The 144179-nt window shown below is 38.5% G+C and overlaps 3 protein-coding genes across 3 annotated transcripts; 1 reads left to right on the top strand and 2 right to left on the bottom strand.

Annotated features, from left to right (window-relative positions):
* Positions 1 to 16883: 16883 nt before the first annotated feature.
* Positions 16884 to 24218, bottom strand: LOC125238203. Its single transcript, XM_048145476.1, has 3 exons — positions 23672 to 24218; positions 20576 to 21265; positions 16884 to 16934 (listed from the first exon to the last, which is right to left on the bottom strand). The coding sequence occupies exons 1-3, from the start codon at positions 24176 to 24178 to the stop codon at positions 16884 to 16886; spliced, it is 1248 nt and encodes a 415-aa protein (XP_048001433.1). The 5' UTR covers positions 24179 to 24218.
* Positions 24219 to 52295: 28077 nt separating this feature from the next.
* On the top strand, positions 52296 to 54711 carry LOC125238347 (2-aminoethanethiol dioxygenase). Its single transcript, XM_048145647.1, has one exon. The coding sequence runs from the start codon at positions 52296 to 52298 to the stop codon at positions 53160 to 53162; it is 867 nt and encodes a 288-aa protein (XP_048001604.1). The 3' UTR covers positions 53163 to 54711.
* An 8566-nt stretch (positions 54712 to 63277) lies between these two features.
* LOC125238202 (phosphoacetylglucosamine mutase) lies at positions 63278 to 141469 on the bottom strand. Its single transcript, XM_048145475.1, has 13 exons — positions 141255 to 141469; positions 115000 to 115070; positions 114084 to 114216; positions 112500 to 112595; positions 111016 to 111167; positions 109532 to 109585; positions 105468 to 105478; positions 101645 to 101769; positions 73485 to 73644; positions 72065 to 72219; positions 70628 to 70817; positions 69630 to 69800; positions 63278 to 63682 (listed from the first exon to the last, which is right to left on the bottom strand). The coding sequence occupies exons 1-13, from the start codon at positions 141356 to 141358 to the stop codon at positions 63602 to 63604; spliced, it is 1503 nt and encodes a 500-aa protein (XP_048001432.1). The 5' UTR covers positions 141359 to 141469; the 3' UTR covers positions 63278 to 63601.
* Positions 141470 to 144179: the final 2710 nt, after the last annotated feature.

Raw genomic sequence — 144179 nt, 5'->3', positions numbered from 1 at the left:
TTAACACCTACAACAACAGTTTATTCCAAAACTAAGCTAATGAGCATAAATCAACTATATTGTTACAATACCAATTTACTAATAAGAAACATACTGCACAAAGAAATACACTGTCAAATCTCATTTAAAACCAACAAAGAAAGTGGCAAAAGAAATCTTCGAAGTGCAAACAATCTATGCTTACCCTTTGCGCGAACTAAAAACTTCGGTAATAAAAATTTTACATACCAAGGTGCACGAATATATAACGACCTTCCCAAAAATATAAAAGACTCACCAAGTTTACCAATCTTTAAAAATAAATTAAAATCACATATACTTTCTGAAATTCCGATTATCTAAATACGGCCCTGACAAACGCAATGTCTTATCACCAGGCTTAGCAACCGGCCGGTTCCGATCACCCGGTGCCGTGCCGCCGCGTAAAATATTAATGTAAATTCACCTACCTACCACACACATATCTTTTTTTTTTTCCAAAAGAGAAAAAAAAAACATGTTTATGTGATATATATATATGTTTTGAGAAATATTCTATTGTTTGGTAGAATAGTTAGTTTTATTTAAGTAATAACTTTGTTTAATTATTTATTTCAACATATTATGTACCTATGCATGTAGGCGCTCACTACATTTGTAAAATACCTTTACTCATTAAGTGAAATGTAATTATTTCTTTTGAGTTAATAAATGTCTTTAACCAGAATATTAACTAAATGGTTACAAATAATAATTATCATCAATATAATCTGGTCCAGGCAGGCAATTATGGTCGCGCGATAAATGATAAAACATCTGGCCGTCCCTATAATCGCACTTACTAATAGTGCGACAGGGACGGCCCGATATTTTATCGTCTATCGCGCGACCATGCTACCCGTGCTGTACTAGCTTTTGCCCGCGGCTTCGCTTGCGTTATAAAGAGACAAAAGTAGCATATGTCACTCTCCATCCCTTCAACTATCTCCACTTAAAAAACATGTCAATCCGTCGCTCCGTTTGGCCGTGAAAGACGGACAAACAAACAAACACACATTTTCTTTGGTGAAACAACGAATTCTTCCACTTCAGATTATAGAGTAACCAGCTTTTCCCATTTATAATAAACTAGCTTTTGACCGCGGCTTCGCTCGCGTAAGAAAGAGACAAAAAGTAGCCTATGTCACTCTCCATCCCTTCAACTAAATCCCCTTAAATAATCACGTCAATTCGTCGCTCCGGTTTTGCCGTGAAAGACGGACAAACAAACAGACACACACCCTTTCCCATTTGTAATATTACTATGGATTTGACATTATTATTTATATTTAAATAATTATATATGTATAGCCCAATTTCGTCGGTAACAGCGTGTTATGTAATGGCGTCGTTGGAGAACAGTCGTCTGTCACGCCGTGAAGGTGCGTTCGATTCCCAGGATTCTATAAACTTTTTGTATTTTTTGGACATAAATTTCGTATTTTTTATTGACCGAGCAAGAATGGAAAGCCGAAGGTATCAATTTTATCTTAGAGAACATATTGATTTTTTTATTGTCATTTTGATTTTCTATTTATTAAGTTGAGATATAAAACACAACTTTTAATACCCTCGCTAAATATAATATTTTATCAAAATTACTCCTTAGATAAAAAAAGTCCACTTGAGTTTTTAAAGCATTACGTTACTCAGTTAACTATTGCATTTTCATTTACTAATTTAAGATTTCAAAAGCGATTTGAATACCCTTGCTCCATCGAAAATAAACAATTAGAAAAAAAAACATTCGAATCGTAGTTTAGAAACTAAAATTTATCTATACTTTTTTGGAATTTTTTAAAATATCAGATTAGGATAATTATGTTAGAAATTCTGAGTTCGACGAACCCAAAAATTATTACCATGTAAGAGAATAGGTTTTTAATCTTTTTTGTGGAAAACGCTCAGTAACTACTGTACGAGTACATATACATTTATGTATAATAATAAAACAAAAAATAGTGTCTCATAGTGTTGTGTTCCTGTCGGTGAGTAAGGCTGCCAGAGCTCAACGAGGGTGTGGGGTGTTGACGACGGGAGGACTTACGGAACTAATTTGTTCCGTCTATTGTCCTTTGAGTCGTCGGCAACCCAAACCCTCCTTTGAACTTGTACACTCCTTTTTGCTGTGCACACGCAGCAAAGGGGAGTGTACAAGTTTCTAATGGGGCGGCAACGCGCATGCGACACTCTTTGAGTTGCAGGCGTCCATAGGTTACGGTGACCGCTTTCCATCAGGCGGACCGTATGCTTGTTTGCCACCGACGTAGTATTAAAAAAAAAAAGAGAAAAGTCCTGGATTCGAACCCAGTACTTCCATGCAAATCATGCGATGGCACGTATTTACCGCAAGGCTATTTAAACAAGCTGTCGCCGCGTGAAATAATCGACTAGAAGGAATACAAAAACACTGTTTGTATGTGTGAGTGGTACTTAAAAATAGTGTAAAATAGTAAATTTATCTACATTAAGGGGATTAACGTTACAATGAGAAGTTGAATGTTTGTTGTAATACGTCAATTTTAATATTAAATGTTCGCGAAGCATAATTGAAAGTATATAAATGCCTGTACGACTCCACAAAAAAAATAAGACTGGTAATTTGCAGATTAACGCCATCTAACGCAGCCTGAGCTTCGGGTAACCTAAGCGAGCCACCTTAAACACAATATTTTGACCATCGAGCGCGTTACTAGCGCTATTTTGACGGGTGAGTGAAAGGAAAAACAATTATTAACAATGGATTTTCTAGCAATGCTTTATTTTAGGAGATGATTTTAATGGAAGATTAGATATAGACTGGATTTACCTTTTTAACCGATTTAAATATTTCGACGACGAAGGAGGTTCTCATATAAAAGATAAGATAAAAAGATAAAAGATAAAAATTTTTTTGTAGCACATAAACACAAATACAATTTTTGAAGGATAAGGTTACATCCATTTGTTATACCACAATTACTATTATTATTTGTTTAAATAGAAAGGCAATCTATAGCCTGCCCAGAAATACCTATACTAATAACTACGCGCCATGTTGCAAAACTTCATCAGAACGATTTTCTTCATACTGAACTGTCACCATCATACATCAGAATAACCCCTCATGACAATACGAGTAGGTAATCATAATATATCTGGCGGCTTAGCAAACTTGCGTTCTCGCGCGCGAGTCCATACATCAAACGCGACTTCAAGTACGCCGCGTCTTGCGTGAGCGACGAACCCGCGACGGCGACGCGATGCGATGCGATGCGACGAAATCAAACCTTCTATCTCTATGGACTTGTCTTAGGTGGGCGACGGAACGCGACGGCGATGCGACGCGACGAACTAGCGATGAACATGCGAATGTTAAGCGACGCGATGCGACGCGATGCGATCAAACCGCTGTGTTCATATGGGAGTGTCTTGCGTAAGCGACGGCCCGCGACGGCCCGCGACGGCGATGCGACGCGATGCGATGGCGATGGGCGCGCGATCAAGCTATTTGATTTTTAGAAGCAAATTCAATACGTAGAGAGGTCGGACTATAGAAATAACGATTGATTACTAGTCTCACATTTCATTCTTTATATTTTCTTATAATAAAAATTCAAAATATTCAAATTAACATAAGCTGACCAAAGGAGTAATGTGCCTAAAAAGTAAGGAAATTACAACTTTTGTAACTTGTATTGACAGCCTTTGATTATGTGCACGGTGATACGAGATTGTCTGCGTAAAATATTAAAATTTAAGTGTGAACTAAAAATATGAAACACTAGTGCGATGACCTTACGATATATGTACTAGCACTTGACTTTGGTGAATAGGATCACAAAATTAACTAGTTATTAAAACGGGCTCGTAGCCTAGCGGTTTCGACGTCTGGACGCCGCGCCAGCGGTGTGAGTTCGAACCTCGGCTGAGGCGTGCTTTTGCAGTTTTATTTTTGTTTCTTTTATTTTCTATTATTTGATTGTTTACTTTTTTCTTTCTGTAAGAATCTTCATTCTTATTTTTATTTTATTTTTAATAACTCCGGCTTTTATACTAACAAGGAAAGGTACCCATACAAAAAAAATATAATTAGACTACTCTTTAAGGGGCGTTCATTGTAATTCCTGCGATTCCTGCATTTATTGTAACTCTTAAATAATAATATTATCCTAAACCAGAACTTCTTGTTGCCATATAAAAAATACATATAAGACATACCTTTGTGTCGATAGATATTTTTCAGTACAGATGGTGTTTTTTTTACGCACTAGTGCGAGAAGTGGTTCATTATATGCCAGGTCGAAACTTCGGAGGCTCATCTGTACTGAAAAACGTCGTACGATACACGTGCGAAAAGGAAATTCGTAACTCGTGTCGATTTAAAACACTCCCTTCGGTCGTGTTTTAATTTATCGCCACTCGTTTCGAACTTCCTTTTTACGCACTTGTATCGTAATGTACTATTTTAAAGCACATAAAATTCGAATAAAATACACTGCTGACACGCTCACTGCTCAGTTCAGTCTGCGCCCAGCGCTCATAGACAGTGGATCTACGTTCGATAGTCCGGCGCACCGTGCTCTCGTAAGCGTAAGCAGCTAGATAGTTCTGAGAAGTGCTGTATAGGTACTGCGACTAAACAAATCTTGATCCTGTTGGTGGCAAACAGGCATACGGTCCGCCTGATTTTTACACATGCAATTTTATCCAAGAAATTTTACTTGAAATCTGATGAGAGTTTGAATTATTATTATATTTCGGGACCAGGGGACCAATTTTTGAGTCTCACGCGTTCGAATTCAGAAAATTGTCACTGAAAATACTAAGCAATTCACTGTTTTCAACCGGTATTTTAGTGACAAATCCCATATGTGAGATTTAAAAACCGGCCCCCAGGATGAGGTTCTGGTTTTCATGGTGGAGTCAGGATATGGTCAACAAAACTGCTATTTTACTCATAATAACTCCACTATGTTTGGGCTTATTACATTTGGGCTGATGAGCAGCGTCGATCTCGATGATGTCCAAGGTCACATGATCGAGTCAGGAAATGAATAACAGAACTGCTATTCTACATACTTATCGTAACTCGACCATGTTTGATCTCATTAGCCGGGCCAATAACACATGTAATTTTATGCACAGTTGCACACAGCTCAGCTCTTTGAAACTGTTTATTTTAAGTTACTTACAATTAGTAGGTACCATATAATAATAATATATTCTTATCTCTTGTAAACTTTACAAAAAAGTTAACACATGAAACCAAAAGAATTGTTAATAGCAATTAAATTCAAAGATCATTCTTGCCTGTGTGTTGCGTTACCGGTGGCTCGCGTACCGAGCACCAACGCCATCTATCAATGGCTATTTCACGAAATTGATGAACGCTCTAAGGAATAAGGGCTCTTAGTGTAGTGGTTATGCCAGTCGACACTAGATGGCAGCATTAAAAACACTGGGTTACACTGTATGACATTTTTTCATTTCAACATTAAGTAAATAGCATTCGTTATAAGTAAATAGTATACGTTAATTCGTCGCTCAGTTTTGCCGTGAAGGACGGACAAATAAATAGACACACACACACTTTCCCGTTTATAATATTAGTATGGATTAAAATAAACATTAAGTTAATAAAAACAAAATGCAGTATTATTGTGTGCTACGTAAAACTTTCCTTGTTAGTATAAAACCCGGAGTTCTTAAAAAAAAATAAGAAAGTAGAATCTTAGAGAAAGAAATAAGCAGGTAAACAAAATCAAATAATCCATACTGATTAAACTGGAAAGTGTGTGTGTGTCTGTTTGTTTGTCCGTCTTTCAAGAGAAGCCGCGGGCAAAAGCTAGTAGAACATAAAAGAAAAAAAGTAAATAAAAATGCAAAATGATTGCGTGAGCCGAGATTCGAACTCACGACACTCATGGCGCAAACGATTCCACCTAGAAGTCAAACCCGCTACACCATTTGCACATTGTGAAAGACGGCGAATCTTGTGATTCTAATCACCAAAATGCTAGTGCCGAAGTTTCGCGCGATGGATACGCGATGACCTTGAGCCATCGCCGTCGCATCGCGTCGCATCGCGTCGCGTCGCGTCGCGTCGCCCGTCGCTCACGCAAGACGGAGCGTTACGCCGTGGCTTGCGTGGGCGACGGTCGCGCGATGGTCGTGCGACTGCGATGCGACGCATACAAAATCAAACCTTATCGATATGGAAGTATGAGACGTGACGGCGACGGTCGCGCGACCGTCACCCACGCAAGGCACGGCGTTAATGATTAGTTTTGTATATAACTGATGGTGCATGTTAATAAATAGTTATAAGTATAATATAAGAATGCATAACCTCGCCGTTAAACTTTGGTTTGGCGAAATTGTAGTAGTAAGCATTTTTGTAGTGTTATTAGAAATAAACAAAATAAAAAGTATCGACTCGCGGGCAAGAGAGGCTTAGCTAAATTGTTACCTAATAGTTCTCTGATGTTTGCTATTGTAGTTTTACTTACTAGATAGTGCTAAAATATGTATTGTTTCCGCTGAATTGCAAAACATGCTGAGTACACTTGTTTTGGATCTCGTGCTAGTTTTAAGCCACTTAGCTTATGTTTTAATTGTTAACAAGATTTTGTACGAAATCTGTTTGGTGTACCTAATAAAGTAAAATAAAATAAAATAAAAAGAGTGCAAGAGTTGTGCCAGACCGCCTGGTCGCTTTATCATTATATTTCTTTTAAAATTCTTGAGGAGTAGGTACTAGGTATACTCTGTCAAACAAGTCTGTCAGTAAATAAGAACAAAGAAAACTATAGGTATCCTTTTCTCTAGCACCATAAAGAAAAGGATGCATATAGTTTTCTTTATTCTTATTTACTGACAGACTTGTTTGACAGAGTTTACAGATACCGCCTTGCTACAGAATACTCGACTTTGACAGATATTCGATTAGCAGCCGAGTCATTTCCACCGCTATAAGCGAAACGGAACAGACGTCAAACGTGTTCCATAATTTTGAGCACTTCGGGGCTTCGGACCGAATTCCCTTCCGGGAGTACTAGGGAAGCATAGCTGTAAAAGGCTAGATTTCAGGCTGTAGGTATGTACTAATTTTATGAAGGTCAGGGAAGCTTTATATATTTATATGCTCCTAGTAAACACGGAAGACAGATGCCGCTTGAGCTTTCTTCCGGATCAAAAAGTGAATCAAATTTTTTTTTAAGATTTGGGTTTTAGGCAGGGCGAGAGTTTTAGAGCTGGGCACTGTTATTCTGAGAAGAAGCCTAGGCAGTTAGTTAACTGACATGCAAATTAATGTGACCAGAATTATTCCAGCGCTGTCAGTGAACCAAAGAGGATCGAGTATTATAGAGAGTTACTGTCGAAGTAAATGTGTAATCACCGTGCATAGACTGCCATCTCTTGACACAGGCTTAAAACTTTTGAACCTCAGTTTTAACAATTTGGCCCATATTCTTAGCATATGTTTTAAAATGTCAAATATTAATATTAGCGCCATCTGGCCGAGCGTACCCCAAAGGTGTAATGCGATTTAGGCCACCGTACCTTTTTCTGTATGGTAATGAGGTACGTTTTTAGGGTTCCGTACCAAAAAGGTACAACAGGAACCCTTATGGTGCGACTCTGTCCGTCTGTCTGTCCGTCTGTCACATTCCTAAATATCTCGAGAACTACTAATGCTATCAACTTGAAATTTGGAATAGTTGTGAACATTGTAAACCTCTACAAATAGAAAGTATAATTTTTTTTTAAATATATTAATTTTAATTGTAGAAAATGGCTAAAATGAAAGGGGGGCAAACTGTAAATTTCAAGTTACTAGGTCAAGTGGGGTATCGTTGGAAAGAGCTCAAATTGAACGTAAATAAGCTATTTTTTATAATTTTTTTAGTTGTGGAAAAAAAAAAAGAATTTTGAAGGAAAATGTAAAAAAAAATACCGTCCCCCCCCCCTTATCTCCGAAGTTTACCAACGAAAAATTATGAAAATTTTAGTAAACATTGGTTTTATGCTATATATTACAGGAAAAATATAATCGTGTTTGTATTTTGAATACTTTTTTTTTAATTCACAAAAAAATTTTTTAGATTTTTACTTTCAATTTACCCACCCTTGCGGATGTATATCGTACTTCAAATTAATACGAGATGTTACGTAAACCATCTTCTGTCCAATAAAGTAAAAACTGTTTAAATCGGTTAACATTATAAAGAATTATCCCTGAAAAACCAGGTCGCTCAAATTGACCGGGAGATGGCGCTATACACTATAATACTCATTAGTGCCTATACTTTTGTCTTCTAGTCAAGTCATTAGAGTTATATGAAAATATGAAATTATTTTTACTAGGTAGTTTGAAAGAAAGTTTGTACGGAACCCTCCGTGGGCGAGTCCGACTCGCACTTGGCCGGTTTTTTTTTTTCTTAGACTATCTGTCTATACGGAGTTATATACGTCTTTGGTGGAACCAAGTGGAACGGAACAGACATGTTCCATAATTTTGAACACTCCTGGGCTTCGAAGCAAATTTTCCTTCCGCATATACTAGGGAAACATATCTTTAAAAGTCTACTTTTCAGGCTGTAGGCCTAGCACATGATGGCCGCGGGAGTATGTCGCCGCGAGATAGGCTACCCGTCCTTATGTCATTAATACAGTTAGAAGAAGACGTGGCATCTATCTCGCGGCGACATACTCCCGCGGCCATCATGTGCTAGGCCTACAGTTCTTCAAAAAAACTGTGTAGATTTTTAAAAATAGTCCATCTTTTAGGGTGCATGCAAGCGATTAATTAAATATTACTTATAGGGCCACTTGCACCAACGAAAATGAAGGGTTAACCCGAGGGTTAACCCACCATTTTATATGGAATTTGACAGATGACAGCCCACTAACCCTGAGTTAAGTGGTTGGTGCAAGTGGGCCTTAAAGTTGCAGGGGTCCATGGTCTGCGGAGCACTTACCATTACACCGTTTTCACATTATCCGATCCGATATCGGATGTCGGAAGGATTTCAATGGAAAAAATCCAAGATGGCGCCTGTAATGTATGGGATATCGGTCCGACATCCGATATCGGATCGGATAATGTGAAAACGCACTTAGGCGGGGTGTATATTTACTTGTTTTATATGCCGTTAATATCTACTTATTCTACAGCAGCGTGCCTTTGTTCGTTTTTTTAACTTATACAGGGTGGAAAAATCCAATGCCACATGGATGGCAAGCGATTTTTCATAAATCCTTAAAGACCTTAAATGCAGAATTTATTGTTTTAAAAAACAAAGGAAAGTCTCCCTTACACAAAATGTGCTATTTACAATATTTAAGGTAGTTGCCATCCATGTGGCATTAGATTTTTCCACCCTGTATATTTACCTACACGAATCTTTAAGCTTCGTTATGTCATTTATTCGACTAACACAACCATAAAATTAAAATTTAAAAAAAACCCCGACATAGTGAACCAATTTTCATGAAACATGGCTAAGAATAAGAACACTCCCGACTAATTCAACTTTCAAAAAAAAAACTAAATCTAAATCGGTTCATCCGTTCGGGAGCTACGATGTCACAGACATACACAAACACAAATAAAGACAGACAGCGTCAAACTTATTGTACCCCGTCGTTTTTGCGTCGGGGGTTTAAAACTGGAGCTATGGAAATTGGAACAATTTTTCCTTCCGCGTTCACTAAGACACCATAAAAGTCAGGAGTATAATATTCAGCAGTTTCCATGAAAATGCACTAGTTCATGTTTCTCACTCACACACATGCAAAACTATCGTCTCATGTTATCTCTTTCTATCGCTTTGATTGGCTATAAGTGCTATAACCTATTGCATTTTATAAGATATACATATGAATAGTTTACTGAAGATTGAAAGACCCGATTCGAAAGATAATATTCGTCAGAAATTAGCTCTAGATTCGATATGGATTGGACAAAATAGTGTCTTAAACGGTTTTTTTTTTTCACCAAAACCGTCATTTTTGACACTAATACCTAGTCCATATATATTTAATAATCATATGGAGAAGTCAGTATAGTTAGAACCGTGAGCTCTTGGGAGTTGGACATTGATGACATACAGATGTAGTGCGTTCGTATTTGTCATGCTAGTTCAGTCAATTTCAGTACATCTTGTACTGAGGCTGACTGAAATAGCATGACACGTTCGTACGTTTCCGTATAAATGTCGGCGGCCGATCGTAAAATCCGCCAAATCACGAGATTCCTAGGCATATCGTGAAACGGCGCCAAATCATGAAATGCCTAAAAGTTGCCCAGGCATATCACGATGTGCCTGATAAACAACACGGCAGATCGATTAGAGCAACGCATTCGTCGATATTCCTAGCTCTATAGCGGGCACTTCGTAGATTAGTTTCTTTCTTGGCCATTGGTGGTGCTGCGTATGCAGCGTTTGCGATGGCGCGGATGGCGGCCGTGTTTTTTTATCGAGTGAAAAATCCATATTCGGCATGCTCCATACAAAATTCCACCCCCCCATTTTAGGGAAGTGGGGTAGCCTACGTCACTCTCCATCCCTTCAACTATCTCCACTTAAAAAAAACACCTCAATCCGTCGCTCCGTTTTGTCGACAGACAAACAGACAGACACACACTTTCCCATTCCATTAGTATAGATTTAATATATCTCACGATAGTTTTAACAAATTTATTGAAAAGGTTAATTTAATATTTCTTCCAATTAGGTAAGATCAGGTGGGGTAAGGGGGACTATGGGGGAAGGGAAACACTGATCGGTAACTCTGAATTCATAGACTGTAGCTGGGTTATTTGGTGGTCGGTAAGGTACTACCTAGGATTTAGTTCCGAAACAAAAACAAAAATAGCGCTAGCTCTAAGGAGTGTGCGTCCTTGACAAAAACAAAAAATCAGTTGTCGTGCTACAAGACCACGAGTTGGACGAGTATTATTTGTGTAGTGATTTGGGTAGCAAAAAGTCATGTCCGAAGACTTTTGATATCTGTAAATATTCCTTTATATGTTTAATGTTCATGTCTGGTATTTGAATTTGAGAAAACTATGCTGTAAATATGAAAATTCAACGTGATTCATAACACAACCTACAAATGACATACCGGGGTAACGGGAACTACCATAGCCGGGGTAAGTGGAACATATGTTTCCTTTTCCCGATTTCAGGGGTCATGAACATTTTCAGAGACACATATTCTATAAGTACAGAAATTTTGTATTGATCCAAGCTTCAGTATTTTAAATACGAATAATTACTAATAATTAATAGTCGTTTTTTAATTTGCAATACTGAAATTTGAATTTTCGAAAAAAACTTGTAAAAAAATCTTTAAAAACAATTATAATTTTTAGTTAACCACCCCTGTCTCAAGCCCATATGTTCCCCTTACCCCGAATTTCAATTTATGTAAATATTTTCTATTTTAAACTATATGTCAAAGAACCAAAGTCTCCATTTGATTGGTGATGTTTTTTTTAATTTACATTGCCGGTATAATCCACACTAGCAGCAATACTTTAAGATTTTAGCGAAGTGTTTCCCTTACCCCAAAACTCGGGAAAGGGAAACGGCAGGACCAGCCTAAACATTTTATGAATTTCCAGCTACAGGCAATAAAGCTAGTTTAAAAATTAATTTCGCCCTAGAAAGCAGACTTAAAGAAGCATACTTTGTGTAGGTCAAGATGAATATACGACATTAAATAAAGTGATTAGAGCTCGATGTAAAATATAAAAAATGAAGTATGTTTCCCTTACCCCACCTGACCTTAATAATAACAAGTCTCGTTTCATTTTATTTGTAAAATACAAAGTATTTAATTAAATATTGTACTTATTATGTATTTTTGCATTTTTTACTTCAATTTTGGAACCCTACTTAAGTATTGAACGATATGGCGGCGTATCATGATATGCCTAGGAATCACATGATCTGCCTAAATGCCACTGGCGGGTCTTACTTGGTTAAATCACGAAATGCTTAGGAATTTCATGATCTGCTTAAACGACACTGGGAAAATCGTTAAACGGTGAGTTTTGAACGATATGGCGAATGTTACTAAGCCAAATCATGAATTGGCGCCGTTTCACGATATGCCTAGGAATCTCGTGATCTGGCGGATTCATCGTTCGGCCGCCGACATAAATACGAAGGCAAATGTTTTCGCACTACATCTGTACCTATCTGATCCATATCGGAGAGGTAATTTTTGAAGCATATCGTTCGAATCGGGCACCTAGCCTAGGCATGCGCACAGGGTACGTAGCCAAATGCACGCACCCTTACGATAATATCGTTTTCATCACACCCGCACTTTAAATGTGCTATTGCACGCAGACGGAGCGTGAGTTGTAGAAAAATCGTTCTCCCAAGGGAATAATGAAATTTCTTGTAGACCGTACTTAACTTTTTCACATCTATTTACATATTTTTTACATTGCGAGTGTGATGACAAACATTGTGTGTAACTCGGGGAGTATGAATATTACTAATTCGAGTCTTTAAATCGCTCCGGCAAGCCGTCGCGATTTAACTTACTCTCGTTAGTAATATTCAACTTCCTCCCCTTGTTGCACAATGTACTATATCGTAGCTAGCTATCGGTCTTCGGTATCGTCGCGACAGAGAAAGACAGCGTTTTGATCGGCGCCTAGCGTCATCGATTGTTATTTCAGCTATGCCGTAGATTAGAACAAGATGCCATCTAGTGCATATTCAGGCACTACCTCCATTATTTAGGTCACCTGGGTGGCTAGCCGAATGGCACAATCGCTCACGAAACGCTCACGAAACGAAGCGCTAGTAGATATCTATCTCTATCGCGCTTGCGTATTGGCGCGACAGAGCCAGCGGCGTATCGCTTTCGTTTGGCGTCGGAGAAATGCCATTCGGCTACGGGGCCTGTATTGAAATTGAAAGTAAAAGCTTTTCGGTTTCATGCGCTCCTGGTAAACGCGGAAAAGAACTGCCGCCTCAGTTTTAGCTTACCAACACAGTTGTTAGGAAATCGGCTGATCCAGCATACTAGCCGATTCCCACCGGCTTGCCTAAAATTGATTACTACGAGTAGTTAAGTACCTAATGTTAAGGTAGGTTTCTTTTTGCTCGGTGTTGCCTAGCAAAAATTTTCACGATGCCACAGACAGACAGACACACACACACAGACAGACAGACAAACAGACAGACAGACAGATAGACAGACAGACACGTCAAACACCCCGTCGTTTTTGCGTCGGGGGTTAGAAAAGTTAATGTAACACTGATTTCACATTAAACATAGTTGGTTTTCTTAAACAGGCGATTAAACTCGTTTTATTGGTGTTGTAAAACAATAACATTTTGAAGACGCTGACACTTGCTGCGAAAACAAACAGCAACGCACGTGTGAAACGCCTTTACAAGTTATTGGACGTCGTGTATTCTGATTGGTCGAGAGCTGCAAAGCAAATGGATGAATGACCAGTATAAATTGACCTTTATAGGTGATCGTTGGCAACTAATCGCTCTGAGCCTAAGATACTCTGTACTTTTAGGTATTCAAAAAACGTAAACAAATATTTTTTTACATTTTCGGGTAGTTACAACATTTGTCGGAAGCAACCAAATGCAAAAACGAAATATTTGATATGTGCATGTGAATACAAAAACAACGCATGGGGGGTTCTTCAAAAAGGAGTGTACAAGTTTCATGTGACACCCCGTGAGTTGCATGCGTCCATAGGTTACGGTGACCGCTTTCCATCGGGCGGGCCGTATACCTGTTTGCCACCGACGTGGTATTAAAAAAAAGCAGATCTGTCACAGAGCGGCCGGTCAGTCTTTACGCTGCTCAGTTTGGTCATATAATGTTTTCATTTAGGGTCAATACTCCCACGTTACAAACGGACACAATAAAACTTTGCGATAACTCGGAAAGAGGGGGTGGGGGGGTCAAAAGTCTTAGACTCTGCCTTCACTTTCCATCAGGTGTGACTAGGGTCAATCGCTGATCAGTCTACAATAAAAAGAAGTTAGTAAAAATTAAATGAGGTTGATTGGTAGAGAATGCTTTAAAGCATTAAGTCCGCCTTTTTGTACTGCAAGATTTTTCTTTCGTGCAATCAAGATTAAATTAATTAATAAATGATCTTTTGCCGTACGAATTCACAATAGTGTTCACAGCAAGACTCCTTCTCCGAGGCAGGCTTGTGTCTTGGGGAGACGAGGGGGTTCCTAACCTTGTCCTTGCTTGATAGTCATCGGTTTTTGGTAGCCCCCTATTTCCCAGATATTGCAGTCAACCTAAATAGTTCCAAGAAGCAAAATTTACTCCCACTCAGGCCTTACCATCAACTGGGGTTACTTTAATTCATCATTCCCTTGCCCTTTTCCCATTATTTGGGGTCGGCGCAGCAGATCATCTTCCTCCATTTCTCTCTATCAGCCGTTATTTCCATACTAATACCTTTCACTCTCATATCGTTGTTCACACATTCCATCCATCTTTTCTTAGGCCTTCCACTACCATTGTATCCATCCACTTTCATATTTACCACTCGTTTTATAACATTGCTTTCATCCCTCCGCATTACATGCCCATACCATGCTAATCTACTTGCTCTCAATTTCTCTGTCACTGGCGCTACTTTCAGGCTTCCTCTTATATACTCATTCCGAATCCTATCCAGTCTTGTCACACCACACATCCATCGCAACATTCTCATTTCATTCACATGCAGTCTTCTCTCATCATTCGTCTTGGTGGCCCAGCACTCACTTCCATACAGGACGACAAATCGGATAACTGATTTATAAATTTTCCCTGGGGTTGGGGTTACTTTAATTCATGGGGTTAAATAGATCGTTGAATTTTGTTATATGGCCAGCATTATGGGTCTATCTTCCGCAGGGATCGAATTTGGGAGATTTTTTTGGATAGTTTAGTTTGTAAGTGAATTTTTAGATACTAAGACTGATGTATGTGTGATTATGTTTAATTTAATGTGTATTCCGTATTTGAAATATATGGGAATTGAAAAATGATAAAACAACATCGCACTTACAAATACTGCCTGAATGTACAAAACAATAAAATCTATGTCTTGCAAGTCATATGATGGCATGTTCTATTTTGCTCTAAAATGATTTCGGTTCTAAAGGTTTTCATTATATATTCCTGTTAAGGGCGTTCCCTGAGCCAATGACCTTCGATTTGAATCCAATGATATTATGATGGTTTCTAAAGCCTATCATACAGCATCATCTTTATACAAAATAGTATAAAGATGATGCTGTATGATAGGCTTTAGAAACCATATTCCTTCACTCACAGCTCATTGTTTCTGTGATATTTGGATCAAAATTGAACAATTTTAGGGTCAAAAACTGGTTATTTGGTAATAACATTTGTTTTGATTAATTTAAAATTAAAATCTCTCTTGTTTTTTTAGAATAGTCAAAAGTAAATCCAAACATGTCGATTTCATGTATTTAATACCCTTCACTAAAATCAAATTGCAATAAAACTGTTTTTAGATCCTGTTTAAAAAGATAAAAAAAGAGTTTTTTTTTAATATGGGCTCTCACAAATAGAGATAAAATATTGAAGAACTGAAGGCCGTTGGTCTTATAATTATATCTGCAATGCAAATTTTGGAGTTTTCAACTCAAAACTTGTCAAAAATGGATGAAGACCTTGTGGAGCCCCTTAAGCATGTCAACATTGTATAAATCCGCGTTCAAAACTCATCTCCCTATTCTTTAAAAATCGATCACGAATCGTAGTAACCCCAGTCTACCGGTACACTTACGCGCCACGCTCGCACTCTGCAAGCAATGGTAACGTGACTCTCAGAAATTCACATGCCCGATTTTATTTTAACAATACCTTCATTTTTTAGGGTTCCGTGGTCAACTAGAAACCCTTATAGTTTCGCCATGTCTGTCTGTCCGTCCGTCCGTCCGTCCGTCCGTCCGTCCGTCCGTCCGTCCGTCCGTCCGTCCGTCCGTCCGTCCGCGGATAATCTCAGTAACTGTTAGCACTAGAAAGCTGAAATTTGGTACCAATATGTATATCAATCACGCCAACAAAGTTCAAAAATAAAAAATGGAAAAAAATGTTTTATTAGGGTACCCCCCCTACATGTAAAGTGGGAGCTGATATTTTTTTTCATTCCAACCCCATTGTGTTATATATTGTTGGATAGGTATTAAAAAATGAATAAGGGTTTACTAATATCGTTTTTTTATAATATTAATATTTTCGGAAATAATCGCTCCTAAAGGAAAAAAAAGTGCGTCCACCCTCTAACTTTTGAACCATAAGTTTAAAAAATATGAATAAAATCACAAAAGTAGAACTTTATAAAGAATTTCTAGAAAAATTATTTTGAACTTGATAGGTTCAGTAGTTTTTGAGAAAACTACGGAACCCTACACTGAGCGTGGCCCGACACGCTCTTGGCCGGTTTATTATTTACAGCGGCTGTAAAACTATAAAACCGTTTTCAAATCCGTTTAGGACACTTAAAACAACAAAACAAAACACACATGCATTACGTGAAACGAAACGAGCTAAGAAAAAAGAAAAAAGGTGAATAGGTATATTGCTTAGTTAACAATTCAATTCAATTCATTTATTTAAAGGACCAACTGAGATCATTGTTGTTAGTACGCAATTACATAATAATAAACAACTTAAATATATGGTTAGTATTCTACAAATCTAAATTATCTAACAATGTCATTACAAAACGGACCCTATGACTTAAATGATCAATTATTCGGTTCAAGACAAGTGATTGTCGCTAGATGTCACTACAATAACTCACATTTACTCATGTATGGAGTTACAACCTCTTCCCTTACCTTATTCCTCTATATAGCAAGTATGATGTCCTTCCAGACGTATCCGTCGACGGCGACATCCTAACAATTATATAGGAAATATTATAATAAGTACAACCTAAATAGGAAGGTGTACCTACCAGCAGCGGCTGGTCCATACAAGCCGATTTCCGCCGGCTTGCCTAAAATTGATTACTAGTAAAGTACCTAATGTTAAGGTAGGTTTCTTTTTGCTTTGGTGTTACCTAGCAGAAATTTTCACCAGCCGCCACTGGTACCTACTAATTGTATACATATACTATGTCTTAAATGGACGTTTCCTTAAAGTCACAAACGACTATTTCCCTTTTTTCCGCTAATCGTCAATTTATTTCCCTCAACGCCAAACCTTTATTTATTATCATTAGACACCGATGTTCTATTCACAACACCAATGCTAGGAAACAAATTTAATTAGTAAACATTAAAATAGCACATTTTCCTAATAATTCCCTCTTACTAAAGGCTGATCCAGACGGTAGGAGACCATTGCGAGATTTTACAATGCGGCATTTGCAAGGCCAAATGTAACAATCTCTAACTCCAATGGTTCGCAACGTGTTTAAAATCGCATGCGAGTTTCCATTTCCACGCCGTCTGAATGATCCTTTAAGATGTTCTTACACGGGCAATACCATTTCAAGCCATCTACATACCATTGCCGCGTTTGTTCCATACGCACGAACTAACTATGGAGCAAACGCGGCAATGATACGGAAATTGCTTGGAATTGTGTTTCCCTTGTAAGAGCACCGTTACAGTGTCAAAAGAAAGACTCCTCATCCATTGCGCGTTGCAGTCATTTTAATTAGTAAGTTTCCTTAAGAAGAGCATCAATGGACTGGAACTTTTTAAATGTGTCGTGGGTGTTTTTTATAGTGTGGTTTGTTTAGATATTTCAGCGGTTGATGTGAATAAAACGGGTGGCTGAATAAACAGTGGATTGGTCTTACGGTTTAGAGAAGCGATTATAGGGCAATGAATGAATGAAGAGAGACTCACAGGTAGGCAGATACAGTATAGTAAAACATCATACCGAATCCAATAGATACATTTATTAACATTTAGGTATTGTTCAAAAATTATTATTTAAAGGCCAACTCTACCAGCCAGCACAGATCAAGCACAGATATTCGATTATTAATATTTGTGGCATCAAGTAGGTAAAATTTGTATAAAATTATTTGTACTCTTGTAAATAAAATACAATTTTCTCATCCGTTTCCAAAGAATCAAGAGAACCTTTACCGGTCGATGTTGTGAATATTTTTTGTGATGTCAATCTTTTTTAAGTAGTTTGGGTCAAAACGTAGAAGCTAAATTTGACCCACTCCCCGGTTTCCGATTGAGCTGAAATTTCGCACACATAAGTATGTAAATCACGTGACAATGCAATATTATGGTATCATGGAGCTGATCTGATGATGCAGCAGAATGGTGGTAATAGAAACTCTGTCATGAAACGTCGTATCCCCATCGAGTAAGGGTTTTTTAGAAACGTCTCGGAGAGCAGTAGATGACTGTTGACAGAAAGGTACAGTCGGCGATAAAAGCTTGTGCCAAAAATGAAAATTTTGTTATTTTCTTCTATTCTTTGTTGTTTTCTGTGTTTTGGTGAAGCTTGTTGCAGATATTGTGTTTTTTGATTAGTAATGTAAAATAAGTACCTACCTACGTGACGATTCTCAGGCGGGTTACATCTGTTTTGACGAAGCATCTGTCACATGCTTCACGTTTGTATTTATTTGATTATGAATAAATATTTACCGTATTATTTTCTTTTCAGATTTTGCATCTTGGACGTGCTCGACGCTTTTCCCGTTATCACCTGGGCCATTTTTTCAAAGTTATTGAAAAAGACGGAGATGGACTGTATGGAACTAATTACGAATGATAACTGCTGTTTACCTTTTAAATGTATATTTAATAAATATTATGAGATTACAAAACCAAACACAATCAATGACAATTTATAACTAAAAAAAAAAACATATATGCCAAATTGACAGGAAAAATCTATACTACATATTTCAATTCTGCAAAGAGTTTGGAACATCCTGCCCCTCGTGCAGCTATGCACCAACTAACCTAAATCTTAAATAACCTACTTACTAATGTCAGTCTTAGTCTTAGGTTATTCTAATCAACTTTTTGAGGGGACGGCGTAACGTACCCCCAGCGGTTGCAACGTCCACCACCCTGTTTACGCCATCTTTTCCGGGAAACATATTCGTTATCCTTCCTTTTGGCCATGTTCCGCGAGGTAGTGATTCGTCCACTATTATCACCACATCTCCTATTTGTAGTTCTTGCCCACGATCTCCCTTTACGTTTACTCGCGTTTGCATTGTTGGCAATACCTCACGCACCCAGCGCTTCCAAAAGTGGTCTGATAACCTGATTGCCTTTTTCCACTCCAAGCGTCCGAAAAGGTCACGGTCTTCTAAGGCAGATGGCAGTGTTTGATTAGAAGGGCTTCCAATCAGGAAATGGAAAGGCGTAAGGGCCGTAGGATCCTCTGGGTCTGTAGACACATGTGTTAGTGGGCGAGAATTTGCAATCGCTTCGGCTTCCATTAGTAACGTCATCAATGTCTCCTCTTTAGGGAACCTTTCGTTAAGCGTTGCTTTCAGCGCCACTTTTACTGTTCTTACCAAACGCTCCCAGCATCCTCCAAACGAAGGTGCAGCTGCGGGGATAAAACTCCACCTGATTCCTCTAGTCGCTGCTTCTTCTTTCATACCATCTGAGTAGAATTGGCGTAGGATGCGGTCTGCTCCAACGAAGGCGGTCCCGTTGTCTGAGTAAATTGTATTAGGGATACCTCTTCGGGCAATAAAACGCCTCAAGCTCATTATGGCAGAGTCAGATGAACGGCTGTGTACCAATTCCAGGTGTAATGCCCGTGTTGTGAGACATGTATAAAGGGCTACATAACGTTTTTCATGGCGGCGACCCACTGTGACATTGACAGGGCCGAAATAATCTAAGCCGGTAAAGGTGAATGCCCTCTGGTGGTGTGCGAGCCTTTGAGGTGGCAGGTCTCCAGTGGCGGGGTTCATAGGCTTCGATTTGCGAATCTTGCAAAACAAGCATTTATGAGCGACTGATCTGACTGTATCTCGAAGCCTCAGAAGCCAGAATCTTTGTCTTATGTCATTAATGACGTATTCATTGTTGGCGTGCCCTGCTCGTCTGTGATATAATTGTACTAACAACCGTGCGATCGGGTGACGACCATCTAGTAATATAGGAGATCGTGTTTCTGGGTCAATATCTTCTACCGCTTTTATCCTTCCAGCCAAGTGAATTAAATTATCTTCTCCCAGAGAGGGTGATAGTTTGGTGAGACGGCTATTTGAAGGAATCGGTTTCGAGTTGATAATACAGTGGAACTCTTCGGAAAAGCTATCCAGTTGAATCCGTTGCAAAATATGCCTTTCAGCGGCTTTTATTAGGTCTGCGTTCAAAGGTGTGTGAGTGGTGGACGTTGATGAACAACGCGAGCGAGAAGGAACCGCTCCATTTTTTACTTTAGAATTTCTAATTGAGGCCAAAATGTTGCCGAAAATTGCCACAGCTTGATGTACCCGGGCTGTGGCACGTAATAACCGGAGCCAGTCATTAAAATATTCTAGATTTGCTGTGACCGGATTTGGCAAAACGCCATTAACTGAAGTTACCGCCACCGACTCAATTGGTTGGCATTTAAGTTCTTCGAGGTTCGATGTGACATTAAGTGGCTCTGTGGGCCAGTCCTCGGGGGACTTTAAAAGAAATGATGGGCCAAAAAACCACCGATGTGAAAGGGTTAGAATAATTGGACGAAGTCTAGTTGCGTCATCAGCCACATTTAAGTCTGTCGGTACCCAGTGCCAGTCTTTGACAGCAGAATTTTCTAATATTTCACCTAGGCGGTGGGCAACAAAAGGCTTAAACGCTCGTGCATCACTACGCAACCATTGGAGGACAGTCATCGAATCGGTCCAAAAATATGTACGTGTTGGTTTTTTACGATGGCTGTCCTTGATAACGAGTGCTAATCGAGAAGCTATCAAAGCGGCTTGTAACTCCAATCGCGGGATAGATATAGGTTTAAGTGGGGAGACCCTCGTTTTACTTGCGATGAGAATGAGCTCGATGCTGCCGTCAGGGTACACTAAGCGCCAATATGCGACACAGGCGTAGGCAAGCTCACTCGCATCCGCAAAAACATGCAGTTCTCGATATGAAGGTTCCGAGCCTTTTATTTTTGAATACCAACGCGGGATCTTCAACGAAGAAACTTTTAAAAGTTCTTGGAACCATTCAAACCACTTAGATGATTCGGTCTGTGGGAGTTCGGTGTCCCAATCAATGTTAGATCTCCAAGTCTGTTGGAACAAAATTCGTCCCTTTATAACTATAGGACCTAAAAGACCCAATGGGTCGTACACGCGCATGACATGTGACAGAACTTTTCGTTTTGTTAGTGAACTAGGAACGGTTTCAAGTAAACCTGTGCGAAAACCTAACATGTCTAAAGTAGGGTTCCATGCTATGCCTAGGGCTCGGATGCTGTTGGCGGATTCCCCAAGATCGATTTCTAACGGCTGAGTAGCTCTAAGGTCCTCGGGGACAAGTTTTAGGGCCTCTGGCGCGTTAGAAATCCATCCTCGCATCTCGAAACAAGCAGCATTGTGCACGGTAACAATGTCTGCCGCTAACTGAGCCGCTTCGTCGACGCCATCTTGAGAGTCAATATAGTCATCCATGTAGTGGTTGAACAAAATGGCGTCCACAGCTAGCGGGTATAAATCGGCATGTTCAAGAGCGTTTTTGTTTTTTATAAATTGCGCGATAAAGGGGCTACAGCAGGCGCCGAAGATGACAGACGTCATTCTGTACTCCTTAATAGCGATCGTTTTATCAGGTCTCCACAGAAATCGAAGAGCGTCCCTATCTTGCTCTCTTACTCGCACTTGGGGAAACATCTCTTTAATATCTGCGGTTATTCCCACACGACATTCCCTAAAGCGAAACAGGACTTTCAGCAGAGGTTGAAGAAGATCAGGACCTGATAGCAATAAGGAGTTCAGGCTGACTCCTTCATTCTTGGCTGCTGCGTCATGGACTACACGAACCTTTTGTTTTTGAGGGTGGTAAACACCGAAATGAGGAAGGTAGAGGCGAATGTTGTCAGATTTGTTATTGTACTGCGCGTAGTAGGTCTCTGGTGTACATTCCTCGGCGTAACCTTTTGTTATCATATTGTTAATAAATGTATTATATGACTTAGCAAAATCGAGCTCTTTGCACATGCGCCGCTCCAAACTTAAAAAACGTGACATCGCCTGTGGGTAACTATCAGGAACACGCTGTATACCGTCACGCCAAGGCATGCCTACTTCAAATCGACCAGTGGGCAGTCGTATGGAAGTTGCTTCCAAAATGTCGACTGCGCGCTGGTCTAGTTTGCTATGCAATGTTTCCGTTTTTGTGATTCCTATAGAGTCTAGTTTGTATTGTTCTTTGATTAGAGACTCCAAGTTTTCATCATTATTTATTTCTGTGTGTGTGTAATTAATAAATTCAACTAACTTGGTCTTACTAGAGACAACGCCGTACAAAGTCCATCCTAGTGCTGTTAAACAGGCGGCTGGCTCGTTAATACCGCCGACACAAACAGCACGAGCGATTGATAAGTACCAATGTTCGGCGCCTATTAAAACAGTCGGTGTAGCGCTTTCGTATGTTAGAACGTCGACTAAGTCAGTCAAATGTGAAAAGGATTCAAGCGCTTCACGTTTGAGTGACTGCGTCCGCAAACCTAAAGAATCCACGCATCGAGCATTTCTCACTGAAAAGGTCTCATTTGTGTACCTACCTTTAATTTGAAAATCTACGTATGATATAGTAGCCTCACATTGGAGTTGGCACACACCGTTTACCGTTATGGTCTGTTTTGGCCCAGTCGCTCCTATACGCGTGGCAATGCTGGAATCTATGAGACTAGCAGTACTACCGTCATCAAGGAACGCGTAGACGTTACAGGACCCGGCAGGCCCCGTGACAGTGACAGGTAAGATCTTTAAGTGAGCTCGGGAACAGGGAGCTACTTTTGCATTTGACTTTTGTGTGCCGGTAGAGGTAGTAGACACTATTACCTTTTCGTCGGTAGGTTGGTGAGATGACGTGGGGTTATTGTTGGTTTCCTGGGCGTGAATAACGTTGACTAGTGGAGCCGCTGACAATTGTTTATGAAGAAGCGCGTTGTGACGAAGTGGGCAGCCGTCAACGCCGCACGGCCTCACCCGACACGTATTCCACTGGTGTGGACTAGCCTTTAAACACCTATAGCAAACTTTGGCTTCACGTAACCACTGCCATCGTTCATCAACAGATAAAGAATTGAATTTTGAACAATCTTTTATATCGTGATCATTATCACAAAATGCGCATATTTCTTTTTTAATATGTTTGACTTTCGATGACGACTTTGATTGCGTAAAAATATTGTGAATGATTTCGCGCTTATGTGTTTTTTCAGCGACATATTGCGGTTGTGTAGCAATAAACTCTGGTGACAAGCCGAAACGAATATGTTGATCGAACTCGCGTTTTAAAAAATCAGACAATATTTCGAGCTTAGGACGCCCTGTGGCATCAAGCGTGGCGAAGTCTGTCCACCGAATTTTCATTGTAGGGTTTAGTTTCCCTAAAACGGCGTGATATAGCTCAGGAGAGTACAAGTACTCTAAATGGTTTAATAATTTGATTGTAGAAATAGAATTGCGTACCTTATTCGACAGTACTCCTAGTTCTTTCAAGTCGTTTCCCAGGCGAGGAAGGTTTTTTAAAGAATTGACCTCTTTGTAGACGATGAGCTCGGGGCGGGCGAAGTTGTCCTCGAGAGCGCGCATCACCTCCTCCGGGTCCTCCGTGGACATCAGCAGCGCCGCGACGGCGTCCCGGGCGGGGCCGCGGAGCGCATTGTGGAGCCGATTTATGTTGTCTAGAGGAGAAAAGTTATTTTTAGTTACGTTATATATACGTTTGAATTGTAACCATTGCAGCGTGTTACCAAAAAATTGAGGTAATTCCAGTTTCTTTACACTGGAAGCTGAAGCGAGAGCCTTCGCTGCGGCCGCGGTGTCGGCTACCGCTTGCAGGAGAACAGGTTGGCCAAGCTCCGTGGGGAAGAGCGGGGGCATATAGCCGGCCGCCTCGGACGCTTTGGTGGCATTTACCGGTTCTGATTGACGATGAAGGGGGTTAATAGGGAATGCAGATACCCGAGTGGCCATCGGTGATTGTACCGTATGGCCGGGAGATGGACCTAAAAGAGGTTCGCATCCTACTGCCGGTTCCGATTGACGATTAAGGAGGTTCATAGGGAATGCAGGTACCCGAGTGGCCATCATCGGTGGTGGTACCGTATGGCCGGGAGATGGACCTGAGAGAGGTTCGCATCCTACTGCAGGGATGTCCCTATCACCACAATTGTCATTGAACGGAATGTCCATGTCCCTATCACCACAATTGTCATTGAATGGATGGTTTTCAACCCATTTTTTTGTTCTATTCACGCTCACCTGATCTGAATGGCTACGACCTGCGCAGCTACTCCCTGCCTCGGCATCAATAGCTTGGAGTTCAGCTTGCAGCTCACACTCTTCGACCTGCCGTTGCAGCTCCGCAAGTTGAAGTTCTCGTTCGCGCTCCCGCGCGGCGAGCGCCTGCTCACGGTCGCGCTCGTGGGCGGCGAGCTGCTGCTCTCGTTCCAGGCGGCGGCGCAGAGCGATCGCTTCAGCTGCAGCTTTTTGTGCTTTTACGGTCGCCGAAGAACGAGAAGATTTGCTTTTGCTTTGCGCCGAATGAACGCTAGGTGCCCTGTCGCCTTGCGGAACAGAGCTGTGAGGCTGTGGAGGTGCTAAAACGGCGTCGGGATTAGCCGACATTATTTTACTTTTGCTACGGGTGATCATACGATGAGAACTACGTGAATATATGAATGTAAACAATGAAACAAAATGAAATGTAAACACGTAAACGGAACTGTCAGAAACTAAATAGGCACTGAATATCCGGCTCGAAGGACCAATGAAAAAGACGGAGATGGACTGTATGGAACTAATTACGAATGATAACTGCTGTTTACCTTTTAAATGTATATTTAATAAATATTATGAGATTACAAAACCAAACACAATCAATGACAATTTATAACTAAAAAAAAAAACATATATGCCAAATTGACAGGAAAAATCTATACTACATATTTCAATTCTGCAAAGAGTTTGGAACAGTTATTCACCCCACTTTTTTTTTTGATTTGGTCATTTTTAGGTGGTTTCCACTCAGAATCGCGAGCTCTTTCAATTCTAATAGGAGAAAAAAATTGTCCCAAGGTTTTTTTCCATTCCGTTACCATTTTTTCATACATTTTGTATGGCGGTAACGGAATGGAAGGTTCGAAAAAATGTATGGAATTCTTTTACATTTTTTTTCTCCTATCAGGATCGAAAGACCTCGCGATTCTGAGTATGAATCGCGTAAAAAATACCCATGTTACAAAAAAGTGGGGTGGACAACTTTGAAAAAATGGCCCATTCACCGTATATTTTCTTTTCTTTTCAGATTTTGCATTCTGCGACATGCTCGACGCTTTTCCCATTATTACCTGAGACAAACAATGGCGTCTAATTTTAGCGCGTAATTCAAACATACAGGGTAATTCGGGACAGCTCAATCGGAGGGCACTGCGGCGTTACTTAGCCGTTTAGAAGTCAATTAGCGGCGACGGAATTAACCCGACGCTCTAACCCGCACGTGCGCGGCGTATTCCTGTATAAGACCAGAAGTTGGCTTCTGAAATACATACAAATCGACTTACACCTCTTCAGGTATTTAATATTCTCGTATACAACAATCTACCCTCATCATCATCCTTGCGTTATTCCGGCATTTGCCACGGCTCATGGGGACGGGGTCTGCTTTGCCAACTAATCCCAAGATTTGGCGTAGGTACTAGTTTTTACGAAAGCGACTGCCATCTGACCTTCCAACCCGAAGGGTAAACTAGACCTTATTGGAATTAGTCCGGTTTCTTCACGATGTTTTCCTTCACCGAAAAGACAATCAACCCTCAAAAGGCTTCTTAACCCCTGGAATGCTGTTGTCAAAAATTTGCTATTGAATTAATAACTTTCAGTCTGTTAATTACAAATAATTAATAAATCTACGGTTAGATTCATTAATTATTTGAATATGTCTCACGAAAGTTTAACCGTTTATTACAGTTTAAATTGCCTGGGACAGATATGGAACAAGGCGCTTGAGGGGTTAAGCAATATGAGAGTAAATGAAAATATTACACGACCTAATAAGAAGGTTAAGGACAGGTCACTCAGTGACAGATCCACTTTTGTATTTGGTCGGTTAATCAAAAATCTTGTAACTATTTAAGAAGTTGTTTACGATTTTTAAGAACCTAAGAAGAGTCCAGAGTATAGTAAGGTATGATGGTAGGAGTGAGGAGGTGGGATAATGTTCCAGCATTTCGTGGTAGCATACCTATAGCCCCATTCTCCTAATCCTTTGCCCTAAATCTGCTTGCCCAATTCACATGGCAAGATTAATAATCACCCGGACGTCCCGGACTCAGAGTAGCACGAAGCGCGGCGAATAAATTTACGAATTATTATTAGGATCTACTTATTAAAGTGTTAAAATAATACAGGTAGGAATAACAAACTTAGGGCCGGTTGCATCAAATCGTCTGTCACCGTTAAAGCGCTCGTTAAATTTTATTGTATGGGAAGTTCCATAGACATCTGCTGCGTGATGATGATGTGTCTGTCAAATGTGGTTGATGCAACTGGCCCTTAGACAAATCGACCTACATCCTAGACATACAACAAACTTAAGGATAACTCATGATATAGTTGGCGGAATATTGTTCCAGCATTTCGTGGTCTCTGCTACCATAAATGAAACTGTCACAAAACATTCGTTGTTATCCTTTAAATTCTTCTTATTTAGACTCCTCTTCCGACACAAAACTGGTACATACATTTCACTCGATTACAAGTTAGTTTGGTTTTGATCAGGCACAATTAAAATTTCTGATTACAATAGGTTTACCGATCACATGTTTGAGACCACTCCGGAAATAGCCTTCGAGTCCGATTTAAATATAAATCGGGGCATAGACAACTCGCTCATCCGCTTGAAAGATGCCTCGTTTACTTTTTAAATGTGCTGCTTGCAAGTGGCAAATGAATTCAAGTCAGATATAGAAATTTAACCCATTATATTTTATACCATAGCCTGATGCCTAGCTGTACCATATGGCACCCAATTTAGCAGTGCCATATGGTACCTAACCAATTTTTAACCCCCGACACAAAAAAGACGGGGTGTTATAAGTTTGACGTGTCTGTCTGTTTGTCTGTCTGTGTGTGTGTCTGTCTGTGGTATCGTAGCTCCCGAACGGATGAACCGATTTAGATTTAGTTTTTTTTTGTCTGAAAGCTAAGTTAGTCGGGAGTGTTCTTAGCCATGTTTCATGAAAATCGGTCTGCTATGTCGCGGTCGGGGGTTTTTTCAAAATTTTAATTTTGTGGTTAGGTTATGTATGGACTAGTAAAAATATGATGAAGCTTGAAATGAACAAATCCCTTCAAGAATAATATACTAGATTTTTCCCACACCCGAGACCTAAATAAGAAGGCTTCGCAAGCATGCAAGGAAGTGGACAATAACGAAATACAAAGACAGCACAGACTAAACGCAGCACGGGTGCTTCCGACAATACGTGTAAACAGGTAGAGACATATCAAACGTGCTACTGTCTTTAGACTCACTACTTTATTCGTATCTAATTATTGCTTTAAGACGCTACAGGAGCGAAAATTCTAAAATGGGAATTTTAGTAAAATATACTAGTGTTATTAACTAGATTTATCGAAAAAATATTGTCCATTCAGAACAACCCAGTTAAAAGATATTGCGATTTTTTTTTTAAAATCGAGGTTCCGCTCTCGACTGTTTCCTCCTTCAAAACTGAATCAATCGTAACGAAATTTGAGGATCTGAATAACAATGAAATATTCTGTGTCGGACCGTTTAGTTTTTTTGGCTAATTGTAACCAATTTTGAATACCACACCTTTTTTTGCGCCATAATCAATAAGGCCGTTTTTGTAAATTTTTGATGGGATCTAGCGTCTTTAAAAATAAGAATATCAAAAAAATCAAAACGATCCGCCACAGCCCAAAATAATAAGGGAATAGTCGAAAGCGTTTGTATCCTGGAGAATTGACCCCTCCTGTAGGCCTAGCACAGGATTGCCGCGGGAGTATGTCGTCGCGAGATAGATCACACGTCTCCTTCTAACTGTATTAATGACATAAGGACGGGTAGTCTATCTCGCGGCGACATACTCCCGCGGCAATCATGTGCTAGACCTACTGTATCGTCTTAAATAGGACCATCGACAAGATTTTATGCTTTTATCTATCTAAGTAGTTAACAAGCTCAACTTTTAGGATGAGAGTAATAGCTAATTATTTTTCACCACCCCAACTGGTGAAGACTCCATTGTTACATCAAAAACGGATAAGAAAGTTGGATTTTATCCAGAAGAGTGCAAAGTCATTTCATACAAATTTTAACTTGATGCTGGCCATTGGAATTCACGTATATGCCTGAACACATACTGGGTACAAAAATAATTAATAATTAGCCTAACCGCAATTAAACCAGAAACCATACAGATGAAGAAATATCTCCCAACCCGCCAGTTTACCACTAAAACAACAACAACACGTCCGAGGCGCTGGCTATAAACCCGAATCCCTTTAATTATACAATAGACAAATAATTAGACGCGAATATTTTCTTTTCGGGGATTATACGGTTTGTGCGGGGTAATTGGCAGTGTGCGTTTACCACGAGTTTTCAAATCCAGTGATCAGAACCATGGGAGCAAAACTTTCACAAAACCTTAGAGTTGACATAAATCCATACTAATATTATAAATGGGAAAGTGTGTGTGTCTGTTTGTTTGACGTCTTTCACGGCAAAACGCAGTGACGGATTGACGTGATTTTTTAAGTGGAGATGGTTGAAGGGATGGAGAGTGACTTTTTGTATCTTTCTAACGGGAGCGAAGCCGCGGGTAAAAGCTAGTTTAAAATAAAACCAAGATTATTATTATCAGATCAATGTTAAATTTGATTACATACCTGAATCCAAGATTTCTAATACATTACTACAAGGATATTAATATTTTAGAATAGAATAGAATAGAATATACTTTATTTAACATCAAATTGGACAAATACAAGGTAGGGGTACATACAATTTAAATTAGATGCTAAATGGGATCCCACTCAGCATGTTGCCACGGCAAGCCGAGGCGCTGATTTTCAGTGGGACCCTGACTTAATAAACTAAGCTAAGAACTAAACTAAAACTAGAACGAGTGACAGCACAAACATCAGGGAACAGTTAGGTACGATGATACTATACAAGTAAATTGGACTTGGATTTTAATGGCACTAAGTACTCTAAAATGTCTACTTAGCAAGTTTTGTTAAAGTTTTGCTCCCATAGTTCCGATCACTGGTCATATCATAAAATAAACGAGCTTATGTACGTGACTACGGGCATTAAATATGAGAACCGGGGCGACCTCGAATTCGCGTTTCCCGGCACCTAAAACTATGGTATATCGATTTTTCGCCCCCGAAAACCCCCACGAAACAAATTTCAGCGAAATCGTTAGAGCCGTAGTTTTGAAGAATCGTGCAAGCCTTACTTTTATAATCTTAAGATCCTAACACTTCCTAGTCTGTATATTTATGAAATGTGTATTTTTGTTAAATGTAACTCTCATTTATTCTTAAGCTTTAAAAGCATACGACTACAAGGAAAGATATTGCATTCAGCTGTACCCAAGACAATGCTATTACAAAAAAATGTAGTCGGAATGGCCCCAAGAATATTCAACAAAATACCACAAAATATTCAATTATTACCACTTAACAAGTTTAAAAATGCCTTAAAATTGTTGTTAGCTCAAAAGAGTTACTACTCTATAAAATAATTCTTAGATGATAAAGACTTGTGACTTGTGAATATTTAGAATATAATTATGTAGGTAATTATTAATTTATACTTTGACATGCATGCTCTCAAATTTGTATGCCGTAAGGCGCCACATAGTGAAACTGAACTGAAATGTAATGTAACAACTTATGAACACCTATGTTGGACAAATAAATGATTCTGTATTCTGTATTCCGTTTGCGAGTTCCCCGGTAGGTATATATAAATAAATAAATATACAAGAGTTGCTTGTTCAAAGGTTAGCGGTCCGCTTTAAACTTTTAGATGCGTTCAAAAATTATCTCCAGGGACGATAAAGGTAAATAGGATATTTTATTAGAGTTAAATTTGGGGTTTTTGTTTGCTTCATCTTTTCAAACTTCCCACTTCCCACTTCCCAAACTTCCCACTTCAAACTCGCGGTAGCGCTACCGCGGCCCAATTTCCTAAGAATTATTTTTCCAACATTCTGGTATAACATTTTATTAGTTTACAAAAGATAATCACCGCGATTCTACGAATCACACGTGTCGTCTATACACGCGAAACGTGTAACTAATTATAAACTTTAAGACCTTATAATAAAATATAAGATAGCTCAGTCCACTGTGTCAACGTCCGTGTAATGATTATAGCGCCTGTGTCTTTCGTTGTTTTCAGGGTTCCGTACCTCAAAAGGGAAAAACGGGACCATTTTAGATTGTCCGTTCGTCCGTCTGTCTATCAAGATCCTTTATCTCGAGAACGCGTGGACATTTACCTACCTGACCTGAGTATGCAAGTCCCTTGAAGTTGTCAAAAATCAGGCATTTAAAAAGACAGGGACGTTTATTCGGCAAGAAACGTAAATTTTTATACTGTCAAAAGTCTCAAGGAATCAAAATATCGTTTACATAAAACTATGAAATTTTGCGAATCATTTATTTATTATTCAAATAAGTTATACACAACATAACAGTAAAACCAAGGCACTGTGAAACTAACAAATATCATTAAATACTACACAAATAATTTAAAATTAAACATTTTTTAAAACCCGACAAAAAACCTTTTCCCCTCACTAGCTCGGAAACACGTGTTTTGTCCTTTAATACCAGCGGGTAAAAACGCATTTTATCCACAAGTGGGTAAAGTAATTTGACCTTGAATAAAGTCAAATTAACTGCTTTGAAATTGATAAGAGTAGGTGAAGGTAGTAATAAAGATGATTTACCACCTGTGGAACTACTGGAAGCAGTGATAAACGCATTTTTTGCGTTGTAGTTTCCTCGCTATAGTGAGAGGAAAAGTTTTGTGTTACACTCGGGTGCAAATGTATTTTACTTCTCGTGTGTTAAAAAACTCGCAAGTTCAGGATTCTATTCTCGAACCACTCGCTTCGCTCGTGGTTCAACTATAGAATCCTTTCACTTGCTCGTTTTTCAATTCCACACTCGGCGTTAAAATACAACTTTGCCCCCTTGTATAACAAATAACTATTAAAGACTACAAAATGGCTGGACCAATTTTGGTAGAACATGTCTAAGAACCATAGAAAACCCTCTTTAAAAAAAACCGCATCCAAATCGGTTCACCCGTTTAGGAGCTACGGTGCCACATACAGACACACAGACAGACGCACATACCGGTCAAACTTATAACAGAACACCTCTCTTTTTGCGTCGGGGGTTAAACAATAGAGATTCAAATAAAACAATAAGCCCCTTATTCATAAAATATAGTTACCTACTGAACCGATTAAAAAAAAAGTAATTTGTCCCTTTCTCACAAATTAAATACATAAGTCAACATGACAGAAACGGGCAAAATATTTTTTAACTAATCACTTCAGTAACTTTTTTATGAAATAAGGGGATAAGATTTTAGATTACGGAGCCCTTGGTGGGCCAGTACAACTCGCCCTTGACCAGTTTTTTTTTACAATTATGGCCTGGATACGAGTACGGTTTGTTTAATAGGTGTTTTTAAGTTTTTTAAAGATGCCGTGGTGTTTTAACGGTGGCCGAAGCATATGCGAGGACTGTTATTGTTTCACGTGTTTATTGCCTGAAAAAAATCATTGTACCAATCATTGTATTGTATCTATAATACAATAATATCAGGGCGACCGAGCTTCGCTCGGTTTTATTTTAATATATCACGTCTTTAGAAACTCGTTAAAAAAACTCTTATAAATACAAAAAAAAACTTTACTTCTGGGCGAGATTCGAAACCCTGACACCTGCGATGTGCTTGTGTCTCTTGCGACTGAGCTACGCTCAGCCAGCGATGCGCGGTCGGTGAAATTAATGGCCATATTTTGCGTTTACTAACGCGAAAGAAAATTCGCGTTCTCCGGGGTCTAAGGCTAAGTTAGATCGATTTTTCACCCCCGAAAACCCCCACATAATTTCAGCGAAATCGTTAGAGCGGTTCCCGAGATCGTCGGTAGGTTTGTGTAATAAATATACAAATTGCTCGTTTTAAGGGTATAAGATTTATTAATGGTACTATTTCATTTTCCTTTATCGCTCTTGGTCGCATTGTTTTTAATCTATGTGCATTCGTAGCTGTGTTGTTATAATATTTATATGTATGTATGTATGGTATTATGTTTACATTTATATTATTTCCTATTTATGTATGTTAAGGCGACTGTGGGATATGGGTTAAATTGTGGCGTAGGCGAGAGGCTGGTAACCTGTCACTGCAATGTCACAGTTTCGTTTTCTTTCAACCCCTTATTTGCCAAGAGTGGCACTGAAGCTTTAGTAGTTTCATGTGCTCTGCTTACCCCTTTATGGGATACAGGCGTGATTGTATGTATGTATGTATGTTTATGTATTAATACTATTTGTCGTTTTCTATCACACTGCATCACCTACTCTCTCAGTTGTTTTTTGTGTCTTGTCTCCACTACCCAAAGGTTGTCTGGATTCCAGACTCTGGAAGAGATCGCTCTTTGGCGATAAGACCACCTGTTGTCTACCATAGTTATAGCAAGGGTTATAGTTATGTCCTTAAATTTTTGTTTTCATCTTGGTATATTGGTGAGCAATAATAGTACATTACGATACAAATGCGTAAAAAAGGAAGTTCGGAACGAGTGACGATAAATTAAACTCCTTTCGAACTTCCTTCTTTACGCACTTGTATCGTAATGTACTATTTCGCATAAATGAACCATTTTTCGCACTGGTGCGGGCAAAAAGCTCCATCTATGATCCCTTCGGTCATGTTTTAATATAACGATTCTCACTAAGACACTCTTTATTGCAATCAAAGCCATATGTAACTCCGTATAGACGGATAAAGTGTAAGAAAAAAACCGGCCAAGAGCGTGTCGGGCCACGCTCAGTGTAGGGTTCCGTAGTTTTCCGTATTTTTCTTCAAAACTACTGAACCTATCAAGTTCAAAACAATTTTCCTAGAAAGTCTTTATAAAGTTCTACTTTTTTGATTTTTTTCATATTTTTTAAACATATAGTTCAAAAGTTAGAGGGGGGGACGCACTTTTTTTTCCTTTAGGAGCGATTATTTCCGAAAATATTAATATTATCAAAAAACGATCTTAGTAAACCCTTATTCATTTTTAAATACCTATCCAACAATATATGTATCACATGTTGAGGTTGGAATGAAAGAAAATATCAGCCCCCACTTTACATGTAGGGGGGTACCCTAATAAAACATTTTTTTCCATTTTTTATTTTTGCACTTTGTTGGCGTGATTGATATACATATTGGTACCAAATTTCAGCTTTCTAGTGCTAACGGTTACTGAGATTATCCGCGGACGGAAAGACGGACGGACGGACGGACGGACGGACAGACAGACAGACAGACATGTCGATACTATAAGGGTTCCTAGTTGACTACGGAACCCTAAAAACGTACCCCCAAGCCCCAGAGAAAAAGGTACGGTGGCCCAGATGACGTTACACCTTTGGGGAACGCTCGGCTAATAGATGGTGCAGAAATATTAAAATTTGTCATTTTAACACATATCAAGCTAACAATATGGGCCAAATTGTCAAAACTGAGGTTCAAAAGTTTTAAGCCTGTGTCAAGAGATGGCAGTCTATGCACTGCGATTGTACATTTTACTTTGACAGTGCTCTCTATAATAAGGTACTCGATCCTCTTTTATTGCAATATATACACATGAAAACACATTACCTAACTTACTAAGATCGTTTATTGAACTTCCTCGAAGTATTTTATTTCTCTGAGATACTCCGAATTGAAAATCACCCACTGTGTGACCCATTTCCAAGTCTTTCTCCTTTATTATCCGACACTAGCATCTAACTACCTAAACATTAATAACTATCAAAAGATCAGACGCCATTTTATGTAACAGCAGTAACAATACTCATACGAGTAAACACAGGAAGCTCCCTTTGTGTCTGTCTGTCTGTCCGTCCGCTAGACTTGTTAGTACAGCGTATCCGCTTGATGGCTACTTGTTCTGTGAATCTTATGTCAGATATTTTGGGATTACAAAGGAAAATAATTATATACTCGTAGTCATTTGCTTGACAGGTGTTTGCGTCGCAAAACAAGTTATTTAATTAATATACTTACCATTGTTTTCACGTTATTAAAATCGCCGTCAATAGAAATTGTCAACAATGTAAACAAATTATTATGTAAATGTATAAATTAAATAATTATTCTAAATACAAAAATTCCTATACATAGAAAGAATAAAAAACTAAGCCTAAACTAAATCTAAAAAAGGTCCCCGCGGCAAGGTGCCGCAGATGCTGGCTGCGTTACCTCGCTGGACTGCCAAACTGATTCGTTGAGCGAGGTAACTGCCTGCTCTACGGTCGCCAGTTGTATCCCTGAGTCTCTTTGAAAGTTCTCCAAAGAGACTCAGGGCGCCCGAACCCCAAGGACCCAGCGTCGAGACGCCGAATGGAACGAAACTGTATTGCGCGCCGAGGCCGCGGTATTTGCCGATTTTTACATTTTCGGCCGCCTCTGCAGCAGCTGCCGCCTTCAAATTATTATATAAAATATCAATATTTTAGCACAATTTTATTGTTTTAAAGGTTGAGGATCACAATGTGAGATGAATTGATTAAATAACACATGGATTTGGCCATGCGCAGTATTTGATGAATTAGAATGAAAATTAAAGACATTTTGACTACAAGGTTTGTTTGTTCACAAATTCTATTGACGGCGACTTTACATCGCGACTGTTGGACATATTTCGAGACATTTAGGAGACCCATCCTCAGGTATGAAGTGCTCGCAGCGGCTAGACTAAAATGGCTAAAATGAAATCTGCTTTTCCAGTTGCCTAAAAACTTAAAAAAAACCCACTGTAAGAATTGTTTTTGACGGACTGGGAATGCAGTTACGCACGATGTGTGGGACTCGCCGTTTCTTTCCCCTCCCCTAGCGAGAGGGGGGAAACATAGCCGTAGGTTACCCACTAAACCCACTATTTAATCGTTGTCTGAGTAACCAGTATTTACATATTATATATATCGTTGTCTGAGTACCCACAAGGCCACAACCACATCTCGGACACTGGCGATCAAATATATGAAAGAGGCGCGTTCCTAGCACACATTCTAAGCTCGTGTAGGTGAACGCGTACCATGCTTGTATGAGTGAGATATGACAGGTTGACGGTTCGCGTTTTTGACAGGTGGTAACTGTGAGGTAACCGAGAGGGGGTGCGCGGCACTTTCAGCGGGGAGCGGGAGTGGCCATACTGTACGATAGTACTATTTATTATACTGTGCCACAACACAAGCCTTCTTGAGCTTACCTTGGGCCTCAGGCAATCTGTGTAAGAATGTCCTGTAATATTTATTTATTTTATGTGTAGTCCTGGTGTATAATGTTTCATATATGCATTTTATATTGATGACATCACATAAGTAAGGTGCATTAGGGTAATTCCGAAAGTCGTCTGATTACGAAAGTCGCATAAAAGTCACCATTATTTCCAGCATATCAAGATTCTCCTTTCGGAATTACCAGAGCATTTCTGTCATTCGGAATTACCCTAATGCACCTTAATTCAAAAGCTGACTGAAGAGGGACCTTAATCAAGAAGTAGCAAATCTATATCCAGCTCAAAGCAACAATACAGTAGCTAATTCTAGATCTAGTCGTCAGATCTCGTAACATCCGAGCTCTAGCGCCGCCTAAACAGTCAGTTCTATAAGGACTTATGTCCTTATGGTTTATTTGAAAACACTTTGGTACCTGAGCGAAGCGTCAGCAGAAGTCTAAAAGCATTTAGACTTTACTGTCTTCATGTGTGTGTTTAGTTTAAGATGCATTATAGACTAAAGCCATTGTTTTTTTTGCTAGTATATTTTCATCAGATAATAGTTATTTTCCCCTCACTAGCTCGGAAACACGTGTTTTGTCCTTTAATACCAGCGGGTAAAAACGCATTTTATCCACTAGTGGGTAAAGTAATTTGACCTTGAATAAAGTCAAATTAACTGCTTTAAAAATGATAAAAGTAGGTAAATCTAGTAATAAAGATGATTTACCACCTGTGGAACCTGTGTGTGGAACTACTGGAAGCAGTGATAAACGCATTTTTTGCATTATAGTTTCCTCGCTGTAGTGAGGGGAAAAGTTTTGTGTTACACACGGGTGCAAATATATCGTGTGTTAAAAAACTCGCAAGTTCAGGATTCTATTCTCGAACCACTCGCTTCGCTCGTGGTTCAACTATAGAATCCTTTCACTTGCTCGTTTTTCAATTCCACACTCGGCGTTAAAATACAACTTTGCCCCCTTGTATAACAAATAACTATTGTCATACAAGGGGGCAAAGTTGTATTTTAACGCCGAGTGTGGAATTGAAAAACGAGCAAGTGAAAGGATTCTATAGTTGAACCACGAGCGAAGTCGGTGGTTCGAGAATAGAATCTTGAACTTGCGAGTTTTTTAACACACGAGAAGTAAAATACATTTGCACCCGAGTGTAACACAAAACTTTTCCCCTCACTATAGCGAGGAAACTACAATGCAAAAAATGCGTTTATCACTGCTTCCAGTAGTTCCACAGGTGGTAAATCATCTTTATTACTAGATTCACCTACTTTTATCAATTTTAAAGCAGTTAATTTGACTTTATTCAAGGTCAAATTACTTTACCCACTAGTGGATAAAATGCGTTTTTACCCGCTGGTATTAAAGGACAAAACACGTGTTTCCGAGCTAGTGAGGGGAAAACGTTTTCTATTATATTCTATGTGTATACAAGTACTATACCTACAGGTACGGTATACACAAGTACATATACCTACATCATCTTAAAAGTAAATAGACAATCATCTATATATCTACTACCTTTTGCCTTTGTACTAGTGATAAACTTTTTTTCTTGTATGTTGTATTATTTTCTAGTACAATAGGTAAGAAGAGGTTATTGTTTTCGGCGTTATATAGTCTAAATCAGCCATTCTCAAAGTGTGCTCCGCGGACCCCTAGGGCTCCGCAAAGCCTCTCTGGGGGCTCCGTGTGAATTTTGGGTACCTGATATGCAACTTCAACTCTCTTCCATAAAACTAAATATTCACCAATTGATAAAAAATAAAAAACTGCTTCATGTAATACCTCACATTAGAATCTAGTGATTAGATTTTACTATCATGATTGCTTATTAAAATAAAGATTGCAATAAAAAAAAAACTTAAGGGTTCCGTCAGATGTTTTACTTTCTAAAAGGGTTCCATGGGAAAATAAGTTTGAGAACCGCTGGTCTAAATAACTATCTGGACTGTACCTATACTGTACATATACCTATCTAACTAGATCGACGTTATAATGAGTGCTAAATGTAGGTGTTATTTACACAAATTGATCAGTAGGTAGGTACTTAAGTAGGTATAATTTTACTATAATCTAGAACTCACAATCTATTATAAAACTGTTGAATTCTCAGTCTTACAACCATCTGTGCGAACGCTAATATAGTTTGCTAAGCGGTATGTGAAGCCTATTTGTTCACAAAACAATTTCTACTCAATCGAGAATAAAATTCATTCCTGGCATAAAACAACCTCAATAACGATTACAACTATGCACAGTGAAATATTAACTTTATATTGGTTAGTTTTAGCAGAATATCGGTTAGCTTTGTGAATATAATCACTAATGGCAGTTATAATGCTCCCCTGTTGCTCACTCGCTAAATGCTAGAGTTCTAGCGAATGGCTTTATGCAACAGTCCTCTATAAGTTTCTTAGAGCACATTAAACGGAGTGATTATCCATGCAATGCACTCACACATACAAAGTGCGGATCTTTCAAGAAATACTCAGAGATGGTACTTGGTAGCTCAGTAGCAGCATTATGATAAATACGTACATTTTAACATTTTCGCATTACACCTCTGTTCGTAATACCCAGGACCAGTACAATGACACTAGTGACTAGTCCTCTATATGTTGCACTTAACCATATTAAGACGATACGGTAGGGGTCAATTCTCCATACAAACGCTCTCGACTATTTCCTCCCTGGTTTTTGAAGATAGAGCAATGATTTTTTCAACACAGATTGTTATTATTTTTATCTGTGTCGGACCGTTTTGATTTTTTTGATATTCTGCTTTTTAAAGACTCTAGAGCTAATCAAAAATTTCCAAAAACGGCCTTTTTCATTGTGGCGCAAAATAAGGTGTGATACTCAAGATTGGTAACAATTAACCAAAAAAGCTAAACGGTCCGACATAGATTATTTCATTGTTATTCATATTCTTAAATTTCGTTCCGATTGATTAAGTTTTGAAGGAGGAAAGAGTCGAGAGCGGAACCTCGATTTTAAAGATTTTTTTTTGAAATATCTTTTGACTGAGTTGTTCTTAATGGACAATTTTTTTTCGATAAATCTAGTTAATAACACTTGTATATTTAACTAAAATTCCCAAGTTGAAAGGGGGGCTCCTTTCCATTTTAGCATTTTCGCTACCGTATCCTCTTAATAACATAATTTTACATAATCCCACTCTTGACATTTTCTCGCAGACAGAACATAAGGTCCTAGCCACTGCAGCCCGCTACCTCGAGTCCATATCCACTCCGACACCGTCACATCTACCCAGCTAATTATACTGCAGATTTTACTAAAATTTACTCGCTTAGGGCCACTTGCACCAACGAAAATGGAGGGTTAACCCGAGGGTTTGTTGTTTACCTTTATTCGTGTTGCTTCCTTGTTTTGTATTGTTGTATTTTATCAAGGTGTGCAATTAAGAGTATTTTCCCCTCACTAGCTCGGAAACACGTGTTTTGTCCTTTAATACCAGCGGGTAAAAACGTATTTTATCCACTAGTGGGTAAAGTAATTTGACCTTGAATAAAGTCAAATTGATAAAAGTAGGTGAATCTAGCAATAAAGATGATTTACCACCTGTGGAACTACTGGAAGCAGTGATAAACGCATTTTTTGCGTTGTAGTTTCCTCGCTTTAGTGAGGGGAAAAGTTTTGTGTTACACTCGGGTGCAAATGTATTTTACTTCTCGTGTGTTAAAAAACTCGCAAGTTCAGGATTCTATTCTCGAACCACTCGCTTCGCTCGTGGTTCAACTATAGAATCCTTTCACTTGCTCGTTTTTCAATTCCACACTCGGCGTTAAAATACAACTTTGCCCCCTTGTATAACAAATAACTATTGTATTGTATTGTATTTGTAGGTATAGTTTGTTAAACTCAAAAATTGCAAAATATACTGTTGGTTCCTTCTCGTTCGCCTCGGTCCGGAAACCCGATGCCCAATCCGTGTAATTGCAGATGTCGGTCTGAAATAATTTATTTTAAACAAAACGGGGGAATCGGACCAATGATAGCTTTTACTGCTAATGTGCCCTACGTCATGGCTGCTTACACCACAGACTTAGGGTTTTAATATTTTTTCCCCTCACTAGCTTGGAAACACGTGTTTTGTCCTTTAATACCAGCGGGTAAAAACCCATTTTATCCACTAGTGGGTAAAGTAATTTGACCTTGAATAAAGTCAAATTAACTGCTTTAAAATTGATAAAAATAGGTGAATCTAGTAATAAAGATGATTTACCACCTGTGGAACTACTGGAAGCAGTGATAAACGCATTTTTGCGTTGTAGCTTCCTCGCTATACCGGACTAATCCCAATATGCCTTATTGGGATTAGTCCGGTAAACACCCAGTTACCCTTCGGGTTGGAAGGTCAGATGGTAGTTGCAAATGCCGGAATAACGCAAGAAAGACGATGAAGTTCAAAAAATCTTTTTTGTATGCTCCGGGCCGGGTATGAAACCACCACCTTAATTGATAGCCTCACGCTGTTATCATTGCTTACAGCTTTTAGATTCACCCAACAAACATCTTATTCTGCTTATTCGCCATTTTACTTTTTAACCCCGACGCAATAACGACGGGGTGTTATAAGTTTGACGTGTCTGTCTGTCTGTTTGTCTGTCTGTCTGTCTGTCTGTCTGTCTGTCTGTCTGTCTGTCTGTCTGTCTGTCTGTCTGTCTGTCTGTCTGTCTGTCTGTCTGTGTGTGTGTCTGTCTGTGGCATCGTAGCTCCCGACCGGAACCTACCGGACCGGAACCGATTTAGATTAAGTTTTTTCAAGTCGGGAGTGTTCTGAGCCATGTTTCATAAAAATCGGTCTACTATATCACGGTCGGGGGTTTTTTTCAAAGTTTTGATTTTGTGGTTAAGTTATACATATTTGCTTAGGTTCTGTAGTTTCGTGGTAGCACAATATTAATATAAGTAAAATATTTACGCAACTCGTAGCCTCGTCCGTTATATTAAATTATTAACAGATTGCTTACGTTACGACATTATTGGGCTCCGAAATAGATTTGGCACCCATCACCATCAGGTATTCAATGGTACGCACCTGCTTTGGTTTACAAAAAGTACACGCGTAATAAATAGAAAAGGTATAGGTACCTAAGTCCCATTATTTTAACCCCCGACAAACTAATAATATTTACCTGGATTATCTGACTCGAGTACCTATTATTTAGTTGAAATAAGCAGAATGCCTCCCCCCGCGCACTCAGTTCTTATCAGTCATGACTCATGACTTCAGGAGTAATGTTTGCAATCCGAATATTCGAATAATTGGATAATTTGGAAACCGCAGAAATAACTTTTAACTATTGTTTTGTGACCTATGCGTGCAAGACATGGACGCTAACTGCTGGACGAATTCGCCAATTAAGAGTTGCGCAAAGAGCGATGGAGCGCGCGATGCTCGGTATTTCATTGCGAGACAGAATCAGAAATGAGGATATTCGCCAACGCACGAAAGTTACCGACATCGCTAAGAGGATTGCGCAACTCAAGTGGGAATGGGCCGGTCATATTTGTCGCAGGGATGACGATCGATGGGGCCGGCAAGTATTGCTGTGGAGACCAAGACTGGGAAGCCGAGGTGACGGGAAACCACAAGCCAGATGGTCGGACGATATCAAAAAGACGTGCAGGGCCGACCTGGCACAGAACCGCCGCTTACAGAACAGAATGGAAATCCATGAAAGAGGCATATGTTCAGCAGTGGACGCAAATATGCTGAGAAGAAGAAGAAGAATTGTTTTGTGCTTAACGACTATCTGTCTGTGCGTGTGACCGATTTAGATTTCGTTTTTTTTTGTTTGAAAGTGTTCTTATTAGCCAAGTTTCATGACAATCTGTCCACTATGTCGGGGGTTTCCTCAAAATTTTATTTTTGTGGTTAGGTTATTAATTTTTCATCACACCCGCACTTTAAATGTGCTATTGCGCGCAGGCGGAGCGTGAGTTATGGAAAAATCGTTCTCCCAAGGGAATAATAAAATTTCTTGTACCGCACTTAACTTTTTTACATCTATTTACATATTTTTTACATTGCGAGTGTGATGTGTGTAACTCGGGGAGTATGAATATTACAAACTCGAGTCTTTAAATCGCTCCGGCGTCTTTAAATCGCTCCGGCAAGCCGTCGCGATTTAACTTACTCTCGTTAGTAATATTCAACTTCCTCCCCTTATTGCACAATATACTATGGTTGTCACTAAGATGAAGGTGCCTAAACGGTGAGACGTCTGTTTGTTTGTCACCACACCAACGTAATCGTGGGCGATTTCTAACTTCACTGGCCTTAGTATGTAATTTACTAGTAAATATTATATTTACACAAATTGACTGAGCCCCACAGTAAGCTCAAGAAGGCTTGTGATGTGGGTACTCAAACAACGATATACACAACATACAAATACTTATACATAGAAAACATCCATGACTCAGGAACAAACGTCTGTGCTCATTACACAAACAAATGCCCTTGCCGGGATTCGAACCCAGGACCGCGTAGCTGGCAGGGTTATCGACTAGGCCAAACCGGTCGTCAAATGCCAGTACAGCTACATTATAATAATATAACGGTGACTAGGGTAAGTAAGCAGCAGTAAACAGCTTGTCTTGATAATTTGATCTCGTGTACCACTCCATAGGCGAATCAGATAAGGTGCCTTGCTTCCTTCCTACCTAGCGCAGGGATCGGAACCCGTTCCCAAATACCATTTGATATCGTTCTTAAACCGTTACCTATAAATTTTGTTCAATGGGAACAAAATAATTTCGGTTACGGTTCTTATATCGTTCCCTAAACGAACGGTTCATTATAAATTTTGTTCAGTGGGAACAAAATAATTTCGGTTTCGGTTCTTATTTCGTTCCCTCAAAGAACAGTTCCTTACAGTAACGTTTAAATGAACGAACAGAATTTTAGCGTTCCTAAAACCAATATTATTTCGTTCCGAGCCGCGCGGGAGTAGGTATAGCGACTGTAGCGAGCGCCAGAGCCGAACGTTTTCGCCGACGCACGAGCCGCCTTTCGCTGTCTCTTTTTCACACGAAGTTCATGTATATTTCTGTTTCGGTTAGCCGGCCGGCCGCGGCCGGCAATGAAGGTGAAGGTAGGTTGTTTGTTTTGTTTACTTCATTTACTTGAGTTGCAACTTTCGGCGTATAAACAGCGAACGTGCAGTGATAGTGTATGCTTGATATTGAAACTATTAGGATAGGAAGAAACAGCATAGAATATACACCATGTATAAAGGGCGGCAAATTTTAAAATTGTAGGGCTCACCGGCCAATTGTCTTCATAAAACCTGTCTACTTAAAGTTTCACGTTAACGGAATCATTAAAGGATTAAGACGATACAGGAGGCAAGCACGAATTCAGATTTTTAGGTCTTTATCGCCGTCGCGTTGACGGGGGCGGAACCCACAGAGAGGCCCTGTATAGTAAAGTTGTGTGAGCGCGTGGCGCACGCACACAGACGCGTACGCCGGCGGCGCAAGTACTCGCGCTCGAGCCGACCGGCGCCCGCAATCGCTCTCTATAGTCTCTATCTATATTTTTCTAGTTTTGGACTTCTGATTTGCGTATAGTTTTGGACTCCGTGAAGTATACTCGTACTGATTTGAATAGAATGCAAATTTGTCATATTTTAGGTATTCTAAATATTATTCCTTACCTTATACATAATGTAATTATCTTAAAAGGAATCATGATACCGAAATAAAGTTATTCGGTATGTAAAAAACTAAAGCCTTTTCGATGTCAAAAAGAAAGTTTAAAATAATTTTGTGATAAAGTAAATATTTTCTGAAAGGATTGGGTTATACCTAGGGATTGCAATAATATAAAATCCGGATTTTCGGATTATTTAAAGGGCAAAATCCGAACTCCGGATTAAATCCGGATTTTTTTTAGTAACTAAAGCCTGACAAGTTTTTATTTGACCCTGGAAGAGTGTCGCTACAAATCGTTTTCATATGGCAATAATGTGCCGACGTCATGTATAATCGGGACAGCGAGTACTGGGTTTCGTTTCGCGTTAATATTTGTAGAAAATTAAAGCATGGTTTTAGAGAATGACAATTTAATAAGCTAGGTTTGAAGACTTGCTACTTCCACACAGCCTAAAATTCATGAAGCTTGTGCCTGTATCGAAGTCGTCGATGTTTATTTTCTTCTTACGTGGGACCTTGTTTTGTACTGGTGGCGATGATGAAACGGCCTCCTTATTTCTTTAAATATTTTTCACGGCAGAGCTAAATACAGACACCATAAATAAGAACAAAAAATATATTAAGCTAAATCGAAACCAACTAATCATTGCATGAGAACATTATTAGGGTGCCCGCCCCCTACACGTAAAGTGGGGAGAGATTTTTTTCATTTCAACCCTGACGTGTGATATACCTATTGTTGGATAGGTATTAAAAAATGAATAGGGGTTTACTACTAACATTTTTTGATATTGTTAATTTTTTCGGAAATAATCGCTCGGAAATGTATGGGACATTTCAGAGGTAAACTTTTGTATGGGCTTTGTCAGTCCCGGTATCTATCGTCCTTGATATTAGGCAAGTCAATGTGCACCTCTAACGACTCTTACGCAGTGGCCATTGAGGCCAATCAATTAAAGGTGAGGAAACAGTCTCAGCTGTTGCCATTAGATTTGGTGAAAATAACATTGATCGCGTTGGATATGGTAAGTATGGTTAAGAAACTAAAGCCTGACCAGAAATATAAATAACTATTGTCAGGCAGGAGTGCGCTGTTATTCTGATGTATGGAGTGACAGTTCAGTATAGTATGATGACTATGAAGAAAATAGTTTTAATGAAATTCCGCTACAAGGCGCGTAGTCATCACACAAATATTTCTGGTCATGCTTTACATGTGTATAAAATAAAACAAAACTTATGAATCTTATGATATAATCTTTCCAGTAATTGCCTATGGGAAAATAACATTGTAGTTACCACTGGTAACAACTTAGTGGTAACTCTGACTAGTGGAATAACCCTTATTTTATAACGATATTTCACTAACGAATGTACCAAAATATGATTGACTTTTACACTGAAGCTATAATTATGATAGAGTACACATAATCTTGATACACATTTAATAATATTTTTCTATTTTATTTTCGAGATCTTCTAAACAAGCCCGTAAATTCTCTTCGGGAACTTGTTCTAACTTTTTTCTTATAACGACTGCAACTATATTACGCTTGCATGAACAAGGGCACATCGCGTCCGGTTCCGGTTCACTATAAATGGATTGCATGGGTTGTGCTCTCTCAAGGACTGCATCTTGGTCCTTAAAAACATTTAAAAACATATCACTATTACAAATTCACACAGATTAAGTAACACACATATAAGGAATTTCAAAGTGGCCATATAAAGCGATCTTTCCCAACTTTGGCAACTTGTATCTTAAAAAATGCTGATCTGATTTCGATGCGGTCTTCAGTTTTCAACTAAAAATTTATCTGTCTTCGATTAAAAAAAACTTGTATATCGACATTGTACATTTTGTCTGTCATTCTTTGAAGTTATTCAATGCGAGACGGAAATTTACTTTTTTTATTTTTTTCTTACTTTTCTTTTAAATTTTTTTTCTTTGTATTTTTTTTAAATTACACAAATTAATACCTTTCATTTGAGATACGTTTTGTCAAAATCGGACGATACAATAAAAAGATAGAATTTTTTTCATTTTCATAAAACACCTCGCTACGCTCGGCTTCCTAAGAGATGAAATTTCGATATCCTCGGAAAAAATCGTTTACTATAATGTCTACTATCACCATGCAAAGCGGCTTGCTTCCATCCAAAAGTGCAGCTTTTGGCCAAAAATTCTCCATAACAAGTATGACTATAAGTAAATAAATAATAAACAAAAATATTGGGGGACATCTTACATAGATCAACCTAGCCCCAAACTAAGCAAAGCTTGTACTATGGGTGCTAGGCGACGATACGAATACATACTTATATAGATAAATACATACTTATATACACAGAAAACATCCAAGACTCAGGAACAAATATCTATGCTCATCACACAAATAAATGCCCTTACCGGGATTCGAATCCGCCGGGACCGCGGCTTAGCAGGCAGGGTTTTTTTCATGAATATTTGTGGATAATCTCATGTAAATGTATATCAATTTAACTCAATCAATCAAGTGACACTGAGTACCGTATCAAACGCTGCACTTTCATTATTGTTAGCATCCGAATACATTATAAATAAATAAATAAATTGCAAACAGAACTAAAACTGTTCAAATTTTCTGACAAAAAGAAGTCTTCTATGTATCCCGCGGCGGAAGACCTGTTTAGTATTGAACTGCAGAACAAGATGAAGTAGTTAAGCAGATACGCTTTTACATTTTATCCTTTCAAAATAGGTTGCAAGTGTTGCAACACCAAAACTTTTTCGCTGTATACGTAACGTAAGGCCCTCTGCAGGCCTAGCACGTGATGGCCGCGAGAGTATGTCGCCGCGAGATAGACTACCCGTCCTTATGTCATTAATACAATTAGACAAAGACGTGTCATCTATCTCGCGGCGACATACTCTCGCGGCCATCATATGCTAGGCCTACTGGCTAAGAACGTCTACCCGAGAGTCCCAAGTGTAACTGGAATGGAGTCACGAAGTCATCAAAGATAAGAGGTGAAAATTATTAGAGAGAAAGATCATTCAGCTAGAGATGGGTAGGGGTGAGTAAATACTGAGTATTTACCCGTAATTTACTCAAAGCACCGAGTAAATACTCGTATTTACTCATTTGGGTGAGTATAAACTGTTACCTAAAAATAATTTAAAAAATGAGATTTAAGTACTTAGTCGTGTTTATTTTAACTGTGTGGACATGTTTAAATGAGATTTATATTATTAGAAGCTTATGGGAGTCTTATTTTGTCGAAAAAAAGGTAATCTTTGTGAGAAAAAAATAGTGATAATGTTTAGTTAGCAGTTTTGTTTTAAGAAAGCAGGTATTTACAGTAAAAGTATGAGACTTCAATGAAATTGATGTTCTAGATAACGGCATGACGTTCGGAAGTGATTGTTAATGTGGCACTTACGACCTTTTATTAAGGGTTTTCTAAAGAAAACTCAAAAATGGCTCAGCTGGTGACGTTTAAAGTACTAGTTTTGTGTTTTGTATTATATGGCCAATAATTTGACGGTTTCTGGATATTTTTCCAACAACGAATTCGAAAGTTATAAAGGTATAAACATTATTTCGGCCTTAATTATCGTTTTATTCCAAAACTGTTCATATTATTAAAAAACTTTTTTAGAAACATTCAATTAATTTTTAAAGACCTATCAGATGATGTATAACACACTGGTAATTTCTGAATTTTATTTTTGTGAAAAATAGTTACATGTATGGAGAGCACGTCTTTAAAATAAAATTAATATAAATTTGATTACTTAACTTAGTAGTCGATAACAAAATACACCAATATTTCTAATTTGTATTTCCATTTCAGCACGCGAAATAGTTTATACCCATCAATTTGAGTAAAAACGAGTAAATACGGGTATTTTGAGTAAATACTGAGTATTTACTCGATATTTACTCTTGAGTATTTACTCACTACCCATCTCTGTCAGCCTTGTTATTTAACAAAGCTAAATGGTGTTTGTAATATGTCATAGTTCTTTTTGCATTTGAATAAATCGGCAATGAAAACCTCGTAAATGCAATCTGATATTTAAACAAGGAGTAGGTAGGTAATACCTTTTTTAGGTAATATTCGATCTAAACGATCACAACATGACGTTTTGCCTCATATGGCAATCAGATTATGTCTCTAGCATTAAAATTCATTAATATCAAATATTAGTCAAAATTACATAAAAATAAAATCATATATCTTATGGGCAACTGAAGTCATTTCATAAAAACCGGCCAAGAGCGTGTCGGGCCACGCTCAGTGTAGGGTTCCGTAGTTTTCCGTATTTTTCTCAAAAACTACTGAACCTATCAAGTTCAAAACAATTTTCCTAGAAAGTCTTTATAAAGTTCTACTTTTGTGATTTTTTTCATATTTTTTAAATATATGGTTCAAAAGTTAGAGGGGGGGGGGGACGCACTTTTTTTCCTTTAAGAGCGATTATTTCCGAAAATATTAATATTATCAAAAAACGATCTATGTAAACCCTTATTCATTTTTAAATACCTATCCAACGATGTATCACACGTTGGGGTTGGAATGAAAAAAAAATCTGCCCCCACTTTACATGTAGGGGTGGTACCCTAATAAAACATTTTTTTCCATTTTTTATTTTTGCACTTTGTTGGCGTGATTGATATACATATTGCTACCAAATTTCAGCTTTCTAGTGCTTACGGTTACTGAGATTATCCGCGGACGGACGGACGGACGGACGGACGGACGGACGGACGGACGGACGGACGGACGGACGGACGGACGGACGGACGGACGGACGGACAGACAGACATGGCGAAGCTATAAGGGTTCCTAGTTGACTACGGAACCCTAAAAAAGGCAAGAATGAAATAACTAAGTAACCTAACCTAACATTAAGGTTACGAACAACAGCTCAAGCCTGATTATAAAATAACAATTTCCTACGACGTGTTTTTCGTATCGTAGTACATAATTATGTTACTAATTATGAGATTTATTAAATAAAATAAAAAATATTCGAAATATCCATTTTATCCGAATATCCGGATTTTCAAATATCGAGTCGAATCATCCGGATTTCGAATTGGACGGATAATTGCAAGCCCTAACACCGAACCACCGGGCAGAGTTTCAGTATTTAGGTTTATGAAGGTTTAGTATAGGTAAGTACTTACTCAGTGGCTCATTCGCAGCAGTATAAGAACATTGGATGAATTGGGATTCTTCGAGTTCTGGGACACGGGAGTGTTGAATACTAAAAACAATTTATTTTTGTGACTAATTGCACATTTCACATCTTTCATTGTGACGTTTTTAGACTAAGGGCCCGTTGCATCAACCACATTTGACACACACATCATCGTCACGCAGCAGACGCCTATGGAACTGTCCATACAATAAAATTTAACGAATGCTTTAACGGTGACAGACGGTTTGGTGCAACTGACCCTAAAGGTCCATTGTTGATAGTAGCTGATGTAATTTCTATGGTAATTGACTATCTACAGTACCAACGACACAATTAATGGGAAAGTAGTGTATATTGTACACACGCACACGCACACGCACACGCACACGCACACGCACACGCACACGCACACGCACACACTCACACGCACACTCACACTCACACTCACACGCACACACACACACACACACACACACACACACACACACACACACACACACACACACACACACACACACACACACACACACACACACACACACACACACACACACCTGAGATGACCGTACCAAGGTCAAATAAGGACGCTCGCTCTTGCTAATAGCGGCGTCCCGTCCTTATTTGACCTTGGACTGTACGATTGCCTGTAAATAAATACTTAAGCGTCGTGACATTACTTAAATTTTAAAATCGGTAAAATTGAAAGCACTAAGTTAAAAGAAAAAAACTTACTTCATTGTGGTTGTGGTGCAGAATGTTTTCGACGTATTTGTTTCGTTCGACGCCACGTTTACTCACCGCTAGTCTCAAATCAAACTAAAGTTACTAAAGTGATGGCCGTGGCCGACACCGCTTGCACTGTTCGTTCAAATTCTTGGAAATAGAAAAACCGAAATAATTTCGTTCCTGCGAACTGTTCTTTAAAGAACGTATCATTTAATTCCGTTCCCGCGAACTGTTCTTTAAAGAACGTATCATTTAATTCTGTTCTTCGGAACAGTTCTCACTCATAAACGTTCGTTCACTGAACGAAAAAGAATACCGGTTAATGGAACCAGAAACGCTAAAGTAAAGTTCTCGGGTCAACGTACGGAACCGTTCCGAAAAAAATACCGGTATCCGATCCCTGACCTAGCGTTCCATCACCCGGACCGGATGGCATGCGTAAATGCATTTCCCCAACGTTAAAAAAAAGCGAATCAGATAGTAGTACTCCTACCTGACAACTTCAGTAGAACTACTTTGGCCCGTAACACAGAAATCGTTAAAAATAAACATTAAGCTACACCTACAAGTAATTGCGATTCGGGGAAGCCCACCCACGCGAAAGGTATAGCTGGGTAATATCGAATGCAGGGTAAGATGCTGTGATTGCATACAAAATAAATATTTTAAATCACTAGCCATAAAATAATATCTTTCCGCCTGTATACTGTATACTCGTAATAACTCAGTCATGTGTTGCGTTTTAAAAAAATGGCAAAAGTGAGTTAGTTATTCATGATAACACTGTTCAATTTTTTTTTAATTCTAATGGGCTTACTCTTGACCACATACTAGCCAAAGGCAAAGACATGGCCTACGATGGAGTGAGCTCTCCCAGAAGATGCCTGTTCACCCTTGATTTGAAGGTCGCCGGGTTATATGAGCTCGGAAATTTAGCGGCCGGCAAGGAATTCCACTCCTTGGCAGTGCGCATAAGAAAAGAAGAAGCAAAGCGCTTCGTGCGATTTCGCGGAATATCTACCAAGAAAGGATGGAAACCGGCCGTGCGTGCGTCTAAGAGTCCGATGGAATGGGGATGGTGGCATAATAATTCAACTTGTTCACCTTATTCTCGTTGCTTTAGACATGAACTTAGCCTTTAGTCCGAGCCAAGTGTGCAGGATGCGAACTTAAACCAATCGCGTTATGAACTTGTGAGTTTCACTAAGGAACATGAAACGAAAATGTTCGGTCGAAATTATATGAATTTTCCTACCCTTATTTTTTTGATCTTGACTTTGACGTCCTTCCAACTCACCAAGTGGGCATTTTCGTGAAAAAATACGGATACTTTTTTTTCTAAAATAGGTAAATTTAATGTTTTTCCTACTCAGAAATCTCAGAATCATGAAATTCACGAGCCCTTTCGATCCTACTAGGTAAAAAAAGCGTCCCAAATTTATTTTTTCCACTTCGTTACAATTTTTCAAACACTTTTTACAGCGGTTACAAAGTGGAAAGTACCTTTGCAAAATAATATAAAATTTTGGGACCATTTTTTGTCTCTTGTTTTTGTCCTAGATGGAAAGGGCTCGTGATTCTGAGTAAAAAAAACATAAAATTGGCCTACCTTACAAAAAATATTTTTGGTAATTGTTCTCGCGAAAATGCCCAAATACGTGATGGTCCGATCTTACCCGGGCATCCCTTACCTGCCAAACAAACGGACGAAGCGCAGTAGCACGTCTATTCCAAGCCTCTTCGGCCTGATGGTCCTACTGGTTAATTTGTGGGCTTCGTGGGTAGTGTTTATAGTTTTGTGAAAGCGCAGTCTATGGGGATAAGCACGGTCGCATGATATGTCCTAGCGCGTCGGACCGCCCGTCCCTCTTACAGAAAGTACCCGCAGAACGTGTGTAAAGGACGTAATGACGTGATAGGCTATATGAGGCTACCGTGCTTGCTTGCTAGTTGTCCTATTTTAAGTTTCCATAATTTATTTTTATAATAAAGAAGACAATCAAGCAAGCAGACAAATCGCCTGATGGTAATAAGTAAGTAAGCTTTTGTACAAGCAAAACACCTGAGGAGTTGTAGGTGCGTTGCTGGAATTTAAGATGGGACTACGCTCTTAGCAACTCTTACAGTATGTATCTACGCATTACCTACGCAAAAGGTATTTTCACCAAAAACTGAAGATCAACGAGGTTTCTATTTGCTATTTGACAAAATCTACATAAAGCCACCTTACCAGCAACCGTTTAATGAATTTATCTAGTATGTTTAAAGTTTCATGTTAATCGATAAACAGTTTAAATCGTATCGATAAAACACAGACGAAACTGTTGGAATCTCAATAAAATCGCGTTTAAACAGAGGTATTTATTTAAGTGGTTTTACAGCCCGCCACACACGGTAAATATCGCCATTACGACAGACCACACAATACTTTGGTGATTTAAAAACAAGTTTAAATTTAGAGATGAACTGTTTGCAATAAATGAGTAACGAGATTAAGTATCTAGTCCACGTAAAAGTAATTTGAAATGGGTAGTAAATATTCTACTCTTAGAAATCAAATGCAGCAGTTACTGCCACCTATTGTAAATTAAAATAATGTTGTCAGTTCAATGTTTGACCAATTGAACGCTAGATGTCGCATGTTCTATGTTTCTTAGATTAGTTTGGCTACTCAACAAGAGATGGCAGCCTTAGGGCAGCATGGTCATAAATATAATTGTAGAATTGGAAATATTAAGATAACCGTAAATGGAAAATAATTAAACTAAAAGGAATTTGATGTTATCTCTTAAGTATTTTTGCTATTTATTATTATTTTTTACTTTTCATAATTCTTACCTTGGTTTGGACCGAATATTAAATTCCATTGGAATATTTGGAACAGAACAATCAATAGGCATTGAAAAATGACGTTTGTTGACAGTTTCGCTTTGTTATCGTGCAGATTATTTTCTACATTTCGGTCTCGAACTAAATTCTTGTGTATCAATAAACGTAAATTTCATATGGATTTGAAGAATGAAGCTAAAACAATGGATATGGTCAGCGTTCCACCAATCGTGGCGACATACCGGCTCGCCCTGCAAACCTTCGACGAGAAGGCTACGGCTAATCTCCCTGCCAACATAAACAAACTTAAGAAGATAATGGACATATTAAGAAGCGAAGATCTAGGCTTGGAGAGACGGTTATGCGACCCGGCGACGTGGAAAAGCTCAAACAAAGCCCCATGTACGTACATTCAAGTGTTTCAAAACAGTAGTGTCAATATGAGTATTTTCGTGTTGAAACCTGGTTTCAAGATGCCGTTGCACGACCATCCTCACATGCACGGTTTGCTGAAGGTAATATACGGTGCGGTGAACATTCGTAGTTTCTCCGAGCACCCTGTGACGAAAAAGATGAGCCCTATCGACATAGCGATACAAGCCAAGCACGAGGCGTCTAGGCTCGCTCACGGGACACATTTAAAGCGAAAGTTTTTTGCTGAAGTCTCACAGGATCGTGTTTGTCGAGAAAGTTCAGATACCTGTGTGCTGACTCCAACTGTGTCTAACTATCATGAGATAGAAGCATTGGAAATGCCAGCAGCATTCTTTGATGTCCTGTCACCACCTTATGACACTTTGATAGAAGGTATAGGGCCCAGGCGATGTAGCTACTATAAAATTGTCAATAAATTGAGTACCAACTTAGTGGAATTGCAAGAGACAGTAGCCCCAGATTGTTTTTTCTGTGATCAGTCACCTTATTTAGGCCCGAAGCTGGCATAGCTACAAACTAAGTTAGGTAGCTATGAAATTAAAATAATTGACCAGAAATGTGTACCTTAAATGAATTTTATAAAGTATGTTTATTGCATTCTTTAGTTATTATTACTCAGGATAATACTGTGAATGAATGTGAAAAATAAAGTGAAGGATATTACAATTATAAATGCTTCAGCAGATGTATTTTACAATAAGCTTAACTAGTGAAGCCAATTTCCACTATGTGTGAGTCTCTTCTTTAGCTACAATTTTGGTTTATAGTTCAAACTATAATTTAAAAACAAAATGATTTTTTATGTTAAAAATATAAAATGAAGGTGCATGGTCCTTTCGTCATGCACATACATACATTAGTACAGTACCAGTTTTGCATAAAGGTTACAATGAAGTTTTTAAGTATTTCATCAAATTACAATTTATTAAACAAGTAAAAAGAAGCACGCCAAAATAATTGGCCGAGGTCTTGCAAATCTATCAAAATTGTGTGTTTTAAAGTACTGCTAGCTATAGAACCTAATAATGTAATTTTGTTTGATGAGATAAAGATTTTTAAATATTATTATTTTTTGAATATTAAGTCAAGTCTTAATCCATTCTAGTAAAAGTACTAAGTAAATAATCTGCCTTCAAAATTAACTGCTGAAATGAATAGTTCAAAAATGTTAGTGCCTTGATTTGAGAATATTTTCTGTATGATGAATTTAATCATTATTTAATCCAGTCATAATTTCCATACAAAGTTATATGAAAGATGTAAAGAGATATAATGTCGTATTTTGTCTCCAATATGTATGTGGTGATTTTAAATTTAGCTGTCCCATATTCTAAATTTAAGTAATATCTTGGATTTCATCATTCCACTAGTCTTTTATTCAATAATTGTGTACATGACTTATTGTAACACAAAATAAAAAAATCTATTCAAGGTTATATGGGCTGTATCTAAAAGTAATTTTGGAATGTGTCAAAATTCTTATTCATACTAGTTGCTCTAGCCGTAGATACAATAATTGACATGGTACATGGTGCCCGGCTCTGTCGCGCCACTGCAGAAGAGCAGTAGGGAAAATTGGTAAGATACACTAACAAAGTGTAAAAGATTGTGATGATGGCTAGGTTCCCAGTTTTGACTTTTTTTTTGTGACTTCGCTCTAAAGCTAGATAAAGATTTAGAGGCACTAAGTTTATTGTCAGTCACCATTACCAGTTAAAAGATTTTGTTGATGTGGCCTCAGGCAAAAGGTAACATTCACAAAGTGCCTTTTGGCTGAGAACCACAAATGTAGTCTAGAACTTAGATGTTACCATTAAGTATAATCATTCAGTCATATTGATCTCCCTTCCTGTCATACTTTTAGATTATTATTCAAAGTCATATGCACAATAAGGTCAATTATATTAGGGTTAACACCTTAATGTGTTGTCAAAAGTCAAAATATTTTATTTATTATAAGCATTGCCCGTAACTTTCATGCTTATGACATCAATTTGACGTCACACTGCATATAGTTTTGTTGTAATAATTAATGATTATTTATTAATCAATTTAACCATGCACAAATGACTTCAAAAGGAAGCTATTCATATGTGGAATAATTAATACCTACTTGATACGTGAAACGAAAACGAAACAATTTGTTTTATTTTTATAATTTATTGAAATATGGTAACAAAACTATTTAAAAAAATGTATGTATACAAAATAAACAAATAATTTACTTTTCATGTATCAAGTAGGTATTAATTATTTCACATATGAATAGATTCGTTTTGAATCATCCTATATGCAGCGTGACGTCAAATTGATGTCATCGGCATGAAAGTTACAGGCCCTGATCATAAGGATGCTTTGACAGATTATTCATTGCAAGGAAATCCTTTTAGTAAGTGACAGAATGGGTACTTCTTTCTTGGAAACAACACATTTGTGTCACTTAACTTCAAAGTCGAGTAAATTCATTCTGCTGTAAGGTTGATTATCTTTCAGATATTTTTTTTTAAATAGTCAACCTTACAGCAGAATGGATTTACCCTGATTTGAAGTTAAGCAACACACATATTGTTTATAAATGTGTTTGGAATAAGATTCCATATTTTAATCTGTGTTAGCATTTTTTTTGTTTTGTAATTTATGTCACCTTTTTTAATCAATACCTATCTTCTAAATATTTATTACCAGCGTTTGCCCGCGGCTTCGCTCGAGTTAAAAGAGACAAAAAGTAGCCTATGTCACTCTCCATGCCAATCTCCACCTAAAAAATCACGTCAATTCGTCCCTCCGTTTTGCTGTGAAAGACGGACAAACAAACAGACGCACACACTTTCCCATTTATAATATTAGTATGGATTTTACCGACCACAGCTTAACAATAGTAACTTAGTTTAAATAATTTTACATATACAAAAATATTATTTTAGCGGAATTTATTTGGCGATTGATTGAGAGTTGAACACATACCCCCTTATTCATAAACGTTCACTAAAGTTATCAAGCTGATAAAGTTCGTTTGTCCCTTTCTATCACACCAATACGTCGGAAAGGAACAAACGAACTTTATCGGCTTGATAACTTTAAAGTGAATGTTTATGAATAAGGGGGTTAAAATATAACTATAAAAAATATACCTACAGCAATACTTATGTACGTAAATCAAATACATTTGTTCATCCATTTTTTAATTTAAAATTTTTTTAATGTATTTTTATCTGCAATAAAATTAAAAAGTTATTTTATGAATGTTAGAATAGATATATCATGTACCTAGTTAATTGTGTCATATTTAACTTAATGGTTAAGTATCAGGGTATCGCGACCACTAACATTAAGTGTTACTGACAAAGATAAAAATCAGTGATGTAGCTATAGCTATATACACCGCGGGCACGAATAACCCGAAAGATTTTAACAATGTATTCCTGACTACATTTAGAGGCTATAATGCCACAAAGTTTTCTGGATATCGCCAAGTTTCAGAGTTATTAGTATTACTAATTGAAAAAAAAAATTGTTTTATTTTTACTCAGTAAAAACGCCATTTTAACGGCGTTGGTGCCATTATGGACATGTTGGTGCCGTCTCACTATCCTCATTAATAGATGTCAAAAAGTAATGAGGTCTCTAGAAATCTAGAAAAAAAAAACGTTAAATACTCATTTTAAGTATCAGTTTTATGAATAACATTTACTTTTTATGTGGAAATGCATTCAAAATTAGTAAAAAAATACAAATTGTCTTTTGTCCAAAATTACATGTCATAATACTTTTTGATTTTACATCAAAATTGCGTGGTTAAAATCTTTCGGGCTTTTCAGACCCACGGTGTATGTGTGAATGGTCATGGAACTAATAACATTAATATACAGAACCACTTTGACCCACTGCTGGACAAAGCCGCCCTATTTTGTCACTGGTGTCTGTTCAATGCTATATCTGTTATCAGGCTCTGAAAAATTGTTAAATGTGGAGAAGGGAGTGGTTAAATGGTTAAAGGGCGTTTTCAGAATTTGGGACCCCCCCAATTAGCGAAAGTTGTTAACAAAAATTAACTCACTGTCAGTTTTGTGACGATAATTAAGCATGAAATTTCAATAAAAATATTATTTTTGTGTTAATTACATAAACTTTAAGTGATAATCTACATTCAGAATGTGAAAAGTGTAAATTTTTAGACAGATTTCATGCTTAATTGTCGTGTTGTTGTTGTTAATTTTTGTTAGCAACTTTCGCTAATTGGGGGGTCCCAAATTCTGAAAATGCCCTAAATGAGGAGTAAATCAGAACTATTGTTTAGTACTAGGTGAGCTACATCACTGACTCATTAATGCTGTTTCTTAATCTTTGGAAGGCTTAATTATTATTAAGTTCTAGCCTTAAGTTATAAGGTTTCTTCTAAAGAACGGGCGCAAAATAAAATAGTTTTAGTTTTTCGTTCTTATGTTTTACGTTTTTGATTATAAAAATGCTACGCTAATCACGCTAATGTCTCTTCCTAACACTGATAGTCTTACGTAATATGGCAGTCTGTACCAATAATACCAACATTATAGGTATTGTACCTACCTATTTTTTAAAGCAAACTATGCCTTTATCAATAAACATCCTTACTTCATGTAACAACTAATTCACCAAAAATGTTGAATGGTGCATGTAACATTCCAAAATCGTATCTAGTTTGAACATGCTGAAAGCTTTCTGTTCCTTTACATAAAAATGGGGTGACAATGGAAATTAAATTGTACGCCATTTTTTTATCACCACTGGTTGGAAATACTTACGGGTTACTAACATTTTCAGAATGATATAATGCTAAGACCAACAGTTTTGATTCGCTCAAAGTAGCCCCGTTTGTCATTCTTACTTATACCTATACTTCTCAATTAAGTAATTGACAGCACAGCTGTCTGACGTAGTTTTTTTTTATAATTTAAATATTTTAGTCTCCTCTGCAAACTATCTCTGAATTTGTCTTCCCATTTCTGTTCCTTGTGCCACCTCTTTAATAGTTCACCACTAGTGGGGCTACTTTGTCTCAATGTGAAGTGGGGCTACTTTGTCGAAATGTATTTTTTTTTTTTTTTTTTTTTATGGGATAGGAGGCAAACGAGCAGACAGGTCGCCTGATGGTAAGCAATCACCGCCGCCCATGGACACCCGAAACACCAGAGGTGTTGGAGGTGCGTTGTAAATAGTGCCTTTTCAAAAAATCATCAATGAAATAATTTTATCGATTCTTGATCTCTAAAACGTGCAGTTTCAATGAAATATTATTGTAAAAATGTTTTACTTTTAAGTTAAGTTTGTAGGTTTCACTTAGACCTAAGTCTCGTTTTGTAATGGTTTCCCGGACATAGTATTGTATTGAATTGACGTTTTTGTTAAATAAAATATAATGTTGTTAAAAATTTCTCGTGTTTATTTTTTTGTTAAAACTCCCCGTTCAAGAACTAGCTTTTAATTTGAACAATAAAGTCAATTTCCTCATATTAATAGGCATTCAAAATAATACACAAACATAGTAATTATTGATTTATTAATAAAAATAACAGTAGCATAATAATAAACAATTGTAAGGAGCAAGACAACATTCAAACACAAGCTGCATTTTAAATTACGCAAATTTTATTACCAGGCAAATTTTTCAAATAACTAAGTTCCCTAAGATTGCATAACTGTCAAGGATCTCCCAAAAACCTATCAAATCCCTCGTTAGTATGAAGCAGCAACGATTCCGCTTCGATGGGTTTGGGGAGACCCTAAATAAATGAAGGTGTATGCTTCTATGGGATAGTTATTGCGTCTTTTTTTTTATTATTTACAATGTTCAGAATTTCCTGTATGTTAACATCACTGTTTTCTCTTTAAATTGTAAACCTTATAGCTTTAAAATAAGACTTGCCGTGAGGTGAGGAGACTGAAAAGTAAACGTGTCAGGTTTTATCCTGCAAGTACTTCTGCACACTTGCATTTCAAATATAATTTGCATTTTTTTTAAATAAAGTATATTTAAAAAGACGCAATAACCCCATGTTTGAATTCAACTCCAAGGTGGAATAAGTGGATCTTAATTAAAAACACCTAAGCCGGTAGTCTATTATGTACTAATAATAATTCGGTTAGTAGTTACTGTCAATATATATTTTTCTACATACATTCATAAAGACCTCGCTCCAAACGACTCATTAACGAACACACATGATTGCACACGAATTAAAGATCTACTATGTAATTAATAAGCAGAAGTATAAGCAAATTTAAATATTATAATTTGATAGTAAAATAAATTTACATATAATCTGACCAAATATATAGACATATCAAGACTTATGTGTCAAGGCATATACATTTCCTATAGAGCACCTAAAAACAAGTCAATGATATGATGTAACCAATAATTTGTACTGTTTTTAAGTTAGAACCCCAACGAAGGTACATTGTTTTACAAATTTACTAAATAACAAAACAGTACCTTACCTAGGTATAATTGCCTTTCAAGCAAATTTGAACTAAAGACAATGTTTTTTTTTTAATTTAAAGTACTACTTGTCGTTCATTTTAAAGTTAGATCTATAAATAAATATTGAGATAAATCAATGTTAAGATAAGTGATCGTTCGAAGTGATTCCCAAAATCAGACCACGTATCACGTATTTATCACTGACAAGATTAATTTTGCGAGAGATAGCAAAAATAAAGATAATAATTTTGGTAGTAGTCTTAAAATATCGTGTTTTCCTGTAATGACCAAAAACAAAAACTTATTTTACCTACACTTGAATACCTATTTTAATGACAAAGATGATTCGTTGAAATAAAATGCAATTTGGAATCACATATCAATATCACAACATACAATACAATATGTCTATATTTAGGTATGACTATTATGACCCTAGTGGCGTATGCTCTCAATATTGAATTTAACAGTGATAAAGATAAAGCTTCCATACAAATCCAGAAATAATTCTTTAAGTAACCACTAGTAGATCCCATTGTTTTAGAAGTCAAAGAATCAACATTTACTCTAGGGCGTTCTCGAACGTTCTACATGTTGAATGGAACATTTTCTCGCTCGAGAATAGTTCTCTAGAGGGCGCAATCTATTTATTACCTAAGTAATGATGATTTATTTATTTGCAAGTGTGTCTTTGTGCCTCATGATTTAAATAGAAAGTCTATGATTGGGTGAGTCAATGATAGTCACATTTTTTTATATTTAAGCTCAGCTATTCTATGTTTAATAAAATAAGACTTTCTTAATGTTACAGTTGACTTGGGAATTGGGATGACTGAGAACAAAAAGTTTTTGTAGGTTGCTGAATATTATGTCTCAAGTCGCCCCGTTTTACCGTTATAAAATGTTGTAAAGAAATAAAAATCAAGATTATTTATTACATAATAATTAGGGTTGGTCGTTGGTCCTTAATCTCAAATGTTTACAACCACGAGTCATAAAATTGGGTACAAACGATTTTAGACTATATTAATTAACATACAAAATGATAGATCGACACAAATAACATCATTATGCCCAATAAAGTGCTACACTAAAACATAGTACAAAATAAATAAATGAGTAAATCTTTTCCATACAACTTGTTTCCATGTTTTAGCGTTTTACAGATATTTATTTTCTACTATTTTATTTTGTCGCACTGAACACGACTTTCATAGTTGCCATGGCACTTCAATTTTGTTACCTAACCAAAATGATACAATTGTATTAAAAAGGCAAGTCTCAAGTGTAAATTTTTCTCGCAATTTCTACTCTGCTTCAAAAGCGTTTGGCCAAACTATACTTTAAAATTTGCTCTAAAATATAATTAAAGCAGTTCTTTTGAACTACAATTTTTTAATTCGAACTACAATGCAATGCTTGCAAATAAGGTCCTTTTTTAGGGTTCCGTAGTCAACCAGGAATCCTTATAGTTTTTTCATATAAAATCATTAAGGAGCTTTTTATCTGGAAAGCCACAAATAGTGTATTCTTAGAGGCTAGATATAAAGGCAGTGATTACATTATTGTGATTAGGTATGTATCTATCACAGAGGAATAAGTAAGGGAAGAGAACTCCATACATCAGTAAAAAATCCGGGTTATTTGTAGTGACATCTAGCGACAATCACGCATCAAATATCGTAAATTATCAGTACTGCTATTTGTGAATAGATGTCGCGACGAACGAAAAGTCACCAATTTTTAGCTACAATAGTATTAATCAGTATTCTGTTTTCAATTCCTTCTGCTTGTAATATAAGTTGTAAACTGTTCTAATATAACATTTTTGGCAGACGTGACACTGTTGACACCTAGTATCGAGTAGTGGCACTGATAATTTATGCTATTTGATGCGTGATTGTCGCTAGATGTCACTACAAATAACCGACATTTACTGATGTATGGAGTTACAACTCTTCCCTAACTTATTTCTCTATGGTATCTATAAACCGTTTCATTTGCGAAGACGTGTGCTCTGGTTCTTAATCTCATACTTTTAAAGGTAAGATTTAATATATCTGTACCACAGATCAATACAACAAGATGGCCCTTACAGGGCGACTCGCGGTCACCAAGCATACGACAAATCAGGTTTATAAAAGTTTGAACGCGTGCGACACCGATCAGTAGCGCCCAAGTATACGACCCGCTAACAGTGTCCGTGTCCGCTCGGGAAAAAATCTTAAATAATCAATTTTGGTTGCAAACAATGGTCTCTTACAGTATAAAGTGGTGTGGCAAGTCTTCTAACACTTCTACATGTAAAAAGATGGAACAACATTCCACAGTTAAGTCAAATTAATTATTTTGTTGAATATTGTTTATTGTCCGCGGAGTTCATTTATACTGGTCAATATGGTTGTGCTGAGCGGCGCCGAGGCGCGTCCATCCCTCTTTACCGAGTTAACAATGTGATATGCTATCCCTTTCACGTAAACGACTAGGCATGGGGCCATGTTAGTTTATGTCTGTTGCGGGAACTTCGTACTGCCGTTCGTACCATGTGCTACCATTTTATGAAATATAAAAGAAAGCAGATTTGTAATAGTGAATAATTATCTAGAATCTGTAGAGTCTGTAGTGGTATTTAGTTCATTGATTAGTTTAGAATATTTAGTTGGTTATTTAACTTAGTAAACGTAAGTAAAAATGCACAGTTTAGTTATTAGTTACTAAAATGATTTTTATTGAGATGCTATCACAATTATCATCCTCCTTGCGTTATCCCGGCATCGGCATTCGCCACGGCTTATGGGAGCCTGGGGTCCGCTTTGGAAACTACTACCAAGATTTGGCGTAGGCACTAGTTTTATGAAAGCGACTGCCATCTGACCTTCCAACCCGAAGGGTAACTAGGCCTTATTATAATTTAATTATAATATTATAATTTGTTGCAAAACAAATTCACCACAGTACTGGTACCGGTACCATTGTCTATAATAGACATGTCCCATTCCCATCCCTACTGCTAATCATAAAGGCGCGCCATTATTTGAAACGACCAATGGCAGCACCGTGCGCGCCCGCCTCACCCCGCAAGGATTGGTGATTTGCGTCTCGAACAATATCGCTTGCATTTGGCTTCTAGTGGGGTGTTCTGTGATCTGTACAGTCAACAACACAGCTGTGAACACAAAGTGCCAGAAATATGTATACATACTTTAATGTACAAGCAATAAAGTTCTGTATACATATTTCTGGCACTTTGTATTCACAGCTGTGTTGTTGACTGTATGTCGTCGTGAATGAATCGATTTATAAATTAATTTGACAATTTCAAGGATATTTTAAGAAGTCCTAACAATCATAGATCAATAAAATGTTGATCTAAATTCGATAATTGTCAAATAGTGTAAGATTACAAAAATAAATTATGCATGCATTAAAAAAAGGTAAATTCTACTATTAAAAGCGGTCTGTGTCAATAAAATTGATTAAGTGGTTCGTTTCTACATTAAAATATGTACCTAAATCGTGAATTATCCACGACAAAGACGAGTAAAATATAGACTGTTAATCTCAATAAGACTATACGTTCCACCCCAAATCAAAGTGGGTGTCTTTAGCTTATGTGTATCTATGTACTATAAATAATGTACTATAAATAATTATCTCAAGAATCCTTTTTTTATATACTTTCCATACACTAATAACTTACAGTATTTGTCACCATATAAGCCATTTTATGACCTTCCTTAGTTCTTTCCTAACTGCTAAATTTGTGAGCAGAAATGTCTTTCAATATTAGTACTAATTCCTTTTTATTCTCGTCTAAGTAAATATATTTCTCTCACAATTTGACATATACCTAGTCATATTCCTTTCGGAACTTGTTCTGCAAATCGTTTCATACCAAGTATGGGTTCTTAATTTATTCTTATACTTAGCGATTAATAAATGTCACTATAGGGCATCACAAAGCATAAAATGAGGAGGCACACTGACATTTTATCCCGCCAGGCGGCGCCTGTGCAAGTGTCTATCATATGTGAGACAGAGAAAAAACATATCATCTTCTCGCTCTCACGTATGGACTAATAGGGTGGCGCCATCTGTCATAATCTTTGTGTGCCTCCTTATTGCTTACTTTACTTACTTACTGTATCAGTGACCCAAAAAGGATCTTGGCCTCCGACAAGAGATCGCCACTGTGCCCTATCCTGCGCCACTTCACGCCATTTGAGTTTTAGACTGAGGGAAGGCATGGAAAAATTCGCACACATCCAGCAGGCCTCCGTGGCTCAGTTGGTTGGAGCAGCTGGACCGGCAATCTAGTAGATCGCAAGTTCGAGTCCTGCCGAAGGTGTGAATTTTTCCATATTTCCTTTAATTTAATAATAAATAATTTTTGTTCTTATAACATCAAGGTCGTTTATCTTCTTGAAATAAAGACCTTTTGAAGTATATAAGCTGCCGATGTATGGAGTGTATGTATGTAATGCCTGTTTAAGCGACGGGTCTATCACCTACACCGCCGGCTAGGTCGAAAACTGCCTGTGACACTTGAGCTGCTAGTTTATCCGCGTTCTGAAAAAAAAAAACGATATTGTTAGCTACTATCCAGAGTACACATTTTATTAGTCGATATAGACTGTGAATTAAAATAGGCGTGAAACTTGCCCTACAAAGTTTAAATTTTCACACACCATCGATAGATAAATGATTTTCGCGCAGTTATTTAGTTCCATAATATAGTCACCTTTGACTATCTCTTGAATTTCCTCCTAGGTATGTACTCCGAAAACAAAATACACACATTTATTCTGCAACGTCCTCTCTTCTCTATACATACTAACCTAAGTGCCATAAGTCTCAATCTTCTAGAGTATCAGTCTCAGCATATGTTCTGACGATGTCTTCAGTGCCAGAGGGTCGTACGAAGGACCTGCCACTCTTGTAAGTAACGACTAGTCTAATGGAGTTTTCAGTCGCAGAATGTGTATGTTGCCCAGTAGTATTTTTTTTATTCCAATTTGCTTGTGTACACTTCATTTGACCCTTGACCGCTTTTACGTTGTTTCTTTTTCTTTAATTCTTGATCAAATTGCGTTTTCAAATTTGAAAAACTTTTTGTTAATTTCAATATCCGTAGTATTGAATTCTACGGCTAGATTAGCCAAAGCTGTTGTTTTTCCTAATTTTGTTTCGATAATTTTTACACTTTGTGTCCCATAATTCTCCATGTTGTGTGATACCAATAGTGCGATATCAATTTGATGACTTTGTCACGGGTCTAAAGTGTCTAAACTTTTCTATCCGACATGCCTCTGTCTAGGTATATGAATGATACGCGAGATGGACTTCAAGACTGTTTATTTATCATGTAGGGTGGATATACAATACTCAACTACCGACATCTTCCTTCTTTAAAACAAAAATATAAAAAAAAAGTATGCATAATAGTACATGCATAATATTATTAATGTTGAAATATACATGCAAAGCCTTAATTCCACTAACCTAGTACTTTAAACAAACCTATGCAAATTCATTCATAGATTGTAAAGGAAAAGGTAGTATACAATTTTATTCATTATTATAAACTGGTTTTAGATAAGTAACTGCTTATTTTTTAGAATTTTAACTATAAATTACTTGACAATCATTATAATTAACAATTATTTTTATTTATTTATGATACACTTTTTTCATGCTTATAGTTATTAGGTACATTGATAACATACTGAATACTTTACAATGCAATTTTGTTTTTACAATACTAAATGTGTTTTAATAATTTACAACTAATAGGGTATATTATTTAATATATTCAATGTTTACCTAAACTATAATAGACTTTAATTATACCGCTATTACATTAAAACTGAACATTCTCTTTTTTATATAATATGTATAGGCAAAGGTTATCCAACAGGCAGTAGGTAGGTACTTGAATTCCAGCTATGTACTCCAATCGCCCCACCTATTAGGTGGTATCACTGTCCTGCCAGAACGAGTTACATAAGCATTAGTTTGGTTTGTATTTACATTAACATCATTTGAACTGGGAGCTGAAGTTGATGAGGATTGCATTTGCCTCGGGAGCATGTGATCAAGGTCGAAACTACATTCCCGATCCGCACCTGGCCGGTGTGGGGAGTCCGCTATTATGTGACGTCTATTCCTAATTATTTTACTACCATTTGTCATTAATATTTGATATGATCGATTTCTTAAAATATTACTAATCGTGCCGTTCATCCAAATACTGTTATTGTTATGCCTTACCTTTACTTTTTGCCCTACTTTTAGAGGAGATAAGGTTTTTGCGTTTATGTCGTAATACCGTTTAAAAACATTCTGCCGGTCAATTAATCTGTTCCTAACGTTATGGTTAACTGTCTCGTCTAGGACAGTTTCCCGTAGAGGTAAAATGCTTCGCAACTTTCTATTTTGAAGTAACTCTGCCGGTGAGGGTAAATATTCACTGATAGGTGTATTAAGATATTCTAGCAATGCTAGGCGAAAATCCGTCGACGTATACGTGCATTTTTTAATAATATTCTTTACTACCTGTATACTACGTTCAGATTGACCATTTGACTGGGCGTAGTGGGGGGAGGAACGTACGTGATTAAATTGCCAATCTTTTGCAAAATTATTAAATTCGCGAGAAGTAAATTGCGGTCCTCCGTCAGACATAACTATCTCGGGTATGCCATGACTATTAAATATACATTTTAACTCATCTATGATCGCACGAGAGAGTGTGCTACTCAATTCACGTACCTCCACATATTTAGTATAGTAATCGACAGTCAGTAAATAATCTTTCCGATGGATATGAAAAAGATCAATACCTACTTTAGACCATGGTCTCTTTGGTACCTCATGCGGAATTAGTTTTTCTTTTGTATTGTTTTTTCTATATGTTAAACACGCTTGGCAATTAGATATAAAGTTTTTTAATTGGCTATTTATTTCAGGCCAAAACAATAACTCTCTTGCTCTTAATAAACACTTCTCGAGACCAAAATGCGCATAATGTATTTTTTGAAGCATGTCACCGCGTAACTTTTTAGGTATAATTATTCGACATCCTTTCCATAATAAACCATTTCCTTCTGTTAAATCTTCTCTGTATTGCCAGTATGGTTTCACAACATCATCTACGTCTTTTTCTCTTCCGGCCATCCTCTTCTAATATATTTTCTTAACAGCTGCATTTCACTATCCATGTCTGTTTCTCTTTGTAGTGTTAAATAGTGCGTATCGGTTAATTCGTTATATGCACACACGGTGTGCACCGCCTCTGCGAGTTCGTCCTGCAGGTCGTTGTGGTCGCGGCACTCGGCCGCGGCCGGCTCGTAAGCACGCGATAGCGCATCCGCGATATGTAGCTGCTTGCCGGGTTTGTAAACGAGCTTAAATGAGTAAGGTTGCAGTCTTAACAGCATGCGCTGTAACCTCGGCGGGGCATCCACAATTGGTTTTTTTATTATGCTCAACAGGGGCTTATGGTCAGTTTCAATTGTTATGTCTGAGCGCCCATAAATATATCCATAAAACTTTTCACATGCGTGTACGCATGCATATAACTCTTTCTCTATTTGTGCGTATCTTTGTTCCGTTTTTGTAAGTGCTTTGGAAGCATAACATACTGGCAGACCAGATTGTAATAAAACACATCCTAGACCACTCTTACTCGCATCAACTGAAAGTGTTATGGGCTTAGTCATACTGTAATATTGCAACACTGGTTTTTCAGACAAACATTTTTTAATTACGTTCCACCTATTTTCATGTGTCTCGTTCCAATGCCACTCTATATCTTTCCTCAACAATTCTCTGAGTGGTTCTGTTTTATCAGAAAGATTAGGTATGAAATTACCCACGTACGTTATTAGTCCTAACAAACGTTCAACGTCCTTGCTATTTTGTGGCCTAGGCATATTAATAATAGCCGAGATATGACTGTCATCTGGGTATAGACCATTTTTTGTTATTTTATGCCCTAAGTATTTAATTTCTTCGAGACCAAACTTACACTTAGAAAAATTTAATTTTAAATTTATTTTACGACATCTCTCTAATACCTGTCTCAACCTCTCATCATGTTCCGATTTCGTTTTTGCAAACACTAAAATGTCGTCTACATACATACAAACTCCTTCGATATCGTCAAAATTCTCATAAATTTTGCGATGAAATACCTCGCAAGCAGACGATATTCCGTAGGGCATACGTAGGAACCTATATCTCCCAAACGGCGTATTAAAAGTGCATAGCTCACTATTTTCAATTTTCACTTGCCAAAAACCATTAGTAGCGTCTAGCGTGCTAAAATACTGAGCCCCCGACAAATTTGACACTATTTCGTCTAACGTAGGCAATCTAAAATGTTCTCGTTTTATAGCTTGATTCAATTCTTTTGGATCTAAGCATATCCTAAGGTCTCCATTTGGTTTTTTCACTATAGTCATACTGTTGACCCAGTCGGTAGGGCCCTCAACTTTTGCAATGATATCTTGTCGCTCCATCTCTTCTAATTTTGCCTTCAATTTTTCTCGCAATGGTATTGGTACTTTTCTTGGAGCGTGCACAACAGGCTTACATTCGTTATTTAATCTAATTTTATAAGTACCAGGCAAACAACCTATACCCTGAAATACATCTTTATATTCTGAAATAAACGACGGAGAGTTCTGCTCCGTTTCGCTCACTTCAAATATCCTTTTAACTAAATTCATTAGCTTGCAATCATATTTGCCTAGTACGGGAGAGGACGGCACATCTACCACTTTAAATTCCAAAAAATATATTTTATCTTTATAAACCACTTTCAAAAAACATTTGCCTAAAACATCTAAGTCTTTTCCTGAATAACCGTGTAGGCGTGACGTTGTAACCATCAAATTATCTTTGCTTAAACCGATCTGAGATAAGTAGCGTAATGGTAATACATTAACTTCAGCTCCCGTATCAAGTTTAAACCTTAAATTATGACTATTAACATTTAAAACAATGGACCATTCATCTATCACATTATTAAGGCAATATATTACCTGCTGGTCAGATTCTTCAATTTGATATACACCACACACACGCGAAAAGTGATTCATACGCGAGCACCGTAAACAACGTTTTCCATACGCAGGACACTCATAGTTTCCATGCATTGTGCCACATTTGTTACACATACGATGTTTATTATACGCGTTGTCCATCGCACCACGAGCACTGTCTCCAGCGCCAGCGCCGGGCGCCGCCCGCGCCGGGCCGGCCGCCGGGCGCGCGCGCCAGCCGCCCGCGCTGCTCCCGCTCCAGGCGCCGCCACCGCGCCCGGCGCCGCGGCCGCCGCCGCCGCGCGACCCCGCGAACCGTCCACATCCTCGACCGTAATTTCCTCGTTGTGATATTTGCCACACATTATTATTTACTTGTGATGTGCCGTTATTGTCACCTGCCGTTATATTGTGTACCGATTTCTCCCGCGATTCTTCAATGATATTTTCAGAATACACTTTGGATACTACGGCCGCTCGACATATCTCCATAGCTTGTTCTAAAGTCAAGTCGGCTTCGCGTAATAATCTCTCTCGAATAGCTTTGCTCGTGATTCCACATATCAATCTATCCTTAATTAAGGAATCACATAAAGTTCCAAATTCACATGAAGTTGACAATTTCCTTAAATCGAACACATATTGTTCAATTGTTTCACTTTCTGCCTGATTTCTTGTAAAAAATCGATGCCTCTCCACCGTCAGATTTTTCTTTTGTTCAAAATATTTCTTAAATTCGTCCAACACTTGTTCTACCGTTGTACACTTTACATTTAGTTGTTCATACAATTCCCTGCACTGTTCACCCACTATATGAAGCAATATATTTATTTGTATGACCGATGTTTTTAGAAAGTTCACACGCGTCGAAATATATTTGAAATCCTTTACTCCATTTTTTCCAACTGTCACTTAAACTGCCCGAAGTAATGTTCAACAAACTTTGATCGTAAGTAAATGGTAACGGAGGCGTTAGCACTGTTTCCATGTTTGTTTACTTTAAACACCAAGTCCCGCTAATTATTATTTTGTTTACTTTTCGCACTATTTTCGCGTTAATTAACCAATTTAATTAATTTCCGGCTGCGCCATGTCTAGGTATATGAATGATACGCGAGATGGACTTCAAGACTGTTTATTTATCATGTAGGGTGGATATACAATACTCAACTACCGACATGGTAACGACTAGTTTAACACCATACCACAGAATATATAATAGTACAAGTACAGAAGGCTCACTCCTTTGATGTTCACAAAATGCCGCCATTCTAAATTCTTACCTACATTAACAAACGGACCGCAGGCGAGCAACCAACATTGAATTTTATTGCGCCGCGCGAAGGTCGTCGCCAATGAATGGGCCGCGAACTCGCGGCCGCTGACATGTACTTGTAGCGCGGCGATAGAATCGCGGAGTGAGCCGCCCCTGACCATACTCTATATGACCCAAGTGTCAAAAGTCTTACCTCTTGTGTATCCGCCTCAGCATATACCCTAACCACGTCTTCAGTGCCGGATGGCCGTACGAAGGATCTGCCACTCTTGTAAGTAGCCACCAATTCATCGATTCTGCTTTGGAGACCTTCGGGCGCCGTGCAGCGCCGCTCGGCGTCAGCTGTTGATATCGCGTTGCGGTCCTGAAATATAAAAATACTCGTATAATGATAGCACAATCAATACTTACTAATGGGAAAGTGTGTGTGTCTGTTTGTTTGTCCGTCTTTCACGGCAAAACGGAGCGACGAATTGACGTGATTTTTCAAGTGGAGACAGTTGAAGGGGTGGAGAGTGACATAGGCTACTCTTTGCCTCTTTCTAACCCCCCACTTCCCTAAAATGGAGGGGGGTGGAAGTTTGTATGGAGAATTCCGCAATTTTCAAATGTAACGCGAGCGAAGCCGTAGGCAACAGCTCGTACACAATATATTGAAGTTTCTTAGCCGCGATTAAAACCGAACCAAAAACACTTTTGAAAGTGGTCTGTGAGAAAAAAAAGTTTGAGAACCCCTGTACTGCCACCATTTTTTTTTACGTGGAGTAATGCATTTACGCATTCCGTCTAGCCGGGGAACTAGGACGGATATGTCGGGCTCGTGGCCAAGGGGCCAAATACCGACTAAACCCTCCACGACGGTATGCCCGTCTCGCAGCAATGGTGACGATGAACACGGGATCGCAGAACATTCTACCGCGAACATGTCTGCTGCCGACAGCCGAAACTGTCCCCTCGTTGGACCCGAAGGCCCTGGAGCCGAAGCTCCCCCTCTCGAAAGGCAGTGTACAGGGCGACACCACACACTGGACCCTCTTGACCAAGGGTTGGAGGTGCGTTGCCGGCTTTAAAGATGACGTCTTTCTCTTGAAGGTTCGGAAATACCGCAGACGACAGTATAACTTTACTATTATTGATATACTTTTAGTTATGAAAGGTGTCCCCCCAATATTTATAACCAAAAGGACTTACCTGTACTGTGACCTTCAGTTGCCTGCACGGGAGGTCTGTATAAGCCTCCATCCACTCTTTGACGTTCTGTCCTCTCGCACACAGGACTGTCTCCACTAGGAAGAGGTCAGAAATGGCGTCGCCAACCGTTTCGTTAGTCATGTCGATGAAGTTTAGTAGTAGTTGTGCCGCTTTTCGCTGTTCGGGTTCACTGTAAACAACATTTTAAAGTTATTTTTATGTCTGTCATTATGCATTTGCAATTTCAGAATTTAATTTTTGTTCCTGAGTCATGGATGTTTTATATGTCTAAAGTATTTCTGGTAAATAACACAATTTTAAAATAATATTACAGGTAAATTAAAATAAATAAATCTAAAATTATTCTAAAATTAAACTTAAAATAAAAATTATTAAATTGAAATTATAATTGATGATACTAATTGTAACTAAAGTAGGTAATAACGCTACTACAATTAATTAGAGAAGTATAAGATCTCTAAATGTATTTCAGAATTGCTCCCATAATAAAAGTTGTTCATTATGACCTCAAAAGCCACTATGTAAAATTTGAACGGTCCTTTTTATTTTATAACGTTGGGCAAAAATTAGTCTTCTTTAAAGAGTCTTAAATGTACATATTTTCATTTCCAATCATACAATCTAGATTGACTTATTAGATGGGGTGCAAAACGAGACAACTGGAAATGCTCTTTTATTAATTTTATTGTTTCTGAGTGTGACTACGGCCAATCAACACAATATTTGCGTTTTCAGGTCATAAAAAAAATAGTTGTCAAAATAATCATTTTTAACACACTCAAAGCTAAAATGCAAAAATAACAAATACTCGCAGCGTCACCGATAACCAAAATAATTGTTGAACGATAGTGCGGTCGGCTAGAATCTGCAGAAAAAATCCTCTAGGAGCCCTATAATCCCTATAATTGTACCGTGCTGGAGTGTATCCTGGGCTGAAAGTAGACTACATTTTATATTTATATTTTTACCCCTTTAATCATAAACATTCACTAAAGTTATCAAGCCGATAAGGTTCGTTTGTCTCTTTCTATCACACCAATACGTTGGAAAGGGACAACAGTACATTGTGCAACAAGGGGAGGAAGTTGAATATTACTAACGAGAGTAAGTTAAATCGCGACGGCTTGCCGGATCGATTTAAAGACTCGAGTTAGTAATATCCATACTCCCCGAGTTACACACAATGGTTTTCATCACACTCGCAATGTAAAAAATATGTAAATAGATGTAAAAAAGTTAAGTACGGTAGGTACAAGAAATTTCAATATTCCCTTGGGAGAACGATTTTTCTATGACTCACGCTCCGCCTGCGTGCAATAGCACATTTAAAGTGCGAGTGGGATGAAAACGAACTTTATCGGCTTCAAAACTTTAGTGAACGTTTATAAGGGGATTGATATCTAACTTTGTACTTACCCTTCTTGCGCGATGCGTCGTATCGTAGTCTTAGCCTTATCGCTGTACAGTACCGTGCCGTGTCCATTGGCTTCGAAGTATACTCCGATGTCGTAAGACTGCGCTGCGTGGTGAAGGTGCTTTACACCTGTCTTCACACATGAGACTGGTACTTTCTAAAATAAATATTATATGTATTGTACAAGAACGACATTTTCAGAAAAAAAGTCATCATTTAAAATAGACTGATTTCGATTTTGTGTGCCGCTTCGGCTTGATTTTTAGTTACTTTTTGTATTGTAGAAGCAAGAGATATTTTCCACTTACTAGATGTAACATTTATTGTTCCTGCACAAAGTTTGAAGTTAAATAACGTATGCGATCTGAATAAGACCAGGGGCCCGTTTCTCGAAAGGTACAAGCCTTGTATTACAAGTGCGCGAACTGTCAAATCGTATGGGTTGTCATGGAAACACACTTGTAATACAAGGCTTGTACCTTTCGAGAAACGGGCCACTGCGGGCGTAGCACACTGACACACCTCGGACACTGGCGGTCAAATATATGAAAGAGGCGCATTCCTAGCACACAGTCTAAGCTCGTGTAGGTGAACGCGTACTATGCCTGTATGAGTGAAATATGACAGGTCGACTGTTCACGTTTTTGACAGGCGGTAACTGTGAGGTAACCGAGAGGGGGTGGGCGGCACTTTCAGTGGGGAGCGGAAGTGGTTACTGTACGATAGTACTCTTTATCATACTGTGACACTAGTGTGATAAACCTTATCGCGTCGGTGCGCGTCGGACGCACTCACAAACTGCGAAAAAATAGTTATTTGTTATACAAGGGGGCAAAGTTGTATTTTAACGCCGAGTGTGGAATTGAAAAACGAGCAAGGGAAAGGATTTTATAGTTGAACCACGAGCGAAGCGAGTGGTTCGAGAATAGAATCCTGAACTTGCGAGTTTTTTAACACACGAGAAGTAAAATACATTTGCACCCGAGTGTAACACAAAACTTTTCCCCTCACTATAGCGAGGAAACTACAACGCAAGAAAATGCGTTTATCACTGCTTCCAGTAGTTCCACGGGTGGTAAATCATCTTAATTACTAGATTCAACTACTTTTGTCAATTTAAAGCTGTTAATTTGACTTTATTCAAGGTCAAATTACTTTACCCACTAGAAAAAAAAAAATAACTACTACACACTACTACACTAGATAAAATGCGTTTTTACCCGCTGATACTAAAGGACAAAACCCATGTTTCCGAGCTAGTGAGGGGAAAACGGTCTTACGTGACTGTGCTTGCCCGCCTGGATGGACGTTTAAGTCGATCATAGTATTCATAGTATGTACTGTATGTAGCTTTGAGAAGTTCAGTGATGTATTCCCCATCTTTGTTTCAATTTTTCATCTTAACTTAAAATTAATACTTACCAGATCTTCAGTAATGTATTTTGTGGACGCTCCATTGGCGTATGCGGTCTGTACCAGACCTAGTTTCAAATCTGTCGCTTCACACGCCTTTAGCAGTTGCGTGACGTAACTCGCTAGTAGGGTTGCGATTTTATCGCCGTCCAGTAGGTGCATTTTGTTGCTGAAACCAAAGAGAAGCCACAATAAATAAAGGCAAAGATGGCGAAACGATCTTGACGCCTTCCGAAAGAACTGGCCGGAGGAAACGGAAAATCGGGAGTCATGAAGAACCAGTGGAGAGGCATTTGCAGTGGGATACTCAATTTTTTTTGTATGAAGTTGGCGTTCTTCTCCTAGTGAGCATTATATTCTTTGAGAATAACCGACCTATAATTCTAGCGGTGTAACTCTAATAGTATGATGAAGACCTTTTTCTACTCGTCGACTTTAATCTGTCAATTAGGACACCACAGACTAAACTATAAGTGCTGTCTTTTCAGTGTTAGATAGTCTTTGACATTTAGTCAACTATAATATTTCATTACAGTTCACTTTTAGTTAACTGTAATAATTTCAAAAATAGAACTTCATACAAGTTCTTTACTAATTTGCGATACTTGGCAAATTGTTCTGCATCTGAAACACGTTTTTTTTTATCTGTCGAGTTATCGACCAATCACAGACGGTTATTACAAACAATTGGTTGCCAAGTAATTCGATGTTGATACAACGGTGAACGACGCCATTAACATTCATTTTAACTTGAATGATGATATTTTTCGTCCATTGATGATGAAGATAATGACTCATAGAAAAAGTATTGTATAGAATAGTGATATAATTAAGCTTTTCACTCTCGTACCGTACTATTAGGCCACTCAGCAAGCTTCGTGGCCTAAACATGGTACTAGACTGAAAAGCTTTGTATTATATCACGATTGTATAAAATACTATTGGACCCGGTATAGGGTAGAACGGCTTTCATTGGGCTCATTTTAGCTAATTAAGTGAAAATTATTATGTCAATGATTTGTTTCTATAAAGGAGTATTTAGGTTTTCAAACTTACGAACAAACGTTTCCTCAAGCTGCAAATCCAGCATGCATCACTTACTCCTAGTACGAGTACAGTACTAGTACAGTAGCACCGAATTGAGTACACTAGCTTGCAAGTACAGTTGTACTAAGCTGTTTCTGCTGCACTTTACCAGGGTTGCATGAGTTTGGAAAGGTGTTTTAGTACATCACAGCTTTCGTGAAATTTTCGCACAACACAGGTGCCGAGTATGGGACGGGTTCAGAACTAGATTTAGACAGAAGAAACAAGTTCATCCATTTGTATGGCAGCCGAGCGTGTCAGATTTTGTACTGAAGTTGTTACTTGCCCGTGATTTTAAATATGTGTCAGGTCCTTGAGTGTTCATAATTTTTGCGTTGTTGCAATTAAATATCACGTAACGAGGCATTTTTAATGTTTTCGTTGACTTCAACTTACAAAAATTGACGCCCGAAAGCTGCAAGCTGCGATTAAAGACGGACAACGGACGGACAAAAATCCACTTTACTGAGTTCATTTGACACGCTAAATACGTTTGCTTGATCTATGGTATATATGACATCTTTGGGGGTGGGTTTTATGTATGCAATGCACATAAAATAAATAGTATAAAAATTTAAACTCCTACAATTTTACTCTCACAAGTTCTGGTTTCACCTACTTCTTAGTGACCTTTTCTTTTCCTGAATGAAATCCTTGAAGAATGTTCAGAGATCCTTGAATGAAAAACATAAAACTGTTTTTCTGTCCTTCGGCTAGAAAGCGTCGACTTTCAGGCCGCTGCGCTAAACAAAGTTACTGCTTCTCGGCTCCGTCGAACAGAACTGATGGTATTGGTTGATATTTATATTTAAATATTGATTGTTCTGGTAAGATCGAATGCATTTTAGGGGCCCAAACAATCTCTGCAAGTAGTGCCAGTCTACCTTAGCTTCCGCGTTCACTAGGAGTGCATAAAATGCAGGTGTTCAGTGCCCGGTAACCTCAATGTCAAAATCGATAACCTGAAGAACGAGATAGTCAAATGTATGCAAAGTATCTACTACATAAACTAGTAGTACAACTACAGTCACCTACACTCATATTAGGGGCCCAAACTATCTCTGCCAGTCTACCTAAGCTTCCGCGTTCACTAAGCCTGCATAAATCCAGGTGTTCAGTACCCGGTAACCTCAATGTCAAAATCGATAGCCAGCAGAACGAATTAGTCAAATAGGTACAGTCAACCAATTGGAACCCTAGGCCACTGTTGAACTATGTCATAGTGACGTATTAAATCAGATTGTAAGAAATTTCTTACTGCTTGTCAATTTGACATGGTTGTAGAGTGGCCTAGCCTGTACATACTTCAGTCTTGCCAAGACTTGAATGTGAGAAAAATTGCTACTGCATATAATAACTTGTAGTACGTAGTCACCTACGTTCATAATTAGGGGCCCAAACAATCTCTGCCAGTCTACCAATGCTTCCGCGTTCACTAGGAGTGCATAAAATGCAGGTGTTCAATGCACCACATGACCCAAATGTGGAAATCGATAAACAGGAGAAAGAGATGGTTGTCAAATGCTCAGCGGCTTTAATGTGTGCAAAGTACGTATCTAGGTTTCTGGGTAAACTATTATAAAGCAAGCGATAATTTATAATAGAGGTACTTTTGGGACTTTTAGGGTACTGTAAAATGTCAGTTCGCAAACTCTGTTGGTTAACTAAGTTTCATCGTTAGGTACACATATACAATGGAAATATTATGGAACAAAGACTGCTTGACCAAAATATGCACTTTTATGCTTGATCACTATTTATGATACAACATTAGTACAGATAAAATGACCAGATTTCATGGCTCACAAAGAATGACATTCTTAATTTTAACTCTGTTAATTAAGTCGATATGTTGCTGTAGAGGCGACATCTTCGTGAAAAGAAAAAGCCTCAAATAAAGAATTAAAAAAAGACATTCAAATTAATACTTTTTTTTAATAAATGGGCTTACTCTTGGCCACAGACTAGCCAAAGGCAAAGACTATTTCTAGAACGAAACTTTTTGTGTCAAACTGTCAAAACACATTGACACATATTGTCAGCAAAACTACATTTTTCGCAGAATCATCCACTGTCCACTGCCAACTATCTGGTTCAGATTGTACCAGGATTGCATAAAGCGTAGCAGGTAAGCGGTAGTGCGACGAAAACACGTTGCACTATTTAGGTGACCTATTTGTCTAGACTAGAAAGAGACGGACAGAGGGGGACAAACAAATTGAACTCTTGACTTCAAGTTAACTACCGTTTTATATCCAGTATACAGCGCGTAAACGTAATAAGGGCGATAAATGAAACCAGGCGTATAATTCAATATTGTTATCATTAATTAAGAGGTGTTTTTGATTTACTCTTAATTTTCACCCCATAATGAATTTTTGAAAAAAATCTCAGCAGTAATGTACTGTAAACGTGGTTGCGATGACAGTCAATGACAACTGTCAACGAGCGTTTAACGGGAGTGTGTTTGCATTACGTTGCGGGCCGAATTAATTTGTATGGATAAAAAAAATATTTCAATTTTAAGTAAAAGTTATCTAATTACATTTTATACGTCCTATACTCACCACCGTTAAGAGGTTCGCCTGTATTAGGTTTACACCCTGTATTATTAAATTATGAGGGAACAGATGAACATACACACATACATACATACCCACATACATACCGGTCAAAATCATAACCCTCCTTTTGCGTTGCTGTAGTCGGGTAAATAGCCATAGAAATTAAGTAACTAAATTAGGTTTCCAGGAAGAATATCAGAAAAAGTGTAACACATCGAAATAAGTTTACACTACGGAGACTCAGTCACACTTAACGTGTGAGACGAAAAGTGGAATCTTGAGCGTTGCTAGGGTTTTAAGACTTTTAAGGCACCAAGGTTAAACACCACACTAACATGAACAAAATACTAACTGTAAAACATCAAACTAAACCAAATTCATCCATTTATTTTTTACATCATGTTAACATTTGTATGAAAATACTTTGCTCTCTAGTGGATAAAATGCAACTTTTTCATCCGTTTTGAAGAATCAAGACAGCCTTTACCAGTTGGGGTCGTGAAAAATAAATATGTACCCAAGTAATTGTAATTTCTTTTTCAAAACTAAAAAAAAAATTGAACTTTTTAGCTTCCCAGTTGCCCTACTAACTCTGCTATATTTTGCTTCCGCGTTTACCAGGACAATATGAAACAGAAGAGGTTAGGTTTAACCGAGTGCACTAGGTCACCTGCTGGAAAGGCTAGGTCTAGGTCTCCACAACAAACATTATAAACGCTATAGAAATGTCACAAAGTTTAAATAAATAGGTTCACCAACCAACCTGTAGCCTTACCATGACTTTTTTGAGTTAAAAAATACGTTACGTTTTCAGTGAGAGTTACGGAAAATGTATGGAAAAACTGAACAGCGCTCCAAGCGGAAACGCTCACGTACTAAAATTTTCATCGGTACCATAAGTTATTAACGTGTTTACTCCGAGTTTTCAATACGTTCCTAACTTTACAGCTAAGGCGCTCTCTTTCTAACTGTATGAAGTCAATAGAACCAGAACTATTTGACAGTCTCTAGTGAAAACTCAATACTTTACGTGAGTAATCATTGACAGTCACTAGCGTAAAAGTAAACCACCAATTCACTGTGATGTGTCATTACTGTCAAATTATATAACAATCCCACAACATTTTCACGATTATATTTGCAATTTTAAATACAATTATGACTAATATGTATTAATTTATAATATTACGTGAAATTCAAGAACAGCTTAAATGTAGCAGTTAGTCAGTAGTTCGATAAAAAGATAAACCAGTGATGAAACCAGTGTTTGATACTTTTACAAAGGTAATGAGTTATATTTATTCATCATTTTGTACTGTTTAGCTACAGTTGAGATGATTATATTGGTTGCTTTCAGAAAAAGAAGATATTATTGAAAACAATATTTCCATGCCAGCCGTATGGTATTCAGCAAACCCAACGTAGAAGATTGTTCAAATTGATAATGATTGAGGCAGTTAAGAATCAACTGATTACCTACAGCAGCAGGCAGTACCAATTCATGGGCATGTTAGTTCCTCAATGCACAATACTTGTACCTGTAGTCACCATAACACCATGGGTATATATTAGACTCGTGGGTATATATTAGAAGTGAACCAAAGGAAAAAACTTCAAAAAAATTATCCTATTACTGAAATAAAGTATCTCATTCTGTGACTTTGTTTATCTTGTAATATTCTTGAGTAACAGGCTAAGTATTTAATAAATTGATGTGAAACGAAAACTAAAAACCTAAAATTCAGCGTTTTCGTACATATCAAACATCAATTACAACGACATCGACATAGGTAACGACAAAGTCTAAGGTAAGGTATAGAACTTTTGAAGGCGACAAGCCATTATGGGGTGTATATGAAGATTATAATTTGATACAAAAGTGAGTAGAAAAAGCATTTTGAAACAAGTAATAGTTATTTGTTATACAAGGGGGCAAAGTTGTATTTTAACGCCGAGTGTGGAATTGAAAAACGAGCAAGTGAAAGGATTCTATAGTTGAACCACGAGCGAAGCGAGTGGTTCGAGAATAGAATCCTGGACTTGCGAGTTTTTTAACACACGAGAAGTAAAATACACTTGCACCCGAGTGTAACACAAAACTTTTCCCCTCACTATAGCGAGGAAACTACAACGCAAAAAATGCGTTTATCACTGCTTCCAGTTGTTCCACAGGTGGTAAATCATCTTTATTACTAGATTCACCTACTTTTGTCAATTTTAAAGCAGTTAATTTGACTTTATTCAAGGTCAAATTACTTTACCCACTAGTGGATAAAATGCGTTTTTACCCGCTGGTATTAAAGGACAAAACACGTGTTTCCAAGCTAGTGAGGGGAAAAAATTGTATCTAATTTTTTGGCAGGGCACGTAGCCAAATGCACAAACGATTATGATTAACATCGTTATCGTACCTTAGCTATCTCTATCACTTTTCCGTATTGACATGACAGAGCTAGACTGAATTTCGATCGGCGTTTAGCGCATAGATTTAAAGTCCATGGTTCAGTGTCAACGATTGACATTTCAGCTAAGTCCTATCCAAGCCTCCCTAATAACAAAGTTTGAGAAATGCATATACTCATCCTTGACTTCTTTATGAATTAGATAATGTATTGAAAAGGGATGGATATATGCTAGTTATTTCTCTTTCTGGTAGGTGGTCAGTAGGTTCTTGTTTTGCTAGGGATGTTACTTTGTCGATTCTATTATCGATAAAATACACGCTTACTCATGTTCTCACCTTAAAAATAATATAAACTTGATACATATAAAAGTAACGAAAACATACAATATCTATTATAAATATGTCATTAGGATTATTGTGGCTTTTTGACCATGAAAGTCACATATTCATACTGTATTCTTGGATAACCAATCTAACCATACCTACGGATTGCAAATAAATGGGTTGTTTATGTACTCAGTACCTACATAACCGCTCATTATTCTTCTCTTACTAAGGCCCACTGGCCCATATCACATTATCATATATATTTCATCATAGATGTGTATGTCTCCCTTCTTCTTTAACGCGAAGAAAAAGGACGGCATGTTGTCTGTGATCATGTGATTTCCATGATAGTGCAATATCGGCCTAAATAGTATGTGAAAAAAATACGAGTATATGAGAAATCAATACATTCTTCTCTTCTCATTACGCAAAGACCTAAGTAAAATGCTTTTATTTAGCATCTATCTCATGTGAAGTCCACCACTCAGAATCTACTTACCTTCTCTACCAAATGGAAAATAAAACAAACGGCAGTGTAGGTGACATAATTTATTATTTCAATAGTTTCAACTATTTTTAGTTTCTTTTAATCATCTATGAGAATATCTGGAAAAACTATAAAATATTAATGGTTGAGTTCGCTAGACCTGTTACATTACCAGGTCCGTGATGCCTACCAATAAACATTCATGTCCTTATTATTGAATGAATGTCGATAGGGTTATTATCCCTGACGTCGATAAAAATTACACATTTTTACGCATCACTATCATATAAACATAACCTAAAAACAGTTTGAAGAAATATCGAAAAAACATGAATAAAACTATGCAGAATTTAATACGGCATTAGTTATATATAAACTATCAATATCGTTTTTTATGTTTCGTTTAGATCCTACAAATAATATTATCAATAATTGAACGTAATTCGCTAAATGAAAGGTTACATGTTCTTGGCAGTTTTCTTTTCACCATGTACGTGAATTACAGTCCTTAATCACACAGGTCACAGTCACATAAGGCACTTGAACACATCACAAATAGTAACACAGCAGGTTAATCAACAATCTATTAGGAATAAACACAATATAATTAAAAATCGGCCAGATGACCGCCGAGATATTTGACTTAATATAATACGACTATGTACAGTTGTCAAAGGTGGACACCGACTGTGAAAGATAAACACATATTTAATTTAGCCGTATTGTAACTACTAAAAGGCAACCAAAAGGCAACCACTTGACAATCGTTTAGTGACCACCTTCGGGAAAACGAAAGAAGTTCCGGATTTTTGTCGCATTCGCTCATAAACAAAACGTGATAGTGTGTTGTGAGTAAGATTCATGTCACCATGCTCTTATTTTAGCATGGCTTCCATGCTTTAGTTATACTTCCGTGGTCCTATCCTAGTGTCAAAGTTGACAAAGCTAATTTATTTTTTTAATTTATTGGGAGCATTGGCAACTTGGCAATCAGCACAAACATACAATATTTATAATTGTTTATAATACAACATACAGCAGAAGAAACAATTACAGGAATAACAATTACTTTGTTAATCATAAAAGTAATATTGCACATATTGAAATGCTAAACTTATGACTATTTAGTAACTACACAATACAATGTTTTATGAATGAAAAGAAGTATTTTTGAACAATTACAAATTATTTACAAAGCGCCAATAGTGTGCATAATAAATTCATAAATTATAGGGTTTATGCCTACAGCCTTCAAGTTCATTTCCCGGTTCTTTGCTTGGCGGAAAATCCCAACAAACCCTAATAGGGATAGGGGTAGGGTTAGGGATAGGGATAGGTCGATTGGTCGGCAATCGGTAATTGTAAGCGATAATGCGAGAAAGTACTTTTTACCCACCGACAATAGTGCCCAGATACGGAGCCACAGAGAACCTCCTATAGAGTAGCAATCTTGTATATTTTGTTCGCGATACGAGTCACCAGTGCTAGGGGTGCGAGGAGCGGGCGGGGAATGTGTTAAGCGCGCTGTGATTGGCCGTTTCAAGGACGGCGGGCAGTCGCGCCAGAATGAAAGGGACTATCCCTCTACTGACGCGTAATTGGCCAATGTAAATTGACCTATGCCGGCTCTGAATAAATTATAAATGGATGCTGATAAGCAACAATGTGTCAACCCACACGCCAACCATTTTGAGAAAATGGCGTCTAAAGATTTTTTCTCATTTTTTTGTGTTTCTCTTAAAAACAATTGTTTTTATATAGATTGTTGTGTTTTTCAGCTATAATACGTTCAGTAGTAGTGATTATTGTAGCTTAATTTCAAAACAAACTTCAATTTGACGAAATAATGCCCTTTTCTTTTATTGCGAATTGTTCGACGACGTCAAACTTTTTCAAGACTGTGTTATGATACTTAACCCACTTTTGCTAATTGTTTAAAAATATCTATGATTATTAAATAAACATGTTAAAGCACATAAATTGTTGTTGTAAAATACTCTACCTATGCATATTTTTAACTTTATAAGTGTTAAGTAACATATCAGTCATGGTCACTTATGTTATTAGGTATGTAGGAATCAATACATTATTTATTAATCAAACCTTTTAATGATTTTTCTACTCCCGAACTGTTATTCGTCATTTACAGGATTGTGCGTATCGAAAAAACTGAAAACGCATTGTTTGGTTCTGTAATCATGGCAACGCATTGCATTAACGATACTGCGTGGGTGCGCGGGAAGGCTTTGGGCAGCTGAGCTGACAGTGCAAACCGCGAAATTCACACTGTTTCCTGTATTGCAATACAGGAAACAGTGTGAATTTCGCGAGAATTATTAAAAACTAAGTGCATGGTCGTTGTAAAAGTATTGTATGCAATGGTGTTTAACTGACTCCCAAATACTCGTGGAAAGTACGCCACTCATATTTCTTGACCTACTTTAAACGCCTGTTGAATAAAATACTTTAAATTAACTATTAGAGTAATGATAATTTCTAGACACATATTTAAATTATCTGTGCTTTTTCAACAAAAAATCGTTACAAAAACCAAATAATCATCTTTAAAAAAAATAAACTACTTATCTAAAATATACAACAAAATATTTTTTTACGCTAAGAAATAGACTAAGTCATTTAAATTATGAATAACTCATGACTTGTACAAGAACAAAACATAAAATATCTTTAACAAAATAATAAACTACCATTCAGTAAGTATTCAAAAATCAAACAATATTTTTATGCATACATTAACACGTCTTAATGTAATTAGTAATTATAAAAAAATAGTAGCTTATATTAGATTTTTATATAAACACGTACTTGTAAAAAATGTTTGCAAATTATAATAACGAATATGTATATTCATGACTTAAAATGTTCAATTTCGTACTGAATTTACCATTCATGTGCAAAAATATACTAATGGACTAAGTCATAACTTATTCAAACATAAATTAATATGAACAGTTATATTTTACAATATAGTGTCATGGTACTTACACCAAAAACGAACAATTTATGACCCGAATATAATTTAACAATAATGACTTATGTTTTATAACACGGGTCGTAGCATAAAACAACGAATAAAATATCATTTTGCAATAATCATTCAAGTCTCATAGTGGGTAACTATGTCATTTTTTGCGTTTTGCAAGAATGAGTCAAGTGTAAAAAAATCGTTGAGTCAACCCTCATAACTCATTATTGTAATTTAAATATGTCTTCTGCCAATTACTATAATAAGTTTAGGTTCTTGACACATTAATGCAAAACAGGCAACACACGATAAAGGATTTGTGTTAACCTATTTTTTACTTTTGGGATAGTGAAAATTTTCAAAATGAAAAGGTCATTTTTGCAAATAGAAGTTTAAAAATCCAGCTATAACATGGCATTAAAATCTCATTTTTTTAGTTTTTGTGGGTTGACACATTATTGCTTATCACCATCCAAATATGACTTATTTGTGGAATGTAATGCCGTCTGTTTTTAAATTTGAGCTTCTTGTTACCTTTCCACACCATTTCACACTACAGGTGGACATCTTTAAGGCATCAAAATACCCTTTTTAAATTTTTTTACTGCGAAAAACAAGCGCTGCTTTCGGGTCTGTTACTTGGTCGCTACTGATCGGGCACGGCGAGCGCCCGCGCTTATATCAGTGCAAATACTAGGAAGGCTGGCGACCGCGAATCGTCTTGTAATGGATGTCTAATTGTCTATAGGGGTTGGTCTGTGTACGGAGCTATGTGAGTTCTGTTGTACAATATGTAATTTCCTCAGTGTATATAGAATACATACCTACTGGTACCTACTACCTACGCTGTGGTTGCTGTGTAACATTTGTACAACCACTGCAAGCATTTCTTTTTAAAAACAATAGTAATATGAGTAATTGAAAAAAACGCAGACAAACGTCTGCATAGAAACCGACGGATCCAAATGAAAATTTTATTATTTGTATATGTTTGAATAAGAATTTTTTTAGTACGCGAGCGAAACCGCGGGCAAAAGCTAATTCTATATAAGATGCTATGTACCCTTTTTCTGTAAAAAATATTTCTATTTCTTTACTACTCAAGAACATCACAAATAAACAAAGTCAATTAATGAAATACTTTATTTTAGTAACAGGATTATTTTTTGGAGTTGAGGTTTTTTCCTTTATTGGAGCACTTCTATACATATACCTGTGATGATCATGGCCAATAATACCATTAAGTGCATCGCGGAACAAAAACACCTATAAATTGGTACTGCTCCCCTCTGCTGCCCTAAGGTTTTGAGTAGCGTAACTGCCAGAGTGCCACAGTATTAATATCAATTGAACCATCTTCCATGTTGACTGAATACCATACGGGTTTGTTCGGAAATATTGATTTCAATCATAGCTTCCGTCATCTTTCTGAAACCAAAAACTGCTTTGAGCATTATAATCATCTCAATTGTAAATAGTACAATATGATGGCCAAAAATAACTCATTACCTTATTTGATTTGTTCACTGGTTTATCTTTTTATTCAATTTTAGCTAATCTTGAATTTCACGTAATATTATAAATTAATGCAATATGTTAGTCATAATTTTATTTAAAACTGCAAATATAATTGTGAAAATTCCGTGTGATTTTTGTATAACTTGACAGAAATGTCACGTCAAAATGGTTTGAGGCCTACTACCGAATACCGAAGTTATCGACATGTGGACATGAGTCTCTTTTACTCTTATCAGTATAAAGTGAAAGAGGAAGAATCCTCAGTGCGTATGTTTCGAAATTTGCAGTAGACCCTATATTGACAGATTTCGATAGGTAAATTACATTTACTTATGATTTTAGTTCCATCGCGTAAACACCAGAGGCGTAGCATTCGCCTATAGTTCTTTCTCCGTTTATTGATAAACTTAGAAAGGGATAGAAGCAGCTTCTTTGGCGTGAAGTTAGGCACAATATATTGTAAACAAACGTAAACTCACTTACTTTCTGAGTAAAGTAATACGGCTCTCACTTGGGCAGCCCATGGTAACGGTACTGTTTAAGTAGGCATTTACTTACCAAGTTACCAATCTAAACCAAACCCAAAATTGTATAATTTACTTTTCCCCTCACTAGCTCGGAAACACGTGTTTTGTCCTTTAATACCAGCGGGTAAAAACGCATTTTATCCACTAGTGGGTAAAGTAATTTGACCTTGAATAAAGTCAAATTAACTGCTTTAAAATTGATAAAAGTAGGTGAATCTAGTAATAAAGATGATTTACCACCTGTGAAACAACTGGAAGCAGTGAAAAACGCATTTTTTGCGTTGTAGTTTCCTCGCTGTAGTGAGGGGAAAAGTTTTGTGTTACACTCGGGTGCAAATGTATTTTACTTCTCGTGTGTCAAAAAACTCGCAAGTTCAGGATTCTATTTTCGAACCACTCGCTTCGCTCGTGGTTCAACTATAGAATCCTTTCACTTGCTCGTTTTTCAATTTCACACTCGGCGTTAAAATACAACTTTGCCCCCTTGTATAACAAATAACTATAATTTGTTGGCGCGACGACCCAAAGTGAGTCTTGGCCTCCAACACAAGAGCACGCCGCTTTACGCGGTCCAGTCGGCGTACCGAGCTTCTAATTTTATCACTTATCCACGTGGATAAGACATCTGTTACGCTTTGGCAAGTATGTCAGTGTGAGAGTGAGTGACAGATGTCTTATCCACGTGTATTTAGTGATAAAATTGGAATCATAATAGCTAGGCAGGGCGACCTCCCGCCAGCCCTCAATATTGTATAATTTACGTTATATTTTTTATAGGTACATTCAAATAATATATTGAACCACAGGTACACACAGGTTTTTGAAAAAAGATATAGATATAATAAGCTATGATTCTATTTCTATTGGTTGGTTTAAAACCATTTGAAAACAAATCATTCGCAAACACATCGTTGGTCGAAACGCAGCCCCATATTCCACAAAAATAAAGTGAGATCAGTCGAAATGCAAACTCCTTATAACTCTGCTTGCATTTTCTTCCGCGTTTACTAGGAGCGCATAAAATAAAGCAGATGGAAAACTGGACTGTGACCTAAAAACGAGAACACTGCACTTCAGTGGGTCTCAAAGAACTAAGTTATTAGACTTATATTGACCAGGATATAGACCGTGATTACCTTTTTGATTTTTATCGAGCTCCCGATATTTCGACGCAGTTGCATGCATCATGATCACGGAAAACTGACGAAGGCGGGTGGATGTTAAAGTTGCATAGACAGCGCGCGATCTACCCTCCTTCGCGCGCTGTCTAATAACCGCGCGAAAATAACCGTGAATCATTCAAAACTAAGTTATTGTTATCAATGCGTGAGTACAGATGTTGTGCGAAAAGCTTTTCCTTCGTATTTTTCCGGAAACGTTCGTATTTGTCATGCTAGTTCAGACAGTGTTTTTTTTTCACCACACCAACTAATAAAGGCTTATTTTTCTATTCGAAAACAGATAGCAAAATTGCAATATATCCACAAGAGTGCAAAGTAATTTCATACAAATTTTAACTTGATGTCTTAAGCTGGCTGGTAGAATTTACCTATAAATGATGATTTTGAATCATAAATAAGTACTGAATAAATTGATGGATTTGGTTTAATTTGATGTTTTATAGTCAGTTGTATTTTGTTCGTGTTGGTGTGGTGAAAATTTTTGTGTTTGTCGGTGGCAAAGTTTGTTTAACCTTCGTGCCTTGAAACCCTCGCAACGCTCAAGATTCCACTTTCGAACCACTCGCTACGCTCGCGGAATATTGGAATCTTCCGCTTGCTCGGGTATCAATATTGGCACGTGCGGTTAAACAACTACTTTGCCCCCTTGTAAAATAAATAACTATTTCAAAAAAGTTCGACTTTCAAAACATTCAAGTTTTTTAAAGTGCGGGGTCAAAGTTCAGACGCAGCCAGTAACTTCGCCAGCGATTTCTTCCGCGTTTACCAGGGCTGCATAAACTGAAAGAGACGCACTGTGACCCAAAAACGGAACCGGAAGGTGCCGGAAGTAAGGCTAGTGTAGATTAATTATTTTCAAAATTTAGTTAGTCAATCATTTTATATCTTACGGAGTAAAATTTATGGATTAGCTTTTTTTGTGTAGGTACTAACAGTCACTACATATTCATATTCATATTCATTTATTTTGTATTAGCAATAACTCCGTATAGACAGATAAAGTCTAAGAAAAAAACGTACCTCAGTACCATACAGAAAAAGGTACGGTGGCCTAGATGGTATTACACCTTTGGGGTACGCTCAGCTAGATGGCACTAATATTAATATTTGACATTTTAAAACATATCAAGCTAAGAATATGGGCCAAATTGTCAAAACTGAGGTTCAAAAGTTTTAAGCCTGTGTCGAGAGATGGCAGTCTATGCACTGTGATTACACATTTTACTTCGACAGTAACTCTCTATAATACTCGATCCTCTTTGGTATTAGTTATGCATTGTCAGTCTTACAATTAGGTACATATTATATTATTTACAAAGGAATTTAACATGTCAAACAATGACGTAAATAAGGAAAATATAGCAATATTCTCAATTATAAATAGCGTACACTATGTTGTGTCACAATTTATTGTATAAAAGTAATATTTTGAGTAAACTTCGAAATACTTGTTAGTATGGGAACTACTGACCATATTGACATCAGCATTATTGTTGAATTATACCGAAAAAAAAAAATATTTCAAAAAATCATAGAAAGTGCAAAGTGTAGGCAAAGTCCAGTTGGATCTACTCTAGAATATTCTTCCGCGTTTACTAGGGCCACATAAAAATCAGGAGGAAGCTACTAGGTATATAGGTCACAAGTTCATCTAGATATTCTAGATAGCTATCGATTTTGAGTGAATAAGATAGAGAGGTAGATTTGACGGGAAATAGATAAATAGATGTTGATAAAAAGAGACAAAGAATGCAAGCAGTGCCTTCATAACCTAACCACAAAATTAAAATTTTGAAAAAACCCCCGACCGCGCTTTAGTGGACCGATTTTCATGAAACATGGCTAAGAACACTCCCGACTAACACAGCTTTCAAATAAAAAAAACTAAATCGAAATAGGTTCATCCGTTCGGGAGCTACGATGCCACAGACAGACACACACACAGACAGACAAACAGACAGACAGACAGACAGACAGACAGACAGACAGACGGACAGACAGACAGACAGACTGACAGACACGTCAAACTTATAACACCCCGTCGTTTTTGCGTCGGGGGTTAATAAAATGCAATTTAAAACTTTTCGGTAACTTTCATGTTGTGGCGGTTTCAAGTGGCGCCACCAAGTGACAATAGAAAATATTAGTTTTATTTATCGAAGAAAGTTCATCTTGAAGTTCACGTTCTCAAATAAACAAGTGCGGCCAAAAATATCTAAAACACTAGGTATTATTAAGTTCTTCTTACAGGTGGCGCAGAGAAATTAAAAATAAATGCCTTAATTTTTTGTCTATTAGAAGTTTATATAACCTAACTGTTTGAGCCACTGCGATACCCGCTGGTTAAGACCGAGTATGACAGCGCCATCTAGGAGCCGAACGAAGAGGCGTAAACAACCGCGGCCATGATTAAAATCAGTTTTCGCTAGAAGCTCCTACGTTCGGAAGCAAATTATTGCATCGTCGCCGTAGAACCGCCTTTTTTTAATTGTTTTTATGTTAATTGTGTGTTATATTGTGCCCCGGGGTTGTCAGTGTATGGACAACATCGGATTTTGTGATCAAGATCGATAAGTGACAGTGTCGGCGAACATTGAACAGGCCACGAGGTGCACCCATCAGCAAAGGCCAGATTCTCCAGATTACGCCAGAGCGAGACACGAGGATTCACCAAGTAAGCTCCCTAGATTAGGCAAAGTCAAATCTTAGGTTCTTGATCGGCGCAAGTATCGCAGACCCGCCCCGCCTTTCTCGTCCCGCTATCGTAGGTACCTATATTCAAAAAAATCCATTCAATTATACTTTTTTTCGTGAGACCAAGAGTGGCAGTAATTTCACGAGCCCGTGGCTCATTCAAAATATTGGTCCTTCACCCCTGGATTATCAGTTCAGTGTTTTAAATACATTTACGTAGGTAATTAGCTTCCTCGCAAACCTAACCTATAAAGAATTCTCATCGATTACTTACTTACCTATCGGACATCTATACGTGCTTTAAACGATATACTTACAGCTTAAATAATCGGAGTAAGTGAAAAACATTTGCATTTTGTTATAAATATACATAATATATAGTCAGTTACATTTTCGTTTTTAGTTACCTACGTACATCCGTAGGTACATATCCGCGAATTCGGTGTTCCATTTTTTCACTTACGCCAAACCAAGCAGAAAAATAGTTAGAAAACGGTACGTTTGAAGTCTAAAGTAAAGTGAATTCATTTCATTGTGTTTATTCAGTACGTAAACATTACGTTGTGTAGGTATAACATTTAGGTAGGAATAGGCAGTGAACATTCCGTTCGCTAGTAGGTAAAGTAAATATCAGCTGATTTGTGTATCTTTGATTTGTAGGTATTTATCGATTTAGGAATACATTAGTTATATTAAATACCTATCGTTGGTACAATAGGTATATATTCTAAGTATAGGTATAAGCTATTTCTATCGTGTTGATTAAAAATGGCACCGCCAGATAAAGTAGGGCCTAATATTAAATTATTAGAATCTCAAATCCAGGCGTATTTCGGTAGAATGCAAACTATCTATGACTTGTCACCGCACGTCGCGACGGCCAAAACGCAAGAACGATTTTTGTCGCAGTCGGCGACCGTTGATACTTTGCGTTCGGAATTTAATAACCTGGTGGAACAACTCAACGCGGCGCGTATGCAAGCTGATGAAGAGTACGTACCGTCATTTAAAACATGGGAAGCTTTTGAGGATATGTATTCACATGTTCAATTTGTTGTCAAACAATTGACGGCCACTAACGCCGACGGGGCTCGCGGGGCGCCGCCGGCCTCAGTTGGCTCGGCCAATCTGAAACCGAATTTAAAGCTCCCACCTATTGTACTTCAGACATTCGATGGCGATCAAAAGAAGTTTGCTTCATTTCTCGAATGTTTTAATAGTACGGTTCATCGTAATTCGGCCCTTACAGATGCGGAAAGAGTGTTTTACCTCTGTGGTCAACTCTCGGGTAAGGCGCTAGCCACAATAGCGGGAATTATTCCATGTGGTGAAAATTACAAATTAATTTACGATACGCTGGTCGACAAATATGAAGATGTAAGACTGTTAGGTACTTCATATTTGGACGAGTTATTCAACTTCAAACAATTAGACTCGCCGTCCGCGAAAGGGTTAAACGACTTTGTCGATTGTTTTGTAACCTCGGCCGCGGCTTTCGATAAGCTCGAAATATCGGATAAGAAAGAATTTATATTTTTATACTTAGCCTTAAAGAAAATTGATCCCGAAACGGCGCGTATGTTCGAAAATTCCGTGCGTTCAGAAAAACTGCCTAAATACTCTAGCTTTCTTACATTTGTTAAGGAGCAAGCTAAAATTTTGGAGCGTCGCGGTGACCCGGGCTCCAGCTCTAACGTAGCAGGTGCAAATACGGCCCAGCGTACAGGAAAACAACCGAGCAAACAGCCGAGCGCGAAGCGCACTCAGTCATTTGTAACAACCGGGGAAAATTCCACTGCGTGTGAATTGTGTAACGATAATCACGACCATTTTTATCAATGCAAAGAGTTTAAAAAGTTAAACCCGCGTGAACGTTACAATGTAATTAAAAAAATGGTGCGTGTGTAAGGTGCCTTAGCCACAAACATAGGAGTGGGAATTGCCGCTCAAATCAGGTATGCGATAGCTGTAAAGCCAATACACACCATTCTTTACTACATTTCGTAGAAAATATGTCTACATCGCTAACCACTACTGAAGTAGCTGTTCCGTCGTTGGCTGTGACACAAAGTGAGGTAATGAGCAGAGATCGCGCAGTTTGTCAGTGTGGCGCGGCGCGCAGCGGCGGCGCTCCCCCCGCGCCCCCTCTGTCTTCGCTCGCGAACGCCGACGCGCACGCGGACTCGCCCGTAAACATGGATTTGCCCGCGAATTTGGACTCAACCGTTTCCGCGACCACCACGGCGGCAAATGCACAGGTGTCACACAATTATTTACAAGCGAATATTACGCCCGAGGTAACGACAGCAATGTTAGCTACCGCCAAGGTGACCGTAGTAGACAAATTTGGGAAGACACACTCGCTGCGCTGTATGATTGATAACGGTTCTCAAAATCATTTCATAACTACCGCCGCGTTTAAAAAGCTGTCATTGAGTTATTTTAATGAAGATTTGCCAACGACAGTAAATGGATTTGGAGGAGCTCCGAATGCTACTAGAGGTAAAACACAATTTACGATTCGGTCGTGTTACAAAAGAGATGTGACTTACGACATTACGGCGATAGTAGCGGATCGCATAGCGCTCCCCGTACCGACTGCTCGCGTAGATCGCGCCGCGCTTACTTTTTTGAATGGTGTGCCGCTCGCGGATGAAGACTTCCATGTTACTGGGGAGATAGATATACTTATTGGGGTCGTACTATTTGGTACCTTGCTTAGGAGCGGTCGGGCCCCCCCGGCTCACCGGACGTGTTGGAATCCACACTTGGATTTTTAGTGATGGGGGAGACTCCTGTAGAGGTACCACAGGCTAGGCCATCATCCGTCGCTTTATGTGCGTTCACGGGAGCTCCGCTAAATAAGTTAGTGGGACAATTCTTTGAGTTAGAAGAAGTACCTACCTGTAAGTCCACCTTTATGAGTGTGGACGAACGAGCTTGTGAGGAAAACTACAAAAAGACTACCACTCGGGATGAATCAGGTCGTTATTCGGTAGCTTTACCCTTTAAGGGTAATCCGGAAGAACTCGGCGATTCGAGGAAGCAGGCCGAGAAACGTTTTTTATCTCTAGAAAGGAAATTTAGCTCCACGCCTGCTATGCGAGCTGCCTATGACGACATTGTACGAGAGTACTCAGAGAAGGGCTATCTGAACTCTGTAACCGAGAACAGTGGGGAGGATGGCTATGTAATAGCCCACCATGGAGTGGTTCGAAACGATAAGGTTTCGACCAAATTGCGTTTGGTCCTGGACGCTAGTGCGCCAACCGACAAGGGTGTTTCGCTGAATTCAATTTTAAATCCAGGTCCCAACCTACAGTCCGACTTATTTCTGGTACTCTTAAATTTTAGATTATTTCCCGTCGCCTTTTGTGCCGATGTCAAACAAATGTACCTTCAAATTCGGGTACACCCTGACTTTAGGAAATACCAACGAATCCTGTACAGGTTCGATCCCGGCGACTCTTTGCAATTATTTGAGTTTGAGCGTGTTTGTTTCGGTTTATCCGTGAGCCCTTTTCTGGCCCTACGAACCATTCAACAATTAGCGATAGACGAGGGTCCCCGGTTCCCACGAGCGGCAGAAATTATCCAGCGAGGTGATTACTACATGGACGATGTGGCGTCCAGCGCCCCATCTGAAACCATAGCGGCTGAAACCACGGTACAGCTTATAGATATGTTTAAGGCGGGTGGCTTCGACCTGATGAAATGGTCGAGCAATTCTCCAGAGCTACTCGAGGCTATACCTAAAGGGTACTTACACCCAAATTCAGTCGAGTTTGGCGACGGGTCTTCGCAAAAGATTTTAGGCATAAAATGGGACCCGCGATCCGACTTATTCTCATTTGAAGTGAATTCAAATACAGAGCGATGTACCAAGCGCAATATTTTATCGGTAGTAGCAAGATTGTGGGACATTTTGGGGTTTGCTGCCCCAGTGATCTTATATGCTAAACTAATGATTAAACAGTTATGGCTAGAGCGCATCGATTGGGATGAGACCCCACCCCCAGCTATTATTGACGCCTGGGTTAAATTCGTTCGAGATTTACCGATTCTGGGCCAAATGAAAATCCCGCGTCATGTAGGTGTGACATCTTGCTGTACAGTAACACTGTTGGCTTTTGCAGATGCGAGTGAGAAAGCATACGGCGCGGTATTGTATTTACATGTGGTTACTGAGCAACAAATATCAGTGCGATTTTTATGCGCTAAATCTAAAGTAGCCCCAATAAGGGTTGAAACATTAGCTCGTTTGGAATTATGTGCAGCATTGCTTATGTCGAAATTGGTACGTGTAGTGATTGATCACTATAGCACGCGCATCTCCTTCGCTCAAATTTATGCGTTTTCGGATTCAACCGTGACCCTGCACTGGATTCATTCTAGCCCCCACCGATGGAAAATATTCGTAGCGAATCGGGTGGCAAAAATCCAGAAAAATCTACCATCGGATTGTTTCTTTCACGTGTCAGGGAAAGAGAACCCCAGCGATTGCCTGTCGCGTGGGCTTACACCCTCCCAACTATTAGAACACCCTCTGTGGTTACAAGGTCCGCCGTGGGTTCGAATGGAACGCTCGAAGTGGCCTATAAAACCTTTTGTAGCGAGCTCGGAGAGTGAAGTACCGGAACAAAAGGTAATAGCCCTGCCCACTGTGGCGACTTTAACCCCCCCGCCTGAACAGCCTATATTGTACACGTTGTCTGAGAGGTTCTCATCTTGGTTGAGATACCTGCGAGTAATCACTTACGTGTTACGTTTCGCGAAACTGCTGTCATCTAAAGGCCCTGTTACAGTAGAAGACACAGAAGCTGCTGAATTTGCAGCTATTAAAGCTATTCAGACTGTGCATTTCCCTGAATACTTGGAGGCAAGTCAAGCAGGGAAGGCCCCAGAATCGAAGGCAATACGAAAACTAAGGCCCATTCTAGTCGAGGGAGTGTTGAGAGTAGGAGGTAGATTAGAGAACGCTAATCTTACCTTCGATCACAAACATCCATTTCTGCTACCACGAAAGGATCATGTCGTTAATCTGATTATAGATTATACACACAGAAAAAATTGCCACGCAGGCGAAAAACATTTGTTTTCGTTGTTAAGGCTCCGATATTGGATATTGTCTGCTAGGGCTATCGTTCGTTCCAGAGTTGAGTCGTGTGTGCGATGTTTCAAGGCACGTCCAAAAGGTATAACGCCGCCGGTAATGGCAAATCTGCCAGAATGTCGACTGCAAATTTCCAAGGCTTTCGCGCATACCGGTGTTGATCTATGCGGGCCGCTCAACGTTACCTTGGTGCGAAGACGCGGTGCTAAAAGCCAGAAAATGTATGTCTGTGTTTTTATCTGCCTGACCACCCGCAGCACGCATGTAGAGATTTGCGCCGACTTAAGTTCGGAAACGTTCCTTAATGCACTGAAACGGTTTATATCTCGTCGAGGTCCGGTAGATACTATGTACTCCGACAACGCAACGAATTTCGCTGGTACCGATTCTCATTTGAGAACTCTCTTCAATCGGGCCTTTTCTGATACCTTTCAAAGGGAGCTTTTGGAAAATAGAATAAAATGGAAATTCATCCCACCAAACGCCCCCCACTGGGGAGGGAGCTGGGAATCGGCCGTAAAATCATTTAAGACTCATCTATTTCGGGTGATAGGCGCTCAAATATTATCATACGACGAACTGTATACGCTTTTATGCCAGATTGAAGCAGTTTTGAACAGTAGGCCTTTAGGCCTCTTAAGCGCAGATCCTTCGGAGCCCGCACCGCTTACGCCAGCTCATTTTTTGAATACAGTACCTCTAAGGTCTTTACCCGCCGCGGAGATAACGGAAGAGCGTACTAACCGATTATCCCGTTATAGTCTACTCGAATGTTTAGTCCAATCTTATTGGCGTCGCTGGTCCTTAGAGTTCTTGCATACGTTACAAGCGCGTGAAAAGTGGAACACTGATTCGCGACCTATTACCGTTGGAACTGTAGTTCTTATCATTACGGATAACGCCCCGCCGCTGCACTGGCCAATGGGCATAGTTATTGAGACGTATCCAGGGAAGGACGGCGCGATAAGGGTAGTTTTAGTCAAAACAAAAAATGGCACGTATAGGCGCCCGGTAGTGCGTTTATGTCCACTTCCTTCTAATATTCCATAGTCTGTTACTCTGAAAAACAGCATTAGTTAAGCAAATTAGTTATAGTATAGAATTTAAAAAAAAAAAAAAAAAAAAAAAAAAAAAAAAAAAAAAAAAAATTGTCTCTCCCTTTTTCTTCGGCTGTTTAAGCGGCCTTTCTAGTTTATTGCAACGCATCTAAGTATGTGCACTTAGTTATTAAGACTTCCTTTTCTAATCTTGAAAAGGGAACCTTTCAAGGCCGGGGCTATGTTTGAGCCACTGCGATACCCGCTGGTTAAGACCGAGTATGACAGCGCCATCTAGGAGCCGAACGAAGAGGCGTAAACAACCGCGGCCATGATTAAAATCAGTTTTCGCTAGAAGCTCCTACGTTCGGAAGCAAATTATTGCATCGTCGCCGTAGAACCGCCTTTTTTTAATTGTTTTTATGTTAATTGTGTGTTATATTGTGCCCCGGGGTTGTCAGTGTATGGACAACATCGGATTTTGTGATCAAGATCGATAAGTGACAGTGTCGGCGAACATTGAACAGGCCACGAGGTGCACCCATCAGCAAAGGCCAGATTCTCCAGATTACGCCAGAGCGAGACACGAGGATTCACCAAGTAAGCTCCCTAGATTAGGCAAAGTCAAATCTTAGGTTCTTGATCGGCGCAAGTATCGCAGACCCGCCCCGCCTTTCTCGTCCCGCTATCGTAGGTACCTATATTCAAAAAAATCCATTCAATTATACTTTTTTTCGTGAGACCAAGAGTGGCAGTAATTTCACGAGCCCGTGGCTCATTCACTAACCACAAAATTAAAATTTTAAAAAAACCCCCGACCGCGTCATAGTGGACCGATTTTCATGAAACATGGCTAAGAACACTCCCGACTAACTCAGCTTTCAGACAGAAAAAACTAAATCTAAATCGGTTCATCCGTTCGGGAGCTACGATGCCACAGACAGACACACACAGACAGACAAACAGACAGACAGACAGACAGACAGACACCCCGTCGTTTTTGCGTCGGGGGTTAAAAAGACAAGACCTCTGTGGCGTAAGCACTAATTTTTACAATAATATGGCTTTTCGTCACATAAGCATCCTTAAGTTTCAGTGCCATAAGATCCTTTCCATCGGGAATTTTATTACTTTGAAAATCCACAGATGAACTTCCAAACAAACAAAAAACAAACTACATGAAAATACCTAAAAAATTGGTCATTCAATCGAATCTACTCTGAATATCCGCGTATACTAGGACCCCATTAAATTGAGGAGGTAGATGTAATACTAGGTATATAGGTCACTCGTATATCTTGATATTCTAGATACTATCGATTGTGGGAAAGAGATAGATTTACTGCAGTTTGGGGGCGGTGCAATCTAATAAATAGTTTCCATTGAAATATAATAACGAGGCTATTTGGATTTCCGATTTTGAAAGATATTTAAGAAGAATATTATTTTTATAGAATTTGATAGTTACGTGGTGCTCTAAGAGCCAAAATCATTACTAAAGCATTTTCATAGCCAATCTATCTTTCCATTATTGTCAAAGGTTCACTTACAATAATTATATCCTGATACATTTTTTTTTCTTTTATAAACTTTAAAGCTTAAAACTCCTAAAATATTCCTAAAATTTCATCGGGAATAAGAAGTAATAGAACTGATCGAATCAGAAACACGGAACCGCTCCAGAACTCGAGTGGTAGATGTAAGTGTGAAGACCACTGGTGGGATTCGGCTGGACACGTCTGCCGCATGCATCCTGAAAGGTGGGCCAAAATGGTTACCGAGTGGGGCCCACGGACTACCATACATGTTGAAGGTCGGGGTTCAGGCAGACCAAAAAGGAGATGGTGCGACGACCTGGAAAATTTTTATCCCAACTGGTGGGGAAATGCGAGTGATAGGGTCGAGTGGAGGAAGAGAGGGGAGGCCTTTGCCCAGCAGTGGGACACTTATACAGGATAAAAAGTACGTAAAGTAGGTCGGAAGACACTTAAGCCTTGAAATATAAGTACACGTATTTGTGAGTGTGTTTAGGAAAACGTCCAACTTTGTCGGTTACCATAGGCGAGATTTACTTGTATCTTTATATGAAACTTTTGAACTTTTCTTGTGGCTTTACAGCAATTGACAAAGTGGGACGTTTTCCCGTGCACACTCACATTTGATTTGAGCAATTTTTAAACAGTGGTGGCCTAGTGTTTCTAGCATCTACCGCCGGTATATGTATTATGTAAATTCAAATCGCCGTTTAGGAGAACGAGTGTACTGTTGTTAGTGCGGAACGAGGAAGCGGTCAAGTCATTCAGTTCTAGAGTCTCTACAAGTTTTAGGTGGCGTCCATAGGCTATAGAGCTGTTTTAGCATCAAGTGGACCGCATGGGTCTTCGCCACCGCCGTTGTATAAAAAGAATATTAGTCTAAATGATTTTACCCATTTTACCCTTAATTAATGATTGATACAAGTGAGTTGCAATTTGCAAACTTTCATAGTTGCTTCAACAGAATACTGCGCTCACTTTTCCTTCCGCGTTTACCAGGAGCGCATAAAACCGAGAAGTCATTCAAATTCAATCCGTAGCACTAAGTGAAACTGAAAGTTTTCGTATCGATTTATGTACGTTATGTTAAAAGCAACCGTAAAACGTTCGAGATAAGGATGCAGTTTAGTTTAGATAGATAGATAGATAGATATACGTTTATTTGTTTGTCACAATACACACAGAATACACAAAAGAAATAAGTTACAAAAAAGAATTAGAATACATAATAAGCAAATTGGAAAACAGGAAATTACACAGATTTTTACCATAGCGTACTATGATACTGTGCGCGTCGCAACAAGACAAAAGGGTTACGGCTCAGTATTACGCTACGCCCTGAGGCAGCAGCACTGATATTCTGCCGGAACCGGATCAGATCACGATAACACATAATTGATTGAATAAGAAATATTGTAAAGAGATGAAATTATATACCTAAAATATCTATAAATAATTGCCTATGAAACGAGTGAGATGAATGCCATGATGAAAAGAAATGTGTGTTTGATCTGTTAGATCGATAGATAGTAAAATAATTGCTACAGCTAGAGCTAAAACTGAAGCTAAATCCGGTAATCTGTAACCAGGTAGCCATAAGGGATACCCAAACTTTGTTTTTCTAAAAGATATTTTTTTAAATGACGTTTAAAAGTAAATTTAGTTTTAATTTGACGAATCGGGGGCGGGATATTGTTCCAGCACCTGGTTGCGAGATACCGGAAACAGCCTGTAAAAGCAACAGTTTTGTGAGGGTGAGCTTCTAGGAGACAGCGCCTGGTAGACCGTGTACCATGTCGTTCATGGAAAGAGGATATGCGTATTTTAGAGAATAAGTAATGGGGCTTTTTGTCATTCAAAACGCCAAATAAGAGACTAGCTAGATGTAAGTGCCTCCGTGAGGACATATTTAATATGGATGCTTTGTTAAGGTATGGTGTAATGTGTGTTCTCGGTGGTATTGAGCTACAAAAACGGAAACAGGCATTTTGGACTCTTTGGATAAGACGACGAGTTTTTTCCAATAGTCGTGGCCCGTACACAATGTCTGCATAATTTAACTTAGAGAGTACCAGCGATTCGCACAACAACTTACGAATTTCCTCATTTAAGAGGTATCGTACTTGGTATAAGACCTTAAGACGAAAAAAACACGACTTCACTAATTCTCCTATATGCTTCTCAAACCTCAGCTGGTTGTCAATGACTAATCCCAAGTTTCTAGCCTCGTCTACGCGTTCGATCAGTGAACCCCTTATAAAAATTTTAGGTTCATTACATAAAATCCTAGAGAGTTGTACTTTGGATCCGAGTATCATAAACTTTGATTTAAGTGGGTTCAATAGTAATCCGTTATTATCTGCCCAAGTGGAGATATTTTCCAGGTCTGTACTTATTTTTTGTAGCGCCTCATCGAACTGACTTGGACGGGCTGCATAATATAGTTGAACGTCATCTGCGTATAGGTGATAATTGCAGTTTTTAATGCTTTTGGTGATATCAGCAGCGTATATAATATACAGTAAAGGGCCGAGTATAGAGCCTTGAGGCACTCCTCGGGTTAGGTTTCTAGAGTCAGATATCATTACTGTACCATCGTACTTAGTTAATTTAACGGATTGCGTGCGTCCATTCAGATAATCACTAAACCACGCCAGTGATCTCGAACCTACTCCATAGAAACGCAATTTAGCGATTAGCAAGGCAGTATCTATACAATCAAAGGCGCGAGAAAAATCTAATAACACTAGACAGGTACCCTTGCCATTGTCTTGCTCTGAAATGATGTTATCTACTTACAGGCATTGTGGAGAGTTTACAGGCATTGTGGAGAATGAAAATGAAAGTTTTTGTATTGATTATTTAGCGTTGTGCTGAAACTTACCTTATGATATTAATTCTACGGCTTAATTTCATAGATGTGTGACAAGAGTGAATTGTACTAATGTAAAATTGTACTAAATGGCAACAAAACATAACAACAACGGCAACATAATAACGACATTCTTCTTCGTCGAAACCTCATGACTGAGGGTCGTGACCACCATAAGTCGCTGTACGTTGCAGTGATATCCACTCAGGCCGATCTTTTGCCTTCCTAAAGGATCCCTGGAGTCCAACGCGTGTGACCTTCTTTATTGTGCTGAACCAGCGCGGGGGTAATCCAGCTCTTTTACGATGGCCCTCCACTGGTCCGACGATCAACGCCTTCTCAAGGCTGTCAGGCTCTCGTCTGGCCAAATGGCCAAAGAAGCCTATAATTCTCTCCCGGCAGATAGCAGAGAGGCGAGTTTTGACATTAAGCTCTTGTAGAATAGATACGTTAGTGCGACGTGCTGTCCATGAAATTCCCAACATTTTACGCCAACACCACATTTCGAACGCATCTATTCTGGCCACCGTTTGCTCTTTCAATGTCCAAGTTTCCGCTAAGTAAGTTAACGACATAGACACTAATATTGTCTATTTTACAACAAATTATTGTATTTTTAAAACCGCGTCGCTTTCATTCGTCCCTAGCGTGTATTTCAGACTATTTATGGTGCAATGACCTAGAGACATCACTTTTGGTGGCTAAACAGATCCATGCGAGAGCGACATACTTTGCCACATGGCTGACAAGGGAAGCTTGCAACCGATTGCGACGTTTCGCTACGGTCAGGCCTACGCCACTCAGGGCACCATTGTGAATGACATGATGAACATAGTACATCGATCCCAGCACGCCCTCACGAACGGAAGAGAGAATGAAACGCCGGAGTGGGTTGGGCCAAGTTTCCCCCCTCTCGCTAGGGGAGGGGAAAGAAACGGCGAGTCCCACACATCGTGCGTAACTGCGATCCCACTCCGTCAAAAAAGAAAAGGTCTACGTCACTTGCTCGCGGTCGCGCGTAAAGTAACTACCCGCTAGCAGTTGCCTCGAGGTAACAAGTGGCCGAGAGCCGCCACGCGCCCGCATGTGTAGTCGCGTGGCACGTGCCCACAATTCTTCTGAGTTTTACTTAGTAAGTAACTTATGTCTTTCCCATAACGGAACAATGGTGTTCCGGACCTTTGGGAGGCGTGCGCGGGGCCGAAGCCAACGCGTAGAAGCCCTTTAGACACTTTAATGAAATGTAAGGGGTACACCGAGCGGATGTTGCCCTTGCCCGTATCATGGGACACACGCAGAGGCAGCACCCGCCAGGGTGTAAGGACTATTTGAGAGTTAATGGAATCTAAAATTAACTGGGCTATTTTGATGAAAGTGATGGACTAAATACTGGGCTATGGATAAAAAACCGGACACCTGCCTAATAAAACGGTATCCAATTTTACTTCCGGCAGACGGTGACTCGTCCCCACAAGATGGGCCCCCACAAAAAGCGACATCCAAGATGGCTCAAGGGCAACACCGGTGTGAGAACTCAAGGGTGTCGAGAGGTGTACACCGCTTTCTGCCCAATGGCTGTTAAGCCTAAGTAACTTATTATTATTTAGTTAAATAAAGCGTAGGTATTTTTCGTTTTGCGGGCAAGTGAAGGATCTGTTACGTTAGTAACTTATTAATAATCTGTGCTACAGTGCCTTCTTTCCCCTTTGTCTGCAAGTGCCGCAAACCATTGTCCTTACCAGTTCAAGAATGGCGCAATATTACCAACATTATTTTTTTGTAAAACAGCAGAAGATACCGATTAATTGCACTTAGTGGAAATAAATAAGTTCACTAACTTGTCATCGAGATAGTAGTAGACGAGCCGGTCGCCATCGCCGTCCAAGGATGCGACTCGTTGGAAGGGCGCGTGTTCGACTCCCACCGGAGGCTTTTGTGACACCTTCACGAAGTCTGCGCCGCACTGTCGAAGAAACAAGTTATTTATCGTCATATATAGGAAGGTGTGGCGGTTCTGGGATCTTAGTCCCATTATGCTTGCTATAATAACCTTCCTGATGATATGAGGCAAATGGATTATAATAAATTTTCGATAGTGCTGACCAAATGGCTAAATGACAATTGTTTTTATAGTATTAAGGAATTTATGGACTTTAAACTGTTACTGTAATTATAATGACTGACATGTACTAATTTTATAATTATCTTGACTACATTTATTTTATTTTAATTTGCATTGTAATTTCATTGTGAATTTGTATTGATTGTAATTGTATTAATGTATGCTATGGGAATGCTATCGTGTCGATAATGTTTTCATGTTTTTATAATTTTTGCATGTCGTTCACCGACTGAATACTGTCACCAAATGTATCGCAACATCAAGTATGAATGTCAATGTCAAGTGAAAAAACGTATATTTGTTTACTTCGCAAATATTATTAAAATATAATGATAAATCAACTCAGTGATGCTTAATAGTATACGAAATGAAATGAAAGCAAATCATAAGCCACTATGGAAGAAAGTTTTGCTGTGAATTTGGTGCAATTTATCTACATAGTGCAAATTAATTTTTTGTTGCTTTTTGGAATTTATTTATGTTGTTTTCATTGCTGTGCCCTATTTTGGTGTTTCGTACGTTTCTGTTTGCATGCAGAATTCCTACTGGTGTTTACTTTTAAAGTGAAATCAAGTGGTGTAATCTTGTATACATATTTGTACATTTTGTTAGTATGCAAGCCGCATCTCAACCAACCACGACATATTCATGTCATTTATGCCCGAAGTCGTTTCAAACCCCTAAGGGTTTAAACATTCACAAAACGAAGTGCCATCGCACCTGTGTTAGCCAAGATGATGCCCCACTTAACTTGAATCACTCGCAATCAGCTCATCCTACTCCTCATTCTTTACATCTAGAGCTAAGTCAACTCAAGAACAACGTTAAAGTCGTTAAGCGAATTCCCCGCGGGGCCAGAATCGCCGTGGCAACTCACCTCACACAACTGGTACAAAACTGTTATGAGTCAAACTTATCTCAAGACTGGCACAACCTGCTTGTTTTCCCATTTGCGATATTACATGCCAAAGACGATGATAAACATACATCACTGACACAGAAAATTAAAAATAATTGTTTACCCCATTCTGTCCCGCCGGTTGTACAAGAAGAGCGTCCGAAAACCATAAATAAAATTAAAATAATTGAAAACAAGATCATTGATGGAGATCTTAAAGGTGCCGCTCGCCTACTTTTCTCCAGTGATGAGTTGTCTCCCAACAACCATGACACCCTACTGGCGCTACAAGCAAAGCACCCTTCTGCTCCCACAACCCCCTTTTTCTTTGATCCTCCTTTACCGACCGAAGCATGTCTGCACATTGAAGACGTCGATGTCTACAACGCTATCATTTCCTTTAAAAATGGTTCGGCGGCTGGCTTGGATGGCCTGGCTCCACAGCACCTAAAAGATCTGACGGCCCCATGTGTCGGAGATGCAGGCGTAAAACTCACTGCATGTATTACTAAATTGATAAATTTTATGTACACAGGCGGCGTCCACCCAGACATTGTACCTATTATATACGGAGCCAATTTAATTGCGCTCACTAAAAAAGACGGAGGCGTGCGTCCAATCGCCGTGGGCTCTACTTTTCGCCGTTTGGCGTCTAAAATTGCAGTTCGGTACATTTTGGCAAAATTACAAAAAACTTTTGAACCTGTTCAATTAGGTTTCGGGGTTAGAGGAGGGTGTGAAGCCGCTGTGCATGCTCTAAGGTCTTACTTGGATACCGAGCAATGTGAGGTTTTGCTGAAAATTGATGTGAAAAATGCCTTTAACTCTTTAAACAGGGACGTTTTCCTGTCTGAGGTGAAATCTCACATCCCTGAAATATATAATTACTTACTCCATTGCTATGGGGATCCATCGAAGCTGGTGTATCATTCAAACGAACTATCATCTGAAGTTGGGTGCCAGCAGGAGACCCTTTGGGGCCGGCTATTTTTAGTTTAGGTATAAATCAGATAATTAAAAATTTATCATCAAAATTCAACGTGTGGTATTTGGACGACGGGACTCTCGGTGGTGACGTGGATTCAGTACTAGCCGACCTCTCGCTTATAATTGACAAATTCAAATCTATCGGGCTTACTTTGAATTTCGACAAATGCGAACTTTACATTCCAAATTCCTGTGTTGATGTTAACAGTCTGTTGCAAAAGTTCAACCACTTGGCACCAAATATTAAAACTCTAAATAGACAAACACTTAGCCTTTTAGGATCCCCAATATTTGAGGAAAGTTTTCCCAAGTATATTCAAAATTCGATATCAAAATTCCAGGATCACTCTCACCGTTTATTTGAATTAAGTCCGCATTATGCACTAACCATTATTAAGTTTTGTCTTTTCATTCCAAAATTAACGTACGTACTTCGTTGCTGCCCTTTGTGGAAGCATCATGATCTGTTAACACGAGTAGATAATTTAATTAAATACAATTTGGAGAAAATTCTTAACGTTCAGTTCAGTGACCGCATGGTGTCAAGGGGCGCTTCCCATTAGACACGGAGGTTTGGGCATCCGTAGCATGTCCGGGGTAGCTCTGCCTGCTTTTTTATCGTCTGCACATAGTTCCTTGGGTCTCGTAGGTAAAATACTTCGCACAAACTATGAGATCTCGGGCTTGGAAGACGCGAAAAATGCATGGCTGCAAGCTTGCCCCGGACAAAGCATCCCTGAACATCCGGAGTCACAGATGAATTGGGACGACCCAAAGTGCAAACTGACTCTGATCTCCCTTCTAAACCATAACAACGCCGCCGAAAAAGCTAGACTCCTTGCTGTCGCAACCAGAGAGGCTGGGCACTGGCTTCACGCACATCCTTCCTCTAAACTCGGAACCTTCTTAGAGCCCAACACGCTTCGGTTGTCGATTTGCCTTCGTTTGGGTATGCCAGTTTGTGTTCCCCATCGCTGCCCCTGCGGTGCGCAAGTAGACCAGTTAGGGCACCACGGTCTCTCTTGCCAGAAAAGCGCGGGCCGCTTCTCCAGGCATGCCGCCCTTAACGACATCATCCGTCGGACTCTTGCATCGGTCAATGTGCCCGCTATTTTAGAGCCATCCGGCATTTCACGAAGTGACGGCAAGAGACCCGACGGGATGTCTTTGGTTCCGTGGAGTATGGGTCGGGTGCTGGTGTGGGACGCAACCTGCGTTGACACGCTAGCCCCTTCACATCTCCACGGAACTTCTGCGAAGGCGGCAGCTGCTGCAGAGGCGGCCGAAAATGTAAAAATCGGCAAATACCGCGGCCTCGGCGCCGAATACAGTTTCGTTCCATTCGGCGTCGAGACCCTGGGTCCTTGGGGTTCGGGCGCCCTGAGTCTCTTTGGAGAACTTTCAAAGAGACTCAGGGATACAACTGGCGACCGCAGAGCTGGCAGTTACCTCGCTCAACGAATCAGTTTGGCAGTCCAGCGAGGTAACGCAGCCAGCATCTGCGGCACCTTGCCGCGGGGACCTTTTTTAGATTTAGTTTAGGTTTAGTTTTTTATTCTTTCTATGTATGTATAGGAATTTTTTTATACCTTTAATATTCATTAATTAAAGTATTTAGAATAATTATTAATTTATACCTTTAATATTCATTCACATTCAAATTCAATTTGTTTGTCCGAATATATTTCATGCATAAAGGTTATTCGCCGAATGGTTTTTATGCATAAATTATTTCTGCATAACATGGTTTAGTGGAAATTTACTACGCAGAATTTTTATCATAGGTAATACTACTATATTAATGTTGCAGTTCTAACCTAACCTAACCGAAATTCTTGACAAAATGTTTTATTTGTTGAGGTCGCAGTTCTAACCTAACCAAACCGACTGTCTTAACAGCATTTAGTATGGGTGGATATTCTGATTTTAAGAAATATGCCAAATACAATTATGCGAATTAATTTTATTCATAAAAACAATCGGCGTAAACAGAATTATGCGAACTTATTTTCGGACAATGTGTTATTCGTATTATTTTCGATTATGACAAATAAGTTTTCTGCCAAATTAACATTCGGCGAAAATCGATTATGCGAAGTCTGTTATGCGAAAATCGTTTCGGACAATTAAATTTATGCCAAATAGAGGGAACCCCCTCCCACCCCATGCCTAGCACCCTGAGCTCCTGCTGAACTGAACGACGCCAGGTCGATTTAGGGCGGCATGGTTTCCGCTTGCCGGGTATATTCCAGGTGAGGGCCATTTTGGATAGGTGGGTTTTTTTTTTTTTTATACTACGTCGGTGGCAAACAAGCATACGGCCCGCCTGATGTAAAGCGGTCACCGTAACCTATGGACGCCTGCAACCTGTGGGTATCAGGTTTAGGTGGGTGGGTTATTTGTATAGGCATAGTTAAGTGACATTTAGCGACAATCACGCGTCAATCAAGCGTCAAATAGAGTAAATTATCAGTACTGTTACTTGTCAATCAATGTCGCGACGAACGAAAAGTCTAATGCTCACCAATTTTCAAATAGTGTGAATTATCAGTACCACTACTCGATACTAGGTGGCAACTGTGTCTCGTCTGCCAAAAATGTAATATTAGAACAGTTTACAACTTATATTACAAGCAGAAGGAATTGAAAACAGAATACTGATTAATAGTAATAGTAATATTAGCTAAAATTTATGAGTATTAGACTTTTCGTTCGTAGCGACATCTATTGACAAGTAGCAGTACTGATAATTTACGCTAGTTGACGCGTGACTGTCGCTAGATGTCACTTAACTATGCCTATACAAATAACCCGCATTTACTGATGTATGGAGTTACAACTCTTCCCTTACTAGTTTATACCTCTATGCCGTAACTAACAAATACAAAGCACTTGTGATAATCTCCAGATTTCGAAACTCAGTCAAAAGTTATACTGTATGTATACAAAGTTAATATCAGGAAGTAAATGATTCTGTGACGTCGAACAGAACTAAGTAGAAACACTGGCATCAGATGATCTTATCTTCAAATAGTGATCAGGAAATAAACTCATCTTGTTCCAAGTAGTGAGAAAATGTGAATTTTAGAGGTTAATACACAGATACACACATAAACCTATAATAAATAAAATTAAATGAAACATATATTATAATAGATAGATAGATAAAATGTTAATATGTACGTAAACACACCACATAAATTAAAGCAGTGAATAATGAAGTTTTTAATAATGGGAAGGATATTAATCAATCTTTGTCTTGTTCTTATTTTCACTAATGAAAAATCTCAAACAAGATCGTGTGAATAGTGTCCGAACCGAAGTCCACAACTAGAACCAACCTATAGGCTACTTGCCTCCTAGTCAAATCAGCTTCTTTATAAGAACTGTCAATACGATTCTGAACGACTTGCTAACATGGAATTAATATGAAATCGAATTGAGTGACATCACGGTCAACTGTTTTACTTTATATATTTCTATCTGATTTATAAAATATAAATTGCAGTTAAAAATAACTTCTGTCCCTGTGTTTCTTATAATTATCTGATGCTTTATTTCGTGCATGGTATAAAATATTTTATTTTAAGTACAGTCAAGTTGCCTATTAAAGTAGGTAGTGCAAGTACAGTCGCCATCAGATATATAAGAGCGCCCGAGGTACTCAAAAATATCTGAACACGCCTCTATTGCCTAGGCGTTAGAGGCGTGTTCAGATATTTTTGAGTACCTCGGGCGCTCTTATATATCTGATGGCGACTGTACTAATAGCGAAGTGTAGCTTCGTACAGTTAGCTGCAGAGAGAAGTGGAACATCCAATAGGAGTTTGTACGTAAAGGTACTAAGCGAATAGTTGGTGACTGTATACTCAACCAATTGGAACCCTAGGCTCTCTACAACCATATCAAAAAAGGCAAGCAGTAAGAGATTTCTAACAATCTGATTTAATGACATAGTTCTACAGTGGCCTAGGGTTCCAATAGGGCAAATGGTATTCTGTTTAATCCGGTAGTTAGATCGTCCAAAAATACTAAACATATTTTTCGCTTTTTCTAATTAATGAAAAAATACAAAGATATAGAGCATCAAGGTCGGAGGACGCGGGTTCGAACCCCGGCTCGTACCAATGAGTTTTTCGAAACTTATGTGCGAAATGTCATTTGATATTTGCCAGTCGCTTTTCGGTGAAGGAAACCATCGTGAGGAAACCGGACTAATTCCAATAAGGCCTAGTTACCCGTCGGGTTGGAAGGTCAGATGGCAGTCGCTTTCGTAAAAACTAGTGCCTACGCCAAATCTTGGGATTAGTTGTCAAAGCGGACCCCAGGCTCCCATGAGCCGTGGCAAATGCCAGGATAACGCAAGGAGGATGATGATAGAGCATCAAGGTTTCGGAGTGACGTCACTCCTAGGTAAAAATTGTACCCAGGCGTGACGTCACGCGAAACTTCAACGCACTGTACCGTCGTCATTTTTCGTTTACGAGACAAAAGAAAAAAATACGTGTCTAAAATTCTTTGATAATCTAACTGACGGACTAATTAGTTTTTTTAGTCGTCTCGCCTATTGGTTGACTGCACGTAAAAGGGGATAGGAGTCCAAACTATACTTGCAGCTCTCAGAGCATATAATATCTGAGCATTTCCCGGCAACATTGTACATAGCCACGTCAGCAAATTTTAATTGATCCTATTTTGTTACCAACATTTAGTAATATAAGTCGACTTTCGTAAGATATAATATACAGAGTGGGGCCTGTAACAAAGGCGAAGAATTGAACTCTAGGCTATTCTCCTTATACTGATCAACATTTGTTCAGTGACTTTTAAAAATTATGGTCTTTAAATTTTGAATTTTTCATACAAAATAAATATACATACATTGAAGATAATATTAGCTTCAATGTACGCCATTATTGTTGTCATTGACGTTGTCTGTCACACTTTAGACTTAACAGAATTCGCAATACATTACCTCTTAGAAAAAACTTTCAAGGGTGATAAAAATCAAAATACAAGTTATTTTTAAAAGTCGCCGAACAAAATTAAATGTTGATCAGTATAAGGCGAATAGCCTACAGTTCAATTCTTCGCCTTTGTTACAGGCCCCACTCTGTATACAGGTTAATTGTTATAATTAAGAAAATCACTACTTAGATACTAGAGAAGAGAGAGAACTGCTGATCTCATTGAGAATTAAGGTTGTCGTTGTGTGCGTGATGCTGATGACACCACTCGCTGGTCGTTCGCATGCACACAGACATGGAAATAATGCGCGTGTATTGCGCAATAGCCCAATAGGAGCGTCTATATACAAGTGTGTGTGGCTCAAGAACTTGCGACAGGCATATCCAATCTGATCTCCTTTCTTCCTATGTATATCTGTGTTGTAGTACAATCTAGTTCATAAATATGTATACATTTCTTCACCTTAATTCGATCCATTAAGGTGAAAAAATGTACACACATTTATGAACTCGATTGTACAACACACTCCCAGCACATGATTGCCGCGAGAGTATGTCGCCGCGAGATAGACTACCCGTCCTTATATAATTAACACGATTAGAAGAAGACGTGTGATCTATCTCGCGGTCACATACGTTCGCGCCAATCATGTGCTAACCCTGCAGTTAGAGTAAATGACTGTTATTTGAATATTAGTCCGAATTTGTATGAAGTTACGAGATTTGCGAAGTGAAGCTTTATTTTTTGCCTACTGACCTCGTTCACCTGGTGTACTGACAAGAGAGTACGGTCCATATTTTTTACCTGAAGACAGTAAGGTATTTGAATGCCCTAAATTTTTGGTACACTATAATAAATAAATGAAATATATATATAAATAATATACATATATAAAATATACTCTAGAACAACATAAAATAGGACTTCATACCACGGAGTGATGTGTCTTGGATGTTGGACAACACGTATAGTGTAACAAATAGACACATAAACACCAACACAAAATAAATACCTATAAAAATATATACAACTCAGGCACAAAATGTCAGTGCACAATGTCAATATGCTCATTCAAGAATTGAAGACCTTCTGCATTTAGATAGAGCACAGCACAGATATTTGTTCCTGAGTCATGGATGTTTTCTATGTATGTATTTATATATTTAAGTATGTATATCGTCGCTTAGCACCCATAGTACAAGCTTTGCTTAGTTTGGGGCTAAGTTGATCTGTGTAAGGTGTCCCCAATATTTATTTATTTATTTCAATCTTCACCTTATCAGTTTTTCTAGTTTCCGAATATACCAGCTTTTTTGCGACTGCACGGTACAGAATTGCCACCGCGACACTAGCACCATTCTTATTGCCCGTAAAACATGTCTTTTCGGAGTGAAAATTTGAATACACATATTTTAAGTGAGAATGCCCCATCTTAGTCCGTTTTCACACTATCCGATCCGATATCGGGTGTCAGAAGGATTTCAAGATGGCGCCTGTAATGTATGATGTATGGGATTATCGGTCCGACATCCGATATCGGATCGGATAATGTGAAAACGCATTTGAGATTGTAGTTTCAAAATCTTATAAAAAAAGGTTTCTAGTTTTCCACTATACTTTGCAGACACTCCGAGATTCTCAAGCACCTGATGGAAGGAAATGACCTTTTTTCAGTCTCAAACGTTGGATAAACTAGGTGTCGTCAAGCCTGGTCAATGCCAATGAGGCACAGTATTTTAGCCAACGGAGAGTTATCAAGAAATGTAGTATAATGAGGGAAATACCTTCTTCAGTAGGAGTTCCGTATGTGTTATCGTTTCTGCATCGCTTTTTAGGGCCAGTTTAGTGCCATAAGTATTGAATGATATTTATATAACGCACACTTTTATACATAATATAAAGAACAGTGTAGTACCTTCTTCAGTAGGAGTTCCGTAAGTATTGCCATTTCTGCAACGAACGCAATAGTGCAGGATGGCAGTAGTGACTATGACGAACTTTACCACCTTTTAAATCCATCGCTATTGAATGACACTCATATAAAATACATTTTAATAAATAATACATCGAACAATATAGTACCTCCTTCAGTAGGAGTTCCGTATGTTATCGTTTCTGCATCGTATACAGTAATGCAGAATGGGAGTGGTGACGATATCAAACTCTTTAGAGGTGCCTTTTAATGCCATCGCTACACTATTGAGTATAACACAATATATAGAACAGTATAGTACCTTCTTCGGTAGGAGTTCCGTAAGTGTTATCGTTTCTGCAACGAACGCAATAGTGGAGGATGGGAGTGGTGACTATGCCGAACTCTTTAGCGGTGCCTTTTAATGCCATCACTCCATGTACTGCGGCTGCTGCTAATCGGGGACTTGTGTATCTGTAAGGAAAAAAAGATAAACTTAATTTTTAATAATATTTTCTAACCTTTTGAACGCCACGCTTATCGGATGCGGCAACCTTTAACTTCTGTCATAGATGAATTTGACCCCTTTTTGACATCAACATGGCAAATGTTTAAAAACAAATTACCTACATGCAAAAGCAGACGTCAAACTAAAAACTTATTCATTCAGATGAGGTATAAGGTACCAGTTATTGCCTAAGGCACTGGTCCCACCGCGAGCTAGTAAACTGTGAGCTATCGGCTATAAAAACGAACAAAAGATAAGCACTCCCGTGCAAATGAAAGAGACACGGCGGTATAGATATCTCACCGCTGGGCGAGTAACTATAAACATCGCCGTGTCTCTTTTATTTTCACGGGAGTGATTATTTTTTGTTCGTTTTTATAGCCTATATCTCATAGTTTACTAGCTCGCGGTGGGACGTGCCTAACAAAAAACGTGGTACTAACTTTTACAACCAAAACCAAAACGAAAGTATTTTTTTAACAAACGTTATAATATCATAGCTAATGTAGTAGGTAATACATTACTACCTAAATTATTATATAAATACTAATAATAAATAAAAGTGCTTGACGACAAGGTTCCTAAAGACGCACCGCGCACAAAAGGCATAGCATTCAAAGGGTTACATTAGAGTAAAACTGCATTGCATAATACCAATTCATATGCATATGTTGCATTATATATCGCATATCACGGATGCGGTTTGCGGTCACGGGAAATCTTCATTAGTCTACAAGCAAGTGTTGTTTAAAAATAGATATCTCCGTTTCTAAGGTACACCTACATCTGTTATCTTATGTATTTATAATAGACTTATAGTAAATAAGTAACATAACGACGAACGTATGATATTGGTTAGTTAATGTGAAACTTTTAATTGCATTCTCTTTGAAATAGAAAAGCTATATTACGTTAAGCAAGAAAAATTTTGCTAGAAAAATCTGAAGAACATTTTTTGTCACTTGAATTTGCAGTTGGAGCCATCAATCCACGGGTCAAGTATGTACAAATCTAGTAAAAATCGTGTCATTAATGATGACGTGCTTTGGCAATACGAACCAATGTATATGCATTCAAAATAAAGCTTCCTAGAAATGTATTTTTAAGGCTGGCAACGCACATGTTACACCCCTGGAACAGAAGGTGCTCAACTGCTCATAATCTGATTGCTTATCATCCGTCGGGCTTATTTTCTCCGAACGTAATTTAAAAAAAAATGGCAGGAAGCATGGACAAAACATGCATGGATATTTCCGAGCTCATATAACTTTTATAATAAGTTATAAGCATAATTTTACCTTGTGTCCATTCCGATGAAGACACTGGCCTTCAGTCCCATATCAGCGTTCACTTGCTTGATCACCTCCACCGTCGTCGCTTCCAAATCATTGTCACTGAAATATATAAATTATACTTTATTAAGTAACCAAATAAAGTTCAGGGTACGTAGCCAAATGCGCAAAAACGCTCACTACAATATCTGTTTCGTAGCTATCTATCTCTATCGCTCTACCGTATTGGCGCGACTTTCTGTTGGCGTCTGGCGTCGACGATTGCCATTTGGCTACGCCGGCTGACCTCAAGACTCTTGAAGCAAAGGTCGACCTTACTTTAAAAGAGTTTCAAACGATTAAAAATTGCCAATCCAGCAGACGTGACTGAAAAATGATTAAGATAAATGGAAAAATGAAAACTATATCTAACATTGGCGAGCCTCGTGGCGATCTCCTCCACCTCCCACATGTAGCGTCTCGCGAGCGTAGCGTCGGGCCAACTGTAAGGAAAAAGACGCCGCTTCGACGTCGCGCCGACGCGGCATTGCCATACAGCCCGACGCTACGCTCGCGAGACGCTAGATGTGGTTTTATGTTCCAGCGTTTCCCAGAACTCCATTGTCTCCAGATTGAGAAGCTCCAATCATGCTTAGTGTCGACTCAAACCTCGCGACTCCCAGCATGTAACTCGACGCCTGAGTGCATCTAATATTGGGCGTACAGCAGGGAGAGGCGTGCGGCGTCCATATCAAACAATTGACAACGTTTCAAAATTTTCAATGTCCCTAAATCGAAAACCATTTTTGCTTGTAGATCACATAAATATTTTTTTTAATATTTTTTCCGTATTTTTAGTATAAAAAATCTTAAAAATAGTTTAAAGGGGAAGTGACGTCAAATAGCTGATTTAGAGCTGCCACTATAACAAAAAAATCTTCCAATTGGGATGTCACTTGAGTTTGACAGTGACACCTATCACAGTTCGTAGCAAAGATATTAAAAATTTCATGGCTTAGTCTATGGTTCGTAGTCATTCACTATTGGTTGACAGTGACACTTGACAGTCAGACATACCGGACTGTTTGAGCTGACTGTTAAAACTTTTTTTTTAGAAATGATTTTGTCGTTTTCTTAGGTGTATGAAACAACACATGTGACGTCACGAAGCTGTGTCTTGACGTTTGTAACTTACGCTCTTTCTGCTCGAAGTAGTAATAAGAAGGGATTTTCTCATTAAAATAGCAGTTTTTGGAAAAATAAAAAATTACGTGTATCTTTTAGTATTGAGTTCTTTCAAACCAAACAATAAAAAGTAATACTCAAAAATATGAAATGTTGTCAATTGAAGCTCATGCAAGTGTCCTGATTCCACGCAAGCCCGCCCCGCTGCACGCCACGCCGACAGCGTCCACTGACGGCTCAGCCACGACATTGGTCTAAGTGCGACAGCGGTGAGCGGCGGCCATACATTGGAGCGAGACACAGCGATGGGACTTTTCATTCGCACGTAGGGCTGCCGCTCACCGCTGTCGCGCTTAGACCAATGTCGTGGCCGGGCCGTCAGGGCTTACAATAAGGCCTCTCTAGAGTATGGGTCTCAGTACTCACCTAACATTGGCGAGCCTCGTGGCGATTTCCTCCCAGCTCTGTTCCAGCATTTCTCCCTCGGGGTCAATGAGTTTCACTCCATTGTCAGGCTCCAGGTTATGGGAGGCTGTGATCATTATACCTATTGTGCGACCTGGAATTACAACAAAGACGAATCTATAACTTGAAAAAATGTACACATATTTATGAACTAGACTGTACAGAGGAAGAAATAGCGTGTCATAGACAATTTTTAAGTTATAGATTCGTCTTTATTTCTGCAATTAGATGAAAAAATGTACACATATTTATGAACTCGACTGTACAGAGGAAGAAATAGCGTGTCATAGACAATTTTTATCTAATTGCAGAAATAAAACCGGCCAAGTGCGAGTTTTACTCGCAAGGGTTCCGTACACTACAAGAAGGACTTAAGCGCCTCCTTTTTAGTAGGAACTTGTCATTTTTGCGAATAATAGATTATCTATATCTAAGATATTTTGAACAAATCAAAACAGAAATGAGTTTATATGTAATATTCAAACGCGCTCACATAATTTCAAGAGATTTGGTAACTCCTTGCAGCGGCAGTGAGTGAAATACGTAATTTGATTTTTTTTCTTTTAAGTCCGACTTAAGCTTTACTGTAGATTTCTAATTGGTTTCCTGTAATCTATAGATTGAAAACTATCTCGTGTACTTCACGTTTCATAACAGAGTGCCTATGACCACCTTTCTGCTCCATCATCAGACTAGCTCCATGATACCATAATATTGCATTGTCACGTGATTTACATATGTGACATATGTGTGCAAAATTTCAGCTCAATCGGAAACCGGGAAGTGGGTCAAATTTAGCTTCTACGTTTTGACCCAAAACTAACATACTAACAAGGCAAGTTAAATAAAAGTTTGTAAAAAATCCATGGGATCTTACCATTTTTGACTCTTGAGCGGATAACAGCGAGCAAACCCATGCGGTACACCACATGTTCCAGTAGGCTGGCTCTGAAATCAATAAAAAATATGGTTCAACTGACAATAGAAGATAGTAAGGTATATGGTTGCCTGGACAAGATTGTTCTGTAAAGATAAGAGATATACACATAGATAAACTGACGCCTGTGTTCTCAAAAGGGGTAAAGCACATGAAACTTTTAGGAATAAACACAAAACTTCAATAAAACATAAATTAAATGGCTCAAAAGTCCCCATTATTCCCGCTGCATTACCCCGCTGGACGGCAATGGAGACCTGTTGGACCAGATACGACCCAGAACGAGGATCGCAGCCCCTACTCTTTACGACGCCCTAACTCTTTGAAAAAGGAGCGAGCCTCTCGAGCCCCAAGGCCCCGCCGTCTCAATCGCCACCGGCACAAAGTCGTAAGCCGACTCCAACGCGGAGTACTTTGCGTGCTTAGCCTTTGCCGCGGACTCCGCTGCCGAGTCAGCACAACCTGTGTGTCTGCCTCAAATGGGATGCAGCGTAAGTGCTGACACAAGTTGCATCCCATATAAGGCAGCGCCCTCTATGCCTCTATGCAATTGTTTTTATTGAAGCCGTCGATTATGTCATAATATATACCTATGGGTTTTCTTCATCTTCACTCAACTCAACTGTTCACCATTTACTTTGGTGTGGACTAATACCTAAGGACCATTAGCAGTTCAATTCGCACCACAAGTGGCCTATTGTTTATCTAATATGATTTCTATGAAGCACATTGAAATGATAGATTTCAATAAGGTTTATACAACCATTCCATTGACTATAAACATCAAATTACTCATCCATCGGTTCTCAATGTAGATACCTACAATTCAGATCATAAATATTTCCACGCCGAACAATGTTCCAAAAATATCTATTCTCGTTTAAGATAGGTCATCAGTAAGGTCGTGTGAATGTATTTTTGTAACATTTGTTAACTCGTGAAGCAAAATGATACTTAGTTAAAATAACAATGAGAGAAAATTCATCGCTAAACTACATTGTCTACATCGTTTATTACGACGTAAAAGTACAATATTTATTGTTTTATAATGTTGAGTAGGTATGTCAGATAAAGTGCTGTGTAAATAAACAGTCTATTTACTATAATGTTATCAATAATACGTACAATACGTAAGGTATAATAGTATGTACTTAGATAAAGACTGATTAATAAGGTAGCTTCAACAATTGAAACTATTAACCATATTTTCAGTGCAGATGGTGATGGTACTTTTTTCACGTGCGAAAAGGCAATTCGTAACTCGTGTCAATTTAAAATACTCCCTTCGGTCGTGTTTTAATTTATCGCCACTCGTTTTGAACTTCCTTTTTCCGCTATTTTATTTCTAAAGAAGTTTGATTTTATTATGTAGCCTTGTCAGCCTTATTGTCACGAGTTTGACACATATTCGCTGAAGTCTGTATAACTATAGTTTTATCTCGCTCCATCTATTCACTCCAGAGTAAGATGCGTCGAAAGTTACGCACATGCCAGGCGAATAAGTCAGAATACTCGTAGTATAGCTACCGCGCTATTTATACGATAAATTAACAGTTAGACGCCGGGATGTCTGATACCAATTTCCGGCGTAGTTGAACGATCATGACCGGTAGTCAAAGGGTTAACAATCGGGAACAGGAAACATTGGGAAGATTGATCAGACCTTTCTTAATTGTACAAAGGAATATTTCAACTTTTACTGCTCTCTGGCCGAAAACACTAAAAAAAGTTGCCGCTTTTGTCAACCGGTACGATAGTTGGATTTGAGATCTTGGATACCTGAGATCACATGTGGTGGCTTTCTTTTTTTTGAACGATGTCTTAGGTACTTGACTGCTTTTATGCCCTAGCCTAGGTATTTAATCCTACTAGCTACTATTGCACTAGATACTAAGTATTTTGCAATGAGGCGAAAAACATAGGTATGCCTGAACACCACCACTAAAGTCTAATAAGAACGTTTTCATCTTAAATTATTGCAGAGGGTGGATGATTATTGATGGATGGACCTTTCATGCCTGGAATGCCGCATATTTTTAAAACTTAGTACCTATTTATTTAGACACACGACACACGACAGCGTGTCTAGCCAAGTTCAATGAAAAAGTAACTAATGACTTCAAAATTTACATCGCCGTTAAGGTGTCTGCTCGAGACTCTCGAACTCGAAACAACTCGAGAGTTTTGGCTTAATTAGAGACGAGAAAAAAATTATAGTATCTATTGATTTGTTTTATGGAGTAAAATTAAAGTATGTTTGTTGATGATTGAATTAATAAGATTTTATTAGAGTTATACCAATTTTGGCTATTTTTAATAGCTTCGTGTTATTTTAAACGTATGTATAATTTTATTGGTATTATGATTGAATACCTACATGACATTATAACTTACTAAACCCGTGCACAGGCGAGGCAGTTAAAGTCGTTACCAAGGATTAGGTATTATTTTCAAAAGTATAATTGTAGTTTTCTTGTTAAGAGGATACGATACCGAAGCACGAATTCAAATTTGAGATTTTTAGGTCTTTATCGCCGTCGCGCTGACGGGGGTGGCACCCACAGAGAGGCCCTGTGTGCGTGCGCCGTGGCGCACGCACACACCCGCGTCCGCCGTCGGCGCAAGTACTTACTCGCGCTCAAGCGCTCTCTATATTTGTCTAGTTTCGGACTTCTGATGCATAATGATTTGGACTCCGTGAAGATATTAAGTGTACTGATTTGATTAAAATGCAAATTGTAATGTTTTAAGGAATGGTAGAAACAATTCCTTATCTTATACATAATGTGATTATCTTAAAAGATGATTTCTTTTAAGATAGTCACATTGTTAGCGAAATAAAGTTATTCGGTATGTAAAAAGCTAAAACCTTTTCGATTTCAAAGAGAAGCCATATTATAGGAGTAGGTACGTACAATCAACCAATTAATCTGAATCCTAGGTCATAGGCCAATCTAGACCCTTTCACAGTAAAAGTAAAACTGACTTCTGTAGCAAATAAAGGACGGTGTCAATACGACAGGGTTCTAGAGTGGCCTAGGATTCTACATAATTGGTTGACAGTATCTACCTACCAAAAATGTATGTGAATCTTATTCTTTTTTTTTGCACATGTTTGACAGAAGTGACAGCGTAGGAAAATTTAACTAGGTAACAATTTGGTACCTATTATACTTACCAGACACCGGATTATGTTCCAAGGTAATTAGAACTTTTTAGCAGAATTCTAACAAAAAATCAGCCAAACAAAATCTTATTGCATATGAAGCATAAGGACCTTTTTCAGATGGAAAGCTACATATGCATCTTATATTTCTAATTTTCTAGGGTTTTTTAGGGTTTTGTAGAAATACAAGGCTTAGCACAGAACAAGACCAACCATAAAAATGCTTAACTAATTTGCCAGCTAAATTTAAACCTAGGTATCGGTACTTAAACGTATAGATACTTTTGATATTTTTATTATTTAAAACTTATTTATACTTACATATCAGCATTTCTGTTACCATAGAATTAAAACGTATATAACACTCATTTCATCTACCAACTAAGGGCATCTGTAATCTACATACAAATAAGGCCCGGTTAAAAGTCTCGAAATGTTATGTACATTTTATAATTAGATAAGTGTAAATGGGTCAAAAAATTGGGTTCATGTGCAATTGTGCATTAAGTAGGTGCACTTTTCCCAAATTGCTGCATGTATGAAATAAGGCCCATCAGTAACTTAACAAAAAATAAGGTATTTCTTACATACCGAATTAAGCGTAATTGTGTCGCTTAACTTCAAACCTGGATAAATCCATTCTGCTACAAGGTTAATATATATTTTTTATATATTCAATCTTAAAGCAGAATGGATTTAAGTACCCAAGTTTGAAACTAAGCGACACAATTGATAGTATGTATCTAGGAGATAATATTTTCTTTACAAAATCGTATTATTCAAGAGCGCTATGATAAACGCACGTCGAAATAAAGTAAAATTGACAATATTTACCGATGAGATTGTGCTCTGTGTGTAATGGTAAACATTAATAATATGAAAAGTAATTGTTTCAGTCAGAGCATCTTCACTCGTCAATTTCGTCTTACTCTTTAGTTGTGAAACATGGGTGACAAAGGACGGTCGCCGGAAGAAAAAGAATAAAAATATATGGATACCTATATATATTATAATATTTATCCCGTAGGACAGCAGGTTACTTCAAAGTACTTTAATTAACTACCTAATTTTAATGTTGTCTTCGGTTCCCGTCCTCGTTCGTCGTTCGTCGAATCCCGGTAAGGGTATTTATTTGTGTGATGAGCACAGATATTTGTTCCCGAGTCATGGATGTTTTCTATGTATATAAGTATGTATTTATCTATTTAAGTATGGTTTTGTATTTAGATATGGGATATGGGTTAAATTGTGGCGTAGGCGAGAGGCTGGCAACCTGTCACTGCAATGTCACAGTTTCGTTTTCTTTCAACCCCTTATTTGCCAAGAGTGGCACCGAATCTTTAGTAGTTTCATGTGTTCTGCCTACCCCTTTATGGGATACAGGCGTGATTGTATGTATGTATGTTATCTATTTAAGTATGTATTATTTATTTATTTATTAGTAAAAACATGTTTACATGACATTACAGTAAAACCAATGCGTCACGAAACTTAGATAACAAAAAAGAAAAAAAAAACAGTAAGTAAGAACATGAAAAAAAAAAACAAACAATAAAGTTTAAAACTAAACAATTTATTTGGGCGATGACGTAACAGCGTGGCTCCTTTGCGTCGTTTGGCCCGGTGTAGGATTCGGCAAGTTGCCCCGGAATCGCCGAAAAACCACATCTTTCGGCTAGAAGTCTGCGCTCGCGATGGTGTCCTGCGCTATATCGTCGCCTAGCACCCATAGTACAAGCTTTGCTTATGTGCATTTTTTCGTGGTTACCAACATGCATACCAACCATAAAAATGCTTAACTAATTTGCCAGCTAAATTTAAACCTAGGCTATTTAAACGTATAGATACTTTATATACTTTTATTATTTAGATCTTATTTATACTTTTCGGCAAAGCATTTTTGTTACCGCAGAATTAAAACGTTGGTAATACTCATTTCATCTACCTACTAAGGGCATATGTAATGTCAATGCAAACAAGGCCCGGCTATTAAGTTTCGAAATGTTATGTACATTTTATAACTTGATAAGTGTAAATGGTTCAAAAATTTCGTGCAGTAAGTACAAAAGTAAAAATTAAGTATTATTAAACAGAAAAACTATGGGTCTTATTTGTGTCCACATGTTCACAACCTTCGATACCCAAGAAGTAGCGCTGCGGAAATAGAGATGGATCGGATATAATCTTCAAAGATGAGCTATCAACAGCGCCAGTATTTGAGTGGTGGCCTCAGAGTGGAAGGCGACCCCGCAAACGCCCAGTACTTATGATACACAATACACATAAACACAATACATTATAATATTTATTGCCCCGTAGGACAGCAGGCTACCCCACACTACTTTAATTAAGTACCTAATTTTGTCCCTTTAAACTTAATATGAAATAAAGTCTGCCTATCTTGACCACATTGACCTTGACGCACTGCTTGTTAAGACTTGAACCCCTCTAATTTAGAGTACCATATCCTAAATGCATAGTCCTGAATAAATGTGTTTTAGACGACAGACCGTAGTATAAATACTTATCACAAAAATTGATGATTGAATTCATGAACACAATGTTTACACAAAGTTATAAAACTTAAGAAGCGAGCGATGGGCCTTATTTAGAGAAGTAACTATTTAGGGCATTTTTTGATTCTATGTCTGCGAAGAAAATATACAAAACGGCATGATTGATAAAACTTAGAAGAAATATAAGCACTGGGCCTTATTAAGGGCAGGTACTGGTACCAACCTGAACAAACTATGTATTACTAAATAAGGCCCATCGTTTTTTTAAATATTTTAAAACATGACTTAAATTATTAATATTATGTCTGTTTTTATTGTGTGTAAATAAGTACATATAATATGACTAATATAACTACTTACCTAATTGGTGTTCGGCGGAATAGTAATAAATAAACAATGATGACATTGATGACCGAATACCAAATTTTCGGCAAAATGGCTGAAAAGACCGAATACCAAATAGTTGCCTAATATTCGTGGAATCTATCGTAAAATACAACATAACTTTAAAATAATTGTTACTAGTAAACCAATGACGAGAAAAGTTATGCATGTATAAAATAAACCTATACCTGTATGCAATTGTTACGTACCTATACTTATAAAAATATGGACTTAGTATTTCCACAGAATATATAATACAGATTCAAACTTTCACGATTTTAAAATTGCAAACGGGACTTAATCGCGTATTTACTATGCTTTAAACACTAACCTCCGACGTTTCAAGGACGGCATTGTCCCCGTGGTCTCGGAGCAGACTGGTCTTTTTTGGACCACCAATTTTAAATATGAACATATAATAGTACGTATTTCTAACTAAAAAGTTCGTCAAACACGGTATGTCGATATTTCGACGTAGTATATCGATAACTTTTCACATCACTAGATTATCGACATTAGATGTCGAGTATTTCCCATCACTTTATTTCAGTGTACGTATATAAAAACTTAGCCCCGCCCCTAAATTTGGTGCGATAGGGACAACTGCAGCTCAGGCGCGAAATCCCGCGTAAAAACTGCAAAAATCGAGGTTCCGCTCTCGACTGTTTCCTCCTCCAAAACTTAACCAATCGTTACGAAATTTGGAAATCAGAATGACAAGGAAATTATCTGTGTCGGACCGTTTCGTTTTTTTGGATAATTGATCTCAGTTTTGAATACCACGCCTTTCTTTCTGGCAAATTCAATTAAGCCGTTTTGGCCAACTTTGAGAGGCTCTAATTCCTTTTAAAACAAAAATATCAAAAAAAGCAAAACGGTCCGACACAGATATTGATAATAAAAGTTTGTGTTAAAAAAACCATTGATCTAGCTTCAAAAACCAGAGAGGAAACAGGCGAGAGCGTTTGTATGGAGAAATGAGGGGTATCGTAGCGTCTTAAAATTTGATTTATGTTTATTCGGAAGAGGATTTTTATTGTTGTTACGCATTTCATAGTGTGGTGCTATAAAAACTACTTATCATATTTTTGTATTTTTAACCGACTTCAAAAAAGGAGGAGGTTCTCATTTCGACTGAATGTTTTTTTTTTTTTTTTTTTGTATGTATGTTACTCGACATCTCCGAGAATCGTGGACCGATTTTCAAAATTTTTTTTTTGATCGAACGGGTATAAGCCCGAGATGGTCCCATTGGCACCAAGTCGGGGTTTGATGATGGGATCTTGGAGAAATCGAGGGAACTCTTCAAATATTATAGGCACATGTAATGTTCTTAGTGTATTTTTCACAGGTACACCAGTATTTACGCCTGATGGTAATAATTTTATATGGCTGAGCTGATGATGGAAGGTCAACTCCTCAACGGTTAGGAGTTAAAGGATAATTCTTTCACTACTGTACATATATTCGGACTGATGCATATAATATCACTAGGAACCACTAAAAATCAACAAATAAATTAACTTTTTAACAAAAAATAAAACCGCCTTCAAAAAAAGCGTGTTACAAAACACGGAGAAACTAAAAAGCCAAAAATAATAAACCTTCGAATTCAGATTTCTTATCGGATTGCAATAATCTGAACATCCAAATTATAAACAAATCAATTATTTTTGGAGTCGGGGCCAGCCTGCGTATGGTTGGGTGGGGCAAACAGGAAATAGCAAGGCGACAAACAGGTCTGGAACCGACTACAAAAATAATTGATTTGTTTATAATTTGGATGTTCAGATTATTGCAATCCGATAAGAAATCTGAATCTGAATATTATATATAGCTGCAACCCGACTCATTTCTAATAGATATGTTTTATTTGGAAACGGGGGGGGGTTAGGTGGGGGGTCGATATGGGGTTGTATAGAGACGGTCGACGCGTGGTCCGGAAAAATATGGATTTTCGTCTCCGACTCCTGGGTCAAAAAATGTTGGACGGCCTGGCTAAACGGGGGGAGATAGTGGGGGGGTGCTCGACCAAATGTCACAGAGGACCCTGGGCAGTTTTGGAGGCCGCCATTTTTTTTTTCAAAATGGCCGACTTTTTTTTTTGGTGATTTTTCAAATTCATCCTAGAGATTTGAAATTTTGGTCAAAGAATCTCTGGGGGGCCCTGATTTTAAAAATAAAAAATTTTTTTGAAAAATGCTACAAATGCGAAAAATTTGGCCACTTTTTTTTTGTATGGCAACTCTTAAACGGTAGGAGATAGCCGGGGGGTGCTCGACCAAATGTCATACAGGAGCCCGAGTAGAAAAAAATTGCATCAAAAAAAATTCAAAATGGCCGACTTTTTTTTTTTTTTTCAAGTTGGTCCGAGCGCGCTCAAATTTGGCATGCCGGGAGGTATGGCCCCCCAGATTACAAATGTCAAAAAATTTTTTTCGAAAATCCAAGATGGCCGCCGTTATGGCAAAATCAATTTTCCAAGTAATTTCGCGAGCCCGAAGGGCGAGCTTCAGGGTGGGAGGCCGAAGGCCGACCCCGCGGAGGGCCGCAGGCCCGGAGCTCGACTTTGGGCTCCCACCCGGGCCAATTTCAAGTAATTTCAGGCGAGGCCGAAGGCCTCGCCGCGGGCAGAAAGTGCTCCCATACAATTTCCTTACAAAATTGTCTAAACCCACCCACGCGGTCAAACTGCTTACCTCAAGTGTCTTAATAAGCGTAGCGGCGGGCCGAAGGCCCGACGCGGAGCTTCGGAGCCGAGCGAAGGCCGAAGGCCGAGCTCCGCGTAGGGCCGAAGGCCCGGAGCGTCCCTGATCGGCTCGCCGGCGGACCGGGAAGTTGGAGCTTAAACACGACCCAATAGTAAAAGTGTCTTAGAGAAGCGAAACGACGGGCCGGAGGCCGCAGGCCGCAGGCCCGTCGTGAGCTTCTCAAGACACTTTTACTATTGGGTCGTGTTTAAGCTCCAACTTCCCTACAACCCCCACAGTAACTACGCGGAGGGCCGAAGGCCCGGAGCGTGTCTGAGAGACTCCCAAGCACGCGAAGGCCGCAGGCCGAGCTGCGTACAGACAGTGCTCCCAAGCACGCGAAGGCCGCAGGCCGAGCTGCGTACAGACTGTGCTCCCAAGCAGAAGAATCTTAACAAGCGAAGCGGCGGGCCGAAGGCCCGACGCGGAGCTTCGGAACCCAGCGAAGGCCGAAGGCCGAGCTCCGCGTAGGGCCGAAGGCCCGGAGCGTCCCTGATCGACTCGCCGGCGGTCCGGGAAGTTGGAGCTTAAACACGACCCAATAGTAAAAGTGTCTTAGAGAAGCGAAACGACGTCGTGAGCTTCTCAAGACACTTTTACTATTGGGTCGTGTTTAAGCTCCAACTTCCCTTCAACCCCCACAGAAACTACGCGGAGGGCCGAAGGCCCGGAGCGTGTCTGAGAGACTCCCAAGCACGCGAAGGCCGCAGGCCGAGCTGCGGGCAGAGTGCTCTCAAGCACGCGAAGGCCGCAGGCCGAGCTGCGTACAGACTGTGCTCCCAAGCAAAACAATAACAAAAAGTATCTTAACAAGCGAAGCGGCGGGCCGAAGGCCCGACGCGGAGCTTCGAAACCCAGCGAAGGCCGAAGGCCGAGCTCCGCGTAGGGCCGAAGGCCCGGAGCGTCCCTGATCGGCTCGCCGGCGGACCGGGAAGTTGGAGCTTAAACACGACCCAATAGTAAAAGTGTCTTAGAGAAGCGAAACGACGGGCCGGAGGCCGCAGGCCGTAGGCCCGTCGTGAGCTTCTCAAGACACTTTTACTATTGGGTCGTGTTTAAGCTCCAACTTCCCTTCAACCCCCACAGAAACTACGCGGAGGGCCGAAGGCCCGGAGCGTGTCTGAGAGACTCCCAAGCACGCGAAGGCCGCAGGCCGAGCTGCGGGCAGAGTGCTCTCAAGCACGCGAAGGCCGCAGGCCGAGCTGCGTACAGACTGTGCTCCCAAGCAAAACAATAACAAAAAGTATCTTAACAAGCGAAGCTTCGAAACCCAGCGAAGGCCGTAGGCCGAACTCCGCGTAGGGCCGAAGGCCCGGAGCGTCCCTGACCGGCTCGCCGGCGGACCGGGAAGTTGGAGCTTAAACACGACCCAATAGTAAAAGTGTCTTAGAGAAGCGAAACGACGGGCCGGAGGCCGCAGGCCGCAGGCCCGTCGTGAGCTTCTCAAGACACTTTTACTATTGGGTCGTGTTTAAGCTCCAACTTCCCTACAACCCCCTCAGTAACTACGCGGAGGGCCGAAGGCCCGGAGCGTGTCTGACAGGCTCCCAAGCACGCGAAGGCCGCAGGCCGAGCTGCGGGCAGAGAGTGCTCCCAAGCAATTAATCAAACAAGCAAAGCAAAAAAACAAAAAAGCATAGCTCTAAAACAAAAAGCATAAGCATAGATCTAAAACAAAAAGCATAAGCATAGCTCAAAAACAAATTAAATCTAAAACTAAATCTGAATAATTTAATTATTTTATCAGAATTTTACCTTTTATAAAAAGAGTCTCGAGAGTTTAGGCTCGAAATTTCTCGAAACTTGAGAGTTCAAATGGAATTACTTGGTTGCCCTGAAAACCAGCGCCATTGTTAACTTAGTCATCGGCCTATGCTGAGTGGCATCCATTTTGGATGCATTTTGGTGTATAAAGTGTTATTAGACTAAGATGTAATAGGTTAAGTTTTAATTTTTTAATACAAGAAATAAACGTTTTCTTTCTTTCAAATCGGTCAAGAAATGAGCAACCCTAATCGCCGTCAAAGAATAATCGGGAATAGGAAATCTAAATTAACCCGATTCTCCGTAAACGCGTCAATTCCTCGATCATTTCGCGGTTCTATGAACCGTTGTTTCGTTTATAGGCCGCCCTATTTACCATATCGTAAAATATAGATAGTTTTACTGCTGGCCTAGCCGAAATGACAGTCAGTGACGCTAGACGCTGATAGAAATGCAGTCTGGCTCTGTCGCGCCAATACGGAAGAGCGAAAGAGATAGCGATTATCCTAGCTACGATAACGATATTATCGTGAGCGTTTGTGCGTTTGGTTACGTACCCTGGCCCCACATTCTTGGCGCCGACTCGTTCTTTACCGGGTTGATTATTTCGTAAGTTTGACCTTTTAACGGGTTGATACGCGATCTTGACATTTCTGTGTCGATGCAAATGTCCAAATATTGCATATTTTGCTATCTCTATGCAATTGATAATCAGTATAACTCTTTAAATTCTCGCGTTATGCACATTTCGGGTAGTTTGGTGTTGTTTACATCTCCGTTGACACTTTGCTGGGACGTCAGTCCTTCGCGGCTAGTGCGACCTGGCCGAAAAGTTGGAAAAAAGGTACTTAAACATGTTATTTTATCGCATTCGACCCGCGTGTGATTTTAAAAATGTGATAATCAGTAGTTCCAAACTATGTTTTTAATTAGTTAGAAGAACCTGAGGGACCGAGCTTCGCTCAGACTTCTATTTTGTTAGGTAAGTACTTCGTGTTTTTAGATAATATTTATACCATACTTTTTATGGAAAGTATATTTTTTAAACTCGAAATTGCGCGTTTCTACGGGTACCTAAGACTATACCATAGTAAAAAATCACAATGTAGATCGATTTTTCACCCCTGAAACCCCCACGTAACAAAGTTCAGCGAAAACGTTAGAGCTGTTTTCGTGATCGCCGGTATATTATAGCTATTCCTACTTTAATACTTTATTATTATTGCCTATTCCTACAAATATTATAAATGAAAAAGTGTGTGTCTGTTTGTTTGTCCGTCTTTCGCGGCAAAACGGAGCGACGAATTGACGTGATTTTTAAGTGGAGATAGTTGAAGGGACAGAGTGTGACATAGGCTACTTTTTGTCTCTTTCTAACCCCCCACAAAAACTGGGGGGTGAAGTGTACGGCGCAATCCGGAATTTTCGAATTTAACGCGAGCGTGGCCGCGGGCAAAACGCTAGTATATAAATAAATAAACAAGAATTGCTAGTGTAAAGGTATTAGATTAGATACATAGATTGGAACCAGTTCTATGACAATCAAGATTTAAAGCACTCTTATCATTGAAATTCAAATAACTCGTTTATAACATTCTTGTTAAGCTAATAATAGCACCTAATAGCCTTACGAATGTTAACAGTCCTGGCCCCGTAATACAGGACACTTACATATGAGCTTTCATTGTACTAACAGCAAAACTCTTAGCTAACCATCGGTAGACTTTATGGAATGGAACATGCTCCCCTCATCTGTATTCCTGGGCGAATACAATATGGGTGTATTCAAGTCAAGAGTGAATAGGCTATTAGGCAGCGTCCCCACTTAGGCGTCGCGTGTCTCGCGGCGCGTAACGGACGTCTCCGCCACGCCGCCTGAATGTAATTCAAAAAACGTCTCCTCAGTACATTTGTATAGGAAGGAAGGACGTAAGACGCGCCCCCAGCCGCCACGCCGCCTGGGGGCGCGTCTTAAGGCGGCGTGGCGGAGACGTCCGCTGCGCGCCGCAAGACATGCGTCTTATGAGTGGGTAGCTTACTGAACCAGTGAGCTACAACCTCGGCCTTGTCGTCACTTTCCATCAGGTGCGACTAAGGTCAATCACTGGCCAGTTTATAATAATAAAAAAAAAATTGGTTGTCTGTAAAGTCGGTTTACGGACGGTAGTTTGACGTGATAACGTCAAACATTACAGTAGTATAGACAGGGGCGGCTCACTCCGCGATTCTATCGCCGCGCTACAAATTACATGCTGGCGGCCGCGAGTTCGCGGCCTAATCAGGGGTGGCGCGCGGCACGTTTTCACGGAACTCACGTTCACACTTTCTATTGTTACTTTACGTCGCGAGTTTTTTTAAGCTTTTTTTAAATAATAAAATAGGACAATATTACACAGATCTACTATTGCTTAAGTCCCACGGAAAAGTTCAATAAGTCTTGTGATGTTGGGATTTCAACAATAATATATAAATACTGTACATGTATATACCTAGAAAGTACCCAAGACTTGAATATAATAGCATTTTATCTGAGTATTAAATCGTTTTAATTTGTAGGCAATAGGCAACCCTATTGTGCATGCAGCCCGTAGTAACGAGTTATTAGACGTTGTCACGTCAAAAATACGTTCAAATGGATATTAGTAGATTTGGTAGTAACTTTGAAAATTGAATAGAATAGAATAAAATAGAATAGAATAAAACTTTATTTTGTATAATTTATGTTACAGAATTATGGCCTACCAAGCACAGGCATTAATTATTTTACATATATGTCTTAGGTGTCGAAAAGATCTAATGTAAAGTAAATGGGGCTCAGTTCAGGTATGAACTGGCTCACGCTAAAGCTATGTATTTATTTAAATAACAGGGATACGAGGTGGAGCCATTCGCTTGGAAAGTGGTTTTCCTCTTTCTTTTTTACACACGTAATCAATTTCACCAGTACGTAGACCAGGCAACATAGGATTATGGTGGTTCGGCTTATCATATTTATCACCGGGTTCCGTTAGACCCGGAATCTGTTGATCTTTTAACTTACGGAGCATGTCTTCGTGTAGGTCTCTAGCACGTATGTACCACGGGTCTTCATCAAGCATCTCCCAAATTACTTCTGAACTAGTATTACGCGGAAAATTAGCAGCTGTTTTCAATGCCATGCGATATTGTCTCTCTAATTCAGTCAATCTAGACTTACTCACCCTAGGGTAGAGTTGAACTATGCCATAATCTATTATTGGTAACACAGTCGCTTTTATGACTTTTATTTTTGTCTCCAGTGAGACCTTGCTATACCACCCTATTATTGGCGCTAGCATACCGCGTACCTGCTTAACTTTTTTAACGGTGTTTTTTACATGCTCTTTCAGAACTAATCTTTGGTCAAGATGTACCCCGAGATATTTTATACAAGATTTAATTGGCAGGTTCTCATTTTGAAGGCTTATATTCCGACTATATTTACGTTTGTTGGTAAACATAACGCAGTCCGTTTTACTGACGTTGCACTTCAATCCCCATTTCTTATAATAATTAATCACCGTTTTTGCAGCCCATGCTGCACGTCGAGATGCAGTATCTGGACGACAAGCTTCATTAAGAATGCATAAATCATCAGCATATTGTGATAACGTTAGACCAGCTATGTTATTCTTAGGTATGTCGCTCACATATAGATTAAATAAGATCGGTCCCAGAATTGAGCCTTGTGGTACTCCATGCGGTACTGGGATTGTTCTTCCATACATCGTACGAAGTTTTCCACGCACCTGCCGGCCTGAAAGGTAGTTCTCAATCAATTTTATTACGTTATTTGCCATTCCAGCGTCGAACAGTTTCTTACTTAGCCCCGCATGATTAATCGAATCAAAAGCTTTACTAAGATCTGTCGAGACCATGGCTACGCTGTTTCCTTGAGCCAAAGCGTCAGTAATCACTTTGCCAGTTCGTAATATTTGAGTACCCGTTCCTTTACTTTTTGTGAAGCCATGTTGATATTCCGGTATGATTTCTAGTCGATTAACTTCAGAAAGAATTCGCTGGTACATGATCCGCTCGCAAAGTTTTCCCATTATACTTAATAAGGTAATCGGACGATACGAAGCGGCCTCAGTATGGGGTTTACCCGGCTTATGCAGGAAAATACAGTCACCTAGCTTCCATCTCCTAGGATAATAGCCGGTATGTAATGTGTAGTTTATAATAATCGCTAAACCGTTATGATATGCTGGACCAGCAAGTTTCAGTGCATCTGCCCTTAATTGATCAGGACCTGGTGCTTTCTTGTTTTTGAAGAGGCGGAGAGCTCGAACTACCTCTTCCACGTCGGTCTGTGGCAGTGGTTGAAATGGTGTAAACAGTTCTGAATTTTCGTGATCATCATCTACAATCGCTTCTTTAACAACTGCTGTGTCGACCAACGTGTTGATAGTATCTTCTTCAGTTAATATTCCTGGCAAGTCAGGAAGACGCTGTGGCTTAGCTTTAAGTGAACGTTGAATTTTCCACATTTTAGAAAAGTTATTTACAGGACATTCAATAACAGTATTCCATTGAAGCTCTCGATATTCTTGTAAGGCTCTTTTCAGAATGTTTTTGGCAGTATTGTATATGCGACGTAAAATATGTCCTGGAGGTGCATTTTTTGCTTTTAGTTTACTGCGATTGCGATGTTGTATCATGTACTGGATGTTCATCGGTAGTTCTTCTCTCCGCTTGGTCTCTCGAAGCGGTGCCATTTCGTCTAAAGCCCCAGTCAGAATCTCTTCCATTTTATTGACGTATAAGTCAGCTTCAGCATCAGTAGTCGGTTCTGGCAGTGGCAGATTAGCTTCTACAAGGGTTTGAAATTTAATTCGGGATTCTTTGGATTCAGTAATATTGCACATAGTCCGTTTAAGTTGAATGTGTTCGGATGTTTCTATGTCTACTTCCAACTGCCATGGATAATGATCAGATGAGATAGAATCAAGCTGTTTAGTTCTATAAGTCAATTCCATTGCTTCCTGTGTAACTAAAGCAACATCCAGTATTCCGTCTCCTCGGTGACATGGACGCGATGGCAAGTTGGTATGTACTAGCTTTGCCTCTCTGTTGTTAATGGCCTGTCTGACCAAGTTGCCAGCTGCCTGTGTTTGAGTGTGTCCAAGTTCCTGCATTCTCAAATTTAAATCTCCAACATTAATTGAAGTAGTATTATCTTCCAATAATGCTTCCCAATCCGGTCGAATTTGATTAAATCGTAAATGTGGATTATATAGTCCACGTATAATTATACCACCATTTAATGTTTCCAACCGAATGGCTACACCTTCTATACGCCTGTCTACATCTTCTATACCTGGGATCACCGTAGTGAGATTCCAGCGAAGACCTTGCTTAATATACATAGCTGTAACAAGATGAGCTGCCCTAGCATCATAAATCTTATTGAAACCCTGTATATTATATTTACTTTTAGTAAAGTCAATCTTACACTCATTTAATATTATAATATCCGGTTGATGTTTTAGCGCTAACTGTTTGAGTTCAATATATTTGTTACGAATACCTTGTATATTACAATGCACAATTCTCAGGCACTGTTTTCTTTTTCGGAACACGTTGGGCAAATTATCCATTAATGAGTTCCAATACAAAATCAAGAATTGTTTCTGCGGGATATCCCTTTGCTTGTAGACTCTTCATAAGATTCTTAGCCTTGGAAAGTAAATCGAATGATGTCTTCTCGATTTTGTTTGCCTCCCTCCCGCCAGATTTACTCATGGTGTCAGGGACGTCAGGGTTGTCAGTTATTCCTGCTGCGACTGCTCCATAACTAACGCCCTTCACAGTAGTCTTAGATTTCTTTAAGTTGTGTGGCTGCTGTTTTGCTGATTGGATATTTTTAGCAAACGCCTGACGCCTGTCCTTTTGTTTCTGCACCTCTAGCTGAAACAATGGGCATTTTGCTTGTCTAGCCGTATGTCCAATTTCATGGCAGTTATAGCAAACATGCCAAACTTCTCCATTTTCATGTTGTTCTACAGACTCTGGTTGTTGAACTCTACGGCAATGAGATTGTACATGGCCAAATTGCCAACATCTTTTACACTGAGTTATCGCTGTATCTCGTACTTTATATTTTTCTAAGGTTGCTCGTTGACATAAAATATACTTTATATCTCTAGCCACCCTCATATCAGTCTCACCAGGAAAAATAAGAATTAAAGTCGAATTTTTCATAACAATTACTCTTTCTAATTTAAGACCATACCTTGTTAGGATATCTGCTTTGATCTCATCCTCCGTATAGCCATCTGAGTGGATACCCTTGGCTACAAGTTTCTTTGCTGGGCGGCGATCATCCTTACAGCCGTGAGAGTAATAATTATATTTAATAGGGTTTTCTTGCAACTTAGAGTCAATTGCCTCATATGCTTCCCTATTTTTAGGAAAATATGTAATTTTCTTACTCTTTGCGTCTGCTCGTATTTCGCAATTAGTATTACGAGCCATTTCATTCGCTGACTTCCACTCATTCTTATTAGTGATCCATTCTTCATATTCACAAACGAATGGAGGGTAACGTTTCGTGCCTTCCTTCTTATCAGTAGTCTGAACGGCCTCAGTCGTTTTCAGAGGAGTCCACGGGTCATCTTTAGGTAGGTTAGTTATAGGCTCAGCTCGAGGTAACATAGAAGGTTTTCGAACTCGACGTCGCTTGGTCGCCCCATTATCACTCAAGACTGAAACCGTATCATCTAATTCAGAGTTGTGTTCGTCCTCCGTCAAAGGCAGTATAGAAAATGGGTTACTCATTTCCATATTAGTCTTTGGTATTTTGCTCGATATAAAACCTTCATGACTCTTTGATTGTGTTTTGTTTTTATGCGCAATACTGTTGTTGGGCAGTGTGCCGTGCTTTGTTGTCATATTGGTTGCCATGGTTACCGGCCTAGTAATTCCTCTACAATCGTTATATTTTTTCAAATTATCTTCAGATATTTTCTGCTTTGCATTTTTCACTCTAGCTGATGATGTCCATGGTCCCTCCACTTGATTTTTTGCCATAGGTTTTATGCTGTCACATCTAAATTCAACCCGGCTTAGTTTTTTGCAGTAGGTGCAAGTTATTCTTTCACGAATAATGAATTCATTTTGCGGTATAATTTGCACATATAACGGGCCTGAGCACTCACACAGAGGGCCCTTACCTTGTTTAAGTTTATTTATATTGCTTAGGTAGTGTACATACCTAGTTTTTAATGATACAGAGCCATTTGAGGTTCTTTCCAGTTCACTGTAAATGAATATTTTTACTGCACTTACTTGTCCACACACACATTTATGATTCTTGCACATAGATTGATCACCAATCCAGTCATAAAAGTTTGATTCTTCTGATGCAATATCACAATAGTAACACTGCACTACGTCCTGTCCGTTTACGGTATTTATAGGGGCATTGTTTACCTCAATTCTTTTTAGCGGCGGCTTATCGCCAGCTTTGCAATCTTTGTCAACCTCCATCTTACACTTTTACACACAAAATCTCGCACAGAACCGCAACAATACGCGGCACACGCGATACACATAGATCTGGAGCTGCTTCTCGCAGCCCCGCACGCAGCGGGGCGTCAATAGAGTAGCAGCCTCATATACGCACGTGCGTTCGCCTCGACTGTCAGTGCGCGACTCTCTTGAAAATTGACTAGTATCCCCAAGGTATGACAGTGATGACGTCACTGAATAATGTTGACATTGTCAGTAAGTGCGAGAGGGACACCAGCCCAAACAATAACCTCTCATGTGGACACACTTTTTGACCTAACTACACAATCTAGTTTAATAATTCTAAATCTATGGTGAGTTCAGACGGTATATGTTCTGTCAAAAAGTCGTGGTATAAATTGAAATATTTTTTTTTTATTTAACTTATTAAATGAGAACACGTTCATATTGGAAGCAATCTTTTTATTCTGCCTAGGCACACACACCAAAATGGTCCATACATAAACCACCTTCACATGACTTACAACACTATGTTCACTTCACTTTATAAACATTAAATTTGACGAAAACAGTTCACGTGTATCTTTTGCGCTAGGCTAATCGAGTGGAAGGGAATAGATGCAGCACGAACCGAACTGAGCCGATCGCTCGAGCCGATCACGCTTCTCTCTCGATCGTGCCGCGCTCTCGCTTTGCGGAACGGGACAATGAAGTCATCTTTTTCGTGCATGCAGCCCGTAGTAACGAGTTATTAGACGTTATCACATCAATAATGTGCTTGTAATAAGGATTACAAATGTACAGCTAACCGTGTTGTCGATGGCACAATGTACATGCACGCCGAATATGAGCGTGCACTCAGGGCTTACTTATACACTATTAGTTATAATAATAGAGTTGACCGATATATCAGTAACCAAAGGGACAGATGTGACAAAAATATCGTGACGAATTATCGAGGTCGTCAACTCTAAGAATTTCATTCAGAGTTAAAAATAAATCGAGGTTGCTATTCTTTCTCTGCAAAATATCTCTGTGCTGACTATGAGTTTTTTTACGATTTGAAATGTAAGTAAAAATTTTGAAAAAATCCCCGTCAGAACCCTCCCAACTAATTCAGCTTTCAAACAAGAAAAAAACCTAAATCCAAATCGGTTCATCCGTTCGGGAGCTACGGTGCCACAGACATACACACACAGACAGACAGACAGTACAGACACGTCAAACTTATAACACCTCGTCGTTTTTGTGTCGGGGGTTAAAAACCGTCGTTTCCGCTTCTTAAACATTAATTTTCCACAATGTAAATCGAGTTTGCCTTTCCTTCTCAGCTATATATCTCTGGTAATCATAATTTGGTGCAGAATTGGTTGATTTAGTACACAATCGACTTAGTTCCACAAACAAATAGATTTCTACCTGAAGGTAACCTGTGCCAAGAAATTGGAGTTATATTTATCTCTGGAATTCGGGAAATGTGGGCCCATTTCACACGACGCAGGGTTTATACTACATTAAAATTTGTATCTTGAATAACTTTATTAACCCATTTATGTAGTTAATTATAGGTACATATTTTTAACCCCGCGACGCAAAATCGACGGGGTGTTATAAGTTTGACGTATCTGTCTGTCTGTCTGTGTATGTCTGTCTGTGACATCGTAGCTCCCGAACGGATGAACCGATTTAGATTTAGTTTTTTTTGTCTGAAAGCTGAGTTAGTCAGGAGTGTTCTTAGCCATGTTTCATGAAAATCGGTCCACTATGTCGCGGTCGGGGCTATTTCAAAATTTTAATTTTGTGGTTAGGTTATTGGGTTAAGAATATCACCACCCGTCTCGTTCTCTCGGTATTCACGTAAGCGTCGTAGAAGTCGACTGTGGGATATGGGTTCAATTGTGGTGTAGGCGATGAGCTAGCAACCTGTCACCGCAATATCACAAACTAGCTTTCGCCCACGGCACGCGTAGATTCGAAAATTGCGTAAATCTTCATACAAAAAAGGAAGTGGAGGGTTAGAAAGAGACAAAAAGTAGCCCATATTACTCTTCATACCTTCAACTATCTCTACTTAAAAAATCACGTCGCTCCGTTTTGCCGTGAAAGACGGAGAAACAAACAGACACACACACTTTCCCATTTATAATATTAGTATGGATTTGTTTACTTTCAACCCCTTATTTGCTAGAAGTGGTATAGAAACATGAGCAGGTTCTTGACCCCCTTTGGAAATACATTTTATGAAGTTGGTATGACGTCAATTTTCAGCCGAGTGGACAATTGGACATGTTTTCATAGACTGGGCCAATTAATTTCTTTGGCCCAGTTTTAAAGACACAATATGACTAATATAGCGATTTATGTCTACTGTGTTTATTGTAGTAAACAAATATGTATACATGTCAGCCATCTGGTGACATCGGCTATAGCCTAGGTACACTAAACATTCAGGAGTTATATATTAACACATGTAGTCATGTATTCTTTTGTGGCCCATGACATCATAATTTTTACAAAAATTTATGTTTCTGGTATATAAAAAAACTAGCTTTTACCCGCGGCTTCGCCCGCGTAATAAAAGTATTCATTAAGATTTTCATTTGGATCCTTAGGTTTCTCTGGTATATTTATCTGCGATTATTTCGATTGCACATAATACTTTTGCTTGCAATGATTGTAGAAATATTACACATCGACCACAGCGTAGGTAATTCTATATACGCTGGGGAAACCTTTATAAACATCCCACATAGCCCGTATTTCGACACTATATGATCGGTGGGTAAAAAGTACTTTTTTCTATTATCCCTTACAATTTTTTACATTTTGCTTATACTTATCGCAAACGTAATCTTCAAGCAAGCAAACAACGATCGTCTTAGAGCACTTTGATTGTAAGAGACCGCCGACCGATTATCCGTATCCCTCTAACGATACCCATATTATCCGTATCCGTATCCGTTTCCGTATCCGTATCCGTATCCCTATCCGTATCCCTATCTCTATCCCTATCGCTATCGCTAACGCTATGGCTATCGCTATCCCTATCGCTATCCCTATCGCTATCCCTATCCCTTATCAAGATAACACTAAGTTCTCGCGCTTTGTACACATATTTAAAGTCACATACAGGTCGAAAGCGATTAATTATCAATCAATCAATCAATCAAAATATTCTTTATTCAAATAGGCTTACAATAAGCACTTTTAAATTGTCAACAGTGTACAATATTCATCTTATTCTAAATATCAGAGCAATTTATTGGTGCAATAAACAATATTGTTTTAAAACTACATTGATTTAATAAAATGATATCAATCTAAATTGTATAAAAAAATACTAGTATAAAAACTTCTAGAATAAATTCTAAATGTCAAAAAAATTGTATAAAAATACATTGAATTATCAACAATTATCATCATTAATAAGCTATATAATTAATGGTTTTCAACAATACTTGTATCCCACGGTGTTTCATCATTCATGTAGTCTTGTGTGCTGTAGTAGGCTTTAGAGATCAGTATACGCTTTACATAATGTTTAAATCGATTAAAAGACAGTTCAGTGATGGCATTAGGAAGTTTGTTATAAAATCTTACACAATTACCCATGAATGATTTTTTAATTTTATGGAGCCGAGTGAAGGGCACTGCAAGCTTATGCTTATTTCTAGTGTTTATATTATGTACATCACAGTTTTTCTTAAATTTACAAATGTTTTTATGTACATACATAATATTCTCATAAATATATTGACAATGCACTGTCATTATATTAATGTCCTTAAATTTATCTCTAAGTGAGTCTCTATGGTTCATTTTGTATATTGCTCGAATAGCCCTCTTCTGCAGAACAAATATGTATTTATCTCTGAAGCACTGCCCCATAGTAAAATACCATATGACATAATGCTGTGAAAGTAACTAAAATAAACTAATCGAGCTGTTTCCACGTCTGTTAACTGACGGATCTTGCTCACTGCAAATGCTGCAGAGCTCAGTCTATTCGAGAGGGTAGCAATATGGGGACCCCACTGAAGTTTAGAATCTAAAGTTATGCCAAGAAAAACTGTACTATCTACCAGTTCCAATTCCTTATCCTTCACAACGACACTTGCTTGTTCATTTTTAGCATTACTCGTTACAAACTTAATACATTTAGTCTTTTTCTCATTTAACAATAAGTTATTAACACTAAACCAATTAACTACTTTGGAAATAGCATTGTTTACATTTTCACAAGTTTGTTGCTGACGTTTGACTTTGAAAATAAGGGAAGTATCATCTGCAAACAATACTATATCATGGTGGGTCTTTACAAGATATGGCAGGTCATTAATGTAGATAAGGAACAGGAAAGGCCCCAATATTGATCCCTGCGGTACACCCATAGAGACTAGTGACCCCGGTGAGCGCTGTCCATTCACGTCGACCCTTTGTATTCTATCGTGTAAGTAAGATTTGACTAAATTCAGTGCCGATCCTCGCACTCCATAGTAGTGCAATTTCCTGATCAGTGTTTCATGACAGACGCAATCGAAAGCCTTAGATAAATCACAGAAGATACCCAAGGCATCCTGTGACTCCTCCCAGGCATCGAAAATCTGTTTGATTAGCTCAACACCAGCGTCGGTTGTTGAGCGACCCCGTGTAAAACCAAATTGTTTATTGTGCATTAGATTATTGATGTTAAAATGTTGCAATAGCTGAAATAACACTAACTTTTCAAAAATTTTGCTGAATGTCGGTAACACTGATATCGGTCTAAAATTAGTGGGGTCGGATGTGCTACCAGATTTAAATAATGGAATGACTTTACTGTGTTTCATAAGATCAGGAAACTCACCACAATCAACACTGTTATTAAAGATAACTACCAAGTCAGGCGCTACAATTTCTATTAAAGAATTAACATTATTTTTACCTTTTTTCCCAACGTTTCGGCCAGGTTGCACTGGCCGTGGTCGCGGAAGACTGACGTCCCAGCAAAATGTCACCGGAGATGTAAACAACACAAAACTACCCGATATTAATTTATATAAATGTTCGGGGTAGACAAATAAATATAATTTACCCGCATGTAATTATTTATGACATCACATTAGAAACCTCAAAAATAACAGTACTTCTCCACTATTTAATGGATGTTATTATACATATAAACCTTCCTCTTGAATCACTCTATCTATTAAAAAAAACCGCATCAAAATCCGTTGCGTAGTTTCAAAGATTTAAGCATACAAAGGGACATAGGGACAGAGAAAGCGACTTTGTTTTATACTATGTAGTGACATCGCTATCCCTATCGCTATCCCTATCATTCATTCATTCATTCATTCATTTATTCCTTTATCAAACATAGTTTTACATGTCAACAAAATTACATATAAATACATTCTTATTTGTTATTTTTTGTTATTAAGTGTCTACAGTCGGCACTTATAACTTACATAGTTAATGCAAACATGCTGTCGAAGATACATTTCAATTTTATAATTCAAAATGGTTGGTATAGTGAACCAGTTCAAGAGTGCACGTCGTTGAAAAATTCGTCAACAGTGTAATACGCTTCAAGCATAAGTTTATTTTTAAGTTTATTTACGAATTTACGATTATCGCTATCCCTATCGCTATCCCTATCCCTTATCAAGATAACACTAAGTTCTCGCGCTTTGTACACATATTTAAAGTCACATACAGACAGGTCGAATGCGATTAATTAACATTATTTTTACCTTTTTTCCCAACGTTTCGGCCAGGTTGCACTGGCCGTGGTCGCGGAAGACTGACGTCCCAGCAAAATGTCACCCCATGTAAACAACACAAAACTACCCGATATTAATTTATATAAATGTTCGGGGTAGACAAATAAATATAATCTACCCGCATGTAATTATTTACGACATCACATTAGAAACCTCAAAAATAACAGTACTTCTCCACTATTTAATGGATGTTATTATACATATAAACCTTCCTCTTGAATCACTCTATCTATTAAAAAAAACCGCATCAAAATCCGTTGCGTAGTTTCAAAGATTTAAGCATACAAAGGGACATAGGGACATAGGGACAGAAAAAGTGACTTTGTTTTATACTATGTAGTGATAGTGATTTTTAACTTGAAATAAAACTATGAAAATGGATTACATCGCGTATAATGAATTTAGTTAGTATTTAGTTTTATTTCATGAGTAACTATTGCAGTAGCTGAAGACAATATTATTAGACTAGCTTTTGCCCGCGGCTTCGCTCGCGTTAGAGACAAAAGTAGCCTATGTCACTCTCCATCCCTTCAACTATCTCCACTTAAAAAATCACATCAATACGTCGCGCCATTTTGCCGTGAAAGAAGGACAAACAAACAGACACACACACTTTCCCATTTATAATATTAGTATGGATACCTATTAGAATAAGATTATCTTTTCCTGATTATGACAAGAATATAAATTAGATTGTAATTACATTGTGAAACAGAGCATGTTTGATTATTAGTCAGATCTTGTTATACTATTAAGATGATCATTACATATTTACCCCTATTTTATACCTTAAGAGATTGTGTTATGGATTGAAATTGCTTGAGATTGCTTATTGAAATTGCTTATGAGTCATAATCGTTTTTGCTCAACTGAGTTGTTTAAAAAACATGGTTCATTAACACTGTCTTATTCAATCATACAAAATAGCTACAGAGGTAATAAAAATATTATACACCCTGTTTTTATTGAATTCCGTTAACTTTAAGGGAAGATTCTTAAGTTCAAGTACAATTAATTTCTCTAAGAAACTAGCCACTTAACTCTTACGGTTATCGAATTATTAAAAAAATAAATTTAATTACTGAACATGTGTGTGGCATCCCTTACCACTTCCTAATGTTATTTGTTTTGACATGTGCCATCAAACAATTGACAATGTTATACTTTAAAAAAAGTTCCATTCTAAATTCAAAAATAGAAAAAAAATCCATGGGTCTTAAGAGGTTACAGCAAGTAATAAATTGAAATTGTAACATACCAGTGTCTAATGAATTAATCAAAACAATGCTTCATCAACTCACTAAGCATCAAACAGCCATCAAGGGATTCTATTGTCTATTATTACAGTTAATCTGACCATGACCAACATACAAAATCAAACTCAAGAGTCATTGACATAAGGTACAGCTGAGCCTGGACAAATGATTGGCAAAATTTCTTTACCATGTGTTCCATGATCTATTTTTAAAAACAGATCTTTTATTTTTCTTCCGAGTTGATTGAACTGGCCAGTTATTTGATAACAAAATGTTGATCAATAAAATATTGAAAGAGTGTGTATATTATACAAATATGAAGAGTGCTTTGGCTATAAGCCAAAGATATTTAAAAATCATAAAGATGAAAGAATATCTTTAGTTGTTTAGGTGAATAAATATGTAGGAGGATATTATCATATTGACCTTTTCATGTAAATGTCAATGCCCTAGTTTGGTAACAAAGAATAACAGAAATCTTTTCAGTGATTTTATCTATTGAGAAAATTACATGATTTTGTCCAACAGGAATTATTTTAAATTTTTAAGTAGTTTAGAATTAAATTGGGGTCAATATTTTTAACGTAAAAATATGATGAAAATAAGAAGACTAAAATAATTATACATATTATTATTCTTTTTTACAAGAAACATAATTTTACAGCTAAAACTGGACTACACAGCCTACACAGGCAGAGTTTTCTCAATGCTAAAGTTAATTAGAACGATATTTTAATTGCACCGAGGCCGCATTCATCTACAACACCTGGACTAAATCAATGATGTGCCTACGATTACGACACATAGTAAAAAATCGTAAACTATGAATGAATGACTAATCAACGGCTATCACCCTATCGCGGAGTCATTGACCATAATTACACCGACTCCTTCCCGTTATAGGTACCCAAATACGATTGAAATCATGACTCACAGCCCAACACGATTCTAAAGGGAAATACGCGAGTTGCAACGTGCCATTTTACACGTTGTCTGAGAGAAAGGTGCGCTAAATACTTAGTTTATCACAACATTATGTTGTAATAACCGCTCTTACTTATTGGAATGGAAAAACCTTGCATGAATAATGTAATAAGACTCACTTTGTGCGGAATCCAGCCGTGCCATACTCGATAAAGACATCGGTCGTTTTCGGATGCATTTCCCTGGCGAACGCGTAGACCACTCGCAAGCTACTCGGCGGCATCGTGATAGCAGATTTTTATTTATAAGGCCGCGTATCGCACACTTACAATCACTTTTAATCACAAACGAGATTTCTTTCTACATTCCCGCTGCAAAACGTCAAGCAAAAGCAAGCAAGTAGACGTCATTGACATAACATTCTCAACGTCAAAACACTCCCTGAAAACCCTATCCAATTAAAAAGTCCGCTAATACTACAACAATGGCGCCAGTTGTTTATGACTTTATCACGACAGCGCTCGTTATTGGTTTCCTTCACCATAGACACCTATATTTAGTAGTATTAAACCAGCTGTCAAATAACATATTGCTTGAGTCATCAAACTACGTGGTACTGCTACTCGCCCACAGATGTCGCTTTGAGCACTACATAATAATGTTTTAAAAAATGTTTCACAGATGTCACTATACTCAACTTTATTTTTATTAAACGAAATTAATTTTACACGGGAACGGGGGAGAATGTAAATAAGTAAGCTAATAAAAATAGAGTAGTCAGGATCTGGGTGATCTGCACCATGCTAACCAAAAAAATCAAATCACAGTTCAGAATGTGGAATCGCGACTGCTGCGAGGGTTTAAAGGCCTGTAATCTCGTATGTTAAACAAATATTGCACCGATTGAATCACAAAATATTTCACTACACCAACACGAGCAAAATACAAACTGTAAAACATCAAACTAAATCTAACTTATCCATTCTTTAAATAAATTAAATAAAAAAAATATGTACCACGATATCATTTTAATAGCCATTAATATATTTAAATTGATCTGTAATTACGTATAACTAATATTTTCGCAAACTAAGTACTAAGTACCTTAATCTAGCCACGCTTATAATTAGTCAACCAAACCAATATAATATCTCCCATCCGATTACAAATAATTAATTAGACAAACATCTAATTATAACAATGTAGATTAAGATAGTCAGTATTAGATGAGTCGAAACTGCAAATAGGACATGTAGTATTCGAAAAGAGGAGAGTCGTATCATGTGTTGGATCCCATACGTTTTCCGACTTTGCTCTTTCCGCACAAACTGTAGGGTGTAATGGTTGCAGATAAATCTGGGCTACGCTTCGCCGCTCGTGACTGATGAACGGAGAGACGGGGTAGGGACAGCAAAATAAACTTAATTTACTTACCAGTCTATTTAAGACAAGCAGATTCGGATGATAATGAAAAGACTTTGACTGGATAATACCACAGATCATACTAACTGACATGTCTGTTTTACAATGTATAAAAATTACTGAAGAACTTAAAAAGACCGACCTCCTTCCGAGACTCTATCGGAAAATGCCATAAAATTCATCACATACCTCATAAAAAAAAGGAAATTTTCAGCAAAAGAAACCGACGCGTATTCAGCACTTGTTCTTCTTCTTCTTTACATAGATCATATTATACCCTCTGCTGGGGTATAGGGCTGGAATCATATTTCTCCATTGACTCCGGTCTTGGGCAGCTTGGGTCCCACCATGGGGGATTAAGGGATGGTCTAACACCATGAGCTTTTGTTATTATTGTTTTATACAAGATTCATATATTACCGAAGCCAAAAACGTTGCTGACCATACACACTCCACAATACTTCATCGTTATCTCCATCGCTTCCAGTTAGAGCTAATACTGCTCATTCTTGACAGACACCATTTTGCCACATTCAAATACGAGCTCATTTCCCCACGTATAGGATAGGCGTAGTCATTTTACTACATACTAGACCCTGTGTTGTAGGCTTCACGAACAACAGCAGAATACACCCAACTAGAGATGGGCCGAATATTCGGTAAATATTCGGTATTCGGCATATTCAGCAAGTTTTTCAATGTTCGTATTCGGCCGAATAGTTCGGTTGCATTGCCGAATATTTACCGAATAAACAAAGTAAATAACTTATGAAGATCTTACGTATTCCATTGGATAGTAAGCTCCTATTTTAGTAGCTTTCTAAGGAACTACTAAAAATGCGTCAAAATATAAACAGAATTGTTTTGTAATAAAGTTAAAAAACCGTAGTTTAAGAGTTGAGAAGAGTTCAGAGTTGTTTTAACTAAGTTTTAGTTATCCACTAAATTATAAGAACATAGTTGTAGTATGTACATAGAACCATTATCATCCATTTCATAGTTTTAATCTGAACATTCGCTTTAAAAATATGGCGTAACCGAATATTCGGCCGAATGTTCGGTTCGGTAAGAGCTGAACCGAATGTTCGGCCGAATATTCGTATTCGGCAAAGTCCATATTCGGCCTATCTCTACACTCAACAGCTAAACGATTGTGAAAATTTCCAAAAACTGAGTGGACCAAATTACTGTAATATTTTTTATCAGCATACCGCCAAACAGAACCATCGTTGAACGTGTTGCCTCTCTGTCGCACTTGTAATTTTGTTCGTGAGTGAGTGAGCGTGAGTGAGAGAGCAACTCAATTGCATTAAATATCTTCTTCTTATCGTGTCGAGGTTCCTTTCTTATACAGTAGATGCCCCATAGGCAGCAGCATTAACAGCCCTGGGTGTAGCGTCTCTCACGCCGTGTCTTGCGTGGGCGACGGTCGCGCGACCGTCGCCGTCGCGTCTCATACTTCCATATCGATAAGGTTGGATTTCGTATGCGTCGCATCGCCGTCGCGCGACCATCGCCCACGCAAGCCACGGCGTCAGATCGATCGGAGAAATTATGAATGAATTCATTGAGAAATTTCACTTTTGCAGCTCACTGTACTCTTTTCTATGCTGGCTTGTGCTCAGTCCACTGGACACGTTTTTCGGAAAACGTTTTTAACGCCGCTGAGGGACAATGTTATC

The sequence above is a fragment of the Leguminivora glycinivorella genome, chromosome 23, assembly GCF_023078275.1.
Source record: "Leguminivora glycinivorella isolate SPB_JAAS2020 chromosome 23, LegGlyc_1.1, whole genome shotgun sequence".
Classification (NCBI taxonomy): domain Eukaryota; kingdom Metazoa; phylum Arthropoda; class Insecta; order Lepidoptera; family Tortricidae; genus Leguminivora; species Leguminivora glycinivorella.
The sequence above is the reverse complement of the archived record's forward strand: the minus strand, read 5'-3'. Positions and strand labels throughout refer to the sequence as shown.

Bases quoted from the DNA above. Each gene is read 5' to 3' on its own strand.
- LOC125238347 (XM_048145647.1), top strand. From the start codon at position 52,296: ATGACGTTTGTTGACAGTTTCGCTTTGTTATCGTGCAGATTATTTTCT.
- LOC125238203 (XM_048145476.1), bottom strand. From the start codon at position 24,178: ATGGCCACTCGGGTATCTGCATTCCCTATTAACCCCCTTCATCGTCAA. The intron at 21,266-23,671 runs GTACGCAATTCT...TTGTTCCAACAG, and splicing joins TAGGAGTACTGTCGAATAAG to ACTTGGAGATCTAACATTGA. The intron at 16,935-20,575 runs GTAACTTCAGTT...TATAATTGTTAG, and splicing joins AACCAATTGAGTCGGTGGCG to GATGTCGCCGTCGACGGATA.
- LOC125238202 (XM_048145475.1), bottom strand. From the start codon at position 141,358: ATGCCGCCGAGTAGCTTGCGAGTGGTCTACGCGTTCGCCAGGGAAATG. The intron at 72,220-73,484 runs GTAAGTATTAAT...TATTTATTTTAG, and splicing joins AATACATTACTGAAGATCTG to AAAGTACCAGTCTCATGTGT. The intron at 69,801-70,627 runs GTAAGTCCTTTT...TTTATATTTCAG, and splicing joins AACTGAAGGTCACAGTACAG to GACCGCAACGCGATATCAAC.